Below are 144,179 nucleotides of genomic sequence, written 5' to 3'. Positions count from 1 at the left end.
CAGTGTATCCCATTAACCAAGTCGGACATGTTTTTTGAGTCAAGGGACCTAATTGCTTAGCTAATGCCTGCTTTTCAATTTGAGTTAACGGGCGAGTTGTTTCTTCTAATACATAGCCGGGGAATTTAGGTATTTGAACCACCACCGCTGGCTGTCTTTCCATTACTTCCCTTGATTCAACAGGCTTATCCTCCTCATCCAGAAGTTCAAATACCAAGCTCCCTTCTTGATCCTTCACCATTGTACCATCAGTATTGTATTTAGCTCTATATCTCTGTTTTCTAATCACTTGTGGATGCCTTATGGGTATATCAATGTTATGGTACGTAGGCTGACTTGCTGCTTCACTCCCATACTTTTTGCCAGACTGTAATGACACGCACACCCTTTTGCCATTCTTTTCCTCTTTCATACATTCATATGGAGGTGGAGGGGCACTTGGCGTTACATATTCTTCCTCCTTCTCTTGCGCTTTTCCCCCCGCCACACCTTCACAACATTTTCCCAATCCTTGTCATTCCAGGGATCATGATCAAAAGCCATGCTACAAATAGATGTCCTAGCCACCAAAGCAGACTCCAGCTTATTAATCACTTTGATGCATTTCATATGATTCTCTTTTCCAGGTGGCTTTGTAGCTTGTTCAGTTAAAACTGACACAGCCCCTTTATATCATTTTGCCTCCAATTTATACTTTTGTTTTTCCTGCATTTGTGCATCCATATCACATTCCAATTCCTGACAAGTTTGAGTTAAAGCAGCAATCTACTGGACATTAGTTACATTTTGCATCAGAGCACTTTGCAAATCTCTTTTTATCCCCTCATTTTGTAATCTCAGTTTCTCCAGCTCCTCTCGCAAACTTTCCTTCTCCTGTTTCCAAACCTCACGCTCCTCTGAAAATGTATTCACAGCCTGATACATAATCCAAAGAGAATCGTTTGTCATTTATTACTTTTTAGGAAAAGAAGTGCCACGTCTGATATTTTAACAGCATGTCATTCAAACACCCTTCCTTGTACAGGACAGGAACAGCATTTGGCAACCACAGATCAGAGCCAAGATCTTCATATGCCTTTCTCAGTAAGCACCTCTGTAGTAGCAGGATTATGTTTGTATTTTATATAATTTAGAATGAAGGATAAAGAATAATAATGTAGCATGTATTAGTGTATGATCTGATCATATCCTGCCAACCACCTTTTTTGAATAACAGAAAGGAATGGCGTAATGGGCCAATGGGTAGAGATACATCAGCCAGAATCTGTGTCTGTGTCGTACCAATAAAATAAAAAACCAGCAGGATCTTATTAAAGGGAAAAAGGCAAAATACCACATTTATTGTGAATACAGAAAGAATCATAGTAAGCAGTTAGTTATAGCTATAACATTCCATTCAATCTCATATTTATTCACACATTCATTCATACAAACACACACACATACACACCCACACACACAGGTTCTGCAAGGTTGTTATCATAGTTACCAGCCTTAGAGTTGCTCATGCCAAGCCACTGGCCAGGTGGCCTGGACATGAGGAGGGAGCAGGGCCTTGTCAGATGCTCATCTGATGCTCCTGGAAGTTGGTTTGCAGAATCAGACCCCAAAGTTCTCACTTTTTAGAGTCTATTTTTATAGGAATTTCTTCCTATGCCAGTCTATGGGAATTGCTTCATCATGCTGTTGCTGAATCAATCAGCAGATAGCACATTCCTGACGGCTCCAAGATGTTATCTTGTTCTTTGGTTCTCCCATTCTTGAGGCTGTTGGGTGGATTCCAGTCTGCCCTCCGGGTGGGGTCCTCTGGTTATTTCCACATGATGCCTTCTTCAGCCGATGGACACTGGATTCTTAGGCTGGCACCTCCCTGATCATTCAGTTATTATCCACACCAAGCATCCATCCACGTACATCCTCTATCTCTATTTTAATCACAATTGTTAATACAACAAAAGGGTGGGGAGTCTCTGGGTGCTGTTTCTGTTGTTAGAGTATTGTTTTGAGTCTCTCTCTCTGTGAATTGCTTTGAGAACAGACTCTGTCTTAGAATGTACTAACACAATTAGCAGCTTGCAAGTTTCACACAGAGAGGGAGAGAAACAGTACCAAAAACCAAGAGACCTCTTAATTAGTAATACCCTGGAATTTAAACTCTGGGGAATCAAACTCATTTGTGATTTTAATACAGAACTTCTTTAATATGATCCAACATCTGGACTGATTTCAAAGCAGTAACAGACCTTTGAGGGTCACCAATTTGTTGTAGGTTTAGCATTTTGAAATAAGCAAAAGAGTGCCATGATTGTTTTCTTTTGCATTGCAATTTGATGTTCCTGTTCAAAGTGTTCTGTGTAAATTAATTCTGTTTTGTGTGTGAATGAGGAATGTATGTGTTAAGAGATAAGTGTGAAGGCCATTGCTGAACCAGATGTATGAGGGAGGAACCTGAGACAGGACTCAAGGGCGCCAGGAGGCTGCAACATGCCCCTATTGAAGCATCAGAGGAAGGTCGATTGATAACTCTAAAGATGAGACAGGCACCTTGTGATGGGTGGGATCACAGAAACCCCCTGGGAGGCTGCCACCTGATGTGCCAAGACTACTTCTGCTCCTGCTTTCCTGCCCTGTCAGCTTAGGACTTCAGTGCCCTGTCTGGTTTGAGCCAGACCCGCTAGCCTGCTGCAAACCCAGACCCAGGTCTGAACCACGTCCCCTAACAGCTGTAGACTTAACTGAAAGCAGCTTACAGAAGTGTTCCTGTCTTTGCTACTCAGATGCCCAACTCCCAGTGGGGTCCTGTCATAACCATACAGCTAAGGGTAGCCTAGAATTCCTCCTTACCTGTAAGGGGTTAAGAAGCTCAAATAACCTGGTTGGCACCTGACCAACAGGACCGATGGGGAAAGAAGATACACACAAACCTTCCCCGCAGATTTGAAAGTGTGTTTTCTTTTGGGAAGCAGAGAAGCATCAAGTCAGAAAACTCCTTCTGCTATAAACAATTCTAAAAGTCTCTCATATTACAAAAGTTGTAAGTAAAAGCCATGCAAGGCATGTTAAATTGTCTTTTGTTCTGCTTGTGAATTTTTCCTTTGCTGGAGGGAGGTTTATTCCTGTTTTTTGTAACTTTGAAACTAAGCCTAGAGGAAGTTCTGCTGTGTTTTTGAATCTTTTGTTACTCTGTAAAGTTATTTTCCACCCTGATTTTACAGAGGTGATTTTTACCTTTTTTTAAAATAAGGTCCTTTTAAGAACCTGAATGATTTCTCTATTGTCCTAAGACCCAAGGGTTTGGGTCTGTGATCACTTTGTAACCAATTGGTTAGGATATTATTCTCAAGCCTCCCCAGGAAAGGGGGTGTAAGGGGTTGGGGGGATATTTTGGGGGAATAGGAACTCCAAGTGGTCCTTTTTCTGATTCTTTGTTAAATCACTCGGTGGTGGTAGCGTACCCTCCAAGAGCAAAGAATTTGTGCCTTGGGGAAGTTTTAACCTAAGCTGCTAGAAATAAGCTTGTGGGGGGTCTTTCATGTGGGTTCCCACATCTGTACCCTAGACTTCAGAGTGGGGAGGGAACCCTGACAGGTCCAAACCCTAAATACATCCGTTTTACCCTGTATAAAGCTTATACAGGGTAAACTCATAAATTGTTTGCCCTCTATAATACTGATAGAGAGAGATGCACAGCTCTTCCCCCCCCACCCCCCGATTATTAATACATACTCTGGGTTAATTAATAAGTAAAAAGTGATTAACTACAGAAAGTAGGATTTAAGTGGTTCCAAGTAGTAACAGACAGAACAAAGTGAATTACCAAGCAAAATAAAATAAAACACGCAAGTCTAGCACAGTAATAAAAACTGAATACAGATTTAATCTCACCCTTAGAGATGTTTCAATAAGTTTCTTTCACAGACTGGACACCTTCCTAGTCTGGGCACAATCCTTTCCCTGGTATAGCCCTTGTTCCAGCTCCAGTGGTAGTTAGGGGATTCCTCATGATCAAGTTGATGATCACTTTAGATAAGCTATTACCAGCAGGACAGTGGGGTGGGAGGAGGTATTGGTTCATGGTCTCTGTGTGTATATAGAAAAGGAGGACTTGTGGCACCTTAGAGACTAACCAATTTATTAGAGCATGAGCTTTCGTGAGCTACAGCTCACTTCCTCAGATGCATATCGTGGAAACTGCAGCAGACTTTATATATACACAGAGAATATGAACCAATACCTCCTCCCACCCCACTGTCCTGCTGGTTATAGCTTATCTAAAGTGATCATCAGGTGGGCCATTTCCAGCACAAATCCAGGTTTTCTCACCCTCCACCCCCCCACACAAATTCACTCTCCTGCTGGTGATAGCCCATCCAAAGTGACAACTCTTTACACAATGTGCATGACAATCAAGTTGGGCTATTTCCTGCACAAATCCAGGTTCTCACATCCCCCCCACCCCCATACACACACAAACTCACTCTCCTGCTGGTAATAGCTCGTCCAAACTGACCACTCTTCAAGTTTCAGCACCCTTCAGCAGGAGAGTGAATTTGTGTGGGGGGGTGTGGGGTGAGAAAACCTGGATTTGTGCTGGAAATGGCCCACCTGATGATCACTTTAGATAACCTATTACCAGCAGGACAGTGGGGTGGGAGGAGGTATTGGTTCATATTCTCTGTGTATATATAAAGTCTGCTGCAGTTTCCACGATATGCATCTGATGAAGTGAGCTGTAGCTCACGAAAGCTTATGCTCTAATAAATTGGTTAGTCTCTAAGGTGCCACAAGTACTCCTTTTCTTTTTGCGAATACAGACTAACACGGCTGTTACTCTGAAACCTGTGTGTATATAATGTCTTCTGCAGTTTCCACGGTATGCATCCGATGAAGTGAGCTGTAGCTCACGAAAGCTCATGCTCAAATAAATTGGTTAGTCTCTAAGGTGCCACAAGTACTCCTTTTCAGCTTAAAGATGGATTCCAGTTCAGGTGACATGATCACATGTTCTGTGAGACCCCAAGCCTTCATTCCTCCCAGCCTGACTCACAGGAAGGCCTGTCTGCAAACAGAGCCATCCACAGTCAATTGTCCTATCTGATGGGAGCCATCAAGATTCCCAACCACCATTAATGGCCCACACTTTGCAGAATTACAATAGGCCCTGAGAGTTATATTTCATATTTCTAGTTTCAGATACAAGAGTGATACATTTATACAAATAGGATGAACACACTCAAAAGATTATAAGCTTTGTAATGATACCTTACAAGAGACCTTTTGCATGAAGCATAGCCAAGTTACATTATATTCACACATTAGCATATTTTTATAAAATCATACAGAGTGTGTCACACACCTAACAATGGGGACAAGATAGCAGTGATCAAAACCAGCATGGGATAACCCCCTGAGGAACTTGATGTAAAGAATGAGAAGGACAATTTAACAAAATGAGCACTCAAACAACAATTGATTACAGCATGATGGTGCAAAACTCATTGGTCCCAATGAAGGAAAATCACTAGATAAACAGGGGCCCTTACCATGAAACTTTGGGTTTGTCCTGCCAAGACTTCCCCGGAACATCATGTTGTGGCCGACGGAACCTGGCTCCTCCCTACCAGTGATCAACCTAGCTGGCCACTAGGTTGATCCGGACTCTGGACTGGTAATTATAACATCGACTGGTGGGACAATGTGTGTGTGGGGGGGTATGATTGAATGCATATACTAATTGTTGTATCTTCAATAAATGTGGCTTACCCCCTGAAAAAGATCCTGTGTGCTTCTTATAAGCATAACACCTCTCAACCATACCTGGAGTCTTCAGGGCGTTCCCCTTGTCCCCCAGTATGATGACTCTTCCCTGTCTGCATTTGTGAAACACTGACTACAGGAACGACCAATATAACCCCACTCACCGGTATATTTCCCTTTCTTCGTACTGTAACTAAATCTGGCCGCCAAGCTATAATTAATATATCAGAACTGATTCAGAACAATATTCAAATTAGTCGGTTAACACCAATGATTCAAGATACCAAGCTCTTAACAGGCAACCAGTTCAGACTCCATTCGATTCAGTTTAAAGACCTTTTCACATAGACACGACAGTAAACCATCTTCTGCTACCAAATGTTGACCACAGGGGGTGCTACTACCCTTGAAATGGATCTTTACTGGCTCCTAGGAGAGCAGATTACTGTCATACCGGTGAAAAAGGTCCACAGTAATTATCTTCAATACACAGCATCTTATTGAGAAGGAATGACACAAGTGGTAAAGGGTTATATTAAGCATATAACTCTAATGTTAGATATTAAGAGCTATGCATTCCTCTTAGCGAGTGTCTCACAAACATACACAAACAGGTCCTGCGCTAGCCTCACACAGTTCCTTCCTGCTTGGCAAACAGAGAAGGTGGTTACCAATTTTGTAGATGGCTTCTTCCCTCCTGCTCTGTTCTTCTCAGCCCTCTGGTCTGTCTTGGATTCCCTTGAGGCAAGGCCTTGGTGGCCTTGAGACCCCTCTGGTTCACAGTCCTACTCGAGCCCATAGAGCAGAGTTTTGGCTACTTTGTCTTGCAGCGTTGCTTCTTCAAGCATCCATTAAGGAATCCCAAGCACGGTAATTTACTTTGCTAGATTCTTGTACTCTTTCCTCAAAGGAGTCACATGTCTTAAAAGCATGCCCAGTGGACATGTGGTTACTAATTTTTACCAGATTAGTATTTGAGAAGGGGCTGGGTGGTGGTGGTCCCGAACGCAGATCACCCCACGTTTACTCACTCATCAATCATTCACTCTGGCTCTCTGCGTGGTGTCCTTGCTGTAAGGTCACTATAACCAGGTCGACCTGTGCTCCATGTTGGAATTTTATACATGTGATATTTACTTTTGCATGGGCCCATATTTGCCGACCAATAGGTTCAATATCGATCACACATGCACACTTTGCCAGTCCTTTATCAAATTTGCTTCTGCTTAAAGGGAACCTGCTCCCAGGATCCTCTGCAGCCATTCAGCCATGTTTAAGTCATGTCAAGTTATGCTCACACCATTCATTCAGTATGGCCACACCAATTTGGCACCATCCCAACAATTAATGCCTGACATTTTTTTTCTCCTGAAGTGCTGAGCATCCAAAAGTCCATTTGAAGTCACTGGCAGTTGCAGATGCTTAGCAAATCTGAAATTCAGGTCCTAAGGCCTGAGTCCTGCAACTAGATCTGCATAGGGGCCCCTGGATGGAGACACATTTTTAACCAGGTTAGACAGATTAAATACTAAATTCTGGCCTTTTAATACAAACATTTCCAAATAGAGATTGTTTTCTGGGGTACTGCAGTGAGAAGTACCTGAAAGCAGATATGACTCCTTAGAACCCCCGAAACTCCCCAAAAAATTCCTTAGCCCCATCCCCCCAGACATACCCTTTGAAGTGCTGCCATATGTGCAGAGCAGCAGCACCTGGGCCCTTCAGAAGATCTACATGTCTTATCAGGGAGAGCCGGAAAAGTGGTGGTCCCACTGATCCCTGTCAACTTAGTTGCATGCTGAAGTCCTTGCCACATAGATCTAACAGAAACAACAAGGAGTCCTTTTGGCACCTTAGAGACTAACAAGTTTATTTGGCCATAAGCTTTCGTGGGCTAAAACCCACTTCATCAGATGCATGGAGTGGAAAATACACAAGGCAGGTAAATATACACAGTACATGAAAAGATGGGAGTTGTCTTACCAAGTGGGGGGTCAGTGCTAACGACAATTCAGTTAAAGTGGAAGTGGGCTATTCTCAACAGTATAATACCAAGGGAGGAAAAATCACTTTTGTAGTAATGAGGTTAATGTAATCAGGGTAGCACATTTCAAACAGTTGACAAGAACATGTGAGTAACAGTAGGGGGAAATCAGTATGGAGAAATTAGTTTTTGGGTGCTAGAAACAGGAGCACTTCTTAAGCTGTTTTCAGTTAAGCCTGCAGCTTTTGGGGGACACGGTTCAGACCTGGGTCTGTTTGCAGCAGGCTAGCATGTCTGGCTCAACAAGACAGGGTACTGAAGTCCCAAGCTGCCAGGAAAAATGGGCTCAGAGGTAGTCTCAGCACATCAGGTTTATATTCTGTGACCCAGCTGTGACGGTCAGTGGGGATCCTGGATGCAACACACTGGCATGGGTTCTGGCCATGTCGCAGCCAGACTAGGGTTGGCTGCCCCTGGGCTACTTCCGGACTCCCCCTCTATCCAGCACCTTGGGTTCCTTGGGATAGCTGGCACAGGGCAGGCTCGGCCACTCCTCTAGGTAGCTGTCCTGGGGCAGGCCCAGCCAGCCCTTGGGTCTGCCACAGGTCACTGAAGTCTCCCAACCGGGAGATAGGCCAGAGACATCTGGCCTCCCTGGCAGCTGCTCTGCCAGTGAACTCTGGGGGGCGGGCTCAGAACTCCCTGGCTCTGCCCACTCTGGTGTCCAGAGGGGCTCATCTCTCTCTGGGGCAGTGGGAAACCACATCACTACACCTACACACCCACCCACCCACACACCCCTCCTGCTAGTCAGGGCCAGGCTCTTCCATACCTCCTAGGCAGGACAGGAAGTCCACATTGGCGTGGTCTTTGCTGGCCCTATGCTGGATGGTGAAAGCATAGGGCTGTAATGCCAGGTGCCAGTGCATTAGCCTAGCGTTGTTGTTTTTCATTTTGGTTAACCACTGAAGTGGGGCATGGTCTGTGACTAGCATAAATGGGGCCTCAAGGAGGTAGTACCGCAGGGCATCACAAGCCCATTTCACCATGAGTGCTTCTTTCTCTACTACCATGTAGTTCTTGCGGAGAAATAATTTCCGGCTGAGATATAAAACCAGGTGGTCTTCTCCGTCAATTTCCTGGGACAGGACGGCCCCAACCCCCACCTCCGAGGCGTCCGTGTGGAGGATGAATTCACAATCGAAGTCCGGGCTATACAGGACGTGTTCCCAGCAGAGGAGCTCTTTGAGTGTCCAGAAGGCATCTTTGCATTCTTGAGTCCATGATTCAGGTCGGGGCTGTCCTTAGTCAAAAGTTCCGTCAAGGGGGTGGAAATGGAAGCGAACTGGGGAATGAATCACCAATAGTATCCCGTGAGCCCCAGAAGTTGTCGCACTTGACGTTTCGTGGTGGGTGGCGGGCATGCCGCCAGTGCTTGAACCTTCCCAATGAGGGGCTTCACCCGTCCTCCCTCTATAGCGTATCCGAGGTACGTTGTCTCTTGCCATCCAATGCGACTTTTTTTTTCATTGGCCGTTAGTCCCGCCTTTTGCAGGGATCTCAGGACCACAGCTACCCGCTCCAGGTGGTCCTCTCACTGGCGGCTGTAGACTACAATGTCATCCAAGTACGCTGCTGCATAGTCTCGATGGGGCCATAGGAGACAGTCCATAAGTCATTGGAACGTCTCCAGGGCCCCATGGAGGCTGAAGGGCATCTGGGTAAATTGGTAAAGTCCCGTTGGGGTGGTGAACACTGTCTTCTCCTTAGAGATGGGGGGGGGGGTTGGGATCTGCCAGTACCCCTTACTTATGTAACGGGTTGTGATGAAACAGGCCTCCCCTAGGCAACCGAGCAGTTCATCCATGCGGGGCATAGGATATGCATTGAACCTCGAGATGGCATTGACCCACTGGAAGTCTATACAGGAGCACCGTGTACCAATACCACCGGACTGCACCACACACTCTTTGATGGTTCAATCACTCCTAGGGCTAGCATGGCCTGTATTTCCTCCTTGACCTCCTGCCACATTTGGTGCGGCAGGGGCCTGGTCATCTCCTGGATTAACCCTTCCTGGCTTGGTCGGATGGCATGATGGACCAGGGTCGTGTAACCAGGTAGGACTGTAAAGGTTCCCCTGAAAGCCTGCAGGAGACATTGGGCCTGCTTTCACTGCTCCTCCGTGAGCTTGTCCCTGAGCTGGGATCCTGCAGGGTCCTCTGTTGGGGCATGCGGGGACCCAGCTATGGTTCTGGTGGGTAAGGGTTAATTAACAGGCCCTCCTGCTCCTGCCATGGTTTCAAGAGATTCATGTGATATCGCTGGATCTTCTTACGCTGGTCGGGCTGGTGGACCTCATAGGTGACGGGCCTGACCTTCCGGGCCACCTCATGGGGTCCCTGCCACCAGGCTAGCAGCTTTGATTTGCTTGACGGCAGGAGAAGCAGGACCCGATCACCTGGCTCAAACCACGCTTTCTGGTTATAGGTTCGCGCCTGGGCTTCCTGGGCGGCTTTTAAATTTTCGCGAGCTAGAGCTCCGGCCTGAGCAAGGTGCTCCTGGAGCTGGTGAACGTACTTCAGAAGGCCCTGGGTCGGAGATGGAGACTGCTCCCATGTCTCTCGCATTAAGTCTAATAGGCCCTGTGCATGGCAGCCATATAGTAGCTCAAACGGGGAAAATTTTGTTGATGACTGGGGTACCTCGCGGATAGCCAGCAGTAAAGGCGGGAGTAGCTGGTCTCACTGGCGAAGCTCCTCTGTGTGGAACTTGTGCAGCATCTCCTTCAGGATCCAATTGAACGTTCCACCAACCCAACAGTCTGTGGGTGGTAGACGGAGGTGCGCAACTGTTTAACTCCCAGAAGCTCGCATACCTGTTGCAACAGCCAGGAGGTAAAATTGGTGCCTTGGTCCATTAGGATCTCCTGGGCCAGCCCCACTCAAGCGAAAACCTTCACTAGTTCACCAGTGATGGTTCGGGTGGTGATGCTCCACAATGGCACGGCCTCAGGAAAACGGATGGCATAATCAATGATGACCAACACATACTGGAATCCCGCGGCACTTCTCAGGAGCGGGCCCACCAGGTCCATAGCCACCTGCTCAAATGACATCTCCACTATGGGCATGGGAACCAAAGAGGCCTTGGGCACCCGTGGGAGAGCTGCGAATTGGCACTCTGCGCAGGAGCTACAATAGTTCCTCACCTCTTGGTGAATGCCAGAAGACCCATGTCAAAATCCGGACGAGGGTCTTTTCATGGCCCAAGTTCCCTGTGGCAGAGATGTCTTATGAGAGCTTCATCACTGCTCATCAGTGGCACCAAGGCACCAGCAGCTGGGTCTGTGGTTCCTTCGTGTGGGGATCCTGTTCTACCCTGTAAAGACAGCCATGGTGTAGCTCAAAATGGGGCCACTGATTTGCATGACACGAGTCAATCACAGCCCCATCGACGGCAGCTAGTTGTCCTTAGGCCCAACTAAGGGTGGGACCTGTGCTCTTTGATTGTGTCAAAAGTTGGTGTTAAGTAGGGGTTCGACAGCTGGTCCAGGAAGGGGGTCCTCTGATTCCTCGGTCCCTCACTCGGGGTCCGGGGCCTCCTCCTCCTCCTCTGGCTGGGCCTCGGGGCAATCCCCTTCCAGCGCAGGGGTCGAGCAGAGAACCTCCTTGAACGCCGGCCACTCACACCCCAGCATCTCTGTGTAGGCTAGTCGAGGAGCCAGGCAGACCACCATCCGTTGTGTGACCCCGGCCACGGTGAGCGGGACCTGGGCACTAGGGTATGGCCGCACGTCGCTGTGGATGCAGTGCAGCCAGATCGTCCCCAGGTGGGGGTTGGCCTGAGGCCCCAGAGTCTGACGGATTAGCGTATGGCCGCAGCCCGAATTGATCAGTGCCTGGGTTTGGTGGTCCCCGACAACTACTGGAACTGTGATCTTGGGGACCTGTGGCAGCCAGCCCTGGCTCCCACATAGACATGGCTGAAGCTGCAGTCCATCTCCGTGTAATCACACTGCAAGTGTCCATATTTCCAGCATAAAAAACAGGGCTCAAGTTCCAGGGGACCACCCTGGGTGGGGCCTCCCATCTGGCCCCTGGGGGGACTCTGATTGGGCCTCATAATGCTCTGCATGAGGGGCATGGATCCTTGTCGACATGGGAGTTCAGGGCATCTGGCCTGAAGCCCTGAGTGAGCTTCTTGCCCACGTGGGAGGCTCCACACTTGAGTCTGGGCACCCTGTTACTTTTCGGGGTTAGGGCGCTCTGGCCCTGTGGGGATGGGCTTGGGTAGCTGGTCCCACCGGCACTTCGGCTGCAAGGAAGTCTTCCATCAGTGCGACGGCGGCGGTTAGCGTCGCTGGCCGATGGCAAAGCACCCAGGCCCTTCCCTACGACAGGAGGATGTGAACGAACAGTTCTAAAATAATTTACTCCATGTCCTCATCCGTGATCCGCCTCTCCAGCTGTAGCCACCGCTTGCATGCTTCCCTCAGTTCTTGGGCCACCAACCAGGGTCTGGCACCTGTGGGGTAGGTCTGGCTCTGGAACTGCTGGTGAAAGTTTTCCGGGCTGATGTCCAAGGCGTCCAGGATCGCTGTCTTTACCTGGCTATAGCCCTTTGCATCCTCTGTAAGACCAGCCCTCTGTATGCCATTTGGACTGTCCCGGTGAAGTACAGGGCCAGGAGGGTAGCCCATTGGTCAGGGGCCCATCCCGCAACCAGCGCCACCCTTTCAAAAGTTACCAAAAAGGCTTTGTGTCGTCGTGGTGTCCCATCTTGGTTAGCCGCACCGGCATGGTGGTGTGGGGTGACCCGGCCGCGTCTCCTGGCTGGGGCTCTGCAGGGCGTGGCAGTATCGTTGCCACCTGCTGCACGCATTGCTGCTGGTGTTCCTGGTTCTGAAACCCCAGGTCCCGAACCAGCTGCTGCTGCGCTCCTGGCAGCTGGATGAGCTGCTGCTGGAGCTGGGCCGCATGCTGCCGCTCCTGGCTCTTGGTCAGGAGCTTGATAAGTTTGTCCATATCCATGGCTTTTTCTGGGGTACGTTCCCCCCAGACCCCTTCTCACAGGGGTCGAGGGATCGTGCCCACATACTCCACCACGTGTACAGCAGTTAGCCGGAGCTCATCTCTCTCTGGGGCGGCGGGGAACCACACCGCCTCACTAGGTTTGGGAGGAGGCCTAGCAGGGAATTAGTCTGGCAATGGTGAGTCAGGTGCTCAGGCCCTCAGGCAACAACAATATATAAACAGTGCATCCAGGCCCTTAGTCAGGGCTGGAATGCAGTGGAGTGGGAGGGCCTGCGTCCCCCGCTACCACCCAACTCGTAGGTGGCAGTCTCCCCCTCTCCCAGGCCTTCAGACCTAGGGCCTGGGCTCACTGTTTGAACCTGTTTATATACTGTTATTGCCTGAGGGCCTGAGCCCCTGACTCACCATTGCCCCGCCCTGACCTAGGGCCTGGGCTTACGACTAACTGTGTTTATTTCTGCCCTCACAAAGGCCACGGAGGAAGACTCCTGCGGCCGGACTAACTCCCTGCTAGGCCTCCTCCCAAACATAGTGAGGTGGTGTGGTTCCCTGCCGCTCCAGAGAGAGGGACGAGCCCCAGCTAATCTCTCCACATGGACCAACTTCAGTTGGTGAAAGAGACAGGCTTTTCAGCTAACACAGGTTCTTCAGGTCTATGTAAGTTTGAAAACTTGTCTTTCACCAACAGAAGGTGTTCCAATAAATGCTATTGCCTCATCAATCTTGTCTCACTAATAGACTGGGCCCAAACACAGCTACACTAACACTCCAAAAAAAAAAGTACTTAATTTTTCTGCTTTGTTGGGAACATTGTTCACGCAGCTCCCTCAGTGGGAGATTGGTCCTACAAAATTTGATTACCCTATCAGAACTGAGGAACTATTATGTAATTAGCAAAGCAGCTGTGTCCGCAAGGGCTGGGGGGCAGACACTAGCAAAAGGAGGACACTCAGGCCTAAGAATAGTAAACTATGCTTTATTGAAGGAAGGAAGAACTTACGCTCCAATCTGCGCGGGGAGCCCCTAGGATGCGCGGAGGAGCTGCAGGGGACTCTGGCCATTCGGGACAGCTGACCAGGCAGGACTGCGGCGGGGGGAGTCCTCTACGGCGCTATATTCTCCGCGCTCATCTCGGGGTTACATGGGATCAACAGCCGGTTACATTCTTACATGTATAATTTATGCTTATTACATAAACTGACTCGTTTACAGGCAAAAATATGCTGAGCTATGCTACAATATCTTTTGGCAGGGTCTGTAGGACAAAGTTCATTGAAACTGTCTACATCCTCCGCTCACCTCCAGTCACATACTCAGTCCACCACTTAGCTCCTCGCCAGTCTTCTGCAACCTTGCCCCTACAGCAGCACACGCTGTTTGGCCAGCATGGGTGTTGCACTGTCTGGAGTGGCTCACTACAGTTGAGTGCCTACCTCAGGGCAGACACACTAACTGGTGGTATGTTCTATAATTAAATTTCACCAAGTCAGTAACAAATATGAACTCCCACATCACGGTAATACTCTTACCAGGGAATCACAAAAAGAAAAGGAGTACTTGTGGCACCTTAGAGACTAACCAATTTATTTGAGCATAAGCTTTCGTGAGCTACAGCTCACTTCATCGGATGCATAAAGTGGAAAATACAGTGAGGATGTTTTTATACACACAGACCATGAAAAAATGAGTGTTTATCACTACAAAAGGTTTTCTCTCCCCCCACCCCACTCTCCTGCTGGTAATAGCTTATCTAAAGTGATCACTTTCCTCACAATGTGTATGATAATCAAGGTGGGCCATTTCCAGCACAAATCCAGGGTTTAACAAGAACACCTGAGGAACAGTGGGGGGGGGGTAGGAAAAAACAAGGGGAAATAGGTTACCTTGCATAATGACTTAGCCACTCCCAGTCTCTATTCAAGCCTAAGTTAATTGTATCCAATTTGCAAACTGTTCCTCAGAAGTTCTTGTTAAACCCTGGATCACTTCTCCTTTCTCAATTCTCCAGCCGTAAGAACAGGAAGTACTAAAAACTCCAAATATTATTTTGTTGTCCTCTGAAAAAGTTAACGTTAAGCATTTCATTTCCACTTCTCATTTGTTCAGTTCCCCTCTACTCCTACTGTCTGGACCATAGGCTGAGCTTCCCTTTTGTAGCCTGATTTATAGGTTGTGTATTAATTATATTGATTACTTAAGGATTCCAGTTAACACTTTGAGAGTTGAAGGGTTCTTGTTCCAAATTTAGGCCCAGGATTAATCAAATTATTATATAGTTGGGAACCCTGATGTGCCCTGTTGCAACACTCACACGATAGGAACTCTTCTATATTTACAAATAGTTTATTAATACATTTAGCACAGTCACAAACACTCCAACCCACTAAGGTAGGAGCTCCTACAGAATGTACATCGGCACATCCATATACTTACACCATCCCTTGCAGAAGAACCTGAAATGTTAGCCATTATTTTTTTCATCACAATCACGTTCCCCCCTCATCACTGATGCTCATCATTCTGGAACCTCCCAAGAGCTCTAGATTTCTCTGTCCTACTGCCCCAAGGCTGGGATGCAGCTTTTATATTATGTTAGGCTGACGCCACTATGTCTGATGCATAATCCGTAGAGGTTTCTTCCCTTTTCCTTATTTGTATTTCCTCACCTTATAAATGTTGGAGTGTCCTTCTGCTATAGGTTAGTAGATCAATGATCTTAACTTATCATATACATCAATTTGTTGCCATGGCTCTTTGAGGTTAGGTATTTGAGGATGTAGTTCATGTACCTGTTATTGTTATGTACGTTAATTTGTTACTATGACACTCTTTGCTTTGGACTCATGTTCCTGTGGTCAGAAGTTCCCCTTAAACACTCTATTTTCAGCTCCCCAATACTTGATGTTTTCCATTAGGCCATTTATCTGTGTCAAAGTTCATAGGCCTCAAGCCTTATGCTAAAACTGCTGAAGCCAATGTCTTACAGGATACAGGCCTGTAGATTCCTTGCACTACTGCTGAATATAATAAAGGCAAGCTAGCCCTTTGGGCTACACTTTCACGTGTTTCTTGACTCTCCCCAGAGCATGACTCTATTCCCTCCAGGGCTCTGCGTTTGGTGTGTGTGTGTTGCTCTCCAAGGGTACCTCCGTTTATGAGGCACCTCCCCACCAGTTGTCCATAGCATGGGGGAGTTTTGTCTCTGCCAGCTGTGGATCAGCTTCTGAGAACCAACAGCCTCGGGCAGCACAAGCACTACCTTCCAAGCCCCCGCAGGCCTTGCTCTCTCTGTACAAGCGGTGATAGGCACATACCAACCCCCAAGCTCTCAGAGCTTTTCCTGCAGTGTTCCAAGGGAACATTTTACACATCAACTTGCAATATTCAACTCAGAGCCAGCACTTAGCTTAACCCCATGGCACTTAGATATATTTATAGTGAAAACAAGAATGTTTATCATAAAAAAACCAGAGTCTAGTAATAGTTAGAATGCTGGAAACATGGTTACATAATAAACAAAATCATAGCATGATTTCTAGACACTCAATAAGTTACTCTCTTAGAGAGAGAACATGGGTGAGGTAATATCTTTTATTAGCCCAACTTCTGTTGATGAGAGAGACCAGCCTTTCTTTCTCGCCAACAGAAGTTGGTCCAAGAAAAGATATTACCTCACCCATCTTATCTCTCTAATATCCTGGGACTGACATGGCTACAACACTGCATACAAGTTACTCTTTTGTCTAAAGAAGCTTATCTCACCCAAAGTTCTCTCCAGCATTTTCAGTCAAGGCTGGCTGAGACCCCTCTTTCATGAAGCAAAAGTACTGTCCTTTTCCTATCTCAGGGAATGGTGCCTGGGCACCTTCTCTGCATCCCAAATATAGTCAAGTGCACCCACCAGATAGGGTCCCCCCTGTGACACTGGCAGGCCAGATACCAGCTCTTTCCCAGGCTGCAGGCATTAGCTAAGAACAGACAACTTTGTAGCTGACCAGACAAGGTCACCTGTGTGTTAGTTTTGCTCAAAATAGGTATTAGTCTTATAAGAATGTATTTAGTGTTTAGACTCTATGAAATATTTGTATGTTGCTGTATGCACTAATCTCATTTATACTATCTATATCCCATGTTATAAGGTGATAGTTAAGTGTTTTCTCTGTAACTGTAAACCCCCAGCATCAGGAGAGAAACATTACCAAGTGTGAAATACTAGTTTGCCACAGGAGGTGTGATCTCTTGTCCACCGAAGAATGCTTATAGACACCAGACAAACCATTGTGGAACATCAGAGGACAAAAGACTTTGTTGACTGCTTCCCACCCATCCCACAACCCCCATGGAGAGGAGACCTGCACATGAACTTGTCCCATCATCTTGAACTCTGTGGGAAGGGAATAAAAACCCCTAACAAAACAAAACTGCATCGTTTTGGCTCTTTGAACTTTGAAGTACCAGAGACTCTAAACTGAAGCTAGTGAGCTCAAGGGCCTGCCTCCTGGGTCTGCCCTGAAAGACACTTTGAATTGAGAGATCACAACTCTGTCATTCTTAGGATTTCAATGTTAACTCATTTGTGTGTATATGCTTGCTTGCATTAATCTGTAAATAACTCCCATTTCTTGCTCTTAATTAATAAACCTTTTTATAGTTTATTACAGGATTGGCTATAGGCATTGTCTTTGGTTTCAGATCTAGGATTCCATTTGATCTGGGGTAAGTGACTGGTCTCTTGGGACTGGAAACAACCTTAATGTGGTGTAATTTTTGGTGTAAGTGGCCATTTATCACTGGGTGGCAAGATAGATTGGAGAATCTAAGGGGACTGTCTGTGACCCCATAGTAAAAAAGTCATAGTGATCTAGAAGTTCATATTTGTTACTGGCTTGGTGAAACCTTATAGAACACACCAGCAGTTTGGTGCATCTGCCCTGTTTTTGACAGTCTAACCTGACGTAGGCACTCACAGTCGTGAGCCACTCCATACAGTGTGACACCTTGATTCTTCTAAAACAACAAGGAGTCCTTGTGGCACCTTAGAGACTAGCAAATTTATCTGGGCATAATCTTTCGTGGGCTAAAACCCACTTCATCTGATGAATGGAATGGAAAATACAGTAGGGCAGTATAAATACACAGCATATGAAAAGATGGGAGTTGCCTTACCAAATGGGAGGTCAGTGCTAAGGAGCCAATTCAATTAAGGTTGAAGTGGGCTATTCTCAACAGTTGACAAGAAGGGGTGGAAATGATGATTTTCCTGTATTTTCCACTCCATGAACCTGATGAAGTGGGTTTTAGTCCACGAAAGCTTATGCCCAGATAAATTTGTTAGTCTGTAAGGTGCCACAAGGACTCCTCGTTGTTTTTGCTGATACAGCCTAACATGACTTCCACTCTGAAACCTTCCTTCTCCTGCTTTTCCTGCTACATTTTTAACTCTGAAGTCCTCACAATCCTTCATTTGCATCCAGTTCAAACTGGTTATAAAAAGCCCATTGTAAATGAGACAATTCTCAGTGTGCATGTGAATATATAGAATAAATATCTCGTCTGACAGAAAAACAGTTTTTCGTCAATGCTGGTGATTCATACCTTGATACTGACTTAAGAAAATATTTTCAGGTATATGCATAACTTCTTTGTACATACATTTCACAATGATTTTAATCATCAGTGTGACCCTGGCTTTCATCTGAGATCTCACATAACACTCTTTGATGAACCAGAATGTACATACCAGAATCAGGACATTGCTGTAACTCCTTTGCCATTTGGCATCAAAGGGTTTTTGGATACAGTGTATACAGAAGATGTGTGTGGGCATGTACAGGGCATGTGTGGGCTGTCCATAAATTACGTAACACATTTTTGATGCTTTTCAAGACCCAATCACCCACCCAATCTTTTACCACTTAGTAACACTGAAACAAACACGCAAAGTAAGGACCCACTCACTCTAACATGTTACGCAATAAAAGGGTTGCCAGATTTCTACTGCATTAATAGACCAAAGTCACTTGTTGAAAACTAGCCCAATCCATTTACTGAAACAAAGGTTTTTTTATTAACACATTGGTCTCTACACAAAATAACAGCTTTCGTTAGATACCAAGTATAGCTATGATTTAAAAACAAACAAACAAACAAACAAAAAAACCCTACAAGCCCCAGCAGGAGTTCATCCACATTAGCAACAAAGCTATGAGAGGACAATCAAATGCAGAATCATAACCCCAATATTCGCAAAAAGAAAAGGAGTACTTGTGGCACCTTAGAGACTAACCAATTTATTTGAGCATGAGCTTTCGTGAGCTACAGCTCACTTCATCGGATGCATACCGTGGAAACTGCAGCAGACTTTATATATACACAGAGAATATGAAACAATACCTCCTCCCACCCCACTGTCCTGCTGGTAATAGCTTATTTAAAGTGATCATCAGGTGGGCCATTTCCAGCACAAATCCAGGTTTTCTCACATCCCCCCCACCCCCATACACACACAAACTCACTCTCCCGCTGGTAATAGCTCATCCAAACTGACCACTCTCCAAGTTTAAATCCAAGTTAAACCAGAACATCTGGGGGGGGGGTAGGAAAAAACAAGAGGAAACAGGCTACCTTGCATAATGACTTAGCCACTCCCAGTCTCTATTTAAGCCTAAATTAATAGTATCCAATTTGCAAATGAATTCCAATTCAGCAGTTTCTTGCTGGAGTCTGGATTTGAAGTTTTTTTGAGTCAAATCCAGACTCCAGCGAGAAACTGCTGAATTGGAATTCATTTGCAAATTGGATACTATTAATTTAGGCTTAAATAGAGACTGGGAGTGGCTAAGTCATTATGCAAGGTAGCCTGTTTCCTCTTGTTTTTTCCTACCCCCCCCCAGATGTTCTGGTTTAACTTGGATTTAAACTTGGAGAGTGGTCAGTTTGGATGAGCTATTACCAGCGGGAGAGTGAGTTTGTGTGTGTATGGGGGTGGGGGGGATGTGAGAAAACCTGGATTTGTGCAGGAAATAGCCCAACTTGATTATCATGCACATTGTGTAAAGAGTTGTCACTTTGGATGGGCTATCACCAGCAGGAGAGTGAATTTGTGTGGGGGGGTGGAGGGTGAGAAAACCTGGATTTGTGCTGGAAATGGCCCACCTGATGATCACTTTAGATAAGCTATTACCAGCAGGACAGTGGGGTGGGAGGAGGTATTGTTTCATATTCTCTGTGTATATATAAAGTCTGCTGCAGTTTCCACGATATGCATCTGATGAAGTGAGCTGTAGCTCACAAAAGCTCATGCTCAAATAAATTGGTTAGTCTCTAAGGTGCCACAAGTACTCCTTTTCTTTTTGCGAATACAGACTAACACGGCTGTTACTCTGAACCCCAATATTGGAACTTGTGTCCCAACTGAGGGCTGGCAGATGTCTCAAACAAAAAAAGGCTGTAGTCAGTCATTGGCTGCACGTGTGTTCTCTCTGCATGCTGCACTGGCTCTGGCCAGGTACCTGATACAGCAGGCTCCAATCAAACTGCCCAAAAGACCACAAACTTGGTTTCTGTAGTGAAGGCACTCGGCCAGGTTTATTGTCAACAAAGCACGGTAATAGCACCTGGCAGACTCTACGAGGGTACTAAGACATGTATGCCTGTTACAATGGACTCAGCTCAGTGAATGGTGGGATTTTCCATTCGCCCCTTGACTGGACAAAGACATCCTCTCTGTGAGCCTTCTTTTATACACTGATACAAACAAGTTACGTATTGCCCCTCTGCCATGGTTAGTTACCACCCTTTACCTTGTATAGAATCATAGAATATCAGGGTTGGAAGGGACCTCAGGAGGTCATCTAGTCCAACCTCCTGCTCAAAGCAGGACCAATCCCCAATTAAATCATCCTGCCAGGGCTTTGTCAAGCCTGATCTTAAAAACTTCTAAGGAAGGAGATTCCACCACCTCCCTAGGCAACGCATTCCAGTGTTTCACCACCCTCCTAGTGAAAAAGTTTTTCCTAATATCCAACCTAAACCTCCCCCACTGCAACTTGAGACCATTACTCCTTGTCCTGTCCTCTTCTACCACTGAGAATAGTCTAGAACCATCCTCTCTGGAACCACCTCTCAGGTAGTTGAAAGCAGCTATCAAATCCCCCCTCATTCTTCTCTTCTGCAGACTAAACAATCCCAGTTCCCTCAGCCTCTCCTCATAAGTCATGTGTTCCAGACCCCTAATCATTTTTGTTGCCCTCCACTGGACTCTCTCCAATTTATCCACATCCTTCTTGTAGTGTGGGGCCCAAAACTGGACACAGTACTCCAGATGAGGCCTCACCAATGTCGAATAGAGGGGGACGATCACGTCCCTCGATCTGCTCACTATGCCCCTACTTAAACATCCCAAAATGCCATTGGCCTTCTTGGCAACAAGGGCACACTGCTGACTCATATCCAGCTTCTCATCCACTGTCACCCCTAGGTTCTTTTCTGCAGAACTGCTGCCTAGCCATTCGGTCCCTAGTCTGTAGCTGTGCATTGGGTTCTTCCGTCCTAAGTGCAGGACCCTGCACTTATCCTTATTGAACCTCATCAGATTTCTTTTGGCCCAATCCTCCAATTTGTCTAGGTCCCTCTGTATCCTATCCCTGCCCTCCAGCGTATCTACCACTCCTCCCAGTTTAGTATCACCCGCAAATTTGCTGAGAGTGCAATCCACACCATCCTCCAGATCATTTATGAAGATATTGAACAAAACCGGCCCCAGGACCGACCCCTGGGGCACTCCACTTGACACCGGCTGCCAACTAGACATGGAGCCATTGATCACTACCCGTTGAGCCCGACAATCTAGCCAACTTTCTACCCACCTTATAGTGCATTCATCCAGCCCGTACTTCTTTAACTTGCTGACAAGAATGCTTTGGGAGACCGTGTCAAAAGCTTTTCTAAAGTCAAGAAACAATACATCCACTGCTTTCCCTTCATCCACAGAACCAGTAATCTCATCATAGAAGGCGATTAGATTAGGCAGGCATGACCTTCCCTTGGTGAATCCATGCTGACTGTTCCTGATCACTTTCCTCTCATGTAAGTGCTTCAGGATTGATTCTTTGAGGACCTGCTCCATGATTTTTCTGGGGACTGAAGTGAGGCTGACTGGCCTGTAGTTCCCAGGATCCTCCTTCTTCCCTTTTTTAAAGATTGGCACTACATTAGCCTTTTTCCAGTCATCCGGGACTTCCCCCGTTCGCCACGAGTTTTCAAAGATAATGGCCAATGGCTCTGCAATCACAGCCGCCAGTTCCTTTAGCGCTCTCGGATGCAACTCGTCCGGCCCCATGGACTTGTGCACGTCCAGCTTTTCTAATTAGTCCCTAACCACCTCTTTCTCCACAGAGGGCTGGCCATCTATTCCCCATGTTGTGATGCCCAGCGCAGCAGTCTGGGAGCTGACCTTGTTAGTGAAGACAGAGGCAAAAAAAGCATTGAGTACATTAGCTTTTTCCACATCCTCTGTCACTAGGTTGCCTCCCTCGTTCATTAAGGGGCCCACACTTTCCTTGGCTTTCTTCTTGTTGCCAACATACCTGAAGAAACCCTCCCTGTTACTCTTGACATCTCTCGCTAGCTGCAGCTCCAGGTGCGATTTGGCCCTCCTGATTTCATTCCTACATGCCCGAGCAATATTTTTATACTCTTCCCTGGTCATATGTCCAACCTTCCACTTCTTGTAAGCTTCTTTTTTGTGTTTAAGATCCGCTAGGATTTCACCGTTAAGCCAAGCTGGTCGCCTGCCATATTTACTATTCTTTCGACTCATTGGGATGGTTTGTCCCTGTAACCTCAACAGGGATTCCTTGAAATACAGCCAGCTCTCCTGGACTCCTTCATGTTAGTCCCCCAGGGGATCCTACCCATCCGTTCCCTGAGGGAGTCAAAGTCTGCTTTCCTGAAGTCCAGGGTCCGTATCCTGCTGCTTACCTTTCTTCCCTGTGTCAGGATCCTGAACTCAACCAACTCATGGTCACTGCCTCCCAGATTCCCATCCACTTTTGCTTCCCCCACTAATTCTTCCCAGTTTGTAAGCAGCAGGTCAAGAAAAGCTCCCCCCCAGTTGGTATAAGTTGGTTCGATCAAAACATCTCTATTCATCAAGGTGTCATCCTAACCTTATCTTTAAGAGGGTGTCAGTTTGTCTTTGTATCATCTTCAGGGAGTGTGTTTAAATCATAACCTTGTATCGGGGTGTTCTGGTACTACGCTTCTGGAATGTATTTACACAAATACTTAACGCGTAGGAGTACTTGTGTTTTTGCAGTGCCAACTCCCCAGTTCTTGCCAATTTCATGTATTGGACAGTGAACCTGCAAGCAAGCAGCATCTGCTTTGTAACACAGCAGGGCCTGACTTGGTCTGACTCTTGTTAACTCTGCTTTATCTCAACAGGCTCCTTATACCAAGCCTCATGACTCAGGCTCTCTCTTTCTACTACAATAATGAATGAAGTTTTTAGGTACTGAACGTAAAACAACTTTAAGCTCACTTCCCAGATACTGTATGCAGCTGTGTCTCTACTTCCTTCCCTCTTGGCTCTGAATGTCTCAGCAGCACAGTGACAAGTGTTATTTAACCCCACACTGCAAAGGCTTTCTTATAAAAATCATGATCCTTTCCCCTCCCTTTCCTCCAACCTCTCAAATACTGCATGTATACAGAGGTCACAACATATTTAATATTCAGCTAAAACCTCTCCTCTACCAAAAAGAAGTAGAATGAAGGTTTGTAGCTGTTAGAGATGGAAAGAAGGAGCAGGAGGACCCAGAGGCAGATTGAGTAAACGGACTTCTCTGTTGAGGTACTTGTTTCCCTCGACCCAATTGTTGAGTAAGCCCCAAATTAATTACATCACACTCTTTTATTTAAGTTAATATGTAAATACCTACATTTACTACAACACCCCCAAACCCCTTATTTAATCATATGAACATCCATATAATTAATAATAGCTATATACTGAATAAAATGATACCTGCCCCTGTTTACAGCATTAAGCATATTATACAGACATTTTTACCTTGAAGATACATTTCTTTGCAGTAATTGTAGCCACAAGTTCCCTTAATCAGCAGTTCACAGGGGAGGGAGGAAGGGGACATGACCCTGAGCTTGTTTATGTAGCTGGGAGAGGAAGGAAGGGGGGAGATAACACTTTTTCACACAAAGGGTATCCTTCAGACAACCATATTCCTTATGCAGCTGCAATGCTTATCTATCCTTAACAAGCAGAAGGGAAGGGAAAAGGATGGCAACTTTATCTATCAAGCGAAGAAATAGCACTTGCCTGTGCCTTACTCCCTATTACCATGATAATGGTTACCCAGGTCTTTACTTAACCCTTACATACCCCAACAGTAGCAACCCCATACTCAGTCAAAAATTTGTATGATAGCTAACCTGTTGGTCTCTCTCTGCTGTACCCCTATAATTCCCTAAAGTGGACATGTTTCTATTACCCACACTGTGATCACTAACATAGTGGAGGAGAGCTAGAAAGAGCTGTTGCATTCATTTTGGGGAAGAGGACAACTCCATCCTTTGTGATAAATTTGTTAGGAAATTTTAAGATTCCCTCCCTCCGATGACAAATGTGTTTAACAGGTTCTCTATAGTTTCCCTCTTCCGAATCACAGTTTCATATGACAGCCATCAGGCAAAATATTCAGACAAGCTTGTCAATGGAAAGTGCATACCCACTAAACTAGGGATATGGTTCATAATTTTAAACTGTACACACAGTAGGAGATATGTTTTGCTGCTGCCCCAAGTATACGCTACAAAGCAGTACATCTACCTATCATAACAAAGGACTGGGAGTCAGCTCTCAGTTTCAATTCCTGACTTGCTCTTTTAGTTTCAATTCAGTGATTCATCATGTAACCCTGGCAAGTCTACTCAGAGACAGCATTATACTGTTGTTTATAAAACCTAAGATTTTTATAACTGAAAGAAGTTAACCAAAAAGTTTCTCTTTTTCCTTTTCAGTTTGTTTTGTGCATTAGACTGTACTTTATGTATAGGTAGTACCAGTGTATACAGTACCTGTACAATCAGTCTCTATCTTGCTGTAGAGACAGTATGGACATTAAACAAAACAGAAATACTCTTCTAAATTTGCTGTCAAAAACATGAATGATTTTATTTTAAAAGTCTAAGCTTACAGAATCACATTAATTTCTCACAGCTTCAATAACCCCCTCTGTAAAATGGGATTCACAGTTATATGAGTGATGACAAATGTGGTGTGTGTAAAGCACTCTGAAATATTGAGATAAAATGAGCTATAAGCGGAGCCCAAATGTCCTCTGCTCATAGCAAAGGCCACCAAAAGCAGAGAGGGGAGCAGAACAGTGAGGGGTCTGGTCACACGAACATGTACCCGCAGAACCCAGCCCCCACCACTGTTCCCTCTAAGCTGTGCGCATCTGCACGCGCACACAGATCCTAAACCCCATGCACATGGCAAAACACTGCATGCACAAAAATTTGCACAGAAGAAATTTTTTGCTTACACAGCCTGCCAAAAATTAGAGGGAACATTGGTCCCCACCCGCTCTCCTCAGCACTCACCCGTCAGGGGCCCAGAGCCAGGCAGTTTGAAGCCCCCCATCAGGGAGAGGCCATGACACAGGCCCTGCACATCCAGCTCATGTCCCACCAGACAGAGCTGGTAAGTGCCGCCTGCACTCACCATGGCTGTAGCTCTAGGCTCACCCTCTGCCTGGAAATCTCGCCTTAGCCAGGAAAGGCCAGTGAGGTACTGTAAGGAGAGCCCCTGACACAGTGTATATATATATATTTCATCTAATTAAATTTAATTAGCCCCAAATGTAGCAGACTATAAGCAAACTTGGCCAAAATACTGCAACCCCTGACTGCTCAAAAAATACAACTGGCATGCATGAATAGCCCAATTCCACAGGAAAACCTTGAATGTGGCAACATTCAAATAATGCATCTGAGTCTGTATACAGTGTATGTGTGTGCAGGGAATGTGTGGATGGATGCGTACAGGGTATGTGTATGTGCAGGGGATGTGGAGGTGGATGTGCACGAGGGTGTGCGTGCAGGGGATGTGGGGTGGGTGTGTGTCTACAGGGGACGTGGGGGTGCACAGGGTGTGCGTGTGCAGAGGATATGGGGGTGGCTGCATACAGGGTGTGGGGGGGGAGCGGGTGTCTGTGTGTACAGCGTGCGGGCAGGCAGGGCATGTGGGGTAGATGTGTGCAGGGGGAGTGTGTGTGTGTGTGTGTGTGTGTGTGTGCAAAGGGGGTGTAAGGATGATTGTACGCAAGGTGTGTGTATGGAGGAGCAGAGCCCGCACGGGGAGGATATACCCAAGAGGATGCGGACGAGAGGTGCATGCGCAGGGGGGAACGGTTAGTGGGTGCGTACGCACGGGGCGGGCGGCGGGGCCTCTCCCTTTTCATGCAGCCGGGCGGGGGGGGAGGGGTCCGCGAGCCGCTGTCACGTGGGGCGGGGCGGCCAGTCAGAGCGCGGCTCCTCTCCAGCCTTTCCGCCCTAACTGCTGCGCACGAGCCCGCGAGCTGGGAGCACAAACCGCCGCCGCCTCGGCACCTCGCCCCGCCCCCGCAGGCGAGTGCAGCGCACGCACAAGGGGGCGGGGCTGACGCTCGCGGCTCTTCCTCAGCGTCCGGCACCGCCCCCAACTCGGGGCCGGAAGTGGTCAGCCCCGCCCCGGAAGTGCTTGGGGCGGAGACGGGCGGGGGTTGGGACGTAAGGCTCCGCGGCTGCGTTGGTTTTGCACCGGAGTTAAGATGGCGGTGCAGACGCAGAGCGGGATTCGCCTCAGCGCGGTGAGCGGGCGGCCGGGCGCCCCCCCCCCCCCCGGGGTGGGGGTGTGTGAGTTGGTTTCTCCCGCTATCCCCCCCCCGTCTCGAGTCCGTTCCCTGGGGACCGGGTGGGGGCGGCGAAAGGGTCCCCCCAGCAGGCGGCAGCTCCCTGCGCCCAGGCACGAAGGGGCGGGCTGAGGCCTGGCCCCGGGCAGGGAAACCTGCGCTTCCGAAAACCAAAACACCGTGAAGCTTGCAGGCGGCTCCCGAGAGACGGGCCGGGGGCTGGGCGCGCGCCGCCATGGGGGAGCCCGGGCGGGCTGGGAGGAGCTTTTCCACCCTGCGCGGGGGGAGCCCGAGCGGGGCTCGGCGCTCTGTGCCGGTCTGGCCGCGGGGGTGGTCGCCGCATGGCTGTTGGGGGCGGTGCCATCGGGGCTGTTTGGAAACAGTCAGGTGGGCGAGGCAATGAAGGACGCCTCAACTCAAGCGTTTCCGGGAGGGGGACTTGAGAGACGATGCAAACGCCTTTCGGTTTGATGCTCTGGCCCTGCCTGTGGAGGTCGCGGGACAGGTTTGGGCAGGAAGCCCGAGTTTGGGAGGCGGAGGAGAACAAAAACACTGGCTAGATTTAAAAGGACATAATCATTCTTTGGGGTAGCAGTTGTCAGGGATCTCTTCAGGGGAAACCTGTTGGCACCCACAGGTACCTGCAGGGTTTTTAAACAGCTAGGCTTTCCTGTGCCCTTCTCACGTGAGGGAAGAGCTTAAATAATATGCAATATTGTTGTAGCTGTGTGGTTCCTATGGTATTGGAGAGACGAGGTGGGCAAGGTAATATCTTCTATTGGACCAGCTTCTGTTGAACAAGGAAAAAAGACAAAAATGCCATATCACCAGTGGTGAATGCTTTTCATGAAGCAATCACTCTGTATCTGATTTATCAGTCGTTATATCCTTAAAGGAAACCTGCACAGCACTTCCAAAAGATGAGTGAGAGCTTAAATTCATAATTTTGTTAGACACTAAAAATCATGATTATAATAAAGGCACTGGCTTCATGGCTTATTACCCACCAACCCCACTTTTTGTCAATGACTACAATGGTGTTAATGGACCACTTCACCTTGACTGGTCCCTTAGAATATGTGTTATCAATTTACGCTGAACTATTTTATATTTAGCTGTGACGCTCTGAGGGCTTGTCTGCATTTCAGGTACTGTACTGGGAGGCAGTTACCAAGTCGAGGTGAGAAGCCCTCCCATTGGCATAGCGTTGTGTACACAGGAAGTTTGGTCTGTACTGTGTTGCTGAGTGACATAGTTATAACCATATAAGTTCCTAGTGTAGCCTAGGGCTCACTACCTTTCCCAGACCTGAAAAAGAGCTCTGTGTAGCTTTAAAGATTGTCTCTCTCACCAACAGAACTCTGGCTTAGATAAAATAGACAGGCATGTAGATCTTCTGGTTTTTTTTAAAAAAAAACAGCTTTTCTCTTACACTATTCTTTGTGTTCCTACTGTTAAGACTAAAGAATACTTTGTTTTAAGAAACCTCTTTTTGGGTCACTGTAATCCATTGGTCACCGATTCCCAAAGGAAGGACAGGAGGCACAAAACTTAGTCAGATCTGTTGGGTAAGCACAGTTGATATGCAGGCTACTGGAGCCTAGAACCCATTCTGTGAGTGGGAGAATAGCAGGATTGTCCAAGGGAGAAGGCATAAGACTGGAGAAGTGGACTTAGAGAGATCTGTAAGGGGTCAAAGGCACAGCTAACCATGGTAGTGGCAACTAGCATTGTCCATGGCGGTGGCTATAACCAAGGGCTAAAACCAGTTGAACAAATCACTTCAAAGTTCTGGATGTTTAAAAATGACTCGTAATATTTAGGGTTGCCAATTCTCCTGGTTTTGCCTGGAGTCTCTTGGAATCAGGCCGTATCTCCCAGAGGCTACTGAAACGAAACCAGGAGATTTTAGGCTGGTAAAAGTCAAGGGGTGCAGCAGGGCTAAGGCAGACTCCCTACCTGCCCTTGCCCCGTAATGCTCTTGAAAGCGGCCAGCATATCCCTGCGGCCCATGGGGATGTGGGGGCTCCGTGTGCTGCCCAAACGCCGACTCCGCAGCTCCCATTGGCCGGCAACTGCGGCCAAAGGGAGCTACGGGGCGGTGCTTGTGAATGTGGGCAGAGCATGGAGCCTCCTACCCCTCACCCAGGTGCTGCAAGGATGTGCTGGCTGCTTCCGGGAGTGGGGTGGTGCCAGGGCATGCAGGGAGACTGCCTTAGCCCTGCTGTGGCGCTGCCTGGGAGCTGCCCGAGGTAAGTGCCTCCTGTCTGGAGCCCACACCCTCTCCTGCCTCCTAAGCCTGGAGCCCCCTCCTGCACCCCAACTCCTTGCCCCATCCTTGAGCCCCCCTCCAAACTCCCTCCCAGAGCTTGCACCCCACATCCCCTTCTGCACCCCTACCCCAGGCTCAGCCTGGAGCCCCTTCCACATTCCAAACTCCTCGGCCCTAGCCCAGAGCATGCATCCTCCCTGCTCCCCAGGTATCTTGTATCTGCCCCAGCCCGGTGAGGGTGGTGGGGAGAGCGAGCAACGGAGGGAAGATGGATGGAGTGAGTTGGGCAGGACAAGAGTGTTTGGGTTTTTGTGATTAGACAGTTGGCAACCCTGGTAGTATTCTTGTTTTCTAATATTTGGGTCCTTCCAAAAGAAAAGTGATTCTAAAACTTCATGCACAATTAAATGTCATTCAAGTGCAATGTACAAGATAATCAAAACAAACAAATATTATTTTCAGAAAGCAGTTCTATTAGTTGTTTTCAGAAGGAACTTAATAAAATCTATAGTGGCTCTGAATTTTTTTAGAATGGAAATTTTGCTAACGTTACTACTGTATCTATGAAGTAAAATTATAATTAGGAAGATGAAGATTCAGAAACCTATTTGTTTAGAAGTATGTAACTGAATAGATGAGGGAAGGTAAACATTTATAGTCTCAAATGTACATATTTAGTGCATTGAACTAGTTAAAATCTCCCACAATCTTTCGTACTCATGTTGAGCTTTATTGTGGAAATTCACTAGTATTTAAATTGTTGTAATCTCTGTTCTTTGTATATGCAGAATCTGTCAAAAGCAAGATGTATGTTCTGTTGAAGTTTGCTAAATATGCACTTTGTGCTAGGTACGTACCGTTAGTGCAGATGATTCCGCAGTTTATTTTCATCTGGAATGTTATGTACAAAGCTAGAAAAAGTTTGTAAGGTGTGGTAATAGAATTGAAAATTCCACAGATTCCATCTGTCATAAACAAGTGGAAAAAAAAGATGAGCAGAATTAAGCTTATAAAGTTGGAACAAACGGGAAAATGTAACTATTGTAAGTGTGTTCTCCAGATTGGTAGCATAGTGACCTTTCTGTATTATGCTGTCTTTACTTCTGATCAGTAAGTTGATTGATCCTGGTTATCTGGTGTCTTGACTCACTATCAAATGCTCATAGCTGACATGCACAGTATTCTGTGAAAAGAAAGAGTGCTTGTGGCACCTTTAGAGACTAACAAATTTATTTAAACATAAGCTTTCGTATGCTACAGCTCACTTCATCGGATGCATTCAGTGGAACATTCTGTGTATTCCAAACCTCATCTTAAAGATATCTTGTGTAACTACCCACCATTCAACAGGGAAAGATTTATAACACCTTCAGAAATGTCAAGAATTGACTACAAATGAAAGTTATAATAAATTTTACAAACCTTTTAACGCCTACAATCTCTCCCATGTATGATGATATAGAAACACTGGTGGCAGCTCCGTAGATAAGGCTACATTCTGAAATGATGTGTATGTATTTCTCTCTACATGTAGGTGAGCTTTCAGAGTGAAATTTTACTTCAGCATTAATATTTGTCTTTTGAGTATTCTGAGTAGTTTGATTTCTTTTCATAAACTTTAAATTGGGCTCTGGCTGAAACTTATCCATAGTAGCCTGACTTTGTGTGCGCACGCACGCTGGGGGTAGGGAAGAGAGAAGGAATCAACTGATCAAAAAAGAGCCACTATGGGTTAGTGCTTTTCCGTCAGATTTATCCTGTAACAAAGAAAGTTTTATGTGTAGCTGCTGACAGATTTATTTTCTGTCAGCAGCTCCATTTCTCCGACAGATTATATCCTACAGTATAAAAGATTTTTATCTTTCAGAGAAGTGCAACTGCTAATGGATAGGTTTCAGAGTAGCAGCCGTGTTAGTCTGTATTCGCAAAAAGAAAAGGAGTACTTGTGGCACCTTAGAGACTAACCAGTTTATTTGAGCATAAGCTTTCATGAGCTACAGTTAGTCTCTAAGGTGCCACAAGTACTCCTTTTCTTTTTGCTAATGGATACAATCTTCTCTGTCAACAACTGTAGTTCTCTAGCAGGTAAAATCTTATGTCAATGAAGTGCAGCTGTCACAGAACTAGGGGACTTACTTTTCTTCAGGTCCCACCTCCCCTACTGAACCTCTTCTTCCTGCTTAAACATATTTTTAAAAAACCTAGGAAATTAACACACAAGTTATGAAGCAGTTATGGTTGCCACTCTTGTAATATACTGACATACAATCAACATGCATGCCCATTGTTGTAGCTGTGTTAGTCCCTCCCAGTATATTAGAGACACAAGGTGGTGAGGTAATGTCTTTTATTGAAGTTGGTTCAGTAAAAGAGATTCTTATCTGCCTTGGCTCTCTTACATGATCAAGGAAAAGTTAGCTGTCTAGCAGTACATACCCTCTAGTCCACAGGCCTGCCTTACCATTACCATAGCTACTGCGAATGATAGACGACGCACAACAAAACCTTAACTCTGCTCCTCTAAGGATGCCAGCCTTCCAGCATCCTCTAGTATGCTGGGAGAGAATAATTTGGTAAACTATGTCAGACATTTACAACTGATAGTATTGGGGATGTGGAGAATCCAGTAAAGTAGTATTCGCAGAGGGCAGCTTAAAGGGGCAAAGTTAAGATTCTGATATACAATAGTAATACTAAGGTGTGGGCCTATGGGTAGAGGAGTAGGTGGTATGTACTGTTAAGTGGCTTAACTATTTGTTTTGTGTCCAGTAAGTTACATGTGTGACAACCTTAATTGTTTTTACAATAAAGATTTTTGTCATCTGTAATCTATCACTGGCCTGGCTTGAATATGTACTCTGAGTACCTGGCTATGTAGAAACATTGATATGTAACCTGCATTTGGCCAGGTGAGTACATTGTTCATAAACTCTGAATAGGGAAGGTATAAGATTTGCAATTTGTTTAGGATCCTTGCGTGGGGTAGGTTGGTGTAGTGATAGATCTGGACTATAGATTAAAAATAAGATGTAGTTTCTTGACAGAAGTGGGTAGTTGGGGTAGGGGAGACTTGCATCTGTTTGGTACATTGAGGCAAAAGGCAACTGTTGTTGATATAGGTAGGATATTTCCTAGGGAATGCCTTGCTGCTAAATGATGAACTAGCACTTGGCTGAGCCATCGTGGATTAACAAGTTGTTGTTAGTGTAGCCTCTCACTCTACAAGGGAGCCATGAGGGAGGAGACACAATGGGCGCAGGGCAGCGGCTGCAAACACTTCCCTGTGGAAACTGAACGTGATGACGAATCCATGCTATCCCACTGGAGTGCACGACTCCCTTCTCTGGGTGGCGCATGTACGGCTGCACAGGCGCCCACTTTCCAAAGTGCCAGGGGGTGCTCAACCCCCGGCTCTGCCCCAGGCCTGCCCCCACCCACTCCCCAGAGTGTGCTGCATCCTCGTGGCCCACCCTTATTCCAAGCCACCACCCGCTAACAGGAGGCGGCCAAACAACGTTGTATGCAAACATTGCGCAATTTTTAATTACTATGTTCTCTAATAGATCAACGATGAAACAACGTTAAGTGAGGAGTTACTGTACCCACTCATTGAATAGTGCTACAGCTTCTGGGGGCACATTCTGTGATTCTTAGCAATGTAAAATTTAGGCTGCTTTTTGAATTATTTCTTAGTGCATTGTGGGAGAACTTGTCTGTCCTTTCTGGGAACATGGAAAAATTGTTGGAAGGTATTGGACTAATGGTGGCACCACAGTGAAGCTAGCCTGCGTCCACACTGCAATAGTTTTACAGTTGCTGAGCTGTGCTCACTTCTGTGTTAGCCTATACCTCCTCTTGGGCCTGCCATTTTGAGTTAAAAGCACCACTGCATTCAAATTAAGGGGTTTTAGGTGTGATGATGGCTCAAGTATAACTCGAGTTAACTTTGCAGTGAAGACCAGGCCAAAGACACGTTAGACCTTTGAGTCTTGCTGGACAGTGGGTTAGTTTTAATTTAATCAATAGAAAAGGGTTTGAGAATATGCATCATGAGGATATGCTCCTGTTATGTGCACTGGATTCCATTAAACTCTTCCATGTATGTAAAAATTGCTTTTCAAACAAGCTTTACAACATTCATGTGGGATGAGCAATGTTATTAGAGACAAAGGAGGGTGAGGTAATATCTTTTATTGGACCAACTTTTAGTATTTTAACAACACTGGTGGCTTGCCCATGAGAGGATTGTGCATGTACATATACAAAAATATAAAATCACCCAGGATTAAGCTCTCCAAAGGAAGTTAAAGATTTCATGCAATAACCACTCCGTGAAAGTCATTAAGGATATTGTGTGAGCTAAATCACTCTCCTTTGTACAGGTGGTTAGAACTTTCTAAGCTGCCTTTGTTTTGCAGAGCTGCTGTATAAAAGTGTTGATGGCCCAGCTTTCTGCACCATATGGTCTCCATGAGCAGTGTGGGACTAGGAGTTTCTCCAGCCCTGGGCTACACTACAGAATTACTTTGGTATAACTGCTGAATTGGAATTAATTTGCAAACTGGATACAATTAACTTAGGCTTGAATAGAGACTGGGAGTGGATGCGTCATTACACAAAGTAACACTATTTCACCATGTTCTTCTCCCCCACTGTTCCTCAGATGTTCTTGTCAACTGCTGGAAATGGCCCACCTTGATTATCACTACAAAAGGTCATCCGAGGACCCCGCTGGTAATAGCTTAGCTTAAAGAAAAGGAGTACTTGTGGCACCTTAGACTAACCAATTTATTTGAGCATAAGCTTTCGTGAAAGTTTATGCTCAAATAAATTGGTTAGTGTCTAAAGTGCCACAAGTACTCCCTTTCTTTTTGTGAATACCGACTAACACGGCTGTTACTCTGAAGCTTAGCTTAAGTGATCACTCTGGTTACAGTGTGTATGGTAACACCCATTGTTTCATGTTCTCTGTGTTGTCAAAGTTTGACTCAGACTCACAATTTATCAGACCACTCTGTTTTATTAGCAAAGCTGCTCTGCTAACACATTTAGAAGTGAGCCACCCCCCCCCCCCCCGAGTGAGGCTTGTGTCTCTTAATTTATACAGTTTTTGGAGAACAAATTACAGAGAAGTTACAGACAAAAGAAGAAAAAAGATTTTAGTCACCACCCTTCGAGATCCCTGAGACCAGTCACGTATCTTCAATTACCTGCCACCCTTAACAATCTCCTTTAACAGCTTCCAGTTAACTTAACTAATTGCCCTTCACACCTTCCATTCTGATGCCTGCTTCTTAGACGTGCTGGCTCTATCTTAATTGCTTCTCCATTCAAAAGCTAACTGTCCCTACATGTGCTCCCTCAGATACTTGTAACATATTTTGGCATGCCCTCTCATATACAGTGTATCCAGCATGTCCCCTTATACAACGCTATACTTAAACAATGTTATACTTCCACAATCCCCTCTTTTGGTCAAGGCTACGCTCATGACCAATGACTTACTGGATTCCATACATCAATCGTTCTTTTTCATTACTTTCACTGGTGACATTTAACAACATTAGATTAGCACTCTGGATTCCCCAGACCCTCAGGACACAGTAGCTGAGGATTAAGCTTCTCAAAGGACACATGTTGGAAGCAGGACCCTTTCTGGTTCCGACAACCCCTTTCGAGGGAACCGCAGTCATGGTTTTACATCCACTAGGCAGCAGGCGCTAGGCTCACTACTGCTTCTTGTTTGTTGGGTCCTGCTGTCTGCTTACCCTCTGCTTCTGGCAACCCTTATGAGAGCGCAGATTGTAAGGTATTGCAGGCTGTTCCTCTTTGTCTTCTGGGGTTGAAGCTGGTTCTACGTGGTCAAGCAGAGGTGCTTGGTCCCCTTGAGGTGGCGCTGGCTTACACTGTGAGGCATGGATCCATGCAGCGATGCCGGATAGTTTCACTGCTGTCTGGGTGGTGAGCAGTACCTGGTATGGACCCTTCCACCGGGGTTCCAAGGCGTGCTTCCGAAGGTGGTGCCACAGGTAGACCCAATCACCAGGCTCAAGAGTGTGACGGGCAGCAGAGGTGGGTTCCGTGGGCCAAGCTGCTCGCACCTGCGAATGGAAGGAGCTCACAGCTTGCATTAACCCTTTGCAGTACTGGAGGAGCATGCTGTGAGTTAGGTTTAGGTCTGGGGCTGGGGCAATAGTAGCCATTGTTCGCATAGGGCATCCCATGATGATTTCAAATGGACTCAATTTGTGTCTCTGGGATGGGGATGACCGAATTTCCATAAGGGCCAGTGGTAAAGCAGCTGGCCAGTTTAACCCTGTGGAACTACAGATTTTTGCTAGCTTATTTTTAAGCACACCATTTCGCCTTTCAACTGCCCCTGCACTCTGTGGATGGTAAGGGCAGTGCAACGGGTGGGTGACATGTAATACCTGGTTTAGATGTTGAACAATTTTTCCAGTAAAATGTGTTCCCTGGTCACTAGACAAAGTGGGAGGAATTCCCTTGGTAGGGATAATGTGATTTAACAGACATTTTGCAACGGACAATGAATCAGCTTTGCGACAGGGAAAGGCTTCAATCCAACCCGAAAACAGACATAACTAAAATGAATTCATATTTCTGACACTTTGGCATTTGTACAAAATCAAGTTGCCAGTGTATGAAAGGTGCTTGAGGCAAACCCCGGAACCCTTGTGTTACTTTTACAGATTTGCCTACATTGTGGCTTTGACAAGTAACACAAGCGGCACAGTGGCGGGTTGCAAAGGAGCTGAAATGGGGAGCCCACCACCCCGTCTTACTCATAGCAGAGACCATCCCCTCCTTGCCGACATGCGAAACACCATGTAGCAGGGCGGCTAGAGACGGGTAGAGTGAGAGGGGGGCTACAAAGGTACCGGTGGGCGATCGCCAAAGGGAATCAGAATGCAAAGAGCAACCCAAAGCACTGCAGGAGTCTTTCTCTGTTTCTGGGGCAGAATCCTGGAGCTGAGTGAGATGAGACAGGGATGGTGGCGTTACAGAGACAGAGAGGGGACCAAGAAACGCTTCTGGTGAAGGTTTTATAGTGGCGGCATGTTTTGCAGTAGCATCAGCAAGTGCATTACCTTTTGCCACCGTGGTGTCTGCCGCTGAGTGGCCAGTACACTTAACAATTGCCAAGGCAGACGTAAAACTGCATACAGGAGGGAGGCAATGTAGGGGCCATTCTTGATAGGGGTACCAGTAGAGGTAAGAAAACCTCGAGCCTGCCAGAGGATGCCAAAGTCATGCACAACCCCAAAGGCATACCGAGAATCAGTAAAAATAGTGGCAGAGAGCCCCTCGGCTAGAAAGCAGGCACAGATTAGAGCAGTCAGTTCAGCCACCTGGGCAGAGGTCACAGAGGGTAAGGGCACAGCTTCTATGGTCTCAGAGAGAGAGACCACAGCATACCCTGCAAGAAGGTGGCCTTGGTCATTTCTATAACAGGACCCATCAGTGAATAATACCAGGTCAGAGTTAGGGAGAGGTACATCTGAAAGGTCGGGGCGCGGGACAGTGATAGCGGAGACAGTTGCAAGGCAGTCATGGGGTTCACCATCACTAGGTAAAGGAAGGAGGGTAGCAGGGTTTAACTGGGAGCAGCGCTTAATAGTGATATGTGAGGCTGAAAGCAGCAAAAGTTCATACCTAGTGAGGCGAGGAGAGGTGAGCAGTGTTGCGTTGCAGAAGGAGAGTTTCCACAGAATGGGGATCCATGAGAGTGAGAGGAGAGCGGAGGACAAGGGACTCAGACATCTCAACCAGGCGCGCTGCAGCAGCTACAGCGCATAGGCAAGGGGGTAAACCCTGGGCTACAGGGTCCAAGGTTGCAGAAAAATAAGCCACCGGGCGATTTCTGTCACCGTGCTCCTGAGTAAGAACCCCGAGGGCACAAGCAGATTGTTCGTGACAGAAAAGGGTAAAAGGCTTGTCATAGTTAGGTAACCCTAAGGCAGGGGCAGAGGCTAAATTCTGCTTAAGGGAGATGAAAGCAACATTTGCTTCAAGTGGCCATGGCATGGGGTTAGGTACAGAGGATCGAGTGAGTTCTTGGAGTGGTTTAGCCAGAGAAGCATATTGGGGAATCCATTGCCTACAGAACCCTGTCATGCCTAAGAATTTTCTGACCTGGCGTGGAGAGCAAGGCTGGGGAAAGCTAAGGATGGCTTGTACCCGGGCTGGATAGAGTGTACGGGAACCCTGGGAGAGAAGGAAGCCTAGGTATGTGACAGAGGTTTGGCAGAGCTGCAATTTTGTGCGAGAAGCCTTATGACCCTTGTTTGCTAAAGCTGTGAGAAGTGTTAGTGAATCAGTTTCTGAGGCAGACAGAGAGGGGGAGCACAGGAGTAAGTCGTCCACATATTGGATCAGTGTGGATCCTGATGGGAAAACCAGATCAGCGAGATCCCTGGCTAGGGCTTGAGGAAAAATAGGATGGACTCTCTGTATACCCCTGGGGAAGGGTAGTCCATGTATATTGCTGACCCTTGTAGGAGAAGGCAAAGAGATACTGGGATTCAGAGTGAACTGGGACAGAGAAGAAAGCGGAGCACAAATCTACAACAGTAAAGTGTGTTGCATTTGGAGGAATAGACGCTAGTATTGTAGCAGGGTTAGGAACCACTGGAAAAGAAGGTATGACAATACGGTTAATAGCTCGAAGGTCTTAAACAAATTGTCACAATTTGCCATCAGCCTTTTGAACTGGGAGGATAGGGGTGTTACAGGGGCTGGAACAAGGGACAATAATTCCTTGTTCTTTTAATGCAGATATAACTGGAGCAATCCCAGCCTCTGCCTCAGGATTCAAAGGATACTGAGACAGGGGAGGCAGAAGTTTGGAATTGTCTACAGTAATCTGAACTGGGTCAGTATTTAATCGGCCCACTTCAGATGGGTGAGATGGCCATAGGGAGGAAGGAACCTGAGAGATTAGGTGCTCTAGGGACGGAGTTAAGGGACAGCAAGGGACCGGAGTGGAGAGGGAAGTTTCAGACAGCAGGGAGGCTACAGAATCACATAAGGAAGACTGAGGGATTTGCAGATAGACACCATCTGGGGAGCAGTAAATAGAACAGCCAAGTTTGCATAGCAAGTCCTGTCCCAGAAGGTTTGCAGGGGTCGAATCAGAGAGGAGGAATGCATGCTCCTCAGAGAGGGGACCGACCTGAACAGACAAAGGTTTTGATAGGGGAAAAGAGGTAGGGATCCCTGTAATGCCAACAGCAGACACAGATTTTCCAGATCGGGGAACCTCAGGCAAGTCAGTGGTGCGGATTATAGAAAGAGAAGCTCCAGTATCAACAAGGAAAGGGAGAGAGAGATCATTTACAGTCAGGACACATTCTCAAGTAGGGGACAGAGGTAATAAGGGAGCTAAAACTTTGTGAGGTTCCCCAGCATCCCGTCATTGTTGGGGTGAAAAATAGGGTTGGGGATCAGCTGGAGGAACCAGTGGGGGGTTCACTTGATTTCCCATACAATTATTAGGTCGTCTTGGACACTCTTTTTTCCAGTGTCCAGGCTGTTTAAAGTAGTTACAAACCCCAGTTAATCCAGCCCCCCGCCCCGTTCCGCAACCTCGTCCCTGTCCCCGGTGTGGTCTGCTTAGTCCTGAATAATGCTGTATCTGCAGAGCCATTAACTTTTGGGAGGACTGTTCCTCCTTTCCTTTTAAAGTGCGATGGCAATGCTCTGCTACTGCCAGCAATTTGTCCATGGTTTCAGTCTCCCATCCCACACTTATTCGTTTTAACATGCTGCCTGTGGCAAGGAGAAGACCATCAACAAATGCATGTGCCAAGGCCCCCTGCCCATTTACATCGGGCTCTTGTATTCCTGAATGTTGTAGGAAAATATCGGTTAGCCGGGACCTATAGTCGCCTGGGCTTTCTCCTTGCCCTTGCTTACAGCAACGTATTGCTGTCCAGTTTGTTTTAGGAGCCCACACTTTGGGAATGGCTTGATGCAGGCGCTTCCAAAGAACCATACACCGGTCTCTGTATGCCGAATCTGGGCCAGTACTTTTTATGGTTGAGTGGCGTGCCTCAGCTGGCCAGTCTGCGGCAGCCAACCATTTTTCATAATAACTGGCAGGAGCTAACAATTTACACAGTTGGAGGAGATCTGTTTCAGAGGGTTCATAGGTTTCACAGATTAACAGAAACTCCTCAGCGAATTTGACAGAGTTTTCCTGTGGTTTGGGAAAACTTTTAACTATAGATAAAAGTTCCGTATGAGTCCAGGGCTTATAATCCCATATGGACTTACTTTCTCCATTTTAAGGACTCGTAAGGGTGCCACAACAGTTTGATCAGAGTCTCTCATTAACCTCCCATCAGGTTCTCTTTTCCAAGAAGAGATGTCAAGAGAATCTTTGCAGTCTGCTTTGGATTTCTTCTTCATAATATTTTGCAGAGCTGCGAGGCCAATGAGGGTATCTTCTTCACTTTCGTTATCTGTAGTCACTGAAGATTTTTCCTTTTCTGATTTCTTATTTGCGCAGGAGTATGGTGGGGGTCGGGTTTGATCCGGATCATTGCACCGGACGGGGCAAAGGGGAGCGCTCAGACTAGTGGTGGGAGAGACTGCATCCAATTGAACTGTTAGTTTTTTGATAGAATTTTTAAGAGAGGTGAGTTTTGACTCAGTCCATCTACGATTTGCCTCTTCCCACCACTGCATGAAGCAGTCTACTTCTCCTCTCCAATTTGGTTTTTGGGAGGACGAGTTTGCTTTTTAAAGCATCCACTCGATCCTTGTCCCAAGAACCTAACAGTGGCCACTGTAATTTGGGGTTCTCTAGAGCTAATTTGGACCATTTTTCAAGAAACCTACAAGAGTCCGGACCCCTCCTAAAATACATAAAATAAGCTGGAGTTCCCTTAGGGAACTGTTCTACCTTAGAGTTCTGATTACCCATCCAGGAGGACTTCACACAGCACTCACACAAGAAGGAAATTCGGGCTCAGCAGAGTGGTACCCCGTGCAACACACAGAAAGGAGCCCACAGGCTACTGCCTCAACTGCCCTTGCTTTCACACCAGGGGTTATACCCAAGGCGTGGTGCGGCTGCAGCTGTGCAGATTCCACTTATTCAGACCGTGGGGACGGGGATCCCTTGGTCAGCCAGTCTCCGGACAGAGATGGCTCCCAGATTCACACACACACCACGGGGAAGACGGATAGACACAAAGACAAGACAGTCCTCAAACCGGTTAAAGCACAAAAATAATAATTACCTGAGACGTCTGATTCCAGAAGCTGGATCCAAGGACCCCTACCCGAACAGAGTGGGAACCAACAAGTTCAATGGCGTAGACTGCGCTGCTGCTGTGTACCTTTCTGTCTTGTGGAGGATCGCTTGGACTAAGCGTCCAGGCGCCGGCTGCCAGGATCGTCCTGCAAGGCAGTCAGGGATCACACAGCCTCAGTGAAGCCGCTTGCCATCTCAGTGGAACCTCCAAATTGTCAAAGTTTGACTCAGACTTACAATTTATCAGACCACTCTGTTTTATTAGCGAAGCTGCTCTGCTAATACATTTAGAAGTGAGCCCCCCGAGTGGGGCTTCTCTCTTAATTTATACAGTTTTTGGAGAACAAGTTACAGAGAAGTTACAGACAAAAAAAGAAAAAAGATTTTAGTCACCACCCTTCGAGATCCCTGAGACGAGTCACGTATTTTCAATTACCTGCCACCCTTAACAATCTCCTTTAACAGCTTCCAGTTAACTTAACTAATTGCCCTTCACACCTTCCATTCTGATGCCTGCTTCTTAGACGTGCTGGCTCTATCATAATTGCTTCTCCATTCATAAGCTAACTGTCCCTACATGTGCTCCCTCAGATACTTTGTAACATGTTTTGGCATGCCCTCTCATACAATGTATCCAGCATGTCCCCTTATACAACGCTATACTTATACAATGTTATACTTCCACAATGTATATAAATCTCCCCACTGTATTTTCCACTGAATGCATCCGATGAAGTGAGCTGTAGCTCACAAAAGCTTATGCCCAAATAAATTTTAGTCTCTAAGGTGCCACAAGTCCTCCTTTTCTTTTTGATATAACAGTCACTCAGGGGGTGTGAATAATCCACACCACTGAATGATGTAGGTATACTGAGCTAAGCACTAGTGTAGACAGCGCTATGTCGACAGGAGAGCTCTCTCACCAACATGGCTACTGCCTCTCATGGAGGTGGAGTTAAGTCGACAGGAGAGGTCGCTCCCATTGGCTTAGAATGTCTGCGCCAGAAGCAATACCGTGGAGTAGTTGCATTGGTGCAGCTGTGTCACTACACGTTTGTAGTGTAGACCTGCCCTCACTTATAGAAGTGAAGTGCAGAGGTGTTTAGTGAGAGAGAGATTCTCAGAAATTGTTAAGCAGTTAGATTGGTGAGTGTGTCCTGGAAACAGGCGAAAATGCTTTACTTGAGGTTTCTGCAAGAGTGAGTTGCTTATGTGCCATTTACCACCCCTGTTCAAGGAAATAGGATTGGTGTGTGCCTTTTGTAAATAAACAAGTTACCTGAAGAAAATATCTGACTCTGCATCACTAATGTCTGCTCCAAACAGAAAACTGACCTACAAGGTCCTGATTTCTGCTGTGCTTGGCAAAAGGTCAACAGCATTATATCTGTGGAGATAATGGACAGGGTGACTAGCACATGTTTATTTAGGCCTTGTCTACACTAGAAAGGGTTTCCTGGTATAGCTGTTCTGGTCATTGGAGGGATAGAATTTAGGAGCTTGACTATCCAAACCATGAATCACCACTGCTTGACCTAAAGGAGCTATTTGGTTAGGGGTAAATAAGCCTTCATCAAACTGACCCAGTTACTACAGGGAGACATGTTTGTACACACTAAGAGCAGGTCTATACTGCAAAGTTTAGTTGAGACAGGTGTCTTTCAGGTGTGTGGAAAAAACAGTACTCCCTGTCAGCACAACAATGCCACCAAAAACTCCAGTTTAGATGCAACTATGCTGACAGAAGATTGCTTCTTTGGCATAGCTAATGTTCAGAAAGGTGATGTTACAATGCTGGTGGAAAAACTCCATCTGTCAGTATATGCTATGTCTGCACTAGGGGGCTCCCCTGTTTAGCTATACTGACAAAGCATTTATAATATAGACAAAGCCTAAGCCAGTGTATTGCTCCTCTTGGTGGTTGCCCCTAGTAAGAATAAGTGCTTGTTACATACCTAAAGAAAAGATTACTCTTTTAGATCAAGTGGTTGAGGCTTGTGCTGGAGAGCTGAGATTTGGTTCCTCTAATGACGTCTAATGTCAGTGGGCATGTAATTGTAGTGACATGTAATACTCTTGGTGGAATTCTGTGCATTTAAAAATCTACAACAAAAAATTAAAACTTTTGCACATAATATTTAAAAATTCTGCATATTTTGTCAAAATAACACAATATAATCACACCACTTTCAATTATTTTTGGTCATTTATTTCAAAATACCTGTCAGCAAGTATGTCTAACGATACAGACAACAAAAAAGATTAGGAAATGTTTTTTGACAAATAGATTCCTTACTAGGCATATTAATACAGAACTCTGAGTAATTCATTTAAACCGCAATACAGAATCATATTTCCCGCACCCTTCAGAAGCAGTGCAAAGGCTTGGGGGAGTTAGGGGTAACAGAGGAGCTGAGGGAGAGGGAAGTAAATTGCTAGGAAGGAGCCTGGGAGTGACCTTGGAGGGCTGTTGGGTATGGATGGGAAAAGTATGGAACAGGTTTTTTGCGGGGACAGGGAGGGATTGTTAAGGAGTTTCCCCCATGCAGACCCTGGCTGACCCCTAGCCTCTCCCATTCAGTCAGGCACATCTGCCCTCGCCCCCATGTGTCTCTGTGCCCTCAGCCAGCCACTTCCCTGTCCCTATGTGTCCCTGTACCCCTCCCCCTTGTGTTGGTGCCCTCACCCAGCCACTCCCCTGGCCCTATGTAGCTCTGCACCCCTTCCCCCATGTGTCGCTGTGCCCTCACCCAGCCACTCCCCTGTCCCTATGTGTCCCTGTACCCCTCCCCTGTCTGCACTAGTCTCTGTGCCTCCACTCAGCCTCCCTATGTAGCTCTGCACCTCCCTCCGGAGTAATCAACTTCATAGGTGACCTTGAGGACTCTAGTCTAGAACACAGCATAACAACAAGGGCTAAATCTTGCCGATCATGTCACTTTCTTGAAGAATATTGATGATAAATGTTGGAAATATTCTTCAGATTTTTTTAAGTATGGTAACTTAACACTCATTTGTTGTATAAAATGGCTACTGTAAATGTCACAATATTTAATAGATATTGTCTTTCACTTTATAGTGTGGAGGGAAACAAACTGAGCTAACACTAACCTTTTTTGTTTTTGTTTCAGCTTTGTCCAAAGTTCTTGCACACAAATTCTACCAGTCACACTTGGCCGTTCAGTGCAGTTGCAGAACTTATAGGTATCAGCACTTCATTTATTGAATACTTGACCCTTTTGTTTTTGTTTAAATTGTGCAGTGACTTTGACATTAAAACTTAAATTCAGCTAAAATAATTATAGTAATAGAAAGTGAAGGGGAAATAAGGTTCTAATTTTTGATTCTGTGGTACATTGAGAGCAATCAGAAGTTTCAATTTTATTATATTTAAGACTTCCTTACATGTGTTAATACAGTGTATTATAATTAAAAAAAAAACCTGTTTTTGCCATGTATGCTATTTGTGGTTTATTTTGTTTGGAAGTAGATCTGTCAGGTTCACTTGCAATAGCACAGTGGTATAATAAATTTGAACATTTCCCTAGCAATGTTCAAAACCTGAGAGACATTTTTTCTCATTTAAAATCCATAAAACCATTTCTTAGGCTTTTGTTCAATTTTCAATAGCAAAACCTAAATGTTGGACTTGTCTACTTGTAATAACAGATAATTGCCAATAAGCCAAAGTGCACTTTGCTTTTATCTTTGTTCACAGTTTCTAGTTTTATAAAACTAGAAGTTTGATTGTGTTACCTTTCTTTAGGCTACGCTTTCTCAGGACAGTTTGTATCTCATATTTGGTTGTCCAAGCAAATGTTTTATAGCCTTATTTGTTAGCCATGTGCTTCCTTTTCCTGAACTGCAGTTCAGCTTAGTTAGGAGCTGTCAAGGTTCCTTCCCCACTCTGAACTCTAGGTTACAGATGTGGGGACCTGCATGAAAGACCCCCTAAGCTTAGTCTTACCAGCTTAGGTTAAAAACTTCAAGGTACAAATTTTGTTTTGTCCTTGAACCCTAATCTGCCACCACCAAGCGTGTTAATAAAGAACAGGGAAAGAGCCCACTAGGAGATGTCTTCGCCCCAAATATCCCCCCAAACCCTACACCCCCTTTCCTGGGGAAGGCTTGATTAAAAATCCTCACCAGTTTGTACAGGTGAACACAGACCCAAACCCTTGGATCTTAAGAACAATGAAAAATCAATCAGGTTCTTAAAAGAAGAATTTTAATTAAAGAAAAGGTAAAAGAATCACCTCTGTAAAATCAGGATGGTAAATACCTTACAGGGTAATCAGATTCAAAACCTAGAGAATCTCTCTAGGCAAAACCTTAAGTTACAAAAAGACACAAACAGGAATATACATTCCATCCAGCACAGCTTATTTTACCAGCCATTTAAACAAAAGGAAATCTAACACATTTCTAGCTAGATTACTTACTAATTTAACAGAAGTTCTGAGACTGCATTCCTGATCTGTTCCCGGCAAAAGTATCACACAGACGAGCCCTTTGTTCCCTCCCCTCCAGATTTGAAAGTATCTTGTCTCCTGATTGGTCATTTTGGTCAGGTGCCAACGAGGTTATCTTAGCTTCTTAACCCTTTACAGATGAAAGGGTTTTGCTTCTGGCCAGGAGGGGTTTTATAGCACTGTATACAGAAAGGTGGTTACCCTTTCCTTTATATTTTTGACAGGAGTATAGCTGGTTGAGAAGGACAAAAGGAGTAGGGTGAGTGGGAGAAACTACCCATTTCTGTTGCCATTCAGTGGTGGTTTGACGGAAACTGAGGTCAATCTTAATTTTTAGCATCTGGTTTTGTGTGAAGATCAGTCATTACAATCTGGATTTTTAAAAATAGGTTAGCCGTTTCCCTAGTAGGCAGCAAACTAGTAACATTTTGTTTGTACAAGGTACTAGAAAACAAGATTTTTATTTCTTTTCCTTTTTGCTTATGATGACGTCTTCAGTGGAATTTTACCTTTGCTATATCTTGAACTATAAATAGGGGCAGTATGGTAGATGGAATTGTTTTGGGGCTGTGTGTTTGAAATTATTAATATAGGAAACTACCATGACACCAGTTCAATCATAAATTCCTTTATTAAATCTAAAGGCCGAATGGCTTTTCTGTAATTGCTCTAAATAGGTCTAAAAGCCTAAATAATAAACAGTAACAACACTTTTATGAGCATTTGATTACAAATATTTACCAAAGGGTTTACAGGGATGCTTATATCCATATTGGTTGGCTCCAACTTGTACAGGAAGGTATTAGCAACGAACCCTTAGAGCAGAGGTGGGCAAACTACGGCCTGCTGGCCCCTAGCCCCCAGCCCTCCCCTGCTGTCCGTGTCCCCCCCCACTCTCTCCCCCGTGCAGCCTCAGCTCGTTGTGCCGCCCGTGCTCTGGCCCGCCACTCCTGCAGTGTGGTTCCATGGTTAGCTCTGGCTACTCTGAGCAGCATGGTAAGGGGGCAGGGAGGCCGGGGCAAGAGGGGAGGGCTGGATAAGGGGCAGAGGGTCCCGGGGGGCAGACAGGGAGCAGGGGCAGTTGGACAGGGCAGAGGTTTGGGGGCTGTCAGAGGATGGGAAACGGGGGGATTGGATAGGCGTGGGATAGGTTGGACAGGCATGGGAGTCCTGGTGTGTGTGAATAGGGGTCAGGGAGTTGGGACAGGGAGCAGGGGGGGTGGATGGGTCAGGGGTTCTTCAGGGGGCAGTTAGGGGGTGGGAAGTGGGAGTGAGCGGGGGCTAGGCTGTTTGGGGAGGCACAGACTTCCCTACCCAGCCCTCCATACAGTTCCGCAACCCTGATGTGGCCCTCGGTCTAAAAAGTTTGCCCACCCCTGCCTTAGAGTTTACTCTTTTTAATACACTTTAACAAACAAGTGATGTCATTGCCAAGTATTGGACCTTAGCTAAGGCCAGATGAAGCTGTTTTTTATAATATATTAAACAAACTGATATAGGCAATTACTTACTGTACCCAGTACCCAATGAACCAGGTTTTATTTCTATTATTTCAGCACAAACCTTAAATAATACAGGTATTTTGAAGTGTCACTGAAAGTTTAACACAACTCTTCTTATGATCTCATTCATTTTGACCACATGCATTGGGCATATTGCACATGTTTAAAACCATAGTTCACCCAAGTCTAATGTGAGCTGATATTCCTGCTAGGGCAGGGGTCGGTAACCTGCGGCATACGTGCCAAAGGTGGCTCGCAAGCCGATTTTTTTACTGGCACGCTCCTGCCAGCCGGGGTCCTGACTGCTGGCCCTGCTCAGTCTGCTGCCTGCCTGGGTGAATGGAACCCCAAGCTGGCGGCAGGTTGAGCGGGGCCCCCGGCGGCTGGGATCCCGGCTGTCAGGAGTTGGTGGACAGAACCCCAGACCGGAGGCGGCCGCTGGCCCCACTCAGCCTGCTGATAGTCTGGGGTTCTGGCCACCGGCCCCTTGCCGGCCGGGGTCCCAGCTATCAGCCCTGCTTAGCCTGCTGCTGGCCTGGGATACCAGCCACTGGCCCCGCTCAACTTGCTGCTGATCTGGGGTTCCAGTCGTCCGGGCCTGCTCAGCCCTCCTGTCGGCTGGAGGGTACTGGGGTACTGGCAGCTATCCCAGGGCTCTGCTCCTGGCCTGGGCCCAGCGCTCTGCAGCCCTTATAAAAAATTACACTACAATTAGCTTGAAAACTTAAAAACTTTGTATATTACAATAATCATTAAAAAAGTATGTTAATACATAGGTTTGGTGAAACAAAGTAGTTGTACTTATGTGCCTGTGCTTAATTTGTGTTTTCAATGATTTACCTTCTAAAAAAACTTGCATGTCTTGCACCCCCAGAAAGGGCATCTTGCACCCCCCAGGTTAAGAACCACTGCACAAAACTGATAAGATCTGTATTTTAATTTAATTTTAAATGAAGCTGCTTAAACATTTTTAAAACCTTGTTTACATACAACAATAGTTTAGTTATATAGACTTTTCGAGAGAGACCTTCTAAAAATGTTAAAATGTATTACTGGCACACGAAACCTTAAATTAGAGTGAATAAATGAAGACTCAGCACACCACATCTGAAAGGTTGCTGACCCCTGTGCTAGGGGATGGGGTGGTGTTAATCCTTTTATTTAAAATTGAGTCAATTTGGGGGGTATTAATCAACTTTTACATGTTTTACATATAAGCTGATGACTTCATCAAAAAGATGAAAATAAAACTAAAATGCATTTCTAACTCTAGAATTGACATTAATCATCAATTACATCTTCAATTTATGGTTTTTGTTTAGGGTCTGTGGTAATTTTTAAAGTAGCAAAATCTTGCATCAGTGCTTTGCAAAACTGTATGCGCTAGTCAAGGAAAAAATTTTATCCCTTCTCCCCAAGTTAGTTTGTGGCAGATGCTGTAATGCGGTATTGTATTACTACAGTTTAATTTTGCAAAGTACCACTCTATATTTACACTGTGAAGAAACACACAAATAATTAAAATTGACAATATAAATTGATAAAGGACATCTTTGTTATGCACCTTTGCTTTTACGTGTTTGTTCACTCACAAATTCAGAATGGGCCTTAATGCAAATTACTAAAATTCTGCAGGGTTTACATTTAATTCCAGTGGCTGCTCATCAGGATTGCCAGCAATAGTTTAATGACAGGTTTCAGAGTAGCAGCTGTGTTAGTCTGTATTTGCAAAAAGAAAAGGAGTACTTGTGGCACCTTAGACTAACAAATTTATTTGAGCATAAGCTTTCGTGAGCTACAGCTCACTTCATCGGATGCATTCAGTGGAAAATACAGTGGGGAGATTTATATACATAGAAACATGAAACAATGGGTGTTACCATACACACTGTAACCAGAGTGATCACTTAAGCTGAGCTATTACCAGCGGGTGGGGGGGGGGCATGGGGACCTTTTGTAGTGATAATCAAGGTGGGCCATTTCCAGCAGTTGACAAGAACGGAGGGGGGTGGGGGAATAAACATGGGGAAATAGTTTTACTTTGTGTAATGACCCATCCACTCCCAGTCTCTAGTCAAGCCTAAATTAATTGTATCCAGTTTGCAAATTAATTCCAATTCAGCAGTCTCTGGTTGGAGTCTGTTTTTGAAGTATTGCCACTTTTAGGTCTGTAATCAAGTGACCAGAGAGATTGTACCCAGAAGTCACCTACTACAGGACAGGCCCAACAAAGAAAATAACAGAACACCACTAGCCGTCACCTTCAGCCCCCAACTGAAACCTCTCCAACGCATCATCAAGGATCTACAACCTATCCTGAAGGACGACCCATCACTCTCACAGATCTTGGGAGACAGGCCAGTTCTTGCGTACAGACAGCCCCAGAACCTGAAGCAAATACTCACCAGCAACCACACAACAAAAACGATAACCCAGGAACCTATCCTTGCAACAAAGCTCGTTGCCAACTGTGTCCACATATCTATTCAGGGGACACCATCATAGGGCCTAATCACATCAACCACAATATCAGAGGCTCGTTCACCTGCACATCTACCAGTGTGATATGTGCCAGGAATGCCCCTCTGCCATGTACATTGGTCAAACCGGACAGTCTCTACGTAAAAGAATAAATGGACACAAATCAGATGTCAAGAATTATAACATTCAAAAACCAGTCGGAGAACACTTCAGTCTCTCTGGTCACTCAGTTACAGACCTAAAAGTGGCAATACTTAAAAAACAGACTCCAACGAGAGACTGCTGAATTGGAATTAATTTGCAAACTGGATACAATTAACTTAGGCTTGACTAGAGACTGGGAGTGGATGGGTCATTACACAAAGTAAAACTATTTCCCCATGTTTATCCCCCCCCCGGTTCCTCAGACGTTCTTGTCAACTGCTGGAAATGGCCCACCTTGATTATCATTGCAAAAGGCCCCCATGTCCCTGCCCCTCTGCCCTCCTGCTGGTTATAGCTCACCTTAAGTGATCACTCTGGTTACAGTGTGTATGGTAACACCCATTGTTTGATGTTCTCTATGTATATAAATCTCCTCACTGTATTTGCCACTGAATGCATCCGATGCTCACGAATGCTCATGAAACCTTATGCTCAAATAAATTTGTTAGTCTCTAAGGTGCCACAAGTACTCCTTTTCTTTCAGCAATAGTTTAAGTGGTTCCTAAATGGCAGATCCTCATTAGTCTTTGGAAAGGCCTTTTGTTTGAAAGCCACTTGGCAACCAGCACTCATAGCTTAACCCTACATCTTTCTGAGTGATTAGTGGTGGAAAGTCATCAGCAAACAGCCCAGATAATATGGTATCTGTCCACATGAGTGATTATAAAAATTGGTGTACACTGAGTGGGGACTGGCCTTCAAGTCTGATCCTAAAACAGCAACTATAAGCCACTCATTTTGTAGACCTTGTACAATATTTTAACTTTTAAAAATGGCTTTAGCTGGTTTAAAAAGGAGGGTGAAAGAAAGAAGTGTATGGAATTTAATGTTTTATGGGTAAAAGATGGGACATCCTGAATCCACTTACCTGGGAAATATTTTCATAGAACGTTTTGGTATATAAGCCCTTCACCAGAATGATGTATTTTTGAATATTTGAATGTATGGATGCTATAGCATGTTAATTTGTGCTCTTGTTAATTTCACACTTCCCTGATTTTCAGACAATGCTTATGATCCAGATGTGAATGCGAAACAGATATGGATAGACAAAACAGTAATAAAGGGCAACATATGTCTGACATTTACTGATAATGGAAATGGCATGACTTCAGAAAAATTGCACAAAATGCTCAGGTGGGTAACTGTTTTGTGGATATTTTTATGGTCTCCCACAATCATTCCAATTTCAGATTGTAATGTTCTGCTCGTTCCTGCATATTTTTATATCAAATGTGCAAATTAATTTAGTGCCTGTGAAAGTGAGACAAAGATTAGTAACTAGATCCAAATGATAGGCAGATGCTGGTCAAGCATTCATCAAGATCTGCAGTACATTTTGTTCCTGAATCACCCACCTCCATTGGTCTGTTCCTGAGCCTATTTAGAGTCAGCGGCAATACAGAAATATGTGGTTTTGTAATGTCCGTAAGTGGAATAGGATAGGGGAAGAAGAGGAGGATATGCTTGCTAAACTCAGGTTTGTGTAAATATAAACCCAGGTAGCCAAAGGTGAAAGGTAGTTAGCTCAGTGCCATGAACTGCCAGCATAACCATTCAGTTGCTCCTTTGATTTAGTGGGTTGTAGGTGAAATGTATTAGAATTAAGATTTTGCACATTGTTCAAAATTGCAGGTATTATAGAACAATTAAGGGGCTGAGGAATTGCTGTAATGAACAGTTATATATTTTCTTCTTATGTGTTTTTTTTCTAACTTATTGTTTCTTGTGAGTTAAGGGCTTAATGCTAAATTCACTGCACAATTACAGATCATCACTTCTAATGAAATGTCTCCTTTGTCTCCTTTACCAATGCAAAATTGACTTTTGTTTACAAATTATTGCAAAAGCAATTGAGAGAAGTGGAAAAACTGTTCACCAAGGTCTAGTTCAGTCTTTATAATTGACTGTTAGACTGATTTGGGAGCACTTTTTGTATAATCCCTTACAGAATTATACCCTTTAGACATATTTAAAGATGGCAATAGATGACACTAGGGAGCAGTTTAGCATTGTAACATCAATCTGATCCTCCGCCTTTGTCTAGTTGTTGAGCAAATACATCTTTTAGCTGTGCTGTAGTTACTGGTATCAAAAGTAGAGATTAACATCTGTTTAAACCTATTTTGATATCGATCTTTTGTGGGTTTACGCTTTTTACAAAATGTTCTAACAACGTGTTTCAGCTTTGGTTTCAGTGACAAAGTTACAATAAATGGCCGCATTCCAGTGGGACTGTATGGAAATGGATTTAAATCAGGATCTATGCGCCTGGGAAAAGATGCAATTGTTTTCACCAAAAATGGAGAGACCATGAGTGTTGGCCTGTTATCTCAGACCTTCCTAGAAGCTACAAAGGCAGAACATGTCATTGTTCCTATAGTATCATTTAACAGGCAACATATCCTTTTGAGTATTTTCAGACACAAAAAGTGGTGCACTTGCATGTGTAAAAGTAGGATATGAAGAGCCTCTCAGAATGGAAATTGCAGTTGTGCTTTGCCCTCCTCATACATAAGGAGGGATGAGGGCTATGCGGGGTTGGATAATAGCAACAAAACACTTGTCTAAGACATGTTAGGAAGAAAGCCCAGAGTACTGTGGCTATGCCAAAGAAGCTCACCTAGAAATTTATTTTAATTTGTGAAATGTTTAAGTCTTTAACTTAGTTTTTACGGCAAATAATTAATCCAGTAGAATACAAAGCCAGCCTAAAGGCCATCCAGGCATATTCTTTGTTCTCTACTGAGGAGAAGTTACTGGCAGAGCTTGATGCTATCATGGGGAAAAAAGGAACAAGAATCATCATTTGGAACCTTAGAAGGTAAGATGAAGTCCAGTGTCTGCTAAATTGTGAACTTAAGTGTTCAGTGTGCATGAGTTTGGTGGTAAGCAGCTAGACTTTAGAAGTCTTGGTGGAACAACTCTCTAAAGCTACAAAGCTAATGAGCATGAGTTGGTAGTAACTTAGTGGGAACATGCGGAATCAGACTGATAAACTTGAGAGTTACAAGGTCATTCATCCACTACCACTAAACTATCACGACAGAGCAAGTAAAATAGCCAGAGGCAAAGGGACTAAAACCAGGTCTACACTACAATGTTCTGCTGGCATAGCTATGTCTGTTAGTTATGGCAGCAAAAAACCCTGTGTTCACAGTTAATATAGGCAAAATACTTTTGTTGGTATAGCTTATGCCCTTTGAGGAGGTAGTTTAACTGTGCCAGCAAAAGAATTACTTTTGCTAGAATAAGTTGGAGCGCTGCTAGAGAGGTTTGTTGGCATTGCTATACCAGCAAAATTTTTGCAGTTGAAAACTAGCCCTCAAATGTGGTATCTTGCTAAATCTTATCTGTTTTAATATTAATGGCGGTTTGAGAGAAACCAGGCAGCTCCTTAACTAAACTTTCTTGTGGCCTAGTAGTATAAAATTATAAATTGTCTGGAACTTTTCAAGTTTAATTCTAGTTTGTTGACTCTTACAGTATCTAATCCAGAATTTCCCCACATATTTACCATAGCAGAATAAAAGGCTTAATTAGTCACATTCTCAAAGTCAGTAGAAATTAGAGAACAAATTTGTTTGGTCAACTTCATCCATGTGTCTCTTCAGGATTGTGCCCTATAGAATCATAGAAATGTAGGACTGGAAAGAACCTCAATAGGTTATCTAGTCCAGTCCCCTGCACTCAAGGCAGGACTAAGTAATAACTAGACCATTCCTGACAGGTGTTAGTCTAACCTGTCCTTAAAAACCTCCAATGTGAGAGGTTCTACAGTCTCCTTAGGAGATTTGTTCCAATGCTTAACTACTCTGACAAGTTTTTCCTAATGTCCAGCCTAAACCGCCCTTGCTGCAATTTAAGCCCATTTCTGCTTCTTCTATCCTCAGAGGTTAGGGAGAACAATTTTTCTCCCTCTTCCTTGTAACAACCTCTTTTGTACTTGAAAACTGTTATCATATCAGCACCCCCTCAGTCTTCTCTTCTCCAGACTAAACAAACCCAGTTTTTTCAATGGTCCCTCATAGGTCATGTTTTCTAGATCTTTAATTGTTTTTGTTGCTCTCATAGACTTGAAGGTCAGAAAGGACCATCATGATCATCTAGTCTGACCTCCTGTACATTGCAGGCCACAGAACCTGCCCCACCCACCTGGGAAAGAATTCTCTATAGTAACTCAGAGCCCTCCCTATCGCTGGCTGTTGGAGATTTGCTGCTGGCGGTCGTAGATAGGCTACATGCCATTGTAGGCAGTCTCATCATACCATCCCCTCTATAAACTTATCAAGCTCAGTCTTCAAGCCAGTTAGGTTTTTTGCCCCTACTCCTCTCCTTGGAAGGCTGTTCCAGAACTTCAGTTCTCTGATTAGAAACTTTCACCTAATTTCAAGCCTAAACTTGTTGATGGCTAGTTTATATCCTCTTCTCTCCTCTGGGCTTTCTCCAGTTTATCCACATCTTTCCTGAAATGTGGTGTCCAGAACTGGACAAAATGCTCCAGTTGAGGCCTAATCCGCGCAGAGTAGAGCAGAAGAACTATTTCTCGTGTTATGCTTACAATGCTCCTGCTAATACAGGGGTTCCCAAACTTGGTTCATGGCTTGTTCAGGGTAAGCCCCTGGCAGGCCCTGAGGTGCTTTGTTTACCTGAGTATCTGCAGGTACGGCCACTCAGCCCCAGTGACCGTGGTTCGCTGTTCCTGGGCAATGGGAGCTGTGGGAAGTGGTGCGGGCCAGGCTGCGAGTGGCCATACCTGCAGATGCTTAAGTAAACAGTGTCTCACGGCCCTCCAGGCCACAAGCCAAGCCAGAAGCCAAGTTTGGGAACCCCCTGTACTAATACATCCCGGAATGATGTTTGCGTGTTTTTTTTGTTTGTTTGTTTGTTTTTGGCTGCAAGTGTTGTACTGTGGACTCTCATTTAGCTTGTGGTCCACTATAACCCCCAGATCCCTTTTGCACAGTACTCTTTCCTAGGCAGTAATTTCCATTTGGTATGTGTGCAGTTGATCCTTCATAAGTGGAGTACTTTGCATTTGTCCTTACTGAATTTCACTCTGTTTATTTCAGATGATTTCTCCAGTTTGTCCAGATCAGTTTGAATTTTAATCCTATCCTCCAAAGCACTTGCAACCCTTCCCAGCTTGGTATTGTCTGAAAACTTTAAGTGTACTCTCTGCCATTATCTAAATCATTTATGAACATATTGAACAGAACTGGACCCAGGAGGGATCCCTGTGGGACCTCACTTGATATGCCCTTTCAGCTTGACTGATAACTATGGTCTGGGTCTGTAATTCCCCGGGTTGTCCGTATTCCCTTTTTTATAGATTGGCACTGTATTTGCCTTCTTCCAGTCTGGAATCTCTCCCATCTTCCATGAGTTTTTGAAGATAATAGCTAATGACTCGGATATGTCCTAAGACAGCTCCTTGAATATTTTAGGATGTATTTCTGTAGTAGTTTTGTTAGGATTCATTTAGAACAAATGAATGTCATTGCAGTGTTACCTGGTAAATATTAGAGAACTCTGCTTCAAAGATATGTTCCTTTTTAATCAACCATACTTTAGAATCTCCAGCTGAAATAAGCTTGCCTGCTAAAATCTTCCTATTCCACCCTTCCGTGGTACCCTGCCTTCAGTAATTGTTTTGGGTTATTCGTTTATTTTTAATTTTTTAAATAATTTAATATAAATTTATTTTATTTCTATTTTGGATTGCCTTCCACAGAGATAAAGATGGAGAAACAGAACTCGATTTTGATAAGGATAAATATGACATCAGAATTCCAGAAGATTTAGATGAAGCAACAGGGAAAAGAGGGTATAAAAAACAAGAGAGACAGGACCAGATTGTGCCCGAAAGTGACTATTCACTAAGGGTAAGTATACTGTTTGTTTGTTTGTTTTTTTTAAATAAAGTAATCAGTGACAAATCTGGAAAGTAGGTTAAAATATTTGTTTTCAATGAGAATGATACTACAGCAGCATTGGCCATAAAATATTTTAAAGACATAGAATCATAGAATATCAGGGTTGGAAGGGACCTCAGGAGGTCATCTAGTCCAACCCCCTGCTCAAAAGCAGGACCAATCCCCAATTAAATCATCCCAGCCAGGGCTTTGTCAAGCCTGACCTTAAAAACTTCTAAGGAAGGAGATTCTACCACCTCCCTAGGTAACGCATTCCAATGTTTCACCACCCTCCTAGTGAAAGTTTTTCCTAATATCCAACCTAAACCTCCCCCACTGCAACTTGAGACCATTACTCCTTGTCCTGTCCTCTTCTACCACTGAGAATAGTCTAGAACCATCCTCTCTGGAACCACCTCTCAGGTAGTTGAAAGCAGCTATCAAATCCCCCCTCATTCTTCTCTTCTGCAGACTAAACAATCCCAGTTCCCTCAGCCTCTCCTCATAAGTCATCTGTTCCAGACCCCTAATCATTTTTGTTGCCCTCCGCTGGACTCTTTCCAATTTATCCACATCCTTCTTGTAGTGTGGGGCCCAAAACTGGACACAGTACTCCAGATGAGGCCTCACCAATGTCGAATAGAGGGGGACGATCATGTCCCTCGATCTGCTCGCTATGCCCCTACTTATACATCCCAAAATGCCATTGGCCTTCTTGGCAACAAGGGCACACTGCTGACTCATATCCAACTTCTCGTCCACTGTCACCCCTAGGTCCTTTTCCGCAGAACTGCTGCCTAGCCATTCGGTCCCTAGTCTGTAGCTGTGCATTGGGTTCTTCCGTCCTAAGTGCAGGACCCTGCACTTATCCTTATTGAACCTCATCAGATTCTTTTGGCCCAATCCTCCAATTTGTCTAGGTCCCTCTGTATCCTATCCCTGCCCTCCAGCGTATCTACCACTCCTCCTAGTTTAGTATCACCCGCAAATTTGCTGAGAGTGCAATCCACACCATCCTCCAGATCATTTATGAAGATATTGAACAAAACCGGCCCCAGGACCGACCCCTGGGGCACTCCACTTGACACCAGCTGCCAACTAGACATGGAGCCATTGATCACTACCCGTTGAGCCCGACAATCTAGCCAACTTTCTACCCACCTTATAGTGCATTCATCCAGTCCCTACTTCTTTAACTTGCTGACAAGAATACTATCCATTTGCTTTTGCAGTATGTGTCTGTGATGCTTCCCCAGAGTGCATCTCAGCTTCTCCAGGATTGTGAGGCACCTATCTATAACCTGCCCTTAGTGTGAGGAAGCCTTGTTGCTGTGTGTCAGCTCCCTGACTCTGCCAGTCATGGGCAACACAAGCACTCCCTTCTCAGCCTATGCTTGCTCCACTGTCTCTCTGCAGGTCAGTGATAGATATGGTCCAACCTCCAAGCCCTTGAATGTCTTCCTAGTACCCAGCCCCTGTTCCACTGGAAATACTCAATATTCACAGATTTGGTGCTTCCAGTTGCAGTATACTGCAGTTTCTAGTTTTCCCTCAGATCGCTGCTCTCTTTAACAGACAGCACTTAGATATGTTTATAGTGAAAGCAAGAAAAAGTGTATTTAACAAAGGAAAGAGATTTAAGTGATAAGTAGAAGTATTGGAAACAAATGGTTACATATAAAATAAAATAATGCTTTTAGAATTTAGACTTTAACTATTTAGGCTAGAATCTAGACTAATTTAATGCCTTGTAAAGCAAAGTTCACCCCAAAGACCTTTCACTATTTTTCAACCAAGCCTGGGGTGATCCTTTTTGCATGAGGCAAGCCATACTATCAGCTTGTCTCCTCAGTGAAGGAATTGTCTGTCTTCTTTCCACCACTTGATAACCTGCCTGTGGCCTGCCCCTGTTGCAAGAGCAGGATTCAGCCCAGAGAGGACAGGGAGAGGTATCATGCAGCCCCCAGCATCTAAGCAGCAGCAACCCTGAGGCCTGGGCTCCACACATCCTAGCACTTCTGTCCCTAACTGTAGCCCTGCAAACCTGCCTGCGCCTGGGTCTTTCCATGTGGAATGACAGTGCTGGGAGCCTGTGGAGCTGCAGGCAGCAAAAGTCAATAAGCAGCAAGTGTGTTGCCAATATCCAGACCAATTCCAATTCTAGTCAATTGGATGGTTTCAGTTCCAGGCAAAATGTTTAACAGGAAGTAGTTATCAGGGTTGTTATTAAGCAGCATTTACTCTATATAGAGAGAGGATGTATTATAAACCATTCATGTTGGTTTGGTTTGGCTTGCGTAATAGAAATTACCATGTGTTTTGCAGGCTTACAGCAGTATTTTGTATTTGAAGCCAAGAATGCAAATCATTATCAGAGGACAAAAAGTGAAAACGCAGCTGATTTCCAAAAGTCTTGCATACATTGAACGCGATATTTATAGACCAAAATTTTTGGCTGTATCCTTTACTGATACGTACATCATTGCATGCTGAATGGGAAGACATGATGTAAGTACGCTGTCAATTCTGTGACAAAATGTGGTGCAGATATCCCTTAAGATGCTATACCAAACCTGGGGGCTGATGGAATTGTTCCAGTTTGAAAGTATTGGCTCATTTTTGAATGAACTTTCAGTATGAAGAAACTCTTGGTGATCAAATTATCCTTAACATCCAAAAACAAGGCTAAAACTGTAAGAATCACCTTTGGATTTAACTGCAGAAACAAAGACCATTATGGAATAATGATGTATCACAAAAACAGACTCATCAAAGCTTATGAAAGGGTTGGCTGTCAATTAAAGGTAAGAATTTAACCTTGAAAAAGTTAATATTTGTGAATTAGAAACTAGTTTAATTCAAAACAGTTTACCTAATTTGTTGTATTGAGAACTATAATAGTAATAAAATACTGATTTTTAAGAAATGTTATATTTTGATGTAGCTTTTGTAATATCTTTGGTTTCTGTAGTGTCAATGCATCAGTTTAATACTGAAAGTTGTACTAAGAACTTCATGATAAATGCTTGCTTTAGTACTAAACGTGGTGTACAAAGTGTAGGCAAGAATGTCACTTTTAGGAGAAAGGAGGGACTCGAGAATCATAGAAATGTAGGGCTGGAAGGGACCTCGAAGTAATCAGTCCCAGCTCCTGGTGCTGAGTCAGGTCCAAGTAAACCTAGCCCATCCATGACAAGTTAGTCAATCTGTTCTTAAACATCCAGTAATAGGGATTCACAACCTTCCCTATACCAGAGGTTTAACTAACCTTGTAGACAAAAAGTTTTTCATAATATTTAACCTAAACTCCCTTGCTTTTAGTTCAAGCCCATTGCGTCTTACCCTGCTTTCAGTGGACGTGAACAATTGATTTATCCTCTTTATAACAGCCTTTAACATACCTGAAGACTTCTCAAGTCCCCCCATAATCTTCTTTCCTCAAGAAGACATGTCTAGTTCTTTTAACCTTTCCTTATGATAAAAGGTTTTAGAACCTATTTTTTGTTGTTCTCCTCTGGACACTCTCTCCAATTTGTCCACATCTTTTCTAAAGTGTAGCACCTAGAATTGGACGCAGTACTCCAGCTGAAGCCTCCCCAGTGCCAAGTAGAGTGAGACAGTTACCTCCTGTCTCTCTTACGTACAACGCTGCTGTTTATACACCCCAGGTTATTAGCGTTTTTCACAATTGTATCACATTGTTGACTGATACTCAGTTTGTGATCCACTACAACTCCCAGATCTTTTTCTGCAGTACTACTGCCTTGCTATTTATTCCCCACTTTTGTAGTTGTGCATTTGATTTCTCCTTTCTAAGTGTAAGGTACTTTGCACTTGTCTTTATTGAATGTCGTCTTGTGTGATTTCAGACCAATTCTCCAATTTGTTATGGTAATTTTGAATTCTAATCCTGTCCTCCAGAGTGCTTACAAACCCTCCTAGCTTGCTGTCATGATTGTTTTATAAGCATACTGTCCACTCCATTATCCAAGTCATTAATGAAAAATTGAATTGGACCAGACCCAAGACTGACACTTGTAGGACACTACTAGATATCTCCTTCCCATCTGACAGAGGACCACTGATAACTACTCATTGAGTATGGTCTTTCAACCACTTCTGCGCCCACCTTACAGTAATTTCATGTAGATCCCATTTTCCTAGTTAGCTTGCGAGAATGGTCATATGGGACTGTGTCAAAAGCCTTAATAAAATCAAGTGATATCGCATCTACTACTCTTCCCCCCCCCCCCCCCCTTCCCCAATCCACGAGGCTAACAACCCTGTCAAAGAAGGAAATTAAGTTGGTTTGACATGATTAGTTCTTGATAAATCCATGTTGGCGATTACCCTCCCTCCATGTGATCCCACCCTCCATGTGATCTTGAAGATAATTGTTAATGATTCAGAGATTGCTTCAGCTAGTAACTTAAGTACCCTTAGGATGAATTTCATAAAGCCCTCTGACTTGAATACATCTAACATATCTAAATATTCATTAACTTGTTCTTTCCCTGTGTTGGCTTGTATTCGTACCCCTTGTTAATATTAGTTGTGTTGTATCTGTTAACCTTTTTAGTGAAGGTTGAAGCAAAATGGGCATCTCAGCCTTCTCTGCCAAGTAGAGGACCTACACTTTCCTTGGTCTTTCTCTTAATGTATTTAAAGAACCTCTTAGCCTTCTATACCTCTCGCTAGGTGTAATGCATTTTGTCTCTTAGCGTTTCTGATTTTCTCCCTATATGCTTGATGAATTGCTAAGTACAAAAGAATACCACAAAGTTCCCACTTTTTTGTAGGATTCTTTTTTGATTTTTTTCAGATGATTCAAGAGTTCCTGATGGAGCCATGTTGACCCCTTACTATAGTCCTCTTTCCTGCATACCAGGATAGCTTGAAGTTGTGCCTTTAATATGATCTTCTTGAGAAACTGCCAGTTCTCTTTTAGCCCTTAGATTTTCTTCCTGGGGGATGTTACCTACCAGTTCTCATAGTGTGTTTAAAATATCCCCCCTCCCCCCCCTTTTTTTTTTTTTTTTTTTTTTAAAAAGTCCATTGTCCTTATAGAATCATAGAAATTTAGTGCTGGAAGGGACCTCAAAGTCATCAAGTCCAGCCCCCTATGCTGTGCCAGGACCAAGTAAACCTAGACCATCCCTGACAGGTGTTTGTCCAACTTGTTTTTAAAAGCTTCCAATGATGGGGACTCCTTGAAAGGCTATTCCACTGTGTAACTTCCTTTTGTAGTTAGAAAGCTTTTCCTATCTCTCTTGCTGCAGATTAAGCCCATTACTATTTGTCCTACCTTCAGTGGACATGGAGAACAATTGATCACTGTCCTCTTTTTATAACAGCACTTAACATAATTGAAGACTCTCTCAGGTCTGGCCCCTTCCTTTCTCTTCTCTTCCCCTCCCCCCCCCCCCCCCCCTTTCTCATGACTAAACATGCCCAGTTTTTTAGCCTTTCCTTATAGGTCAGGTTTTCTAAACCTTTTTATCATTTTTTTTGCTGCTCTCTTGTGGACTCTTCCCAATTTGTCCACATCTTTTCCAAAGTATGGTGCTCAGAATTTGACACATTACTCCAGTTGGGGCCTCACCAGTGCCGAGTAGAGTGGGATAATTACCTCCTGTGTCTTGCATGCAACAGTCCTGTTAATACACCCCAGAATCATATTGACCTTTTTTGCAGCTGCATCACATTGTCAACTCAGTTTGTGGTCCACTGTAACCCTAAGATCCTTTTCAGCAGTACTACTACCTAGATAGTCCCCGTTTTGTAGTTGTGGTTTGATTTTTTTTCTTCCTAAATGCAGTACTTTGTACTTGTCTTTATTGAATTTCATCTTGTTGAATTCAGATCAATTCTTCAATTTGTCAAGCTCATTTTGAATTTTAAACCTGTCCTCCAATGTACTTACAACCCACTCCAGCTTGGTGGTGTCTGCTGATTTTATAAGCATACCCTCTACTCTATTATCCAAGTCATTAATGAAAATATTGAATAGTACCAGACCTAGGACTGACCCCTTTGGGATCCCAGTAATTATTCCCTCCTAATTTGACAGCAAACTGATAACATTTGGGTACAGTCTTTCAACCAGTTTTGCGCCCACCTTACAGTAATTTCATCTAGACCACATTTCCCTGCTTTGCTTATGAGAATGTCATGTGGAACTGTGTCAAAGGCTTTACTGAAATCAAGGTATATCATGTCTACTGTGTTCCTCCATCCACTAGGTCAGTAGTCCTATCAAAGAAGGAAATTTAAGTCAGTTTAGCATGATTTGTTCTGGCAAATCCATGCTGACTCTTCCATATAACCCTGTTCTCCTTCAAGTGCTTACAAATTGACTGTTTTAATAATTGCTCCAGTATCTCTGCAGGTATTGAAGTTATGCTGACGGGTCTATAATTCTCCAGGTCCTCTTTGGTTTCCCTTTTTTAAAAATAGGTACTACATTTGTCCTTCTCCAGGCTTCTGGGACCTCTCCTGTACTCCAGGAGTTCTCAGAGATAATTGCTAAGAGCTCTGAGATGGCTTCAGCTGGTAGCTTAAGTACTCTAGCATGAATTTCAGCAGGCCCTGCTGACTTGAAATACATCTAACTTATCTAAATATTTGTTAACCTGTTCTCTTTCTATTTTCGTTTGCATTCCTTCCCACTGGGTGTCGATATTAATTGTGTTGAGTATCTGGTGGTCATTAACCTTTTTAATGAAGACTGCAACACAATAGGCATTAAGCACCTTAGCTCTGTTGATGTCATCAGTTATTAGCTCTCCTTCTCCGCTAAGTAGAGGACCCACACTTTTCATAGTCTTTCTCTTGGTCCTAAGGGATTTAAAGAACCTCCTCTTATTCCCTTTTATGTGCCTTGCCAGGTGTAACTCATTTTGTGCCTTGCCCTTTCTGATTTTTGTTTCTACGTACTTATGCTGTTCTTTAGTACTCCTCCTTATCTATTTGACCATGTTTCCGCGTTTTGTAGAATTCCTTTTTGATTTTCAGGTCTTTAAAGAGCTCCTGATGGAGCCTTTTTGGCCTCTTCCGAAGGAAAGATAGAATAGTTTGCAGTTATGCCTTTAATATTGTCACCTTGAGGGAACTGCCTGCTGTCCTGAACTAATTTTTCCCTTAGATTTTCTTCCCATTGGACTTTACCTATGAGTTCTTGGAGTGTGTGTGTTTGCTTTTTTGCTAACCAATGGAGTATTTTAAAATGCTGAATATGTATTTGAGGGAGGTGTGAGGTGAGAAATAGAAACAACAAATAATTGCCAAGTTAAGTTATTAGCTACTGAGTATTCTATAATAGTAATATCTGAAAGAAAAGTTTTATATATTGTTGTCTACATCAAAGATCCTTTGAAGTTGGAATTTTCCCTTACCTTTTTATGTCCTTATTCTGCTGCCTTTGCTCCTTCCTTTCTTTAGAATGATGAAATCAGCGTTTCATGGTCACTTTCACCCAAATTGCTTTCTGCCTTCAGATTCACAATCAATTTCTCCCTATTGGTCAGAATCAGGTCGAAAATGATTGTCCCCATAGTTACTTCCTCCACTTTCTGAAACAAAATTTGTCCCTGATACATTTCCAAGAACTTATTGGACATTTTTTGCTTTGCCTGTATTACTTTTCCAACAGATGTTTGGGTTGTTCACGTCTCCCCATTAGTACCAGATGTGTTTTTGATATTTGTTTTGTTTTAGAAGTGCCTCATCCACTTCTTCCTCCTGATTTGATGGGCTATAATATACCCATACCATGATGCTACCCTTATTTTTCCTTGGGTTATCTTTACTGAGAAACTTTAAACCTGTCTGCCTCTCACCACCTTCTGGACCTCAGAACAAGCGTATATATTCTTGATGTATAATGCTACATCACCTGCCTGTCCTTCTTGAACAGATTATACCCCTCTATACCAATAGTCCAGTCATAAGATTTATCCCAAGTCTTTGTGATAGTTTAGCTTATGTACTAATTATTCCCCATACTCCTTGCATTTGTGTATAGACATCTGAGATGTTGAGCAGATTCCCCCACTGATTTCCCTCTTGTTGCTCCTGTGACCCTATTGTCATTTTGCATGTCTTCCTCCCTTCCTCCGAATTTCTAGCCCTCTGTTAACATGGGTTTTTTATGCTTACCTATGAGCTTTTGTCACCTGCCCACTCTGGACCTATTTTAAAGCCTTCCTTTATCCACATTGGATATGTTTTCACCCATGATAGGTACAAAATACAAGACAATTCCATTTTTTTCCCCAAGAGGAACTACATGTCAAAATTTAATTTTGTAATTTCAGCTCAAGAGGCTTGTAAACTTTTCCAACAAACGTGTTGCTAAATTGAATATATTTTTTAAAATCCAAACTGTCAATTGTTTTCTCTTTGTAGATAGGAATGTTTCAGTATAAAAGTTGGCATCTTTTTCTAATTTCTATATTAATCTTTTACAGGCAAACAACATGGGTGTTGGTGTAGTTGGGGTTATAGAATGTAACTTCCTAAAACCAACTCATAATAAACAAGATTTTGATTATACCAATGAATACAGGTGAATATATGTATTTTATCTAGACATATTATAAAATGGGTTTACAGTAGGTGCATTAAATACTTTTCATAGCATGCTATTTTCTTAGCTATAAAATGTCAGGTTTTTTTCCCCTAAGTATTGCATAAGTACTTTGTAATCTGAAATTGTCATGAAATACTACCACCACTTTGGACAGTAATAGCTACCAAATTGAAAACAAAGGTAGTTAGTTCTGTTTTAAAAAGTTACTTTATCTTTCAAACACCTACCTGCTTCTCTCTTTAAATGCATCTTTCTATGGATAGAGTTAACTGGCTGAAAAGCTGAATTCATATGCTAACCAGTGGAGTATTTAAAATGCTGAATGTGTATTTGAGGGAAAAGTGAGGTGGGAAATAGAAACAACAAATAATTGCCAAGTTAATTGTGTGTTCTTTAATACTAATATCTGCAAGAAAAGTTTTATATATTGTCATCTACATCTGAAGATACTTTGGAGTTGCTATTTTTCCTTGTTTTTTACATGCAAAGATAATTAAGTAATTGGCTTACTGGAGAGTGTATTTAAGGAGTCTCAAAATTAATCCTCTAGTTAAAGCTGTAAATTAGTAATTTGTCCATTTTTTAATAATAAAGGTTGACTCATCCTTTTTAAAATTCGGAGATACAGCTTTCCTGTTTCTCTGGTAGGCTGAGCAATATCAATCACCTGTAACCGAAGGAACTGGATAGGTCACGAGACTGGAAATTCTGTTAAATCTTAGATTTGGCAGATGAACCATAAAGTAAGCAGCTCAGATTTCTCAGTCGGTTAGGGTTGTGGTAACAAACTGGGATTTGGAGCTGCTCTGTAATAGTTTGAATAGTGCATGTTGACCTGATTGGGATGTTTTGTATGAATACAGTGGTTTAGTATAATGTGTGGGTGGATGGAGAACAAGCAGGAAGGGAAAGAATGACTCAAAATAAGCCACTTGTCTCGAAACTAGTCAAGTGTTTGACAATTCCAGGACAGAAAAAGGCTTTTGATCAATGGGATCTAAACTCAAAAAGAACACTCTTTCAAGAGGGAGGATAGCTGTTTAGAGGAACCAGACTAAACCCCCGGATCCTTCTGAGGGTATCTGAAGAAGTTAGGCCTGCTTAGGTTACTTTAAGGGAAGTACAGGTACCTGAACTCACTTGGACCTGTTAAGTACAATTGATCCACAGTATACTGTAGCCCAGGGCCTGGTCTCAAGAATGGGAGAATTGCAGAATCCCACCTGTTGACAAAAAGTAGACAATCGTTTGATTATACTCACGATTTGTTCTTAAATGTTCAAGGTACCAAATAACCAAACTTACCCAAATTTATGGTTTAAACACAAAGCCGTATGGGAAGGAGACATATGTGCCTTCTTTCTGGGAAGCAGTTCTTGCACAGAAAATGTGCTGCTAAGATAGCTTATCACAGGAGCAGGCAAACTTTTTGGCCTGAGGGCTGCATCGGGTTTCGAAAATTGTATGGAGGGCTGGTTAGGGGAGGGGGGCGTGGCCCAGCCCCCACTCCCTATCCGTGTCCTCCTCCCCCCCACCCCCTGTTTCTCATCCCCTGACAGCGCACCTCCCTGTTCCCCGATGGCACACTCCCTCCCTGCCCCCCGACTCCTGCCCCATCCAACCACCCCTCCTCTGTCTTCTGACCACCCACGGAACCCCTGCCCCCATTCAACCACCCTGTTCCCTGCCCTCTAACCACCCCGACCCCTATCTACCCCCCTGGCCACCCTCCTGAACTCCCCTGCCCTCTGTCCAACATGCCCTGCTCCCTGCCCCCTTACCACGCAGCACAGAGCACCAGGTCAGGCTGGGCTCTGCAACCGTTCTGCCCTAGGAGCTCGCTGTGCCAGCAGTGTAGTAAGCTGAGGCTGTGGGGGAGGGGGAACAGCGAGAGAGGGGCCAGAGGTGAGTCTCCCAGGCCAGGGGCTTAGGGTCTGGGCAGGAGGGTCCAGCGGGCCGGATGTGTCCCGCGGGCCATAGTTTGCCTACCTCTGGCTTATCAGATAATAATACTTGTAGTATGATTTTACAAGTTGCAAAGCTTTGTAACACATCACTAAAATCCAATCCATTGGTTTGTAACAGTTCTTTAATTTGTTTTGTTCTATTATTTTCTTATTTCTGATTTGGCTAGTACTTTCCAACCCCAGTTGAGTGTAGAGGTACATCCCAATCTGTGCTAGGACCCACCACTCTTTGTATTTTAGCTTAACAGGCTTCCTATTTTCTAATGGCAAGGCTGACTACAGCTTTGCAAAACGTTGTGCTCTTGTGAACAGAATTGTGGGGAGAGCATGATGTATTCAGTTTACATATACAAAAAGTGTTGGGAAGTTATGTTAACAAACTGTGCTGATAATACCCGTTAATGGGATGTATGCAATCTCTAATATATAATATAGACAAACTATATATAATATAGAGGAACACACCATAAGGTAAGTAAAGGGACAAGGCCTAACACATGAGGGGGTTGCATTCAGAGAGACCAGACTGGGAACAGAGATTCGGGTAACCCTTATGTACAATGGCAGTAGCGTTCTCAACTTTTATCTAAAATTGTGCTTATTGTATTTATTAAACAGTGGAGGTGTATATATTTTCTCTCATTTGAAGAGAGTTTGGGAGACTTGAGAAATAATTCAGTTAACTGAGGTGAATGGTAAATATTTAGTGAAAAATATTGAAATAAATGTAATACACAAGTACAATTTTATATGAACATTAGTGATATCTTACCTGCCCTTCCCCCACCACCTTTCCAAAGACACCTAGCTTTTGTACATCTGCTCCAATCACCCTATGAAGTCTGCTTTCCTTGTCCTCCCTTAGGCTTCAACCCTGCAACTGAATATGCTCCTGAAAACCTGTCTGCTTGTAGGAGCTCTGTTGACTTTGGTTATGATGTCAACTCTGCTCTTCCTTTATTGCCTCTTTCTTGTATACCCATAATTGTTCCCACTAGTCTTGTCTGTATTTCCCATTAGACAAGTATTTTCATTTTTACAGATCATGTTTGGTCTTGTAGAATCCTTTGTTCATTTGGTCCAAAACCATCCTACTTAATTCATGTACTATAACTTTTGCTCCGCCTTGCTTATTTCCATGTCTTTGCCTCTTCAATTCACTGGCTTCTTATACATTTTGCTATGCTACTTACTCCTGCCTTCCCGTTTGCTTGCTTCCTTCATGTTTATGATTCGCTTTTTTTGTGGCTGTCTACATGTGTGTTCTTTCTAGACCTCTCTTTGGAACATTCATTTGCTCTTTGTTTTTCTGACTTAAAATCTTTAAATCCAATCTCAAAACTTCTCTTCCTCTTCTAAGTTTGTTGTGATCTTGCTGAGGACTTTTGCATGTCTGACTTAATGACTGTCCAAGACTATCGAATAACAGGCTCAATTGGAATTGATGTTCAATCAGAGATTAATACAGCACTCTACAGAAAGAATAGATAATTACTACCCTAGGTGTTAGGTAAAGATCTGACGCTGTGTCTCTTCTTCACTGTTACAGGTGGGGAATGAAACTATGCATCCCACCAAAGTTCCAAAACTTCTGTTATTATATAGGGATTTTAGCCCATGACCCCTCTTTGCCAAAAATACCGTCCCAGAACTATGTTCTGATGCCATCTTATGTGCTGATGGGATTTCCTTTAATATCTGTACATTCTTAGTTTTCCTGATTTATGTGAAGGCATAATTTTTTACAGCTGAGGACCAACATTTTTCAAGATAATATCTCTCAGGGAGTTCTTCCCCCATAAGCATTCTTCCCTGTTGATTCCCCAATAGGAAACATCTGCTGTAAACAATCATCCCTCATCAATCCATTTTATATGTAATGCTTATGTAAGCATTATATTATAACTTTTTTTTAAAGGAATGGTTTCCATGAATATTTGGAGTTTTATAGACATGGAAGCACCACAGATTATTAGATACATCCTAATGCATAGAATTAATTAATAGGGTTACTTATAGGTCAAGGACCAGTATTCAGGGCCTTAGAATTCCACATACTCTTTATTCTTTAGAATCTTTGTTAATATCATAGTTAATATGTAAATGAATCAATATACAAAAAAGAAAAGGACTGAAAGGGCTAATATTCATGAATAAGTATTAATAGGACTACCAAATGGACTACTTAAATTATTTTTTAATAGCTGTATTGCCTAATCTTTCACCATTCTTTCGAATCAAAGGCTATTTTGTTCAACTGCTGCTATTTCTACAGACTATAATTATACTTTGGGCTAAATTTTCACCACCACTGTTTGCCCAGAATCCCTCATACCTAAACCAGAGACTCATTCCCACAGACCATCAGGTTACTCAATTCTAATTTTATTTCTTCTCTGAAGGTCATTTGTAAATTGGGTTTGAAACCTTTATTTTCACTACTAGTGCAAAGACTTGTCCACTATTTGAACGCACAGTTTGCCCAAATCAAAGCCAGAAAAGTATCACTAAGGGCTTGTCCACGCTACTGTGTGGGGTCAATCTAAGATACGCAACTTCAGCTATGTGACTAGTGTAGCTGAAGTCTACCTTCTTAGATTTACTTACCGCGGTGTCTTCAGTGCGTAAGTCGACAGTTGATGCTCTCCCATCAGCTCTGCTTGCGCTCCTCGTTGTGGTGGAGTACCGGAGTTGATGGGAGAGCACTCAGCGGTCGATTATTGCATCTATGCTAGACGTGATAAATTGACCTCCGCTGGAACGATTGCAGCCTACCGATCCGGCAGGTAGTGTAGACAAGCCCTAAGTTATTGACATGTAAGACTTCACACAAGTCCAGCGCTTTAGTTTAAAATTACGGGTTTTTTTATTTGAATAACTTTCTGCTATAATCACGCTAACTTTTCTATGCAATCTGTAAATGTTTGCCTGGCTAATAAATATTTTACAAAATGTTTCTCATGAGGCACTATTTCTTTGCTAGACTTACAATAGCAGCACTGGGAGAAAAACTTAATGATTACTGGAATGAAATGAAAGCAAAGAAAAATGAAGAATATCCTCTAGATTTGCCAGTAGAGGATCTACAGTAAGTAAGATGCCTCTAAAGCTATAATGTAAAGGCCTCAATACTAAAATACATACATGTTAGTTTCTCTTTTCTCTACTCCTACATGATATTGCGCAGGAGTGGGGGAGGGGGGGGAACATTTTCATATGAATGTTTTAATGTTTCTGTACAGAAAACGACCTGATCAGACATGGGTTCAATGTGATTCATGTCTGAAGTGGCGGAAGCTTCCAGATGGAATAGATCGCTTGCCAGAGAAGTGGTACTGTTCGTTGAATCCTGATCCACAATTCAGGTAAAGTGGGATCTGGAGGAATATCTAGATGCTATTGCATGTTTTACTTTTCTCAGTTGATTAGAGCACCATTTGTCTCACTACTCTTAATCAGGAATTGCGGCGTACCAGAAGAACCCGAAGATGATGACCTAATACATCCGACATATGAGAAAACTTGTAAGAAAAAGTGAGTACCAAAGACTTGTGTAAAAAGATGTGTACCTATTATAGAATAGAAATATGAGAAGTAAAACATCTTTAAGTTTTTAATTTACCCACTGTTTTGGGGATATTACTAAGTTACAGCATGGTTTGTGCCCTAAAAGAGCAGACCAAACCATTGTAAGGGAACAGTGTTACAAATGTCATGTTATATTTTTATATATATATCTCCTTTTAGCATGGACTGATGCAGAAATTCTCAAATTGTTCTGTGGACCACTAGTGTGATTTTTGTGTTTGACTGCTGATCACATGATGCTCTTCCTCCTTTCCAGCTGCTAAATTGACAGCTAAATATGTATTAATGTAAATACTCTCGTAAGTTAATATTATTAGAGCAATTGCTGGCATTGGCTCAGGGATGTTGCATAATTCTTAATTGGGGGGTGGGAAAGGTGGTCCACACAATGCATGGGAAGATGACACTCTAAGGTGTAATGCAGGCTACATAAACTGAGGATCCCTGTTCTACCCTACACATACAGTTGGGTGTAACCAACTGCCCCAACACAGTAGTAATTTTGAGCATGAACAGGACCTTAATTGACAGTTCAGGAAGGCTACTGTTTTGAGTACAGATGAAAAGGGTTAGCTTAAAAGGGATTATTTACAGTGGTCAAATCTGACAAGTAATTGAGGTTATGCTAATTTTAACTCCTAACAGCCTTCATGCTTAAATTATATTCAGTAATTCAGAATGTTAGTGAAAACCATTGTCCATTCTTTTCATCTTTGAAAGGTGAAGAGTATTGTATTTGTTTTAAGCTAGAAATTGATTTTTACAGTGAATTATATTTTGATTTAAACTTTTTCTTCCCCTAACGTATAAAGAGACAGGGAAAAACTAAGGAGGCGACTGGAATACAGCCAACAGGTAACTGTCTCTCTTAATCTTGATTTGCTCTTGAATTTGGTAGTTTTGGCTGTAAATGCACCTGAATGATGATTTCCCAGATGTAATTCATTCAAGAATATACATACAGTATATTGCACTGTAGCTGCTAATGTGCATTTAGCGAAAGCTGTAAATTCAAAACTCTGCACACTTCAGAAGGTCAGGGGATATTTTTTTTTCCATCGGAGTGTCAGATTTTGTTTGAGAGGAAATAAGGGAGATTACTCAAACTACTTTGTAATACATTTAAATATTTTTACATGAACATTCTGAAAGGGGCTTCAAACATAATTTACACAACACTATATTTTTAAATACTCATTTTGTTTTACTAGTACTTTTTTTAAAGGCAGTGAGCCCACTGCTCTTATTTAGAAGATGTGTAAACAAATATACACGCTTCTCATGTTTAATGTTTTTATATATGCAAGTGCACACATACTGTATCTGATCACATTATGCTTGTTTAAGAAGCCGTATACTTTTTGACTATTTGATCAAATTAAGGTATTTAAAACAGCATTGAGAGGCTCTATGTTGTGTGTCTTCTAGGTTCAACTTGCTTAATTTACAAGTAAGAATTGTTTTCAAATTGTCAGTCCTGCAAATTCAACCTCAGATCTGTATTATTGCTCGCAATAAAGGTTCCGCTGGCCAAAGTCTGCCTTCCATTCTGCACAGACAGCCTTATCTTTAGTGAAAACAACAAGGAGTCCGGTGGCACCTTAAAGACTAACAGATTTATTTGAGCATAAGCTTTCGTGGGTAAAAACCCCATTACTTCAGATGTATGGAGTGAAAATTACAGATGCAGGCATAAATATACTGACTCATGAAGAGAAGGGAGTTACCTCACAAGTGGAGAACCAGTGTTGACAGGGCCAATTTGATCAGGGTGGATGTAGTCCACTCTCAATAATAGATGAGGAGGTGTCAATTCCAGGAGAGGCAAAGCTGCTTTTGTAATGAGCCAGCCACTTGTTTTTGTGGATACAGACTATCACAGCTACCCCCTGATACTTATCTTTAGTGGGAGTTTTACCTATAAAAGCTATTTGCAGAATTTGTCCTTTTATTTCAAACTTAGTTAATGTTTCAGTTGATTCATTAGATTGGAAAAAAAATACAGGCTCTCTGGCATAACTATATTAACACTGTAGTGCTAACAAATAAAAAGTGTAAACATTTGAAAACCTGGTCCCATATATATATTCCAGATCATCTTTTTACTTTAATGACCAAATTTAGTGTGCAAGAACACTGTTAGTATGCATATTTTATGCTGTGCATAAAATAGTGTGCATGTCTCCCTTTGCTCCCCATGTACCAAATTTTCAAATACATTTAGTAAGAAGATACTGTTTTCATAGTTATGTTTTGGGAGCAGAATTCAAAGTTCGGTGATTAATTATCAAAGTATTAAAATGTACTTTCCAAAGTAATTAAACCAACGTAAATAGAACTATTTAAATATTGAAATGACTAGAGAATATATAAAAGCATAGCTTTCTTGAAGAAAAAAGTTTATAAAAATGTGCAGGTAAAATTAAAAATATGCTCTAATAGGTAGATCATAGTATTGTAGAACTGAAATGTACCTTGAGAGGTCTTTTAGTCTAGTCCTCTGCACTCAAGGTAGGATTAAGTATTATCTAGACCAGTGGTTCTCAACCTGTGGGCCACAAGTGGCCCACAGTCAGCACACAGCTGCAGCCTACGTTACATCCTCAGGGCCATACGGGGGTGTGTGTGTGTGTGTGTGTGTGTGTGTATGTATAATATATCTAGTGTGGATGTGGCTTACATAACACACAGCGAGCCACATATGTGGCCCACAATGGTAAATAGGTTGAGAACCACTGATCTAGACCATCCCTGACAGGTGTTTGTCTAATCTGCTCTTAAAAATTTCCAATGACAGAGATTCCACAACCTCCCTAGGCAATGTATTCCAGTGCTTAATTATCCTGACAGGAAGTTTTTCCTAATGTCCAATCTAATCTGCCCTTGCTGCAATCTAAGCTGCTTCTCCTATCCTCAGAGGTTAAAGAGAGCAATTTTTCTCCCTCCTCCTTGTGACAATCTCTTTTGTACTTGAAAACTGTTATCATATCGCTTTTCTCTCCTCCCCCCCCCCCCCCCGTCTTCTCTTCTCTTTAGACTAAACAAACCCAATTTTCAAAGTTCAGTCTATAGGTCATGTTTTCTAAACCTTTAATCGTTTTTGTTGCTCTCATAGACTTTGTCAGAAAGGATCATCATGATCATCTAGTCCAGGGATCTCCAAACTCAAATCACCACAAGGGCCACATGAGAACTAGTACATTTGGCACGAGGGCTGCATCACTGACACCCCTCCCCCTGCTGCCCCAGCCGCGCCCCCACTCCACCACTTCCATGAGGCCCTACCCCGCTTCTTCCCACCCCCTCCCTGCCCCTATTCCAACCCCTTCCCCAAATCCCCACCTCTTTTCCGCCTCCTCCCCTGGGCGTACGGGTCCCCGCTCCTCTCCCCTCCCTCCTGGAAAGTGCTAATCGCTGCCAAACAGCTGTTTGGTGGCGAGAAGCAGCTGGAGGTAGGCAGAGGAGCAGGGATGTGGTGCACTGCGGGGGAGGGGAGCTTGGCGGCCGCAGGAAATAACTCAGGGGAGGGGGGCCACAGGGAGCGTGGTGGGCCGCAGCAAATAACTCCGCGGGTCGCGTGTTTGAGACCCCTGATCTACTCTGCCAGCCACAGAACCTGCCCCACCCACCTGGGAAAGAATTATCTGTAGTAACTCAGAGCCCTCCCCATCGCTGGCTGTTGGAGAGATTTACTGCTAGCAGTCGTAGATAAGTTACATGCTATTGTAGGCAGTTTCATCATACCATCCCCTCTATAAACTTATCAAGCTCAATCTTGAAACCAGTTATATTTTTTTTTTGCCTCCACTGCTCCCCTAGGAAGGCTATTCCAGAACTTCAGTTCCCTGATGATTAGAAACCTTCGCCTAATTTCAAGCTTGAAATTGCTGATGGCCAGTTTATATCCTCTTCTCTCCTCTGAGCTTTCTCCAGTTTGTCCAAATCTTTCCTGAAATACGGTGCCCAGAACTGGACAAAATGCTCTAGTTGAAGCCTTATCGGCATGGAGTAGAGTGGAAGAATTACTTTTTGTGTCTTGCTTACAACACTCCTGCCAATACATCCAAGAATGGTGATGAGGTTTTTTTGCAATACTTTGGACTCTCATTTAGCTTGTGATCCAGTATAACCCCCAGATCCCTTTCTGCAGTACTCCCTTCCTACTCAGTCATTTCCCATTGTGTGTATGTGTGTAATTGATTGTTCCTTCCTAAGTGGAGTACTTTGCATTTGTCCAATTTCATTCTGTTTGTTTCAGGCCATTTCTCCAGTATGTACAGATCATTTTGAATTTTAATCCTATCCTCCAAGGCACTTGCAGTGCCTCCCAGCTTATCATCCGCAAACTTTATAAGTGTATTCTCTCTGCCATTATCTAAATCATTGGTGAAGATATTGAACAGAGCCAAACCCTGAACTGATGCCTGCAGAACCCCACTAGATATGCCTTTCCTTTCCAGCTTGATTGTGAGCCGCTAAGAACTACTCCCTGGGAATGGTTTTCCATCCAATTATGCACCTTTCTAGTATTCTGGTTCCTGTGATGGGCTGGATCACAGAAACCCCCTTGGCAGTCCCAAGACTACTTCTGCCCCTGCTTTCCTGCCCTGACAGCTTGGGACTTCAGTGCCCTGCCTGGTTTGAGCCAGACCCGCTAGCCTGCTGCAAACCCAGATCCAGGTCTGAGCCACATCCCCTAACAGCTGCAGGCTTAATTGAAAGCAGCTTAAGAAGTCTCTGTCTTTAACACTCAGATGCCCAACTCCCAATGGGGTCAAACCCCAAATAAAGCTTTTTACCCTGTATAAAGCTTATACAGGATAAACTCATAAATTGTTCGCCCTCTATAACACTGATAGAGAGATGCACAGCTGTTTGCCCTCCCTCCCCCGCTCCTCCCCGTATTAATACACACTCTGGGTTAATTTAATATTTAAAAAATGATTTTATTAAATTCAGAAAGTAGGATTTAAGTGGTTCCAAGTAGTAACAGACAGAACAAAGTGAATTACCAAATAAAATAAACCCGCAAGTCTATGCTTAATACAGTAAGAAAACTGAATACAGAAAAAACCTCACCTTCAGAGGAGTTCCAGTAAGCTTCTTTTTACAAACTAGTCTCCTTCTAGTCTGGGTCCAGCAATCACTCTCACCCCCTGTGGTTACTGTCCTTCGTTCCAGTTTCTTTCCGGTAGCCTCTCCACCCCCCAAAGGATATCTTTTGAGCCAGCTGAAGACAAAATGGAGGGATCTCCCAGGGGTTTAAATAGACTTTCTCTTGTGGGTGGATACCCCTCCCTCCCCCTGTGTAGAATCCCAGCTACAAGATGGAGTTTTGGAGTCACATGGGCAAGTCACATGTCCATGCATGACTCAGAACTTAGAGGTAGCAGCCACGATTCACATGCTACCTTGAATGTCCTCATGTAGACTTCTGATGTGAATTGGAGCCTTCCAAGATCCATTGACAGTTAAGTGCTTCTTGATTGGGCACTTAAATTGCAAATTCCTTTCTAAAGAAGCTGACCAAATGCTTTACTAAGACTACTAAAAATCAAGGAAGTACACATCCAATATTCATAACTTTGAATACAAAAATGATACATGCATACAAATAGGATGAATAGATTCAGTAGATCATAACCTTTAGAGAGATGTTACATGGCATATGTAGCATAAAGCATATTCCAGTTATGTCATATATACATTCATAAGCATATTTCCATAAAGCCTTATGGGGTGCACCGTCAGTTCCCTTTTGCATTCAATAAAAAACTCTTACTGTAGTCAGACATAGGCCTGGCCTTGACCTAAAATTTAGGTCATCCTAGCTATGCTGTTCAGGGGAATGAAATTTTCACACCCCTGAGACATACAGTTAAGATAACCCTAAGCCCCAGTGTAGATACCACTGGGTCTACAAAACTATTCTTTCGTCAACCTAGCTACCGCCTGTCAAAGTGGTAGATTTACGACAGTGATAGAAAAACTCTTGTTGCTGTAAAATGTCTACACTACAGTGGCAGTGCTGCTGGTGTAGTGCTTGTAGTGTAGACACACCTGAGTAGCTCTGTTTAGAAATGAGGGGTCCAATCTTGAGGCTTATATTTTTCTTGTAGTTATTATTGTCACTTACATCTCAACTAAGCTAATTTACAATATTTTTTTTTTTTTTTTGAGGATTTACTAGCTATAAAACTAGGTGCAGCCTGCCATTCGAAAAAAACACCATGTGCCCCAGTGACAAAAAGCTTATATGCTGGGAGAAAATTGCAGTGGTAGAAAGCATCAGCCTGCTATTCATGATTGAAGTAAGAAGAAAGGGGGCCAATGCAGCCCCAAAAGTGAGTGGTGCTATAGGAGAAGTGATGTCCACTGTGACATATATGGCAATTTCCTGCAGTACCCTGGAAAAACATTATTGGATTAAGTTTAGCCTTACTGTATTAAGTTTATATATCATTGTGGGCCAGGGATTGTATGTAATTCCATCGGGATAGGGGGACTACAGCCCTCCAGGAGCTAAGAGGGGGTGATTAGGTAAATTAGCTCACTCAGGTTTCAACACACCTTTCGAAAGGTACCACCACCTGCACAAGCTTGAATATATTGGTTCAAACTGGATTCTCTGGAGACCTGCAAACAAAGAAAGGTCTTCTGTACTTCTTCAGTTTAAACCGATGCAGGGCCACTTTTCTGATCCAACAAATGGACAGGACCTCCTGTCCAGGGGGAGACACAGTCCTTCCTGAGAATGGTTGGTTGGATCTGGAAGGACTTGACCTGTTTGTGGACTTGCTTGTTCTGGGTTAATAGTTATCAGTCCTTGTAACCAAAGAAAAACCCTTATGTAGAGTTTGAAGGATTGACTCCTAACCGTGCCTCCCAATAAATGCCTTGTCTACATTCCACTACTTCTGTTTTTTTATATTGGTATTTGTTTTATTTGCATTATATTTTTGTTTTGTGTACCTTTTTAAAGTTTATTATTTAGCAACTCATTTTTAAGATTATAGCAGTTATAATTATTTAAATTACTATTAATACTAGCTTAAAGCACAAACCAGGGGTTGCAAGATTATTTTTATGGAATAGCCTCCTAGGGTATAATATTATATTATAAGCTTGATTTGTCTTTAAAGCATTTTTGTCATTTGAACTTTTCTTTTCCTATAATTATATTATAAACTGGTTCAAAATATTTATTACTACAGGTAATTTAGGTGTGAAACAGAACACAGACCAATTAAAGTAACATTTTCTGCATTTATACCAGAAGTGGGGTTTTTTAGCCACTACGCAATAGTAGTTATTCGCACAGACAGTTTTTACTTTACCAGCGTCACAGCGTTTCAGCCATACTGTGCAATTTGGAGACTGGTTTTTCCTCAAAGTGAATCCACATGCTAGCAACTCTGTCTGTAAGACTTTAAAGCTGCACACTGTGTCTCCCAGGTGCAAACAGCAGTACAAGCCTGGGGCTTTCCAGATCTTGCATTGTCTTGCAACAGAGGGAAAACCATTTTTTTCACAATGTATGGGTTTCAGTGGTTTTGCATTTAAGTTCATGGAATTGGACCCTTGTTAATTTTTTTTGCACTGCACTAACTGGAATCTTTCTTGTACCAAATTTTAACTTGTCTGTGGTAAGAGGGTAAGTTTTCTTGCTCCATATAACTTAGGGCCACTTTTACTTTGTATAGCATGTATATCCCCCACGTACATGTTATTAGCATACATTGACTTAATTCCATACTTCCTTAAAAGCAATTACAAGATCTCACATGTTAGATACAGTTAACAAAGCTTCATTAATGAGTTATTGGTTTTGCTTATTTAATGGATATAGTACTTCTGCTGCTATCTACTGTCAAAGTGCTTGATGGTTTCCACAGCATGTGTTAGCAAAATAGTGACTTCAAACAGTCTAGTTCCTGTGCCAGTCCTGTTAAGTTTCTTTCAGTGAAGTTGCCCCCCCTTAATGTGTAGCAGTCTTACACGTTAACGTATGAGAGTCTTTTTAACGGTGTTTAAGCATATTTTACCTATTTTTAGTGAGCACAGTTCTTTACGGTAACTGCAGTTTGGTAAAATTTAATAACACACATGCGTACAAAGATGTTCAGTTTATTTATAATATTTCCTTAACAGGTCTTAACCATAAACCATTTGGACCTGTTTCCAGGCTAGGACATTTTAATCTTTATTTCCAAAACTCCACCATATGGTTTTTGTTTATTACCTAAGTAACATGTATTTTTACTTCATGGTTAATCAGAACTTCTGGCTAGGATTTTAATGGTTGGATGTTTTAGTGTTTTTGAATGGGCACTGCACCATTCAAAGTAGCTCCATGATCCATAAACATAACCTATTAAAAGAAAACAGAATATGGATGGCATTTTTGAATAAGGTTTTGGCGGTTGCGGTACAACAGTGAGCTTGGGGTTTTGTTCTAATGGGAACAGGGGTTTTCAACCAGGGGCTCATGACCATCCTGCCCTTCTCATATTGCTAAATGCGAGGCAGGTTTCCAGCTATGTGAGGGTAGCCCAGGTATGGGACACATTTTGAACTTCTGTAATAGGGTACATAGTTCTGTCAAATTCAGATTTTAGATACCCCTTCCTACCTTCAAGGTGTCTAACTTCTGTGCTTAGTCTAATTAAATATTGCTTTTTCTACAGGTTAATAATGAAATGTATTTTAAAACACCTTCTGTCTCTTCAATCAAAAATGCATTGTCATCTATGAGTAGAAAGGAGGGTGCTCTAAGATCACACTTAGCAGAAGCCTTAAACAGTTCTGTTACAAGATCTATAAACACTTCAAATAATAGATTAGTATCTTCACCTCATTTGGATCCTGAAAACAGGTTAGTGAATAAATGCAAAGTAGCTTTCCATTCATCTCAGGAATAAATAAGTTTGCAAATGAAAATAATTATGGTGTTTGTAATAGGTCAATTGCTAGGCTGTGACAGCCATAATAATGATTGATGTATTTGAGCTATTATGATAGCTGTCAGCCATTAGATCAAAAGCTTTCTGAAGAGTGAAAGCAAATGTAGGAAGCATTTTGCTAACAAGGAGGAAGATTGATTACCTATTTCTCTTAGCTAACAAAGCAGTCTTTCCTGACTATCTTTCCAGTATATTTTTCTCAAGAAGCTTCCATTTCAGGTAACCTTTTATTATATTGTCACTTCTTGGCCCAAAGTTTTAGTCTGTTTCAGGATATTGTGTGAAAACAAGTCAATTGCTAGGTTACTATAAAAATAGTGGTTGATATGTACCCTGACTAGTGATATGTAGTTTTTTCTTAATGTAACAGTCTTTCTAGTCAGAGCCTCTTGAATGGAACAGATGTCAGCAGAGAGAACACCTTTCTCTTGACTTGGCCTGTCTTTCAGCTAATTACGTGTAATTCTGAATTGGTTAAATAAAGATGTTGTTGCTTCCATTGTCTCAAATAGCCTTGGATGAATCTTTTTGATTCAGTTGAGCCATGAAACCTGATCTCTCCTAATGTTCTTAACTGTACCAAGCCCAACCAACAGTCACTACAATTGATGAGCAGAAAGACATCCTTTCTTATTCATGGTGTATAGCGTCCATTCACTCAATATCCGGTTTTCAGGAGTTCTCCAAAATGTAGGATTTATGACTCCTAAAGTTGACCTCAAAATTGAGAACTTAAAAAGTGCACATGATTTGTCTAGAATCACCAGTGCAGTCCAACAAATATGTACTTTATTTTCATAAGACTGTTCACACAAACTTTGAAATTACACAGTTGAGAAAACAGAAATTATTTTGAATAATGTAGTAGTTTGCACTAGCTGAATATTTCATTTCTCCCCCCCCCCCCCAGCCTTAAACGGAAGATTTCTGGTTGTTCGCCTATTACTTTAAAGACACCACGATTAAATAACCACACATTTGACAATCACAATGAAGATGATGATGATGATGAGGACGTCATCATCTTAGAGGAGAGCAGTACTCCAAAGCCTGCAGCAGACTGTGATGTTACAATAGTAAAAACTGAGCATATTAACGTGGAACAAAGCAGCATGCAAGAGGAGCCTTGTGGTGCAGGTAGTTCAGAAGATAAATATGAGCAGTGGACTGCATCAACCCAAACTGAGATACCAAGCTTAGTGGTTAAAAAAGAAGAAGTAGAAGAAAATATAGATATGCAGCTACCCAGATCAACTTTGGAAACAAGCCAACAAGAAATCATTAATGCTTCTGAGGCATCTTCTGTGGATTTTAGCATCAAATTAAATGAACTAAGAAATCAGCTGCAAGTAGCAAACCAAGAAAAAGAAAATTACCGAAAACAGTGTGAAATGTTAACCAACCAGATGAAAATACTAGAGCAGAAGATACTAGAAATGAGTGATAACTATGTGAAAAAGGAAATGTGTCATCAGTCAACTGAGACTATTATATTCCCAGATGACAAACTAGAAAATTTTAAAGAGAAAAGTCCAGAAGAAGTGGGTATTTTATATGAGCAGGCCTTAAAAGAGATGGAAAAGCTAAAGGAACAGTGTAGTACTTTGCTAAACTTAAAAACGGAATGCAGCAAATGTGCTAACAATGAAAATAAAAATGAGGTGGATGAAATTGCTGTGCAACTTGATGATGTCTTCAGACAACTGGACAAATGCAATACTGAGAGAGATCAATATAAAAGTGAGGTATGTTTGTTAATATGGTTTTATGGCAAGGTAAAGTGAATATACAGGACCTGTCTTTTTTTTTTAAAAGATAGCTACAAAATTATTCACACAAGGCCCTGATCCTGTAATGAGCTCTATCCGCACAGCTCCCTATGGTGTCAGTGGGGCTCCTTATGAGCAAAGAGAACAGCCACATCGAGTACACTGTAGGATCAGGGTCAAAATTTGTGGATGCAATTGCACATACAAATTATCATAATTATTCAGCTGCAAATCAGTTAATTGGAAATAAATTAGGATTAACTCATTAGCTGACATCTCCTGTGTATATGCTAATCTTGATGGCTGTAAATTGCTAGAGGAGTGAATACCTTTTGGTTGTTTTTAGTATCCTGTTACCTCTATTTCAAAAATTCAGGTACGAATATTTTTTCAAATAATTAATTTTTTTTAATTTAACAATTCTGGTAAATACATTTATCATATACTATGTTCAAGTAACACAACTAATAAAGTGCCAGAAAAGATACCAAGCATTGAACTGGGATAGAGTCACTCACTTCTCTTTAGAAGTGATCCCTCCAGACTAAGCTTGAGACATCCTGATAGACAAATATACAGGAGTTCTCATTGCTTTTGGGTAGTTCATTATTTGTTTTTGTGAATAAACAGGATAGACACTGCAGGGGATTACATCAGCCATTTTTTAACTTCACTTCTCAACGCCTTTTCCCATTTACATGGGGTTGGAGGTGCCTATGATTCTTCACTACTCCTTCCAGTTCATGGCACAGGTTTGTAGGTCTTGGAGTTCCAGTCCTTTTCTCATCAAATTTCTCTTGACAGTCTTTCCATCGTGTCCTCTGTCTCATTTCCTTTCTTGCTGTTCTCTTTCTCCCATGCTTTCTTTGCTATCACTGAGAGTCCCAAATTCATCTTCCCCCTAACTCATTCCATGTGCACTCTGTTTACTCTCTGCTTGCCTGCCATTCTCTTCAGTATATTATTTTATACTACCCACTGTTGCCAAATCAGAACAGGCAGGGACAGACAAATTCAGTGAACACATTTCCTTTCAGTTTGTGAATTAATTGCAAGTTCCACAGTACTCCTGCCTTTCACTGCCATCCATGGACATTGTGGGGCTCTTTTCAGTTCTCCAGATCTCAATCCAGTTGCATGAAATATACTTCCAAAAAACACAGATTCTTTCTTCTCTCCAGAAACTTCAGTCAACAGCTCTTCTACCATTCTTCCGTACTTGCATAATTGCAGTCTTCTGTGTTTACCTTCAAACCATGATCTTCAAACACAGATGCCTACTCTGATACCATATTTACCAGTTCCTCTTTGTTGTCAGTCAAAAGGGCCAGATGGTCAGCGTAGATTACCTTTCTCTGTCTCCACAGGTTTGGTTCTTCTATTATTTAACTCCATAACTAGGATGAAGAAAAGTGGACTCCCACTGTCGCCTCAGAACTCTCTGAAATTCCATGTATTGTTACCACTTTATTTCTTGATCTCAATGAAGCTCCTCTATCATATCTATTTCTGTAGTCCCCGTCCCATTGATTTCAATACTGCAGACAATGCAGAATCAAGTCATATGCTTTGTCAAGATCAATAGCAGTTATTGAGTAGCAGCAGCAGTTATACCCTCCATTTATAATTCTTTCAAACTTCTGTCTCACTGCAAATATGTCTGTAGTATTCCTTCCCTTCTTAAATCTCCTCTCCTATATTTTCTTCCACCTTGCACCAAAACCTTACCTCCAAAACTCTTTAAAGGATTTTAAGAGTCTGATTTAACGGACTGATGCCCAATAAGTGTTTGGATCATTTGCATCACCCGTACCCTCCCAGAGAGGCACAATATTGCAGGGATCGGCAATGTTTGGCCCGCAGCCCACCAGGGCAAACCTCCTGGCAGGTCGGGCTGGTTTGTTTACCTGCCACGTCCGCAGGTTCGGCCAGTTGTGGCTCCCACTGGCCGCAGTTCGCTGCTCCAGGCCATTGGGGGCCGCAGGAAGCGGTGCGGAGCAAAGGATGTGCTGGCCGCTACTTCCCACAGCCCCCATTGACCTGGAGCGGCAAACTGCGGCCAGTGGGAGCTGCGATCGGCCGAACCTACGGACGTGGCAGGTAAACAAACTGGCCCGGCCCACTAGTGGGCCGCAGGCCAAATGTTGCCAGTCCCTGATCTATCCCATTCTCCAGTTAAGTGGGATCCCAGCAAACACATAGTAACGTATGAAGTGAGTATCTGCAGTTGCCTTGATCATATCAACAGTTACCTCATCTTCACTTGCTGCCTTACCATTCTTCATCTTATTCAGTGCTTTTAACTCCTCTACAGAGATCAATACCTCTTTGAGGCTTCTCCATAATTGTTGAAGGTGCTTGCAGTTGCAGTTCTCTTCTTGTTTCGCAGCCTTTGGAAATATTTTTTTCTATACCTGTACCATACCTTTAGGGTTAATCATCACACAGTTCCCATCCTTCATGCAGAAAGCTCTATATCGTGTTTCATTTGTTCCTCTTTTTTTGCTAACCTAAAAGCCAATTTCTTGACATCTTCCTCCAACTTTCTGTATAATTCCTCTTCGGCCTCCATTTTCACCTTAGCAACTGCATGTTTTGTGTGCTTTTTTTATTCTCATCACAATGTGCTTTCTCAAACTCTTTAAATAACTTTGTTTTTAATTACTCTTGTACATCAGACTTCCATCACCTGCGTGTTATCCAAAAGTACCACTCGTTCTGCCACATTACCTTCACTGCCTTAATGAAATGGGTAGGGATGGTGTCCCTAGCTTCTGTTTGCTAGAAGCTGGAAATGGGCAACAGGGGATGGATCACTTGATGATGACCTGTTCTGTTCATTCCGTCTGGGGCACCTGGCTTTGGCCACTGTCGGAAGACAGGATACTGGGCTAAATGGACGTTTGGTCTGACCCAGTATGGCCGTTCTTATGTTCTTAACTTCTTTAATTCTCCCTCCACTCTTCACTGTCTTTGGCAAAGCATGAAAACCTTCCTTTACTGTTTGGTAAACTTCCTTTCTGCCCCCTTACATAACTAACTACCAGAGCAATTTCTTCCTCAGTTTCATTCTTTCCTGTCTTCTCAGGTTATACATTTTAGCTATTAATACTTGCTATACTGAGTGAACGTGTGGCAGAACAACTGTTGTCTTTCACCATTTTCATGTGTTCTCTTACCAAAATATACCAGTAGTCTACATGGCCTTTGCTTTTTCCACTATATCATATGGGATTCTTCTTTTTTTAAACAGTATTCACTGCTGAAATCCCATTAAACACCGCTTAACCCAGTTTTCTCCTTCTGCATTTCTTTTACCAAAGCCAAATTTACCCAACGCTCCTTCTGTTGGGCTCCTTTCACCAACATGATTGCTGGTAACAAGGCGTTACTCTCAACCATAACCACCGACTCTGCCAGCTCATTTCTAAAGTTTTTCTCTTCCATAGGTCTGCCTGATTGTGGGGCAAACTTTGACCTCAAACAACCCTATTCTCTATCAACAACCATACTACTATCAATCATTTTCCTCTTCTTTCTACCATCATGACATCAGTGAACTGAGCTTATGATGATAGCTTCCCCATTCATTTTCTTTTTTCTCACAACCAAAAAACTTTAAATCCATCTTCCAAGATTATACTTCTGCCTCCACACCATGTAGTTCTAAACAAAATTGCTATAGTTTAATGTATCTAAGTGTTATGGAAATTGATCAGTTTGGGTAATTTGTCTCCATCTTTTTCAGAATATTTGTAGAGGAGAGTATCTATACTCTGCCATCATTTTTTGGTCACCAAGAATTAGTTAAAACCATGGAAGTGACAGCTAACTTTAGAAACTGTAACAGTTCTTTTGGAATTCACACAGGATGGATAAAAAATTAGTTTTTAAAAGATCAGTTCTTTAAATGTTACTAGTTATTTCCCTATCTTATAGTATTAAATTGCTAATGTGGATGTTTTGTATGTTTCTTTAGCTTTCTAATTGTTCATAGAATTTCAGGTTTTATACATAAAATGCTCATCTATACTGAAAAAGTCAAGAGCCTCATTAATAGCCTTAATCTGAAAACGACATGCACACAGATACAGAATTGATAAGTAAATTGCCCATGCTGTGTTTGCACTAAACTTCACTTCTTAATATACTGAATTTCACAAGTCAAGAAAGCTGAAATGCTTTGTCCAGTCTGTACTCAACCATCAGGGTATGCAGCGTGAAATCAATGGAACTTGTGCTCCTAAATAAGTTAAGTGCTTTTGAAAATCCAACTATTAGGTGCCTAAATTAGCTTTAAGTGCCTAACTTTAGGCTTCTATTTTTGAAAATTTTGGCATATGTAAAGTATGTTCACTAATATATTGAATATATACACTAATATATGTTCACTAATTTAACTTCTCATTGTTAATATTGAAGCAATTTGTTTTGAATGGAAAGATTTTGTGGCACTAAGACTTTTTAATAACTACAATTTTAACCTCTGATACCGCAAACACTTCTGTACGCTCATGTTGGTTTCAAGCAGATGAGTAGTCGCATTGAAGAAAATCTGATATTAATGTGAGCAGAATTATATACCTGCTTAAGTGTTTGCAGGATCACGGTTTTAATTTTCAATATTTTGTTTTCCTGTAGCAATTTTGTAAAGTAGATATGATACCCAACCATTAGTGACATTTTTTAAAAGCATACTTTAGTTTATTATTTTTAATTTATTGAAGTAAAACTTTCAGATTAGTTTTTTAAAGCATCAGTAAACTTCTTTTAATAATTAAGTGATTTGATCATTAGTTAAACCACTGATTTACATCGCCTTATTTTTAAACTACTCCACCGTGACTTCAGAAGTATAAAATTAACTTACTTTGATTTACCTGTCTCAGATTGAACTGCTGGAAATGGAAAAAACTCAAATTGGTTTTCAGTGTGAAGAGCTTAAAAGAGAAGTTGCACAGTTAAAAGCTACAATTCCTCAAGTGGTAGCATGTGCAAATGATTCTACAACCAGTAACACTGAAGATCCTGTCAGTTACTCTGTTGAAGAAAGGTATCGCTTTTCTTACTTTTAAACCAGAAATTTGCCTGGAATAGCCTATCAGGCTTGTACCTTAAAACATTGTCAAAGTTCATGATAGATTCTGTGACCTTTTGTGGCTTTCTGAATCTTCACTGCCCCTTCCTTTCCCCACTAATGTTCACACTTTATCATCTTCCAAAAAATATTTCAGATTAATGTATGTATAATGTGTCCAGATTGCAAGTGTTTACACATTTAGATTCTTTGTCTGAAAATCCTAAAAAAATAAAATAAAAATAGAAGAAAGTTTCTCTTTATTCAGGTAGAACAATGGCTTTTTATTGGAGTTAACAGCTAGCTTGCTTACCGCTATACAATGCACAGAAGACATTTTCTGAGGCGTGTTTACTCCAAATGTATATTAGCACATGTCTATACTACAACATTAAGTCAACGTAAGTTATGTTGACCTACAGCCAGTGCAGTAATTAAATAGGCTGTTCATGTCCACACTACCCTCCTTGTGCCAGTGGTGTACATCCTCACCAGGAGTGCCTGCATCAACTTAAATGGGGGCTGACAGCTAGAGCCCCACCACTGCAAGGTTGACAGTTGGTGCGGGGCTGACTGTGGGAACGCTGCTGCCCTAGGGCTGGCAACCAGCTGGGTGGTGGTGGGGCTGGTGCTGATGGCACTGACCTGCCCCGTATGGGGGTGGTGGGGCTGGCGCCATGCGGGGGGGACTGGTGCTGATGGCGGTGGGCCTGCCCCATGCAGAGGTGACAGGGTAGGGCTGGGGAGGCTGGCCGGGCTGGGGCCGCTGGCCCTGGGTGGTCTGCCCCGCGCGGGAGTGGCAGGGCAGGGGCTGCTGGCCCTGGGTGGTGTGCCCGGAGCGGCAGGGCTGGGGCTGCTGGCACCAGCTGGTGGCTAGTGGCTAGCCCCAGCCCTGCTGCCCCCATGTAGGGCTGATGCGGCTGGCCCCATGTGGGGGCAGCAAAGCTGGGGCTGATGGCACTGGCTGGCTCCATGCTGGGGCAATGGGGCTCGGGCTGTCAAAGAAAGTAACAGGTGATCTAAGCAACAACGTGTCTACACAGACACTGCGTCTACTTAACTACATCAACCTAAGCGCACTCTTTCGTGCACAGAGGTGAAATTATTACGTCAGCGTAGTGGACGACTTATTGTAGTGTAGATGCTTAAAAAAATTAGGTCCACGTAAGCTTTTCTATGTTGACCAAACTCTGTAGAGTAGACTAGGCCTTAAATGTTCTTTGTTATAGATTACTGACACCCTTCCTCAAATGCTACTGCAAACTGTAGCACTAGATTGAGTTACCATTCCATACAAGTCTGTTCAGAGTTGTCCCTGCTAGCTAGATCTCTAGTGTTAGGTTTGAGCTGTAGCTGCATCATCACTTGTGATCATTCCTCTGTCTGCCAGCATTTCCTTTGCTGTTGGCATCTGACTTTAATGACTTGTACTCCCTGGAAGGATTTGCAGATATTTGAATTTGTTGCACTAGTGACCACCCACAAATCGTGCTGGGACTTATCAGCAGAATGGATGTTAACCTGGAAGGAAAAGTAGACTGAAGGAAGAGAGATAAAAGGATGGCTGAGTTGGAAGTAACTTTGAGCAGCAAAGAGGCATGGGGGGAGAAAATGAACACAGGAAAGCAAGAATAAGAGAAGGAACACAGAAAATAAACAGGAGGAGGAAAGGAAAGTAGGAGAGAGACTGAAGCAGAAAAAAAACCTGTAGAGTAACAGAAAAATATAACAAAAAGAAAAGGAGTACTGGTGGCACCTCAGAGACTAACCAATTTATTTGAGCATGAGCTTTCGTGAGCTACAACTCACTTCATCGGATGCATACCGTGGAAACTGCAGCAGACATTATATACACACAGAGATCATGAAACAATACCTCCTCCCACCCCACTGTCCTGCTGGTAATAGCTTATCTAAAGTGATCATCAAGTTGGGCCATTTCCAGCACAAATCCAGGTTCTCTCACCCTCCACCCCCCCACACACAAACTCACTCTCCTGCTGGTAATAGCCCATCCAAAGTGTCCAAAGTGACACTTTGGATGAGCTATTACCAGCAGGAGAGTGAGTTTGTGTGTGTGGTTTTTGGAGGGGGGTGAGAGAACCTGGATTTGTGCTGGAAATGGCCCAACTTGATGATCACTTTAGATAAGCTATTACCAGCAGGACAGTGGGGTGGGAGGAGGTATTGTTTCATGATCTCTGTGTGTATATAATGTCTGCTGCAGTTTCCACGGTATGCATCCGATGAAGTGAGTTGTAGCTCACGAAAGCTCATGCTCAAATAAATTGGTTAGTCTCTGAGGTGCCACCAGTACTCCTTTTTTTTTTTGCGAATACAGACTAACACGGCTGTTACTCTGAAACCAGAAAAATATAGCTAAAACATAGCTTTATACACCTATTGTAGCTTTATTTGTAAGGTAGTTCTTGGACAAATTTCTCTTTCCAGCTGGTATTTCCCTCTCTTCCCCTCCCTCCCCTTTTGTCTGTCTCTAGAGTTGGTTTTCAGTGTGTGCCTAACACTTGGGCCAAATGTGCCATGCTCTGTCATGTTTCTGCATGTACTTCCAATTTTTAATACTTTGGAATTGTTTTGAGAAAGCAAAATTGAGATTGAAATGAGGTATCTGGGTCAGTATTTGGGTTTGTGCTACCCAAACAAACCCAATCTCTCTCATCTTGCTTCAAAAGAGCCTCTATTTTGTGGCAATGAGGATGGAACCAAGTTCTGCTCTTAATGTTTGTCTAAAATGGAATGAACATGTAATCTTCCACCTCAGGAACTGTGGTGCTCAAACCTTGGAAAAACTAGTCCAGCTAGTTCCTTGCCTTGAGTTACTTCATAGGTAACTTTAAATTAAATATGTCTTATATTGGCTGATACGTTTCTTTGTAAAACTCAGATTTGTAGAACCTTCTATTTTCAGTAAGGTAGTCACATTGTTTATAAAGTTCAATTTTAAAATGTTATGGACTGTAATCTCAATTTATCTGCACTCTAGATAAAAAAAATCTTCCTTAATATGATCATTATTTCCTTACAGCCTGAAACTGCGATCCCTCCGAGTTAACGTTGGACAGCTACTGGCTATAATTATGCCTGATCTAGATTTGCAGCAAGTAAATTATGATGTTGATATAGTTGATGAAATTTTAGGACAAGTTGTGGAACAAATGCATGAAATCACCACTACTTAATATCCTTTACTGAAGACATTAAGAAACTTGCTGAATCTTCTACTATATTGTATGGTTTCCAAATTGTAAAGACTGGTTTTGTTTTTATGTTTGAGTGATTTAGATACAAACTCAGTGTAAAATATATATATACCGTGTACACTCAGATGTCACAAATACTGTGGGTACTTTTCACGTACCTTTTAAGTTTCTCCTTAAAAGGAACAGTCAACATTGACAGGCCGTGGATGTACCTAACTTATTAAGAATTTTGTTTTAAAAATAAATGTTTGTAATTAAACTTGCAAATATTTTCTATTACTTTGGAATCTTAAACAGTTTTTACAGAGCTTTTCATTTGGCTTTTAACTTTTGTATTCTCAGTGACCCTTAAATGCATTTGTTCCCCCAAAACTAAACTTACCCTCTGATCCCCCTCTGAAAACAAACCACGATAGCATGGTTGTAAATATCAGTATTCTGCTTGTAAACAATAATGAAACAGGCAAGTTTTGTGAGTTTGCCTTTACTTATGATAAAATATAGTTGGTACATGAAATTTTTGGGCTGTGGTCCCTGGTAGCAATATGGATTGTTGGGGGTTTTTTTGGTACAACAAGGGTCTGATCATGACATGTGCTAATACCTGCAGTTCCCACCAAAGCCAGTAAGAATTGCAGATGCTCATACCACTCAGACCATATTGCTATGGTTCTAACTACAAGTAGGCATAGTTTTGGTATGTGCTGTGAGCTTATTCATAGCTCTGCCAATGCATCTCAATGCTGACCAGAAATACTACCATTTTAATACTACCCCCTTGAGTGAAGACTGCTAATCATGTTAAATTGTATAGTGGTTTTGTGATGTTGGCAAATACATAATAGGGACAAGATATGTCCTTAAAAAAACCCCTCAGAACATTGAATTGTTACAATATTGATTACTGCCTCTGCCACAGAAACCCGTTTGTTAGCTTTTTTTTTGAAATGACATTACTATAATCAATCCTAATTTAGCTTCCCATGAAAATACCAATAATGCAGCATGCTGTATGATTACAAGGGGCTACTCAGTTTTAGAAGAATTATGTAATTAAAAGGGCATTTAAGTTAGATACTTTTAAAAGCAAACAAATTACCTTACTTCTGGTGTTAATGACCAATGAGTTTATTAAAGCTGAAAACTTAAATCTAATTTTCTTTCACTGTTTATGCTGTTTTAAATTTTGCACATTTTTTATGGACATAAAAAGGGCTAGTCCTTTTGTTTCTAGTCTCTTTTGCTGGTTCTCATGTATTAGCACAGTGCTGCAATATCTGCAAAACAGGTGAATGTTTAAATTCAAGTGCTGAGTACATATAGGGATAGTGATGGTATGCTTCTTCAAATCATCTTTTTTTTCCCAGCCAACAAAGGTGTCCTCTCATTTGACTAGTGATCTAAACAAAATGGTTCAATTAAAACCTTTAAAACAATCATGAAAACATCCCTTTAATATTAAACATATTTGAAACATCTGTTTCTACAAAAGCTACATTTTTTGGCTTAAGCAACCTTACTGTCTTGTTTAAATTAGGCTGCATTCCCTTAGTTGTACTTTGCTAGTCTGTGTAGCCTAAAAGTATCTTGAATACCTGATCTAGTATTATGCTAGTAGGGATAAAGAAATACTATTGTGCTTATAATGGTTAAATTTAATGTTTAATTTTGAACAGGTAGCTGAAATAACAATGTTCCTATACCTAAGTTTTTTTGATAAACTGGTGTGCAATTTTTCATTTTGTCTTTGTCATTGTTTATTTATTTTCTCAGTGTTTTTGTCCAGATGCTTCTGTAGTTGAATTTATTATAGATGACTGGTAAAATACAATGTCTATATTGAAAATTAAAAATTTATACTGTACATTTAAATTTTGAGGAACAGCGGGTAAATGGAAGTAGGTTTACTTGTTAAAGTACATAGATGTATTTTTTTGTAAAAAGCACGTTCTGGTTTTCTGTCAGATCAAAACTTTTAACTGGTCAATAAAAAATTAATTTTGTTTTAAATAAGAATATGCATAATAGCTATCTTTGGCTTTATTTTAACATTCATCCTTACGAGAAATCTGGCATCCACTTTACCATGCAGCCTTTTAGAAGAATGTCAATTTGCTTGCTTCTGTAATCCATACTAACAGTGTAGTTCTGTCACTCTCTTTAGCGGTTAGATCACATATAGATGTTTGACTCTACTTCCATGCTAAGAGACCTGATTCTTTAACTCAAGTTCTGGAGGCTAGTGTTTTCATGTTCTGAAGTCCCAGGTTCAATGCCAGATTTCTTAAACAAAGGGTGTTGGTACTGTCACAGTTCAGAGTAATTGCATCTCTGCTCCTGCTCTCTGGTCCAGCAAGGACACCCATTCTAAGCTCCCAGCTGTCACACCTGTCTCCCTCCTAATCAGGTTATTTCCAGGCTGCACATTATACTGTGAATTCCCCAGCAGTCAGACTGTAAACAGAGTAAGTACCACAATTAAGTTACCACACAGCTCTGTCTAAGCAAGCACATTTACTCTTAAGGTGAAAATTACAGAAACAAAAACATACACTAAACTTACTAGAGATCACACCCCATCTTCCACAAGACTTCTAGTCTGTCAGTCCTTTCAACGCTTTCCTGAGGATTGGGGCCCTTCGCTTGGATAGAAGATTCTATCCGTTTGCTGGATCAGAAGGAAAGCCCTCCATTAGTTAACTATATTCAAACAAAAGTCCTTCTTTTTGGTCCCTGGAGAGTTCAGTTTGAACAAGTATATGCAAGACTCTCCAGTCAGTGCTAGCTCTCTGGAAGTGTTACAACTGGAGTGAATTTGCCTAACCCCACCCCTCCACTCATCTTAGTTCCTGAAAGACTTGGGTCTCCCTCCCCACATGGAATTGCATACAATCCCTAGCCTACGATACATAAACTTACTTCAAGAAGGTTGGGCAGTTTCCTGCAATACCCCGGACAAATCTCACAGGTACATTTGGTTATCCAATCTAACCACTAGACCACACGCTGCTTCCAAAGCCAGCAATGGAAACCAAGATTCCGGATGTCCAGCATTCCACTGCTGTTCCACAAAAGCTTGTCTAACCCACTGGCAATGTGCCATCCCCTCCCTGTAAGGGCTAGTCCATGTAAATAATATCATCATGCTTCACTCACCTCCATAATCCTTGCATGAACACACCAGCTATACCTACTGCTGACATGGAAGAGGTCTGTGTTGTGGACTGGAAAGTGGTGGGGTTCTAACCTTGCAGATGACCCAGATGGAGTGGAAAAATACATTATATATAAAACTCAGTTTAAGAGCCCTTAAGCACTTGTTGAAATGCTTTTATATTGCAAAATTGTATTTAGAAGTGAATTTGGATGTTGTACTATATACTTTACTGCTGTGTTTATTGATGTTTGGTTCAGAGTAATGCACAGAAGACTCCCTGTGTAACCAAAGAGTAGATTCTTGCTGTGTAAGCTCCAAAAAGGCCAGAACTTACCTTTCCAGAAAGCAATCCTCATTCTGAAAGGGGTAACATTGGCACTGGTTGGAGATTGAGTGTCTCAGGGCATTACTGCTCTAGAGCTCAAGTACTATTCGACATTGGTGAGGCCTCATCTGGAATACTGTGTCCAGTTTTGGGCCCCACACTTCAAGAAGGATGTGGATAAATTGGAGAGTGTCCAGCGAAGGGCAACAAAAATGATTAGGGGACTGGAACACATGAGTTATGAGGAGAGGCTGAGGGAGCTGGGATTGTTTAGCCTGCAGAATGAGAAGAATGAGGGGGGATTTGATAGCTGCTTTCAACTACCTGAAAGGGGGTTCCAAAGAGGATGGCTCTAGACTGTTCTCAATGGTAGCAGATGACAGAACGAGGAGTAATGGTCTCAAGTTGCAGTGGGGGAGGTTTAGATTGGATATTAGGAAAAACTTTTTCACTAAGAGGGTGGTGAAACACTGGAATGCGTTACCTAGGGAGGTGGTAGAATCTCCTTCCTTAGAGGTTTTTAAGGTCAGGCTTGACAAAGCCCTGGCTGGGATGATTTAACTGGGAATTGGTCCTGCTTTGAGCAGGGGGTTGGACTAGATGACCTTCTGGGGTCCCTTCCAACCCTGATATTCTATGATACTGCCACTCAACCTTTCCAGACTACTGTACCCTTTTGAGGAGTCTGATTTGTCTTATGTACTCCCAAGTTTCACCTATCTTAAACTACTTCCTTACAAAATCAGACAAATACAAGCACACTATTACTGAAAAATTGCTTACTCATTTTTACTGTATTATAAGTGGACTATAAATACTGTACTTGCATTTCAGTGTATAGAATATAGAGCAGTATAAACATGTTTTATGAAATTTTAGTTTGTACTAACGCTGCTAGTGCTTTTTATGTAGCCTGTTATAAAACTAGGCAAATATCTAGATGAGTTGATGTACCCCTAGGAAGACCTCTGCATACCTCCACAGGTACTCCTACCCCTGGTTGAGAACCACTGCTACAGAGCATTTCAGCACTAGGTCACTAGTTTGAATTGTGCCCAGCTGCACAAGAGTTAAAAATTGTTCCCCTATAACACGTGTTTGGCATGAGCCTGCTTAAGTATAGCAAGACCTAAATTTGCAAGGGTTGGCCATTTTGTAATTGATACACATTCGGGGGTGGGCAGAAGGAATGCAGAAGACAGACCAAAACACCATTTAAGCTATAGCACATAATCATGGGGTTTTGTAAAAAACTCACAATTTTAAGGTTTGAATAGTTATTTTTGAACTTTTGGGGTTGTGAATACTGAACTATAGCAGAGGTGGGCAAACTATGGCCTGTCCTGCCTGGCCCTTGAGCTCCCAGCTGTCCCCCCTCTCCCCCACAGCCTCAGCTCGCTGTGCCCCCAGTGCTCTGGCCTGCCACTCGTGCTGGGTAGTGCAGTGCCATGGCTGGCTCTGGCCAGCTCCTGTTGCTCTGAATGGCATGGTAAGGGGGGGCAGGGGGTCCTGGGGAGCAGTCAGGGGGTGATTGGATGGGGCAGAGGTTCTGGGGTGGTCAGAGGATGGGGGGCTGAATAGGTGTGGGGGTTCCAGGGGGCCTGTTGGGGCAGGGGTGTGGATAGGGGTCAGGACAGGGAGCTGGGGGGGGGTAGATAGGGGTTGGAGTCAGGGACCAAGGAGCAGGGGTTGGATGGGTCAGGGTTCTGAGTGGGCCAGTCAGGGGCAGGAAGTGGGAGGGGGTAGGGGCCAGGCTGTTTGGGGAGGCACAGCCTTCCCTACGTGGCCCTCCATACAGTTTCACAACCCCAATGTGGCCCTCAGGCCAAAAAGTTTGCCCACCTCTGGGCTACAGAAAGGGCTGTAACAGTTAACTGAGTACGGTAGACGTTGCTGAGGGGTCTGCACCCAGCCTCTCTCTCTCCTCACACCATATTCCCTGTTGCACTACAAATGCAGATAGCACCAACAGCAGACCCAGGGGAAGAAGTGAGGAACAGGTGCCAGGCTGTCTCCAACCATTCCCTCAGCCAGTTCTAAGCCACAGGATTGTACCCCTACTTCCCACAACTTCCTTCCTAAACAGCCAGCTGCTGCCCCCCCAAAACACCTGTTAGCAATTTGACTCACTCCAGCACCCCTCTCCCCACAGCTTTTAGCAGTCACCCACCCTGACAGCCTAGCACCCACCATTTACACACCCCAGGCACCCTCTTCCACTCATGTACTCTAGCCTGGGGCTAATTACCAAGTTTTGTGCAATTTCATGTCACCTGACATCCTGCTACTGCTCTGGGCCAAGTGTGTTGGCCATCAGATGAAGCTTATGGTCCTATGTAAACTTGCAAGAATGCAAATTAGATTGTGTCACTAAGGGAGCTTACCACAATTTGGCAGCTATAAGAAACTGTGTAAATTCCAAAAACAAAGTTGAGATCTGGTGCTGTAACCCCTCTGCCTCCCTGTAAAATGGGGACAATACTCAGCTTTATAAAGTGCTTTGTGATCTAGGGATGAGAAGTCCATGGTGAGTTAGGTACAATTAATTTAAATAATCATAAGAGTAGTGCAACCATCTTAATTCTGTTACCATTTCTGTATTCTCTAGCACCCCCCGCCCCTTTAATACCTATATAGGAAAATGTGCTTTAAGCAATTGTCTCTAACAAAAAAGACCCCTGCTGCTCTATAGAGGGTAGGATCCCTATAGCTGCACTAACCCCACGGCTCCGCCCACCTACCTGGAGTAACTTACAGGAGACTGAAAGAACGGAGCAGACAGCTGGAGCAGGCATGGGGAAGGGCCTTTTCTTATCTGACCCACTCTAGTGGAACGATTGAACTCGAGAAAGTTTCACTTTGCCACGACTGAATGAACAGAGGAAAAGATACTTGAATCTCCATCATTATGTAAAGCAACACACACACGCTCTGCCCCTAAATGCATACACCCTGCTCGCTCCCTCCACCCCCTCCTACATCGACACCACCCCTACACATACGCCCTGCTCCCCCCATCCTCCCTACACAGACCCCCTGCCCGCCCGCCCGCCCGCCCGCACACACCCTGCTCCTTCCCTTCCTCCCCTAAACATGCACACACTCTGCTCCCTCCCTCCCTCCCTTATACACGCCCACCCGGCTCCCACCCCCCTCTACGCGCACACACGTGATACAGCCCCCACTTGTAGCTCTGCATCGGAGCTTGGGCCGAGGGTCTGAGCTCAGCGGGGCGCGGGGCAGGCGCGAGGCGGAACTCAGCGGCGCTGCCCAGCAGGTGGCGCTGTTGCCCCGTCATGTCCCCCGGGAACGGGTCCGCGGTGGGCGTGTCTCTTTCCTTCGACCCGGCCTACCTCGGACGCATGCGCGGTCGCTGTTAGGGGGAGCTGCGGCGCGCGCGGGAAAGGCGAGACCCGCCTGCCGCGGCCGGACCCGCCTCCCCTGCTCCGCGCGCGCGCCAGCCAGCCAGCCAGCCTCAGGTAGGGGCGGCCGCGGGCTCGGGGCGTCCCCCCGCTCCCCGCCAGCGGCGCTACGGGCGGGAGCTGGGGCACGGGGTGCTGGGGCGGGGCGTAAGAGGAGGCGCCACCGGCGAACTGCAGGGTGCGGCGCGGCCCCGCGGTGGGATGCAGGGTGCGGCGTGTATGTGGCATGCGGAGTGTACAGAGCCCCGGCTCTCTTGAGACGGGATTTGGTGAGGGGCCGCTAATAGGCTGAATTCAGCCTTCCTGTGGCTTCCTAGTGTTTTCCGTATCCCAGTGGTGGGTTTGTGTCGCTCCAGGGTTCTCGTGTCAGGCTAATGTTTTCGCGGGGGGGAGGGTGTTGTTCAGACATGGAGTATTTTGAAGGGGGCCTCTTCATTTGCAGGGATTTGTCAGCTTGACTTGCTTCCCCTTCCTTTTAAACTTCATGCTCAGTTTGGCAGACGAGTGCATATTTTACTTGAGTTTGATTCAAACCTTTAACTATGCGTGTGACAGTTCTCCTCAGCTGAGTGCCTCAGTCTTCCTCTCTGTGGAATAGCGGTGATGTGCAAAGATCGTTGAGACCTCTGGAAGACAGCTGCTAGGTAAGTGAGCATTGTTTTGTTAGTGCTGAGGCACAGCATCTTTTCTGTGACTAACAAGCCCCTCTGTTCCTGGGAGGAATGATTTTTCTTCTGTTCTGTCTCTATTTCCCCTTTTTCTTCTATCCTTTCATCTCCCTTCCCACTCCAACATGCTAATTTTTTCTCTTCTTGGTAATTTTCCCTTCAAATGCAGATAACTTTTATGGTCCATGAGGTCTGCACTAAATAGTGAATTCTTCTTCTACTCTTCCCTCCTTGCTTTCTGTTTTTCTAGCATTACTTACTCCGAGGGGAATTCTGCACCACAGCACATGCACAGAATTTATGTCCCCCGCAGATTTCTTAGCTTCCCTGCAGAAAAAGTGACTTTCTGATGGGGAAGCAAAAGGAAGCCACTAACAATCATGTGACCCTCCCAAGCATTATGTTTCGGGTGTCCAGGGCAACCGACAGAGAGGTAAATCACTGTGGGTTGGGACTGGGGAAGACCCAGCTGGTGGCTCCTACTCTGCGCTGGGCTCAGATACTGGTTCTGGCTGGGCTCAGATGCTGGTTCTGGCTGGGCTGGGGAGGATGGGATTTCCTCTTCCCTTGAACAGCATCCAGGGTTGTTTCAGACCCACCCCCAGATTTCTCCCTTGGCTGTAGGAAGCTCTGCAAACTCTCTCCTCCTAACCCCCGTGCTTCCTGCACCCATCGCACCTCAGTTGCAGGGGGAGGGATCACTGTACAGGGAGCTGCTCCCCAATCCTCCAAACCCTGTTGCATCCAGACCCCCTCAGACCCAGACCCTCCCACCAAGCGTCACTCCCCCCCACGCACCCAGAACCCCTCCAACAAGCCCCTCTTCCCCTGCACCTGGACCACCCCAATGAGCCACCCGCACCCAGATCCCCACCATACCAAGTCCCAACCAGCTGCACCTAGATCCCCACCCCACTGAGCCCCATTCCTCCAGCATCTGGACATCACCACTGAGCCCCCCCACGCCATCCTGCCAAGCTCTTCCCCCCCCGACTCCCCTCCTGCTGAGCTCCAACTATCTTCACCTTGACCCCCTCTGCAGAGTCCCATTACCGTTGCACCCAGAACCCCCCAACAAGCTTATGCATCCAGATTTTCCCCCCCGCCCCGGCCCCGCACCCAGATCCCCCACTGAGCCAACCACACCCAGATTGCCCCACACAGAACCCTCTCAACCCACACCTAGCTCCCCCCATACTAAGATCATCCACACTTGGATCCTGCCTTGCTGAGCTTGCCTGCTCACACCTGGTGCACCTGTCACAGAGGGACAGGGTCCTGGGGTGTTTCTGGTGCAGACCCAGCCTTTGTGCTGTGTTAGGGTTGGGTGCAGGCTCGCTGCTGAGTCTGTGTCCTGGGGGAAAGTGGCATAGTGATCTCCCACCTTGTTCAGCTAGTGGCTTGTGTTCCCCAGTGCCATGCTGGAGATGCCACATTTATTTGACAAATAAGATTTGCAGAATTTTAAAATATTGCGGAGAATTTTTATTTTTTTAGCGCGGAATTTTTAATTTTTTGGTGCAGAATGCCCTCAGGAGTAATTACTCTTGCCGCTTCGACAGCGCTTGTGACTCAAACACCAATCTATGCAATGATTTGTGCTGCAGTCAGAGCAGGGAGTAGAGGGATCAGAGCAGCATGAAGAATTCAACCATATTGAGGTCTGGGGATGGGAAAAATGACATGCCCACAGAAAATGTACCCAGACGCTATTCCAGCACAATTACCTCTGTCATTGTAATAAGATTTCCAGTAACAGAGTAGAGAGCCATGGCTTAGTAACCTTTTCAGAGAATGTTCTTATAGAAAACTTTAGTTATTATAAACCATAGTTACTTAAAACAACTTTCCTTAGACGTAGTAATCTTTTGTGCTTTACTATAATGTTTTACATATTATTTCTGTGGTGCTTGTGGACACCGTATTGTTAACTCTGATTATAATTTTTGTCATAATAAATGCAAAATATCTAATACTTGCCATGTTTTTCTTTAGAAAGAATGAAGGTCATCACTTGTGAAATAGCATGGCACAACAAAGAGCCGGTGTATAGCTTAGACTTCCAACACGGAACGGATGGGAAAATCAATCGACTGGCCTCCGCAGGAGTAGACACAGCTGTTCGTGTGAGTTCCAAACTTTCCCGGATTTTAGTGTGTGCAGAATAACTACCAAGGAATTTAATTTTACTTTAAAATTTCACCTTCTTCTGGTTTTCCATGGGCTACCAGTGAGTGTCTCAGATGAACAGTTATGTGAAAGTGGGGCATCCATGAGCTCTGTCAGTTTGAGTTTAGTCTTCAAATTCTGGCTAATCTGCTTCTTCCTAATTTCATCTAGTTTGGGTAGAATTTTGAAATTTTTGAGTGACTGTACTCTTCCTGCCTCCTTGTAAAATATATAAGTAACTGAACTGAAGAAAATGGTGCAAACTAATTACATAACTGAAAATAGATCAATTTTCAGGTGTAGAAGCCAATTTACTACCTGTAATACTTTTAAAACTAGATATGGAAAGTGGAAAAAGGACCAGATGGGAAAGCAATTGTGGAATTCTTGTCCAATCTCGCTCGCCATACCAAAGCAGTGAATGTTGTGCGTTTCTCTCCCAGTGGTGAGATTTTAGCATCAGGAGGAGATGGTGAGTAACATTATAATAAAGACCGATATAAAGAAGATACATACATCTCATATAAAAATGAGCACAGAAAGTGTCTATCTTTGGGTTTGTATTAACCGCTGCCCTCCCTATCACCATAATTCGTGAGTGCCCCACAAACCCTAATGAATGTATTCCTCCAGCCTCCTTGTGAGATAGGGAAGTATTTTCTGTGTTTTACAGATGTGAAAGAATTATTCCTATTTTATGGATGTGGCTTTGAGCAGCTTGCCCAATATCAAAAAGGGACTCCGTGGCAGAGTTGGAAATTAAATCCATCTGCCGAGTCCTGGACCAGTGCTTTATCCTCAGGACCAAAGGGATTGGATAGCTCTCTATTGGGTTCGACACACACATGTAATATTTTAAGAGAAGATTTCCAAAGGCACAAAGGGCAGTTAGGTACCCTTTGAAAGTCAGTCGAAAGTTGGGAAGCTGACACTGACTTGGACCTTTGGAAATTTCCTTCTTAATCAGATTGTTTAATGAAAAAGGCTAGATCAACATAAATCGAAACTAACATATACATTTGTTTCCTGTTCCTACGTAATAAAGGTAATGGTGGGGAAAAAAGCATTTCTAGGTCAATCACCTAAAAAAATCTCCAAGGCTAGTCTAAGTATTTTTGCTGGTTGACTTTCACATTACATGTAACATAATAGCAGGATAAGGCCAATATAATAATTCATTATCAAAAAAACAGAAACATTTATCAACAAATCAAATTATTCCACAGATGCTGTGATTTTATTGTGGAAATTGAATGATAACAAAGAACCAGAACCAATAGCATTTCAAGATGAAGATGAAGCTCAGCTGAACAAAGAGAATTGGACAGTAATTAAAACTTTAAGGTAATTTAATTTGGGCTTTTGGAGAGTTTTCTTCATTCCATGATGCTCCTTATGTCTGGAACAGCCTTCCACTCAACATAAGCAAATCCTCTTCACAGTTTTTGCAAAACTCACCTGCTCCATAGTGTATTCCTGTTATGCTTCTGCCCCCATTTAGTATCAGTCCGTGCTGGTGTTCTGTACCAGTCTGTTTCCCCAGTCTTCCAAGATTTTTAAGGCAGAAGATCTGACACCTGTGGCATAGCTCTCTGCACCTACTTATATGATCATTTACTTCAAAAGCTCTGTCTTTGTCCCCTTTTGCACAGAGACAGTTTAAGAAAACAGACATTTTTAGCACTGAATTTATAGTGAACATAATTTAATAATGAATATTAAACAAAAAAGTGCCAAAAGCTAAAATGATTCATGCCTGTTTGCTAAATGTAAGTCCCAGCCAAATTTTTTAAACTAGTTTTTAGAGTTGTTGAAAAGTTTTATTCCAGCTGTCTGGAAATATTATTTGCAAATTACAATAATTAAAAAAAAAAAGTAAAGGTGACAATTGTATTATGTATTCATACAATAAAAAAGTCTTTATTTCACATTATATATGATCCTTATTAGAATGTACGTGTATTCACAGTTAAAATAGTTCATTTATCTAAGTGAAATGAGTCATGGGTTCAGTCCCGTTCCTACTGGGCAAGACATCAGAGCACCACTACCACAGTGGGAACTGAATGGCAGCCTGTTGTCACTCTCCGTGGAGAAGCAAAGGAATGAAAGGCTGTGGAAACTGAAATCACGTTTTGTCCCTTTGTGGGACAATATGTGGAATGCTATCCCCTGTTTGAGCAGCATCTGTGGATAAAGAGCACTTTGGTCTCCAGGTTCTCTCAGTTAAATTCATTAGTAATTTACACTGTTTTACCAAAAAAAAAAAAAAAAAAAATCTAGTCTCAATACCTGATAAACCTGAATAGGTACAAAGTATGTATAGTATAAAATATGCCTTTAAAAATGCTTGTATAATTTCCATTCAAGACTGAAACAGCTTCCAAGATAAGTTAATTAGAATTAATTTCTCTAAAAAAAAATTGGAATTTTTAAAAATGGGAATGTAACATGTATTTTATCATTCGTCTAGTCACACTGTGGTGTAAATCTACAAAATAATGCTAGTGATTCTTACCATTTTTTAAACTTATTTTTTGTGGAGATTCTACTAACTTGGACTTGATATCAGAAGACATTCGTTCAAATGCAATATGAACTAAACTTAGATTCGGAGATTTGATATGCAAACGTTTTATTGAACATTTCTTGTGAAAAAATTTATCTGTAAAGGAAAGTTTTCTGAAAAAGTGACCTTTCTTGTATTTATATAATTTATTAGTACAAGAACAATTGTGTGTTGTTTATATTGCACACAATCCTGGGGATGTTCATTTTTTCACATCTTTAATTATACATCATTGGAAGTCATTTGTGAATTCAGCGTTTTTATTTCTTTGAAAGATGCAGTGTTATACATAGGTTAGCAGGGGGTGTGTCACTCCTACTAGCAGGAATATATATTGTTTAAAAATAAAAAGCAGTGGCTGGCCATCCCATTATTGCAATACTTGGTAGCCTTTGGTCATAGGCTTTTAACATTTAAAAAAAATCTGACTGTGTTTCTTCATAACTCTTGTTCTTGCTATAACGATCACAATTTACTCCCCTGGATTCCAGAGGCCACTTAGAAGATGTGTATGATATTTGCTGGACCCCTGATGGAAACTGCATGGCATCTGCATCAGTAGATAACACAGCTATAATGTGGGATGTCAATAAAGGTAATTGCTAAATTTCTAATTTATCTTTGTCGCATCCATCCTGAGATAAGTAGAATTGCTTAATGCTTAATAACTGAAAGCATCTTTTTTTTTTTTTTTTTTTTAAGACAATATGGTCAAATTATTTCCTGACTTTGTGAGGAATATCTCTTAGTCTGGGAGCGTGATGTAGTGAAATCTTATTTTGTGGACAGGTTAGAGACAAAAGGGTCAGGGAGGGGTCATTTGATTCACACAATCTACAGAATCATAGTTTCCATGGTGTCTCACTCTGTGACATGCCGCGGGGACTCAGCACCCTCCCAGCTCCCGGTCCACCAGTGGCTGGAAATTTTGATAATACAGTGTTGTCAGGGATAGGACGAGTTGGGTATCTTTTGAAAGCCCTTTCTCCCACAACCACAACGGTACCAAACATGACAAATCTTGACCAATTATATAGATGTATATTTGAGAATGTTCAAAAATATACATTAACACAGAGATTCATTGCTTACATAAAAAGACATTAATCTTTGGTAATTTTAGGGAAGCTAGCCTTGACATATAGGCCTGAAAACATTTAATCATCAGTTATCGTCAATGTTGTCTCCATCTAGGGCACCACTGCTAGACATGTCGCACTGATTCTCGTCTGCACTGCACTCATACATCTCTAAAAAGCAGACAAATGTTTGCTGGGTGGTGAGCATCTGGTCTTTGCACTTCTGAGCATTTGATTAGCAGAAGGATTGATTCTGGAGTGCGTGGCATTTCACACACACTGGTGTGATCAGTCCATCATCCAAGACCCATCCATGCCCAAAAGGGAGGATAGTTTTGGATGTGCTTGATCGTCCCAGAGCCATTCCATTGCTTGATAATTTGCCCCTCTTGATAGCAGGTATAAATGCACCTCTTGTCAGTGGCAATTTTTCTGTTTTTCTACTTCTTGGAAAACATCCATCAACATAGTTCTGTAAGTGTCTTTAATATTGGTCTACAAATAGTAAACTTGGCATATGAATGCCTCTAGTGTATTTATGACCTCATCAGTGATTGTCTCAGCCATTCCAAGCACCTTCAAAGGGTGGATAGAGTCTTAGGAAGGTGAATCAAATGCCTTCTAGTAAGATAATTTGGTCTTCCAGTAGTGTCCCATCCTGGCAGTGTGGTGGCATTTAATGGTCTGAGTGGTAGGAACACATCTCTGAGGAATATACAGCAATTCTGTTCCCTAGCAGCGGGCACAAAAACAGAATGTTGCGGAAGTTTTGGTTAGCATCTCACAACACTAGCTCATGTGTGTCTTGTGCACACCTTTCACTGTGACATTGTTGCCGGCACCCAGTGCCAGAGGCAAACAACAGCAAGGTTCGTTGCCCAGTGTGCGTCAACCAATAATTACAACGGGGTGGAGAAACAGAAAAGTTTATTTGCAGCTGCAAAGAAGGTACAGGGAGAATAGAATTTTAAATTTTGTATATAGAGCAGGAAGTTACACAGGCTTTTGTACATATTTTTAGCATATTTATTTAATAGCAAGCTGCCCTAAGTATTTATATAGCTGGCCAATTTAGTTATCAGCTAGTTTTTTTGTTTTTTGTATTTTGTTAAACTATGCATAAAGCTGCTTTATTTAGCATTGTTTTTTTATATTTGCCTTGTTTGGCCTTGTTTAGTTTTAGGCGGTTTGACTTTGCAACATATTGTTGCAGATTTTTAGCATAACTGCTGTGAGCGTCTCCAGGCGGGGGGGCTTTATTGACATTTGTGGTCATTTTTTTTTTGAGTTACCTAGTGGCCATACCCAGTGTTTTTAACAACTTTTTTTTTTTTTGAGAACATTTAACATGGCTTTGAGTTTTTTTATTTGGGCTATTTATTTTTTTACAATAGGATTTTGCATAAGCACTTTGTGATAGTCTTGAAGAGAATGACATATTAACTTTTGCAAAAGAGTTTTGACATATAATACTGCACAGCATAATACCATTAATATAAGCAATACAGGAAAGAGAAGTTTTCATAACAGGCTAAATAAACTACCAAGCCAAAATGACAAACCCCAGCCTGAAAACAAGGTTTGTAAGCAATCGCTTTCGGGGGCAGTATAGGCAACCTGTGCTTTGGCTCGGGCATGGGCCTTAGCCTGTACCATTTTTTTATAGATTGCTATTATAATAGCAAACATTGGGGCCCGACGAGGGCACAAACCCCTCCTTGGGATGCCAAGAGATAGTCCAAAGCCAGCCTGTTTTGGAGGGAAAAGGTTTTGAGCTGCTGTACCTTTTTATTTAATGTTTTTATTGCTAATTTTAAATTATTAATTGAGTTTTTTAACTTTAAGGCAACTTTTTTAAGTACCATTTGCAGCTTTACAGTATAGCGGCTTATGCATGCCATGGCTGGCCCGGTAAACAGTGGCGCTATTCCCAGTACAGAGCACCCTACAAGCTTCTTGGTTGTGAGGGGATTTTTTATATTGCCTTTTAATGCTGTAGTCAGTTGCCGCAGGGTTTCTTTTTTTTGTGACTTAACAGAGGTATTTCGAGCATTTTCAATTTTTTTTTTTGGCAGTGTGGCAGTTATTGACAGATGAGGAACTTCATGAGCTATATAACAGCTACCTGTCCAGTTGGCTGGCAGCACCTTATAAGCCTTTTGGCCACATACAAAATAGTGATGCTGTAGGACCCAGTAAGGACTGTTTTTTAAGGCGATTTTTGGGATATTTAAGGCTGCTTTGGCTGCTTTTTTAAACAGTTTATATGCCCCTAAGGGGGCATTCTATTTTTTTTGATTGGGTATAAATGGGGGTGTTTTTAATTGTACTGTTTAAATTACATTTGCCATAGGGACCACTACAAACCCACCATTGGCTTGCTACATTGGAGATATTAACTGGACGGCAAGTTATATTTTTACATTTTTTTTTTTTTGGTAAGATTATTTGTAAGAGTTTTTTTAAAAGGGGAAGAACCATTACACCCACACTGCTGACTTCCTCTTTTGGTTTTTATTTAATATTTATTAGCTTATTGTGTAATAACACAGGAGCTTTTTTTTTTACAGGATGCCCATAGTGATTAGATTGGTTTCGGGTAAAACATAATACTCCCTGAGTGAGTACTGCAACTGAATACTCCTGGTTTTGATAGGTGGCTTGCTGTAAAGAGGTCTTGTTTCAGAACATCGAGTCCGTTCTTTTTTGTTTTTTGGTGGTGGCTAATTTTGCTAGGGTCAGGGGCAGCATGTCAAGGGGCATTCCCATTTTGGGGGGCAGTGGAGTTGGAGCACATACCCAGCAATCAGTCTGGTTTGTTAAAGTAGCAACATGGTGCGCAAGCGAAACAAAGGAGTTATGCTCCCGATATGCACAGTTTGGAAATAATAATACAGAGAATAACAATGTTACCCAATTAATTATTATTAGAGTATTTTTAACCCAGGGTCTCCAGTACCTGGGTGGGCCCATCTTAGCGTTAAGATGCTCGCTATTTGTGTGTTTTAAACAGTAGCTTTAGCCCGAGATCGTCACTAGATGAGGAGTCAGCAGGTTGGACGGCCCACTGTTCTGCTGACGAGGGGGCGGGTACTGCCTTCAGACGAGAGCGATGGATCCAGTTTTTGTGTCCCTTGATATTTGTCGCTGTATGGGAGATCAGCAGGACGGTATAGGGTCCTTTGTACTTTTTCTGGAGAGGCTTGTTTTTCCAGGTGCGAACAAGCACGGAGTCACCGGGCTGTAAGGAGTGGACAGGAGAGTCCAAGGGGAGAGGCTGGGAATCCTTGGTATACCTGTGAAGAGACAAGAGAACAGCAGACAGGGAACACATATACTGAGACAAAAACCATTACCCAACTTTTATTCCCCTGATAGAGCCAGGGTGCCATTCATAGGCCATGCCCTTTTAAGCATAATTTTAAAGGGACTGAGCCCTAATGTACCCTTTGGGAGAATGCGGATACGGAGTAGGACGAGGGGCAAAGCATCAGACCATCGCAGTGAGGCTTCTTGGCACAGTTTTGAGAGATGCCGTTTAAGGGTGTGATTGGTCCGCTCCACTACCCCACTGGTTTGCAGTCTCCAGGGCATATGGAGTTTCCAGGGGATATGTAAGGCATGTGAGATAATTTTAGTGTCAGCCTCTTCGTGAGAATGATTAAGAAACTTCACTGAACAGTGAGAGGAAGCAGCTTCGTTATGCCATGTGATGACAAAATTCTTCGAGCACCTCTTCTCATGCTGGAGTGTTTTTCCTGCACAGTTGTCCTCCATGCAAGTGTGAGACAGTAGCTTCTTCATTGTGACACTGGCGATGTTCATGGAGTCAGTGTGTCGGACAGGTGTAATACTCTGGAATCTTTTCTTGCAATATTTTTAATTGATTCCTCTGCATATATGTTAAGCATGAGTGTCAATGGTGCCACCGTCTGCAGTGTAACTTGTGGGGGGGACTCGCAGCCCCTCATGCCTCCCAGCGCCAGGTATCCTGGTTGGTGGAAGGTTTTGTGAGTTGAGTTTATATCATTAGAAAGCCTTTTCTCCCACTACCATCATTGTAAGACACTTTACAAGAAAGTTATCTATTTAAGTGTAAAAATATATATGACTTTACATTCTGAAATACTTGGCCTTGTTTTATCTCTGAAATGAAAAGTGTTTTATGAAATAGAAATTGAGTTTTGGAATTTAGAAATTATTTGCATTTTCAGGGCAAAAAGTTTCAATTTTTAATGAGCACAAGAGTTATGTACAAGGAATAACATGGGATCCTGTAGGCCAGTACATTGCAACCCTTAGCTGTGATAGGTGAGTTATTGTTTTAAGTGTTTCCTATTACTATTCTTTGTTGCATGTTAATTAAGTCAAGAAAAGAACTGAATGCTTTTCACTTCACAACTACCAATATCTGGAAATGTGAGTTTTAATTGCTGTTCACATTGGTCCTTCAAAGGGAACTGCAAAAGGTAAAGTGAGAATTGGAGTTAATTCCAAATTTATTTCTGTGTTGAATGCCATCCAAGGCCTTAAAAGGAACATTCAACAAAGAAATAATTTTAATTAAATTTTTAAACAAATTATCCTCCACTGGGCATTTTTGAATCACTGAAGATACCAGAAGTTTCATTTTTCTGGGCTGAATGTCCCTCTTTTCATCCCACCCCATACCCCAACCCTCAGCAGTCTGGTTAGTAAGGTCATTTGGCAAACAAATCTGTGTTTAACACAATTTTTTTTTCATTTTAACTTTGCAGCTCACCTTAAATTGTTTGGGGATACGCATCCTATTTTGATAGACTTCACAACTGGCTAATAAACCTCTGGGAGAGTGATCCCTGATTTGAGATTTCATTAGTACCAAAGTGTTCTGAATCTCTGTAATGCAGAAAAATAGCATATTAATGGGCTATCTTCATAGAACATAGAAATTACATGAGCGTTGTTTAGCTAGTGCCTTAGTTTAGTTGATCTTCAGTACCTTTTTATCACCAATTACCCCTTTAATTATATTTATCCCTTTGTCTCTATTGTGTGTTGAAGACAAAAAGATGGATACATGTTAACCTACATCTTTTATTGGTTTTATTCTCTCTATGGGCTGGAGGTATAAAGTGATGCCCTTTTAATAAATCCCCTCCCCCTTCATCTTCCTCTTTCCTTTTATCTTTCCTCACCCTCTTCCTCTCCTCTAGATTACTAGCCTCGATTCCAGAGGTGTAACAAGTAATAGCAGGATGAAATTAAGAAACAGAAAACAGTCTGGGTACGTCTGGAAAGACTTCATAATGATGAGGGTTCTATTATAGAGGATACTGATCTCACTTGGAGCAGATCCTGCAAGTGGCTCAGAGAAAGGACAAGTAGAAAGACCTGATAGTCCTTTTGAATCAACATGGGATAAACATGATCTTTGGATGTTTCTCTAAAAAAACCTATCGGCTGTGAAATAGTAAAGTGACAATTTAAATTATCTTTAGACTTCAGAGTTCACACCCTGAAAAACATGAATTCTGTTCACACTTCTCCCGTGCAGATTTAGGAAGATAATCTTGCACAGGCCTGCATTCAATTCACATTGTAAGGAAACTGCAACAATAATGTCTAGAAATGATTTATTTTGTCAGTGAAAGTTCATGTTTTGTAGGAACTGATGGGAGTCACCAGGGAAGTCCCAGGAAGTTGTTCAGGTCTTTTCCACTTCAGTCTGAGCCCTGATTTTTCCTCAAGGGCACATACACACATGTCACAGATATGCTTCTGTGAATAAATCAACAAAGCTCCGTGTTCCCTGCAGCTCTTCTTGTGGCTCTGCAAATACCAGAGGATCGTGTGTCCTTTGCTTGCAATGCTCACAAAATAGTGCAGAGGTGTGTAGGCTCCATGCTGCTGTCAGAGATGGTGGACAGCAGAGAGAGTCACGCAGGTGCATGGAATTTTTTTAAAAGACATGAAAATTATGGGATAGAGATGGCATGGGAGTGGAGAAAGTTGCATGATGGGAACTTGACCCTACAGTCCTAATCACCCCCGCACAACTCGTTTCTGCCCCATCATGCACTGCCAAAACTTCCCAAAACTTAGTGTGCTAGTCAGTGGCAAGTTGCACATCATGATGCTCCTCACCGCACTGAAACAAGCACTCCTGGTGAATGTGCGCAGCGCCGATGCAGGGAGCTCAGCATGCCCATATGCAGGCAATATGCTAACTGTGGTGGCTTTATGCTGACATAACTTGGGGCAGCAAAAAGTTGTAGGGTAAAGATGCCCTTAGTGGTTATTTGTTAATGTCCTGTCCTATAATATTTAGTAGTAGTAATCTCCTATGCTTTATAGGAAGTCCTTTTGTCACATAACTGTCAAACGGATCCAGAACATCCTGATTGAAAAGGAAGGTGCTGTAACTCTGTATGAAATAGACAAGGATATTGCTCAATGTGGAAGGTACCTGTTTGTGGGTAACGATATTCTCCATTATGTAGGGTGCTGCGGGTGTACAGTACACAGACTAAGCGTGTAGCGTTCAATGTTACCAAGATGCCATCAGGAGCTGAAGGCGAGGTAAACTGTTCTAACACTAACAATGTTGTGAGATAACCATTGTTATGTTTTTTACAAGGGCTGCTCTCTTTGAAAGTGAAATTTGGAAAAAACTATTCAGTTTTAGAAATAATTTACTTGTACATCAGATATTTTTGCATTTGTCTTTTTATTTATTGCTATATGAATGTGTGGAATAGAAGATGTTTCCTCCTATTGTTTTCTCTGACTTTAGTTTACTGTGGAAGTGACTATCACGGATAACATTGTCATCTAGTGATTGCCTCTTGCAAGTTCATCTGCTCCTACAATTTAGCAAATTGACAATGCTAATGCCTTTGAGTAAAGTTCAAGGGGTGAGAAGCAAAAAATAGTCTGTACACAGAGAATTTCTTTTAAATGGAATAATTTCAAAGATATCTGTCAGGCAGCAGCTCTTAAGCTTATTAATAGTTATAATTAGGGCTGTCGACTGATTGCAGTTAGCTCACGCAATTAACTCAAATTAATTGCGATTAAAAAAATTAATCACTGTTTTAATCGCACTGTTAAGCAATAGAATACCAAGTGAAATTTATTAAATATTTTGGATGTTTTTCTATGTTTTCAAATGTATTGATTTCAGTTACAACACAGAACACAGTGTACAGTGCTCGCTTTATATTATTGTTTTTGATTAGTATTTGCACTGTAAAAATTATAAACAAAATAAATAGTATTTTTCAGTTCACCTCATATACGTACTGTAGTGTAATCTCTTTATCGTGAAAGAGTTTAAGTTTACAAATGTAGGTATTTTTGCATAACTGCACTCAAAAACAAAACAATGTAAAACTTCAAGCCTACAAGTCCACTCAGTCCTACTTCTTGTTCAGCCAATTGTAAAGACAAAGAAGTTTGTTTACATTTACTGGGCATAATGCTGCCTGCTCATTATTTACAATGTCACCTGAAAGTGAGAACAGGCATTCACATGGCACTTTTGTAGCCGGGATTACGAGGTATTTATCAAGCCCTGGCTGGGATGATTTAACTGGGAATTGGTCCTGCTTTGAGCAGGGGGTTGGACTAGATGACCTTCTGGGGTCCCTTCCAACCCTGATATTCTATGATTCTATGTGCCAGAGATGCTAAACATTCGTATGCCCCTTCATGCTTCGGCCACCATTCCAGAGGATATGATTCCATGCTGATTGATGCTCATTTAAAAAAAAAAAAAAGCGTTCATTAAATTTGTGACTGAACTCTTTGGAGGAGAATTGTATGTCCCTTGCTCTCTTTTACCTGCATTCTGTCATATATTTAATGTTACAACAGTCTAGAATGATGACCCACTGACTGCACTTTCACTTCAGATTTGACAAAACTGAAAGGAGGTATCTATGTGACATTTCTAAAGATAGCTATGGCACTTGACTCAAGGTTTAAAAATCTATGCCTTCCAAATAAGTGCCTTCCAAAATCTGAGAGGGACGAGGTGTGGGGCATGCTTTCAGAAGTCTTAAAAGAGCAACACTCTGATCAGAAACTACAGAACCCGAACCACCAAAAAAGAAAATCAACGTTCTGCTGGTGGCATCTGACTCAGATGATGAAAATGAACATGCATTGGACTGCACTGCTTTGGATTGTCATTAAGCAGAACCAGTCATCAGCACGGGCGCATGTGGAATGGTGGTTGAAGCATAAAGGGACGTATGAATATTTATGTGCCAAATGCCCTAAATATCTTGTGACGCTGGCTACAACAGTGCCATGGGAATGCCTGTTCTCACTTTTAGGTGACATCATAAACAAGAAGCAGGCAGCATTATCTTCTGCAAATGTAAACAAGCTTGTTTGTCTGAGCGATTGGCTGAACAAGAAGTAGGACTGAGTGAACTTGTGGACTCTAGAAGTTTTACATTGTTTTATTTTTTGAATGCAGGGTTTTTTTATTTACTTCTACATTTGTAAATTCAACTTGCATGATAAATAGATTGCACTACAGTACTTGCAATTGAAAAATACTATTTTTTGTTTTTTTACAGTGCAAATATTTTTAATAAAAAATAAATATAAACTGAGCACTATACGCTGTGTTCTGTATTGTAATTGAAATCAATATATTTGAAAATGTAGAAAACATCCAAAAATATTTTAAAATGGTATTCCATTGTTTAACAGCGCGATTAATCGTGATTAATTTTTTTAATCGTTTGACAGCCCTAGTTATATTGCATTAACATTTTTATTACTAATGCAGTAGCTTGCAGTCATCTGGTGGGTGTAATATAATTTTTGAGTGAAAATATATTGGTAAAAAGTTCAAAATCCCAGGAGAGAAGCAGAAGAGGTTTGTTTCCCAAATTAATTCTGAATGATAGTAAAATAACTTTTGGAGTTGTCTGTAAAAGAATGCATATCTCTTTTCTTTAGGAAGTAGCTTAAGCAGGTTTGGTTATACTGAAAAACAGCTCTAAAATGGATCTGAGGGGGCATTTTTAAATCTCTAGGATTAGAGTTAAAATAAGATTACCTAAGGGACAGGCTCTTAGTTTCAGTTAATATGTAACTTGAATATTTACTTAAAATAGTAAATAGTCTTCCCATGTCTTTATTTAATTTTTGATTCTCTTTATATTTGAATTTCTTGGATCCATCACATTGCATTTTTTTCTTTCTTAATATTATATCCAAGCAATAGTGCCAGTCTGTAAATAAAATGTATCTTCATCTGTTTCCCTTACTGGTGACTAATTTAATTTAAATAGCTATAATAACATAATAAAGGGAACGGAGAGGAATAGTCAAGTCTAATATGCCTTTGAAGTATGCTAATCAGTATATGAAGAGGGATCCAGGGAGACTACCATTAGCCATAGAGATTTGAAACCACCCAAAATAATAATTTACAAAAACCATTTGGAGGTAGTAAAATCTTAAATTATTTTAAGACCCACTAAAGACCCATTAAACTGGATCGCATAACCAGCTGATTGTCACACTTTAAGATAAAGGTATTGACTAGAATTAATGGTGTTTTTCAGAGATATTTTAAAAAAAAAATTTTATTCTTTTGAAATGTTACAGGTGAGAAGCTATCGGATGTTTCATGATGACAGCATGAAATCATTCTTCCGCAGGCTTAGTTTTACTCCTGACGGCTCTTTGCTTCTCACTCCAGGTACGTGAAAGGAAGATATACCAGGTGCATGTGGCAGCCCTGGGTGGGCACTTTGCCCTTGTGTCAGGAACATCACTTTTTGAAATGTCAGAGAAACATGGACATGTTGCAGAATATAGTCACCTGCTACAGCAGCAAGAGGGGTTAACAGTATCTTGTTCTTGTTACATACTGCTGCTGGTAGCCGCCTGTGGCTCCCTATTTTACAGAGTAGGCTAAATTCAGTGTGTATCTCTGTATAAATTTGCAATCAGTTTGACATTTTATTAACCAACAGCAGGAAACTCAGACCTTCAGTGTAGTGTTAACACTTGCATAAGGCATTCTTTATGAAATTCCTGGTATATCAATAATGTCGCACTGTCAGAATCATAGAATCTCAGGGTTGGAGGGGATCTCAGGAGGTCATCTAGTCCACCCCCCTGCTCAGAGCAGGACCAACCCCCAATTTTTGCCCCAGATCCTTAAATGCCCCCCTCAAGGATTGAACTCTCAACCGTGGGTTTAGCAGGCCAATGCTCAAACCACTGAGTTATCCCTCCCCCCCCGAAAAAGGACTATTTTCTTTTTTGACTTATTCTGACTCTACTCCTTTGTGTCCTTCTTCTTAAAAGCATTCTGATCTATTAATAAGACCAACACTACAAAGTGGGGTCTGTTACCTGCATAGGCATTGATGTTGCAGCCATTTGCAAAAGTAAAGAGAAGCTTGTTTTGGAGCAGTATATAAGGAAAACTAAAATTGATTTAAAGTAGTATTTGGGATACATTTTCAAGTTGTGGTCAGATCACAAAAACCTGGCCCTTTGCCCTAAGGCTAATGCTTGGGAAATAAAATGTTTATAAATGTAAGTTTGTGTGTTTAGTACCTTTGAATTGATGAGTAATGCTTTGAAACTTTTTTTTATTTTCTCAGCTGGCTGTGTTGAATCAGGAGAGAATGTAACCAACACTACATATGTTTTTTCGAGAAAAAATCTTAAAAGGTAGGGTTTAATATACCTAAATTTTCTTTATAAAATATATATATGGGTGTGTGTGTGTGTGTTTGTGTATATATCCATTTCACATGCCATTTTCTGAAACATTTCTTCTTTCGAATAGGCCCATAGCTCACCTGCCCTGTCCTGGAAAGGCAACTCTAGCTGTTCGCTGCTGTCCGGTCTACTTTGAGTTGAGACCAGCACATAAGAAAGGTACCATAAATCCTTTTGGGGAGCTTCTTTTACAGGAAATCTGCTGGAAGGCAAACCTGACTATGTTGCTGCAGGTCATACTATTTTATGTCCTAGCCTTTTAACATTCCTTCAGGATAACTGTTGTACCACATCTGAGAAGCTATTTGCTGATTCTAAGGCCTTAAATTCACTAAGTGCCTTTTTGAGTGGTTTTTGGTTTAGTGGATAAATGTTCTCACTTGGCCTCTTATGCTGCAGAAACACGGCTTGGTGTTTTCCTACAACTTTTTAACTCACTGGTGTGAATAAACATAAATAACTTGGCCCAGCATTAAGGAATCACCTAGTAAAATATTTTTTTAGTCCTGATTGCCCACATCACAGAACCACTACAAAATTTGTCACAGTTTGCAACAGTTGGAGATATTTGTTCAGGAGAGCTAAGGCTAAAATAGCACTAGTGTAGCTGGTGAAGACTGGGATTCATTGGCCGAGATGTGGTGAGGGGAAATTTGTACACAAACTGCACAATAACTGGCTGTCAGGAAGTGAAAACCTGAGCCTATTGAAGTCAGTGGGGCTGGGATTTCACCCTAGGGTTTTTAAACCAGACTATTCCCATTCTTCCTAAAAGGCACAGATTTCCTCAATTCTAACTGGAGCACAATAAGACCCTCTCCTTTGATGTGTATAACTCACAAATTATAGTATCCCTTACAGGATCCTATTACTTAGTGCCATTTTTTTTCCACCATAACCTTCAGAGATGCTGTTGGAAGAGAACTAGATGGGATTTTGTCAATCTGTCAGTCCTTTATTAAGCAGAGGTGTCGCTGCTGCTTCCACAACACGCTCATGAAAGCGAAAGATCCAGACTAGGGCTGAAATGTACAAATTTAGATGCCTAAAATTAAATAAATGGCCTGATTTTCAAAGGCATCGTCATGGAAGTCAGTGGGGCCTGTGTGTTCAGCACCACTGCAAATAAAGGCCAGTTAGTGCTTACCTTTTAGCACCAGCTGGAAAAAATGTTGCTTCGGTATCTTTGTCCTCTAGCCATGCAAAGAACTAATCCTAGTCCAGAAGATTAGCCAACAGTTGAATTTAAAATTACAAAAGGAAATGAAATTCAGGCAGAAAATGGATTACATAGCAAGTTGTGTTTTATATAAATTTGGTAAGATTGTGAGTTAAAGTAAATTTTGAGATTTGATTATTCAGACCTTGAGTTAAAGTGCAAAAAAAGCTTCTGAATAGTTTAACAGGAGGATTGTCATTCCCACTTGAATAATTTAAATAAAGCCAAAAAGACCAAACTTTGCCCCAACCATTAACCTTTTAGGCTAAGACTAAATAGGAGAAACTTAAGTCCAAAGAGTAGCTTTTCCAGAAAATTGTATATACTTGAAAATAGTGTTATATAATACAAGTGCCAACTTCTCAGCCAGAATATTGGTACTGATACACTGCAATGATAAAAACTCTGTTCAAGCACTTAATTAAGTTAGTACAAGCAATATGATTATAATGGTGTGTGATTTTTCTCAGTGTTGTGTTCTTTGTACTCCTAGATGAAGCTTCACGGACGTCAATCCCTGCTCTAATAAATCTGCCCTATCGGTTGGTGTTTGCTGTTGCTTCAGAAGATTCTGTGCTTTTCTATGATACACAGCAGTCCTTTCCCTTTGGTTATGTATCCAACATACATTATCATACTCTGAGTGACATTTCATGGTAGGTAATTGACGGATCCTTTAGATTTGTCATGGTAGAGTGAGTTGTCACTCTTATCTTCTCTGAACCCTGAGGATCCTCCTATTTCTTGCTTTACACATCTATCAATCAGTTGTACTTATATGGTTACCATAGTACCTGAGCGCCTTGCAATCTTGTAATGTTTTTCCTCATGACACCCCTGTGAGATAAGGCAGTGCTATAATCCACATTTTACAGATGGGGAACTGTGGCACCAAAAGACCAAGTGACTTACCCAAGTCCTCTCACAGTCTGTGGCTGAGCTGGGAATTGAACCTAGCTTTCTCATGGCCCAGACTGCAGCCCTAATCACTGGACCATCCTTCCTCTCTAGGGTCTGTACCAGAGGTTCTCAACCTATTTACCATTGTGGACTGCATATGCCTGTGTTATGTTGGCCACATCCACACAGTATATATACTGCTTGTATGACCCTGAGGATGTCACATGGGCCGCAGCTGTGTGCTGATTGCACTGCAAGCGGGCCGCAGGTTGAGAACCACTGGTCCGTACTGTAGTCAGTATCCTTACAGCTGAGGACTGGATACGGGGCTTCTTTCAAAACCTGTCAATGATGCTCATGTATGATGATGAAGAGGGGCTGCATGAGAACGTGAACAGAAAATTAAGATTTCTTAATTCACCAGTGGTCACTGTTTGGTGAAGTGAATGGCAAGGGCCTGTTCATGTTGTTGCTGCTGCAGTGCTTTGCCCACTGCCAGCACAAAGGGCAAGAAATGCAGCCAAACCAGTGCTGAACACAGTTTAACTATAATGTAAATTAGGACAAACCACATTCAGCACCATGTCAGAAATCATGGTTAAAAGGTGCTGAACTGTATACCTGCAGTTAAATTGTATTCAATATCACTTTGGCTGTACCCACCTGCTGTTAGTAATGGGTTATTCCATACCACAGACAAAGCCAGAGGAACTAAGTTAATTGTCAAGGCTGCGCTTCTTGAACTGTTGATTGTTTGAGTTAGATGGTGTCTTTCAGGGCATTTCAGGTTTATTTACATTTACACATTTAGCTGGGGATGGGGCAACTTGTATGATTGACATGGGATATGTTTCTGGGGAGAGTGGTCAGGACTAGCTCAGTTTCTCAGATTTCTTCCCTCTGAAAAAAAATAAACAGGTCCAGCGATGGATCCTTTCTTGCTATTTCTTCCACGGATGGATACTGCTCTTTTGTGACATTTGAGGAGGATGAGCTTGGAGTACCGTTGAAAGAGAAACCGGTGTTGTGTGTCACGACCGCTAGTGCAACAGAGAAGAAAATGAAGAAGAGTCAGTCACAGAAGGTTGTCTCCCCAGTTCCCAGGCCAGTTGATGGAACCCCTCCGAACAGGACCGTGGATCCAAGTAATCTCACACTCCAGCCTAAAACACCAGCAGCAATAATAACCAACAAGGATTCTCCCTCAACACCCGTTGGCATCAAAAATATTCCGGCTTTATCCTCAGACGAGAGGAAAACCATGCAGCCATCCAGCCAAAGTGCTAAAATAAACCAACCCAGGAGGATTACTCTAAATGCTTTACATGGTTGGAGTAAGACGCCAAGGTAAGATTTATATTGCAGTTTCCTGTGATAAATGTGAAGGCCAAAACAAGCTGTTTAGAAGTATCAAGGTTTAAAAGTAATTCTATAGCTATTTTTCATTACCCTTATGTTCCATTTATACTCCAAGTGAAAAGTCAAAATGACTTCTAGTTCCTAAATTTGCACCTTAATTATAGCAGAGTGACAACTCTGTTATGGTTACGGTTAAGACACGTTTTTGTTTAAAGCTCAACTCTAAAGTGTTCTAAAAATCTACAAAAAGAAAAGGAGTACTTGTGGCACCTTAGAGACTAGCCAATTTATTTGAGCATAAGCTTTCGTGAGCTACAGCTCACTGGTTAGTCTCTAAGGTGCCACAAGTACTCCTTTTTGCAAATACAGACTAACACGGCTGCTACTCTGAAACCTAAAATCTACAGTTACTCAGATTGGCTTGAAATTTGGTGTACCTCTTGGGGATGTGGGATTCTGTTAGCAATCCAAATTTGGGGCCATTGAACTAAGGGGTTTCTGACATACAGTCCCTTCTCCCAAACCCTCCCTCCAGCTTTTCTTAAAATTTACAGATTCTGGCAACCTATAATTCTGTAAACATCAAATACAGATCAAATAGAGGCTCGGCTCATCGCCCAGAATCCCAGACACTGAGGGTTACCCAAGCAGAGCGCAGGGCACCTACCAGGCCTTTGGGGAAAATCAGATGAAAACTTTACTTGAAAAAGATTTTACTTCTGCAGTTAGACATGTGACAACTCACCAATCTATCTGCACGACTAATAGATTGTGCCACACATGCATGGACAGAGGATTTAACAGATTAATAGTAAGGCTACATTTTGGTCACTGGTATTTTTAGTAAAAGTCATGGACAGGTCACGGGCAATAACCAAAAAGTCACAGCCCCGTGACTTTTACTAAAAATACCTGTGACTAAATCTTACCTGCACGGATGGGGGCGCATCCTGAAGACTGCTGCTGGGGGAAAGGGGGGTGGGGGAGCAGAGCAGGCGATCCTTCTGCTGGAGGGGGTGTGGTACAGGGTCCCACTAATGGTCCAGGCAGTGGGCGGCCCACAGCCCTCCTGCTGCTGGTCCCAGACTGCTGCTCCAGGGCAGTGCTGAGGACCGGCTGCCAGAGCAGCAGCCAGTGCAGCTGGCCCTGGGGCTTCCCCAGCTGCTGGGGTGGTCCTGGGGTCAGCTGCACTAGTGCTGCAAAATTCACAGTCTTAGTTATTAGCCTTCAAAGTTTCACACTAGCTGGATAGCTCCAGGGGATAAGCAGTAGTTGTATGAACTTGATCCACCCAGACAATGTCAGTTTGAGTCCCTCACCCCCCTCCCTTGGACAGAAATTTAGAAGAGGTTGGTGGCATATTGCTAAAATCCATCTTAGAGGTTTTATTTATTTTGGGGAGTGAAAAATGCTTGCTGGGGCAGTATGTGTGAGGCAGTGGTGAGACAGGTTAGGGTTGCATTGTGGGGAGGGGGATAAGTGGGGATGGGAGGTAGGGGAGGTGAAAGTTTGGGGGTAGCAGGTGAGGGATACATGGGGTGAATGGCATAGGGTCTAGTGAGAGAATAGGGACGGGGTACCTGTGGGTCCACATTCTCCACTTCTGTATGAGTCTAGGATCTTGGGGGGGTCCCTATCCCCCCGTGAGACTGGGTTCTGGCGGGGGGGCCTAGTCCCAGGGTGTCTGAGCCCCACTCCCTGCCCACTCGTGTGTACATCAAGATCTGAGGGCCTCCTGCCTCTTTAAAGGTATGGAGGCCCCTCTCCCTGCTCCCCCTCATGTGAGCTGGGGTAGGGAGGGTCTTGCCTCCTTGGGGGTGTCTGAGATTTGCTTCCTACCCCCTGTGCGTGTGCCCAGAATCTAGGGAATCCCTGCCCATGTTTTAGGGGCTGACCCCCTTCATGTGAACCAGATTCTGGGGAGGGGTCTAAACCATTCTCCTTGTCCCCGCCTCAGGTGAGTTGTGATCTGGGGGTCCTAATGGTCCTAATGGGAGCCATGTTCTGGGGCAGGCTTGCCTTACTGAGGCAGTCTGAGACACTTTCCCTACCCCCTTCTGTGAAGCAGGATGTGGGGAGTTCAGAACAGGCATACTCAAAGCACCAAGAACACTGAACACACCTCTGACACTGGGTTGAGGAGCTGAAGATGGGCATGCATGACGCACATCAGAAACTCTCCAGCATTGGGAATGGGGGAATGGAAACACCCACTGACATGAAGAGACCAGTTCATGTGTCTCAGAGCTATTGATTCAGGTCATATTCATCTCCTTGAGGTGTTCTAATTCAGGTGAGACCATCACAGTGGGATAAATGGGCCACTTTATACCTCTCTGAACCTCCTATGCTACAGGTCGATGTGTAGATGCTACACCTACTGAGAATACATGGGGTGGGAGCCATGAGGGAAAACCCAGACTGACCAGACAGTACACAGAATACAGCTTCTTTTCAGAAAGTTATGGTGGCTCTCAAAAGAACCTGGTGGTCCTCTCGTCATCCATAGGGGGAAGATTGGATTCCAAGACCAGGTCCAGTTGCAAACCTGGGTACACTGGCACATGAACATATCAGAAACATCCCCCACTCACCTTGCATATGGTGTGTGTGTGGGGGAAGCCTGGACAAAATGGGGTGGGGGGGGCCAGCTGGGAGGGCAGCCAGACAGGAAGGGACAGGGCTGGTTAGTGGGGCTGAGTGGTGGGGGGAGAAAGGTATAGGGCCAGGATTGGTAGTCCACTTGGCCTGCATGCTATCTACAACTGCAACTTTCTGTTTAAAAAAATAACCTAGGAAATTAAATAGCAAAAAAACCTTGGTTAATGAAGAGTTAAGGTTTCTCAGTGCCAGCTCATGTCCTTCCAGAGCTTCGAGTTCAGAAAAACTCAAACTGCAGAAAACCAGGAAATACAGAATTACGGTACACTGTTGCCCTCAGACATCCATAACACACATAGTAGCACTCTGACTTTTCACTGCACAGGAAAGAAGCTACCTGCCCTGCACTCAAACACTTTAGCCTACTCTCCTAACACCACCACATTTGTGAAATTTAACAACCACTACACACTTACTCAAAGGACAGCATCTGCACTTATGTTTTCCCTTACCCAGCAGCAAACCCATGGTCTGCTCTCATATCTCACTTCACTACTGACAAGTCTAATGGCAAGACCTGCTCGCTGCCCTCCCACCCCCCAGTGCCTTGCTACTGAGAAAACCTATGCAGTTTTGCAATAAAATGATGCAGACTAGCTCCGCAGGGTACACATGCTCCCCTTTCTTTTACTTGTACATATGTGGTGGGTGCAAACCTTGATTTCTTCATATCACAAGCACAGCTCTCTGTGACACTCTTCAAACTAATCCCCATCTCCTCAGCACACAAACACCTCTACCAGCCTGCACCACCTACTGCCTCCACCATTCAATACAGCTACATCTCGCACGCTGAATGCAGCTGCAGTGCATGTGGATTATTTCCAGTGGCTATTCTAGCTCCAGCGGGGCTGAGTCAAAGTTACATGGGCGTTTATGTTAACTCTGTATTTCTTGGTTTTCTGAAGTTTGAGTTTTGCTGAACTCAACATCCTGGAAGGACACAAGCTATTACTGGGCAACCTTAACTCTGCGTTAATTTATTTTTTTTGCCATTTAATATATTTTTATCCAAACACTGAACTTGCGTGTTGTTCTTGGTGCTTGTGGATGCAGCTGGTTCTATCTCTGACCCAATTCCCACAATCAAAGACAGAATCTTCAGTGGTATACACAGGTACTTCAGTGAGTGTCTTATTTCAAGTTATCAAATAGCAGGCAAGCGGAAATGTAGTCACAGAATAACTGCATGAGTTTGCAGTCAGGGGCTTCACATTCTTTTGGTTTATTTACATGCGCCACTTTGATGTGCTGTTGTTGGTGAGATTTTCTAAAATTATGTTGGAAATGTTATTAGAACATTAAAATGAAAATATCCACTGTCCCTTTTTGTGACAATAATGTAGAATGTAGTGACAGTAATGTAGACTGTGGTGGATGTTGAGCTTTTATGTAATAATCTAAGAATACAGATATGTAATAGCTTTATGAATGCTGCATGTGATCTCAGTGAGGCAGTGGGCAAAGTTAATGTATATTATGTAGGATTTTTGGACTTACGGTTGTGAATATATTGATCTAACTTAATAGAGGGCTGCTGGAAAAACAATCAGGAAAGCAATACAGTGGCTCTAGATAAGCAGCCTCCCAGCAAACGCATGGGGGGTAATTAGAGGACAATAGCCTACTTCCAGGCTCCAGCTCAAAGATACACAGCTGTTTTGCTAGTCCTGTGAGCTAACAGGTCAAAGGGTTGTACATAGTTAACAAGTGACTTAGTCTCTGGAAAGGGGGTGATCAAAAAGACTGAGCAGCTTTTAAAGGACAATCCCTGAAGAAGAGGGGTGTGAACTGTGTTATTAAGGAAACAGATATGCCACCCAGGGTTTAGTGGTCTTGGAGGTGTCTATAGGAATCTTAGACTTACCAGGATCACCATGGGAAAGATGGGTAGACTCCTGGTAAGTTAGATATGAATATAGTTACTCAGTTTATAGTTTTAAGACTTTTATTCTGAAATACTTTTGTTTTAAATAAATACTTTGCTTTAAGAAAGTTGTGTGGTCACTGTTTTAACCACTGGCCACTGTTCCTGAAGGTAACAGAACTAACGAAACTGAACGTAAATCAGGCCTGCTGAGGTAATCACAGTTGGCACCTGGGGACTACAGCGTAAGGCCCTGTCTGAGAGTGGGAGAATTGTGTGATTCCACCCCTAAAGAGGTGATGGTGAGAGGCCCGAGACCTGAGAAGGAATGCATTCCAAAAAAACCAGGTGGGCTTTGAGGTGTAGTTAGTCCAATAAATTACTCTGATAACTGTGTCCAAGACCAGGCAAGCTTGTTTTATGTTCTGCTCTTCCTGCATGTACACACAAGGATGTAAACATGCTCAGTCAAGCTTAAGGAGAAATTTGTATGAATCGTAGTTTAAAGAATTTGATGGCTTAACATTTTAGGCTTTACTTGGGATTATTCTCCAAATTGAAGATGTACAAAAACTAAAAGCATATTTGCCATAAAAGGGAGATTTTCAAAGGCACAAACCCCCAGCTCCAGTTGGGCACTTTCCTCCAACTTCTGTCTTTAAAAATCTCCCCATAAAACTTTATATACTGGGTTAATCGATAAATGGAGCTCAAGTAATTTTAAATAATTATCCCATAAATACCATTTAAAACTGGGAGGGATCCTTCAGGAGTCAGTCCTTGGTCCAGAACATTCAATATTTTCATTAATGACTTGGATAATGGAGTGGAGAGTATGCTTTAAAAATTTGCAGATGACACCAAGCTGAGAGGGGTTGCAAGCACTTTGGAGGATGGAATTAGAACTCAAAACGACCTTGACAAACTGGAGAATTGGTCTGAATTCAACAAGATAAAATTCAGTAAAGACAAGTTCAAAGTACTGCACTTAGGAAGGAAAAATCAAATGCATAACTAAAAATGGGAAATGACTTGCCTAGGCAACAGTACTGCTGAAAAGGATCTGGGGGGGGTTATAGTGGATCATAAATTGCATGAGAGTCAACAATGTGATGCAATTGAGAAAGTGGTTAATAGTATTCTTGGGTATACTAACAGGAGTGTCATATGTAAGACACAGGAGGTAATTGTCCCACTCTGCTTGTACTGGTGAGGGCTCAGCTGATGTACTGTGTGCAATACTGGATGCCACACTTTAGGAACGACGTGGACAAATAAGAAAGAATCCAGAGGAGAGCAACACAAATAAGAGGTTCACAAAACATGACCTATGAGAAAAGGTTTAAAAAAACTGGTCATGTTTAGTCTTGAGAAAAGACTAGGAGAGAACCTGGTAAGTCTTCAAGTATGGAAGGGCTGTTAAACTGGCTCATGATTAATTGTTCTTCATATCCACTGAAGGTTGGACAAGTTGTAAGGGGCTTAATTTGCAGCAAGGGAGATTTAGGTTAGATATTAGGATAGTTGAGTTCTGGAACAGGTTTCCAAGGGAGGTTGTGGAATCCCCATCACAGAAGGTTTTTAAGAACAGCATGGACAAACACCTGTTAAGGATGGTCTAGGTATATGTGCTGCCTCAGTGCAGGGGGCTGGACTTGATGACCTCTCGAGATCCTTTCCAACCTTACATTTCTGTGACTTTGTGCCATAACATAGAGACAGCTGTCTGCAAAAAGAAAAAGAAAACATTGAAGTGTTTAGTTACCTTGTTTGTCACACTCTGCCCCATTTTTTATACTTAATTTTTAAATGGCATGTCTGGTAGATTTAACAGAAGAAAAGCACAAGCAATAAGTTGCTGGGAAAGTGTAATTTTTTTAAACAGTGTTTGTCAACAAACGTCTGCAGAAGAAAGGGTAATCCAGCAGAAAATTGGCATTTCCCCCAGAAGATGCAAAGTCAGAACTGTCCAGTGGAGGTATAGATAAGAGATTCAACTACAGTTAAAGGACTTGCCCGTACAGTGGAAGGACTTTCTTAAGAGGCAGAGTAGAAACCTGGTCTTAGCAGCCAATTTTAATTTTAAAAATGTCTTTCATATATATAACATGTTTTGAAGTCAAGAATCAAGTACTGTGTTGCTCTATATCCACATATTCATTCAAGGAAAGTGTATCTAAAAATTAAAACATTTCTGTCTTTAAGAGTTAAATTTTCTGTTCAGAATATCCCATACCAAAGGTAGCCAGGGAAAGTGTGTGTGTGTGTAAAACACATCTATACCATTGTAGTTAATTGAAGCAGTAATTAAATAAGTATAACAAGAAGTCCAGTGGCACCTTAAAGACTAACAGATTTATTTGGGCATAAACTTTTGTGGGTAAAAAACCCACTTCTTCAGATGCATGGAGTGAAAATTACAGATGCAGGCATTATTATACTGACACATGAAGAAAAGGGAGTTACCTCACAAGTGGAGAACCAGTGTTGACAGGGCCAATTCATCAGGGTGGATGTAGTCCACTCCCAATAATTGATGAGGAGGTGTCAATTCCAGGAGAGGGGAAAGTTGCTTTTGTAGTGAGCCAGTCAGTCCCTATTCAAGCCCAAATGAATTTTAGTTCTGCAGTTTCTCTTTGAAGTCTGTTTCTGAGGTTTTTTTGTTCAAGTATGGCTACTTTTAAATCTGTTATAGAATGTCCAGGAAGATTGAAGTGTTCTCCTACTGGCTTTTGTATGTTACCTTTCCTGATGTCCGATTTGTGTCCATTTATTCTTTTACGAAGAGATTGTCTGTCTGGTTTGGCCAATGTACATGGCAGAGGGCATGGCTTGCACATGATGGCATATATCACATTAGTAGATGTGTAGGTGAATGAGTCCCTGATGGTGTGGCTGATGTGGGTGGGTCCTCTGATGGTGTCACTAGAGTAGATATGGGGAGAGAGTAGGCAACGAGGTTTGTTACAGGGATTGGTTCCTGGGTTAGTGTTTCTGTGGTATGTTGTGTAGTGGCTGGTGAGTATTTGTTTCAGGTTGAGGGGCTGTCTGTAAGTGAAGACTGGCCTGCATCCCAAAGTCTGTGAGATTGGGGGATCATTTTCCAGGATAGGTTGTAGATTGTTGATGATGTGATAGAGAGGTTATAGCTGGGGGCTGTATGTGATGGCCAGTGTGTTCAGTTATTTTCCTTATTGGGCCTGTCCTGGGTACCCATCTCGCTCTGTCAATCTGTTTCCTCATTTTCCCAGGTGGGTATTGTAGTTTTAAGAATGCTTATAAAGATCTTGAAGGTGTTTGTCTCTGAGGGATTGGAGCAAATTCAGTTGTGTCTTAGGGATTGGCTGTAGACCATGGATCATGTGATGTGTCCTGGATGGAAGCTGGAGGCATGTAGGTAAGTGTAGCGGTCAGTAGGTTTCCAGTATAGGGTGGTGTTTATGTGACCACCACTTATTTGAACGGTAGTGTCCAGGAAGTCTCTTGTGTGGACTAGTCCAGGCTGAGGTTGATGGTGGGGTGGAAATTGTTGAAATCCAGGTGGAATGCCTCAAGAGTCTCCTTCCCATGGGTCCATATAATGAAGATGTCATCAGTGTAGCTCCAGTAGAGGAGGGGCGCTAGGGGACGAGAGCTGAGGAAGCACTGTTCTAAGTCAGCCATAAAAATGTTGGCATACTGTGGGGCCATGCGGGTACCCATAGCAGTGCCGCTGACTTGAAGGTAAAAGTTGTCCCCAAATCTGAAATGGTTGTGGGTGAGGACAAAACCACGAAGCTCATCCACCAGGTGTACCGTGGCTTGATCAGGGATACTGATCTTAACAGCTTGTAGTCCATCCTCATGTGGAATATATTTATAAATAATTATACTATACAGTACCTTTCAAAGAAGAATTTGTGGAAGTGAGGTATTAAAAGCAGTTGAATTGTATCTCTGTTTTATTTTTAAGGAGAATAAACTTGATTCCTCTGAAGACAGACACGTCAAACTCAACACACACAAATCTAGTGTCCACACCTTCCTCCTCAGAAGCAATTCAACATGGTAAGCCACTTTCTGATCATAATATATAAGATTCGCTGCTCAGCCATTTCATTCCAAATTACATTATTATGGATCTTTGACTAGTTTGGTAAATATGAAAATTTTAGTTCAAACATGAATACAGAGGGATTAATGACAAATTCAGAAACTTGTGTCTCCAACTCAGTTTTGGAAGCTGCGGCTTAACAGTATTTTGGACAATATAAAGTGAGTTATTGTTCTCAGTCCAGTTGCTAGTGGACAGATGTCCACATTAGTCATCAGCAACACAGTTGATGTTAGTTAGAATCTTGGCTGTCAGTCTCAACACCCAGGCATTGAGTTATTCACCTCCACTTCAGACTGGTGGGTTTTACGAGCCAGTTTTCACTGCTGCTCCTGCATGATGCCTGTACAGTGGATAAAGGACTTTGGTATACAGGGCTGTCAACTCAGCATCTTTCATGCATGCTAAATTAACTTTTAATTTTTTTTAAATGAAAAATAATGAACAAGAAATCAAACTAAGTGAATTTCATTATTTCCCAATATTTCAGAGATACCTTCTCCCTCTGATGATCCTGTGCACAATCCCCCAGCATCTAAACGTCCCAGAATTGATGAAACTCCTGTCTCGGTATCTCCTGAAGACCAAACCAGCTGTAGTTCAAACAACTGAAGACCAAAATTTCAATAAACTCACTGTCTGGGGGCAGTGCAACTAGACCAGAAAGTAAATTCCCTTTCTGCAAGTGATAGAGAGCCTCAACTGCTAAATAGAGTATTAAGGGGGTTTAACATAAGGTGTTGTGAAGGAGGGTATCTGCAGCAGAAAAGACTGATTTTCTGCAAAAATCCTGTTCTGGGGAAGTGAAAATAGTTGGAACTTAACTCTGCTTGTATCGGCCCTTGAACACTGCTTTCTAAACCAAGTAGTGTCAACTGCATGATAAAGCATAGTGTTTGTAGGCAATATTGGTATAGAAATGTCTTGACAACCTAACAGTCTCCTTCATAATCATCTCATTGATATTTTTAAAGTATTAAGTCTTCCAGCAAGTCTATGTCTTGCAAAAGAGTGGGATTTTTAAGGATTTGTCTGTCTTCATAGTGTTTTAATGTGGCTAACAACTGTTTAACTGAGGCAATTGACTTCTACATTGCACAGTTAAGTTTATCAGTTCACAAGATAATTATGCACTCTGACTTTCATTCCATTTGGATGTTTAATGTTTATGTGCTCCACACTTGAAAATGCAGTGCAATATCAGTGGTATAATTGAAATAAAAGTCAAACTCATAACTGCAAGGAAGTGAAAAATATTTTTGTTTAAATGTTATGGGCATTCAACAATAGAAACAGATTCGTCTGTTCATTCTCTGTATTAAAAAATTGCAGGCATGAGGTTTTCTAGGGACAGCAAAGGATTGCGATATATATGTTGAGATTACTGGTTTTCCCCGTTTTTCCATAATCCAAAACCTGCTCCCTTAGCAAAAAATAAATACGTAAAACCAATGTATGTTAAGGTTTTAATTTGTTTGTTTTTGCACTTAGTGCTCTTTGTGTACGTAACATGAGACCTTAGGTTTGGAAACAGTGAAATCAAAATGGAACTATTGTGAAACCTACTACACTTCAGAATGTTCAGCCCTGGTGGTGAAGGTTGGAGAAGGAGCAAGGGAGTACTTTGTAACATGCCTTCCCTGTTTAAAAGAAAATGTAAGATAATGGTTAAATAAGTGAAAGTCCCTTTTAATTGACTTAAACTGCCACTTAAAACCCTTTTTCAGGTAATCTCTTCTGGTTAAGCCTCTGCTTCCAACATTTGAAGTGTTAATGTACATAGTTGGAAAAAAAAAAGTTCCAAATTCATATTAAAGCTTTTTTCTACCTATACTGTTCCCTGGTTTTGGTTGTTTCACTATAAAATTGTTTTTAAAATATGTAATTTACTTATTGCTTATTTCATGACTGCATGAGAAACAACTAATTCAAAAAGAGGCAAATTAAAATGAAAGTTCTTCAGAAATGGGTTGAATAAAATAGTGTTCATATGGAAGAAATGTTACTTAATAAATTCTTGTCAGTGAGACAGTGTTAAGCAGATGCTAAAGTACTTTGCTGAATCAGGGTCTATTGAACATTTCTGTTGAAGTTTGATATATACAAACGGGGGGGAAACATCTTACTTGCATTTCTGCTCAGGATCTTTGAAGAAGAGGATGGGGCTGAGCTTATTAGATTTATCCAAATCTTGAGCATCCTAAAATAGGAAATGGAAAGAAGATACTACCAAACTAGGTCAGATGTTCACACAGTCGATTAAAAATATTTTTAAAGATCCCTACCAATGGTGACTGATAGACATTTACATCTAAAGTCCTCTTTGCTATTTATGTTTTGGTTTTTTTTTGCTCAGTTTGGGCCATGAAAACACTAGTCATCTCCACTTTCTGGTTTCCGTATACAGTGACCAATATAGTGCTGCAATATTTGGGTTGTGTGCGCTGCAAGGGACAGTTTAAATTCAAACCCTTATAAACATTAATTGAAATATTTTTCTGCAGTTTTATAAAACCTGATTTTAAACAAAGTAGGCTACCCTCTACACTGAGGACTGGTAAGTAATAATGGGTAATACTATTCACTTCATCTTCATTTTTGCTGTGGTTTAAAAGAGATGTGTGCTCAAAGACCATTGCACTTAAAACCATATAAGCCAGATATGGAAAAGAGTTACTGGTTGTAGATTAGCCAGCCAGCTCATTGTTAATGCTTTCTCTAGTCTAATCATAAGTGTCACAAGAAATAGGGCTTCTGCCACTTCCCTTTGAAAACTATTCCACATCTTGACTGGAAGCTTTTCCTGGTGTTTGTTCTACATTTACTGTTTTTATAATTTCATCTCATTATTCCTAGTAGTTCCCTCTTGCCACAATACTTCCTTTGTTTTCTTGTTTACTGCCCTTAGTTACTGGTAGATTGTTGTCTCCCCTCTCTTCCTCTTTGCTCAGCAAAGTCATATGTATTTAGCTCTTTTAATCTTTTCTCATAAAACCAGGTCCCACATCATTTTTATTGCTCATCTCTGAACAGCAATAATAATACATTCAAATAAGTACCATCCCTTTTTATTTTTTGACACAGTACTATATTACGATGATTTCTTTTCACATTTAGATACCTCCCACATCTGTTTTACAGAAGTAAATTGTTGGTAAGTTCATTAGCCAGTTCTTTCCATTCCTAATTATGTATATCAACTGGACTAGCTGATTCATATATTTCATATTTAAGTAATTTCTTATTGGCAGTCTGTCAGTACATCATCGAATATCAGGGTTGGAAGGGACCTCAGGAGGTCATCTAGTCCAATCCCCAATTTTTGCCCCAGATTCCTAAATGGCCCCCTCAAGGATTGAACTCACAACCCTGGGTTTAGCAGACCAATGCTCAAACCACTGAGCTATCCCTCCCCCCCAAGACCTTTTTCGAGGTCTTCCATATGTCCAAGTCATCCATTCACCTTACTGGTTGATTACCAGTTTAATCTTTGTGTTGAACAAGATGATGGATTTTTTCCACTAGGCTGCTGAATACCATTCAGTTGTGGATAATATAATAACAGTGTGAAGAATAACTTGTCCAGAAACACAGGCATGAGAATTCTAAGCAAAAAGTGAGGGTTAGCTGTCCTCTGGATATCACTGTTCTTCATCTTGGGGGATGTGGGGAAAAGATATTGAAGCTAGCAGTATAAAACAACAAAACAACATGGTGGATTAAGAAGAGTTGTGGGATTTTAGGACAGTAAACAATTTTATCTCTGATATATGTGCTTCCAAAAATATTGGTTCTGTTACCAACAAGAGCTTCCTCCTTACAGTTAAATATAGTGACGGGGGAGGAGATGTTTTTATTTTCTGATGAGTAGCATCTCATGTAGCTCACAGAACAAGTATTCCCTCTCCAACAACACATGCAATTTTAAAAAATAGAATATTTTTATTAGAACAAGTGAACTATGTAAATGACTTTCACTTAAGTGTTCTATATGCCAAGACATAAGTAAGGCTACATGGGTCAAACGAAATACATTATACAGATTTAAATAAGTAAAATAAGAAATGGAACAAAATATAAACAGTGCAACAAAACTCTGTTAAGGAGAAAAGGTTGACGCTAGATGGCTACCAAGACCCACTTATATTTTCAGGAATAAATAAGCATAATTTTTTAGTTAGTTAGTTTTTCCTTCATGGCTAAAATTTCCCACATTTTCCTAAACCCAGTTTTCAAGCTTTGACTTTTCTCCGGTCAACAGTAACTTGCAATAGCTAGTAACAAAAGACATGGTTTTTTTCCATTTTAGAAAAAAAATATTACCTATTCCTGTTGGGTTAATGAAGATACTCAAGGTTATTTTATAAATGGCCGAGTGAAGTGAGGTCTTATGCTCAACTCGATGGCATTTTTTGTTTGGCTGTAATTTTGGAATGCAATATCTGATCAATTCCAAAATTTCAGGGAATGTTTTTGATATCAATGGTTAGAACCCTAGTTATTTTGCTGAAAACCAGAAGGGAGAAATGAGGAACACATGGAGTCCATTGCATCTGGTTAAATACACTTAGCCTTATTGACCTTGTTGAAGCTTATTTCTACACTGGGTCCACGTGACTTGTGCCCACAAACCCGTTCTTTCCAAGCCTGCGCTTGCAAGACACTGTGATTTCTAGGGGCATATCCAAGGTTCTTAGTGCCTTTGTTAGCTGTAGCTGCCCTAGGGCTTGGTTCATAATGCATTTTTGGAGACTTTCTGTCCAACCCACCATACTTGACTGGAAGTGCTCTTGGCCTGCCAAGCCATTTTTTGGGTGTGCACAATCCTTATAACTGGAGACAACACCATGTATCCAGCACTGATAGAAGACCTTCTCCTGCTTGCACTTTCACTCCTATTTCAGGAATCTGGCAGAGCAGCTGTGAGGTGCTGGTGGACATTACTGCAGTGGTATCTGTTTTATCGAAAGCACTTCTCGGAATGGGGTATAGCCATGGCATCTGCAACCCAGTTGATGCAGTTCATGCCTGTTGCCATAGCTGCAGATTCACAATATGTCGATTGCAAAAAGAAAAGGAGGACTTGTGGCACCTTAGCGACTAACCAATTTATTTGAGCATGAGCTTTCGTGAGCTACAGCTCACTTCATCGGATGCCATCAGATGGCATCTGATGAAGTGAGCTGTAGCTCACGAAAGCTCATGCTCAAATAAATTGGTTAGTCTCTAAGGTGCCACAAGTCCTCCTTTTCTTTTTGCAAAGACAGATTAACACGGCTGTTACTCTGAAACCTGTCAATATGTCGATTGACACTTCTGGAGCAGGGCCACAAGCACAGACTGGTGGGACCGCATTGTCATGTGGACCTGGGATGACCAGCAGTTGTTCCAGAACTTTCTCATGAAGAAGCAGATGTTCCTAGAGCAGTTTGCATGGGGGGAGACCAGGCAGGTCCAGAGGCAGATCATTATAGCCATCTAGAAGCAGGCTATCCCCAGAGTGCTACAGGTCTATGGCTAACCATTTTGGTGATAGCAAGTCAACTGGGGTGGGGTTGTACTGATGGAGGTTTGTGAAGCGATCAGAATAATTGCTGGCTTTGAGATAATGGGCTTTCCACACTGCACTGGGGCTACTGATGGGACTAATGTGACCATAACTTGTTCTTTGGAAAGAGCACATAAGCACATAATGGTCCATAGTTCAAAACAATGCTTGATGGCAGCCGTTAACACCTTCCAGCACAAGAATAGCTACCTTCCTCCCCCACCCCAATCTCAGCTCTACCATTCATCCCAATGCAGTTTAAAAGGTTGACACTCTGAATGATTTATCTCCCAGATAGAAAGAAAGGATGTAAGAATGGAGGGGGCATGCAGGAAATGGGGCACCCTGGCCTGGGGCAAGAAGGGAATGAGGTTATACAGAAGCCCTGAGATGCGGGGTGGGGGATACAGGAGGAATCCCTGAAATAGAGGGAGAATGACACAAGCAGTTTGGGGGCAGCAGGAGGGAGATGGAAGAATGCAAGGAGCCCCTGGTGTGTGCAATGCTTGTGGCCTACAGAAAAGCATGTGCCCCTTCTCTTTTTGTTCTGGGAAATTATAACTTTGTAATGTTTTGGCCAGTTCCACTAATATATAACCTCACAGATTGTTGCTGACTACATATAAAGGTTTCCTGATTTGCCAGTGAATTTGGCTTCCTCCTGTTGGAATTTTTCACTGAACGCCAGAGGTATATGTACCTAAACAAAAAATATATACTGACACATTTTAAAAAATGGTTTATGGTATCTATATACTATAGCTGTATTTGATTTATTGGCATTATGAGTTGCCAGCTTGTTTGGCAGTCCTATTTAATAAGAGGCAGCTTGGTGGTATGTTTTAAGTTATAACATACAGAATACACTGTACTGTATTAAGCCACTCCTGCTTTTCACACCATTCACTTTTCCTCTCATTTATTACATTCCATTTATAAAGAACTGTTCTGTCACTGTTCAGATGCTCTGGAATGTTGTTACATGGCAATAGCAAACTTGTGATAGGATTGGTTGTCATAACTTACATAAATAGATTAATATTATAGTTAGTTATCGAGTTGGAAATACGGCATTTCAAAATTTAATGTAGAAGGGCTAGATTTTTGAAAGTGCCTAGAACTTAATTGGGTCCAGATTAAAATGCTGAGCACTATTGAAAATTTGGCCCAGAGTAACCAAAGATTATTTACCAAACTCATAGATAGCCCAGGAATTTTATTTCAAGTAATTGTATTGTATTGTTTAAGAAAATAAATAAAAAGGCATCTGGAAAATGCTGAAAAATTAGTGCTTTTCTAATCTGGAGGATTACAGGTAAATGATGGCTAGTCTCCATTTGTCTCTAATTGAAGTCTTGTGTATCACACGTTACTAATCATGGCTTTGACTAACTCATGTACACCCATAGATTATACTGCACTGTTTTCCAGCACAGGAGATGGAGAACAATGCTGCTTCTCTCTGCTACTATCACTCCTCATATGGAGAGAAGGGAGGTAATCTTGGGATTTGAGCTTTGTTAGCGTGGTACTCGGCATGCTTCTCCCTCATCCTTCACTAATCAGAGAGGAGGCAGCTGCACTGGCAGGCAGAAAGATTCTCCTAGGAGCCGACTCAGCTCCCTCTCTATGCCCCCTTCTGGCTCTGAGTACAGAACAGAGAATTCAATCAGGCAGGCATGAGACTGAGCCCACCTGCCCAGCAGCAGTTCTTGCTTCTTCTTACCTTACCTGTTAGGGAGGTCCAGATGTGAGAAGCAGACTGGATCTTCCTGCAGCAGTTTTCAAACTGTGGGCACGACCCCCTTTTAATGGGGTCACCAGGGCTGGTGTGGATGAACACCTCTTGTATATTCATCACCGTCTTCATAAAAATTGAACAATTTGCACTGAACGCCATGTGACATGGTAGAGTATCACAAGGACATTAGCACATCTTTCTGTTCCCTTTACTTGAGGTACACAAGAGATGTTCTGGTGGTGATGGTGATAAATCCTGTAAACAATCCCTCGCAGACTTTGGGCCCAAAACATTGGTCACTGATAGCTCTGCCTTGGTTCTTGCACAAGACAATGTTTTAACAATATTTGAATTGCAAGCTTATTGCCATTGACCATGCTGTTGCAACGCAGGTTGTGTTTAACTGTATGGTAAAAGGTTGCAATTTCCTATGTGTTGTAACACCACACTATGCTACAATTCTGTCACTTCTAGTGTTTGTAGTCACCAAAAATTTGCTAATGGTTGTCATACTTTTGGCCTGTGTGCTTTCTTATGTCTATCAGTTGCTGTAATGCTGCCTTACATCAGTCTCACCTCTATGCCCAATAGCAAATTCATGTACAAAAGGCTTTACCAGAACTATCTCTGGTATATTTTCTTTCTCATTGACCTTTATATCTATACAGTCTCATTTTTTCTTATTTAAGCCCAGGACTGTCTGAAGTTCTTGCTGTTTCATTTACCCTTCTGAATCTGTTTACCTGATGTGTGTAAATGGTGCTGGAGCTAATGTTAGCTGCTAGGTAGGCAAAATTTCCATTTATTAATTCAATTTAAGTAGGTACATTGGCTCAGTAAATCATGGAATTGATTCTGTACTACATTGTCTAGTTTTAGAAACTTAATATCATTGGAAAATAAGGTAATAAAAACTTGCTTGCAATATTTTCAGAGGGATATTATTTTTAATATGTCAAAATACAGGATCTTGTGCTAATTTAGTATGGGGCAGGCAATTTTTTAATCTAAATAAGTTATAATATGGGACTGTTGGCAGCCCTACACTAAGGTATGTTTTAGCGGAAGAGGGGTTGGTGGGTGAGGAACTGGAGAGTAGAAATTTGGAAGGAGGGGCAAGGGAGGTGGTGTCTGGGGAGCAGGAGGTGCTTGCAGTCTTTTTGGCGGTAGGGTATTGAAGGAAACTTACACTGATAGGAAGCTCTCAGCCTTATGAGGATCCTCCCACATGAGCACAGGAATCTTGGTGATCCATTACACGTGTGTTATTTCTCCTCATCTTCCAAGCATAGAGGCTCCTCTTTTTCCACCCCACCCCAGCCTCTCTTTGTGGCTTCACAGTGTGCTTACCAGCAGGTGAAGCTGTTCAGAAGATGGACTCCCACTCTATTCCTCAGTGTTTCACCTCTGCTCGAAGATAAGAAACAGGAGGTTCCTCTGGGCCCGTGGGTTTCAACCTGCAGTCCGCGGACCCCAGGAGGGTCCGCAGACTTTGTCTGAGATTTCCATTTGAACATTTTTGTGGGTTTGCAAATGAAAAAAGCCACTGCTCTAGGCGTCGCCTCTCTCTAGCTCCAGGCAGGAGCTTTTTCCATTACACTTTTTTCTATTCTTCTCCCTCTCCTTGGTGTCCTCCTCCCCTGCTGTGGGGAGAGGATTTTGAGAACAGGAGTCTGCAGAAAACGGTTATTTGAGGACACATCTGGCCGTGTAGCAGCCCAGCTAAGATCAAAGTGGCTCTAGCACACACCCCAGCTGCACATTACTGCACCAGTTGCCCCCACTCTCCCACGCTGTGGCAGGCAAGCTGAAAGCTGTTTGGGGCGGAGATTCAGCGAAACCTGGCATTTTGGAAGTGTCAGGCCAGAGGTCCTTGGCTGTTTCTCTGTTCTGACTGGGGTGAAAAGTGGCACGACCCAGGAAAGTCTTCAAGAGCCCGGTAAGCCGAAGGGCAGGAAATATAGGCGCCAACTTTGTGGGTGCTCAAGGGCTCAGGCACCCACCTAGGGTGACCAGGTGTCCGGTTTTTGACCGGAACACCCGGTCGAAATGGGATCCTGGTGGCTCCGGCACCGCAGACCGGGCCGTTGACTGTCTGGTTGGCAGCGCTGTGCAGAGGGGCTGGCAGGCTCCCTGCTAGCCTCCGTGCTGCACTGCTCCCAGGAAGCAGCCAGAGTCATCCCCTCCCGCACCCTAGCCCCCTGAGCCAGCCCAGTGAAAATGAGCAAGTGAGTGAGGGTGGGGAGAGTGAGCAACGGGGGAGGGGGTGAAATGGAGTGACTGGGGGCGGGGCCTCAGAGGATGGGCAGGGCAGGGGGCGGGGCAAGAGCATTCGGTTTTGTGTGAGTAGAAAGTTGGCAACCCTACACCAACCGGGGGGAAAAAAGGGGGTGCTCAGCACCTTCAGGGCTGGATGAATCTTTTGTGGGCCCCAGCACCTGGTCCATGGCCTGCCCCCCGCTCCACCCTGACACCCCCCTCCCCCCAAGGCCCTGCCTGCCACTTGCACAGGGGTGGGAGCAAATAGGAGGGAGCACCCACTGGCAAAAACAAAAGTCAGGGTCTGTGGCAGGAAAGACCCATGATGCAGGACCCCTCAGCCCATTCAGACTGCCACAGTAACCAGGTGTTTCTTCCCTAGGTGTTCCAGAAAGGGCTTTAGCAGCACTTGGCATCAACTCCCCTCGTCCCCCCATCCCTTTTATTGGTTTTGTCATCCCCTCTCCCTCTGAGGGAAGCTCTGATTCCCACAGACTCTGAAACCAAAACCCCACGTGGGGTGCTAGTTCCCCTTACATCACAAGGCAGCCCGAGGGCTCCAAGTACAGATCCTGTCCCTCAAACTCTCTGTGGCACGTGGGTTTGTACAGCATGGCCAAACCTGCCATTTCCCCAAACTTTTCATGTTCCTTCCACTGGCTTTTCCTGAGGAAGTCAGCAGAGCGGGCTGGTCCATACTGCTAATTAACCCTCTATTCCCCAGGCTCCCTCAAGTGTGGCCTAGTCCAGTCCTTTCTCTTACTGCTGCTTTCTCTGATTTTTCCTTTCTCAGGATACATGAGTGATCTACCTCATTCATTTACCCAGCAAATCTTCTGTTTGGCTGGCTCGTAAGTCTGTGTATCCCTGTCTCTTTTTTTACCATGCCTGCTGGTTGCTTTACTTACCAATGCTGCCAGCCTGCATATGCCAGTAGACCACCAAAATAGCTGGAATATGCAGGTGGCGGTGTGATTAAGTCTTTCTCCCTCCAGGTTCTCCATGTGTGTTAGATCAGCCTACGCTGCCATTTTCATTGAGCCTGACAGCAGCTTTCAACCAAGTGGCATTGCTGAAAGTTTACTTGTTCTTTCCATCAGCCTTCCAGTTCCAGTGAATGATCTGAAAGGCTGTGATCTAGCACTAAAAGTTCAATATTAAGGGAGGAGAGTGCATCATTTTGTTGCACAGCTGTAAAACCAGTTCAGGAAAACTTTAAAGCTCACAGAGCATTACTGCAGGAACAAGGGGCTTCCTGTATAAGTATTCATGCCCAGCTCTGTTCTTTCCCCCTCTCACCCACCTATCCACCCTGCCAGCTCCTGCTTCTTTAAATTTTTTTTTTTTTTAAAGAAGGCACTTCAAGGGGCAGGACATAGATAGGGCAATAACAAAACAGGTAGCTGTGGAAGCAGAATCTTTACAGCTGCGTGGCTCAGTACGCTGAGTTGCTCAACCATTTCTGAGGAGTTTAATTCAAGCCCTTCCATAAGATGCCTTTGTGTACCATGACCAAAAAAGCACCCCAAAAGCAAAGAAGAAGAAGAAAAAGTCTTCTACCATTTTTCTCTTTAGAACTGAGTTTTCTTCCAAAGTTTTCAAGATTCCCAAGTCAAATTAAAAAAATATATATCCACATAAGGGCTCTCAAAACCATCTGAGAGAATCTTCCTGTAGATTTTGAAGTTCCCCTTCTCCATTCATCCTCCTACCCCACTTTTCTCTAGATCAGTAAAAGGCAGTGGAGGGCAACATTACAAACCATATTTTAGCAGAAACAATTACTCCTTTTCCTGAGTTGTTTTTTTTTTTTTTTTTTTTTTTGGGGTGTTCAAGACTCTTTCTGGGAGGAAGTAATGACAAATTCACCCACTATTTATTCTGTCCAGGCTGATTGACTGGTGCAAGGTCCATTTCTGCCTAAACTCCAGGACTTTCTGATAGAGATTTCTCCACAGGATTTTCACTGTCCTTCAAGGAAACCTGTCCTCATGGGCCATTTTGCCTGTGTCACCAATACGAGTACTTTGCAATGTTGCAGAGCCATTTCCAACTCCAGGCAATGCCCTTAGGCTTTTGCCCTGTTCTCCGTTTTTTCACCATTTTGATGGTCTGTCTCATGTCCATTCTACAACAGGAAGGCAATAGATTACTTGTTAATAGCCCAACCATATGAGAGAACGTCTGTACATAATGACCAGAACTTTCAACTTCTTGAGTCCCTTGGCTTCTTCATAATTTATTGCAACTGTGAAAATGTAAATAGATAAAACCTAGAAAAAATGCTTAAAACCCATAATTTTTGCCTGTGAAAGTTTAAATTGGTAAATGAAAAATGCTTAAAAGCAAACATTGAGATCTGTTGAAATTATTTAAAAAATTGAATTCTAAATTCTTATATTGTTTGTTTACAATAGTATCGACTGTGTGCTAGTCCCTTACCAAGTCCTCTTTAAGGACATTTTGTGCTTCAAGGGCTTCCCAAAATAAGGCGTCTAATTATTAAAACTGCCACCTACATTTGAGCAAAATGACCTGGAACCTCATAGACTTACAGACTTTAAGGTCAGAAGGGACCATCACGATCATCTAGTCTGACCTGCACATTGCAGGCCACAGAACCTCACCCACCCACTCCTGTAATAGACCCTAACCTCTGCCTGAGTTACTGAAGCCCTCAAATCATGGTTTAAAGACTTCAGGTTACAGAGAATCCACCATTTACAGTGAGACATTTTGCCTTCTATAGCATGAATATTCAGGAGAGCTCATAGATTTCTTGTTTGAATCTAAAACCTGTCCACAAATCTGAGTGTTTTCAAGGGATTCTGAGAACCTGAATTTCATGGTGCTCTTAAAAGGACAAGAATACCATTTTGTTTTTCCTGGTAGCAATTACATGGAACAGAAAAAATATTATGTTGATGGGGGAGGGAGCTTTATTCATCTGGAATCCTTGTGTCCAATTTTTTCCCAGATAAAGTGAGTCTCAGGCCTGCAACAGATTTTTTCTATTTTGCCTCTCTTGTGATCCAAGCCCTTCCACATGCATGTTTTAGATATGGTTAGGGTTGCAAATTGTGTTTACACAAAGTATTCCTAAAAAAAAATGGGATGTAATTTTATAATTAGACAGGTGACCAAGGAAGGAGTGCAAAGCATCCATATTCACCATTTCTAGATGGATAAATTCAGGAGCTTGTCAGGCCTATACATTTTTATAAAAGATCCCCTTCCTGAGAGAACTCACTCAGTCAGGCATTTGGTCATTTCCTGAGTAGAACAGTGTAGTACTTCATTCAAGTAATTTTGCCTTCTGGCTACCTGGTTTTCAGTGCATTTTTTTTATTGCTTTCAAATAGCTATGTTGTTGTTGTCTGTTCTGAGTTTTGGACACATGGCTCTGCAGTCTCTCTCTTGGTTTGTAACCCTTCATGTAGAGGTGAAGGAAGAAGAAAGAAAAAAGACAAAAATAAACAAACATCCTCAACTAAAAGGTGCTTTTTCTTTGTTCGCTTTTCTCTATCTTTTAAGCTTCCGTCATTTGTGGAGAGTTTAGTTTTTACTGCTGCCTACATTCCAGTTGTCTGGGGATCACTGAACACCAGGTGTCCATGAGGGAGAAAAGTAAAATTTACTTACCCTTCTGTGATTTGTCCTTTTCCGAAATGGGCACCAGGTGCCAATGAGACACCATTCAGGGTGTCACCTAATTTGCATTACCTTTTAGTTGGCGGGAAATATGTTAATCCTTCCTTTTGAATCCCTTCCTTTTTCCTTTTTTTTTCCCCCCCTTTTCTGCAGAGAGAGATGGAGAGAAATATTGGGATTGCCTTATATTGGGATCTTGTTTTGGCGTAAGTATTCATATCCATTTTTGTAATATAAAGGAATATGTAGATTAACCATCCTGCTTGGCTATAGCTAATCTTTCATTATTGATCAGAATTTATAGTTCCCTTTCTCTGGTAGAGCAGTGAACTGGGGAGTTAGAGAGACAATCCGCTCTCTGATAAGCTCCACTTGCTGGTACTATGTTGCAAAGCTAGAGAGAGGTGTGGAAAAGGAAAAGCTCCTCTGGTCTTGGAAGGCGAAAAGGAATAACTTAGTTGTTATGGAACACTCAGGGCTGATGGCACAAAAGGGAGAAGGAAAAATTACGGGAAGGTAAGTAAATTTTACCTGTCTCTTCTCCTCCAGTTTTGCTGGCAAAGTTACTCTACTGGATCTATAGCTGCATGGGTCAGACACTTCTTCACATAAGTAGAAAATGATCACCTCTGCAGTGCAGAGCTTTCATTGTTATAAGTTACCATCGGACACCTCTATACAGAGTAATATTTAAGTGATCTTACTACCACATTTTTCTTCTTCCTGCATTGACTTCTTTCCTCCTCTGGGTTAGATGTCACTGTGTTAGGCCTTGTCTGTGTGCAAATTTTGCAGTGTTTCACTGAAACCAGTGAAAAAGGATGTGTGGACACTCTGATTTTGGTTTGAGTGGCTTATTTCAGTTAAGCTTAGAGCTGTACATAATTGCCTAATGATAAACCTGATGTAAATGGAAGTGAAGTGTCCACATACCCTTTGGCACTGGTTTAAGTAAGCAGGTATAAAATCACACTTTTTAACCTCATGTGGTGCACCACTGTCTGTACCCTCAGGTAGTGGGGGCTGCAGGAACCTTGCTATTCCTCTCTCTGTTGCTAACACCAGTGGAGCTGTACCACTTGGAAATATTTGGGGTAGGGTGGGAGTCTAAGGGCTAGTCTACACGAGAAGTGCTGCCGTGGCGCAGCTACACATCGGTGCAGCTGCACTGCTGTAGCGTGTCTGGTGAAGACGCTCTATGGCAGTGGGAGAGAGCTCTCCCGTTAGTCCAACAACTCCACCTCCACAAGAGGTGGTAGCTATGTCGGCAGGAGAAGCTCTGTTCACATAGCGCTGTCCACTCTGGCCACTAGGTCGGTATAACTTATGTCGCTCACGTCACGCACACCCCTGAGCGACATAAGTTACACCAAAGTATGCAATAGTGTAGCTCTCGCCTGAATGTGGACCAAGCCTTTGGGGAAGAACACGTGGATTAAACCTGCAGGTAGAAGAGATGCATTACGTGACTTGACACTGCAGTATTTAAACTCAACATTTGTAAGTCTGACCATATGAAGTTTTGGTATCTCTGACATATGATGAATTATTACAAAAAGATAACTCCTGGGAATCAATAACAAGCAAAAGTAGTCGTTCTTTCACGTGCAATAGTTACATAAAACTTTCTACAATTACAGTATTTTGTCTTGATATAAATGCTGAATGCTTTTGTTTCATGATGTGCAGTATAATGTACAATAACAAATAAAGGTGAGTTATTGTTGGTTACAAGTATTTTTCTTGAATATTAAATACTACATAGTTACAGAAAGTATATTTATTATAATAATAACAGCACCTTGCATTTATACCATGTCCTTCATCCAAGAATCTCAAAGCACTTTACAGACCATTAATATGCATTAGTGGCTGTGATTATTGCTTTGAATATTAGCTATTTGTAATAGATAAATAGATTTTAAGATTAATAAATTTTAGGGCCAGAAGGAACCATTAGATCATTTAGTTCTAGTCTGAGCTCCTATGTAACACAGGCCACAGAATTTCACCCAGTACACAGTTTGTCACATGGTATTGTTTCTGCTATTTGATTGCATATTCCCAGAACCTCAAACAGCTTTCAAAATGACCTTGTAATCTTGCAGAGGTTGTGAATATTGTCAAAGTAAATTCTGTCTTTTATTCAAATGATATTTGCAAATGCCTTTTAACCTACTTGTAGTTCCACCAACTCCCATTAAAGTTCACGGGAGTTGAGAGCACAGGATTTGGCGTGCTTTTTGCAACATTATTAAAAAGGGATTCTTTGACATGGTTGACTAACTAGAAAAAAAGTGATCGTGATGTTAGACTATGTAATTGCTCCATAATTTACAAAAAGAAAAGGAGGACTTGTGGCACCTTAGAGACTAACCAATTTATTTGAGCGTACGCTTTCATAAGCTACAGCTCACTTCATCGGCAGCCGATGCTTCAGGCTGCTACTCTGAAACCTGTCCTTAATTTACAGTTTTTTTATCTTGTGTAGAATAATTTAAAATGCGTTTGTTGAGATTGTGCTCAAAATCCACATGCTAAAAATCATAACAAACTTTTGTTATGCCCATAGCACTCATAAATTAAAGCAATTAAGTTGTTTTTCTTTGTTTCTTTCATAATAATTCAAAGCCATTAGTTCACATACTGGAGTAATGGAGGGACTTTAAAACTTCACTTTAAACCATTTTGGATTATAGGACCACAAAAGAGCATCTGACGTTACTATTTTTTCCTCAGAGCTACTAGAACTAAAAAAAAGCCACAAGGACTATTTTCAAATTTGTAAAATAAAATCACTTCTGATCAGAGCAGTCAGGATTCAGCCTGAAGTGAATTTTTACATATGAGCTACAAATCCACAAAAATAGGGTTTGCAATAGAAAGACTGATGCAATGTTAACTATTTTAATCACCCTCACTCTGTACAAATTACAGTAAAAAGGGGGGATTTGGGATATTAATAATGTCATAATTGTAGAAACTATTTTTAAAAACAAAACTTTATTGCTTTTCTTGCGTTAGCAGGAGCACTCAGAGGAAATAATTAGCTTCCTGGTACTTAATGAATTCAGACTCATGCCTGAGCAATTACTCCTACTAGCCACATGATGGCAATATTGCTAATCTTTAACTTTTATTAGTCTGAATAATTTACTTGCTCAATATGTTTTTGTTTCGTAAAAAGGCATGTAAATTATATGTTAATACTTAAGCTTCTCTGTTGTTTACAAGAAATCTGTTTCATGACAGACTATATTTTTTATGTTCCAGATATATTTGATTCACATTTTGTATTTGACCACGCCTTACATGTGTAATTTCAGGAAATTACCTCAACCTGTGACACCACATAGCTGTATATCGGGCTATACTTCTCAAATGTGTGGTGCTAGAAGCTGTTTAAATATTCATTGAAGACACAAAATGGGGGAGCAACGAAACTAGTAAAAAGTGTAAAATGAAGGAATTGTTTCCAAAGATTGCTGTAAACTCAGTTTCATGATTCAGCATTTCTGATGGTTATCAAGCCCCATATCTTCACATAATGCTTTACATACATTCCCTGCCCTGAAGAATTTTCAGTCTAAGGCACTAGTCCTGCAATCTGTTTTGCGTGGGGAGACCCCCACACCTGCTTGGAGCTCGCTGCAGGAGCAGGACCGAATTTAGACAAATCTACTTAGATAAACATTCAAATGTAAGAGGTTGCAGAGGCAGCACCAGTGATAGAAATGATATAGGAAGGCCTCATGACAGCCAAAGGCTTCAATGAGGGATCTGAAAGAAGCAAAAGAAGGCACTTTCTGCACAGGAAGAGGGAGACTCTCCCAAGTGCAGAAGTGTACCTGAAAGAAGGTTCAGGGTTGAGAATGAGAGGCAGTAATGCAGAGAGTAGTTAACAGAAGGGTGATGGAGGCATAGGGTGAAATGAAAATAATGTTGACCGTAACAAACAATGAGAGAACATTAGGTTTGTGTGAGGTGGAAGTGAAGTTGGGTCCAAAATAAATAATGTTACCTTGTAACTAGAAATAGTTGAGAGGTCCTGTATGCTTCCAGCTCAAAAAGAGCTGGATTTCAGCATGCCAGACAAGAAAAAGCAATTGTTATCTTTTTATAAGCTAGAGTGTAACCTGTCAAAGCGTTGTCCCTAGTGGGAACTAAGTAATTTCTGAAATGGTTCAGCTATAAAATGGAACAGGACCTGGCCCCAATGAGAGAGCACAGTTGATTTTAAGTAAGATCCTCATTAATGTCCACAAATAATATAGGTGATAAATACAGGCAGTTTTTGGTAGAGGCTGGGGAAAATCTGTTCCTTGTGCCAATGTAACTATCATCTTGACAAATTTTTTGCCAGATTACAATTTGAATGAATATTTAATGTAAAACATGCAACCTACTCTAATAAGAGCACATTCATAATTTTTAACACACTAATCCGGTCCAGAATTCACTTGGCTTTGCTCCTTGGTAAGGGATACTTTAAGAAGGAAATTTTGGACTGCAGTTACAGTTGGCTGAAGTTTTCAGTACATGAGCAGCTGTAGAAGCCAGATTTTCTGCAATAAGTAAGGCTGCTACAATCCTGACGTTACTTTGATTTTTTTTTAATGAAAAAGCCCATATACAGTTTATGACTTCTCATACAATTATTTGTTTTAGCAAAAAAGAGATCTGCCAAACACAGCAGGTAGTTAATATCCAATTCAGATTGAAACCACCACATTCAAATAGGAAAAGCACTACTGGCTACATCCTTTGGGATTCTGTGATTAATCTATAGGGAGATGTTAGTGCTTTCTCCATATGAATGTACATGTAACATACTTTATGAGGCATTAAAAATCTTCAATCCTAAGTAACACAAATCAGATGATTTAACTCATCCTCTACTGAAATATCTCCCTTCTTAGCTGGAGATGAAACATGCTTTTATGGATTCAGCAGTGAGCTGGGATACTTTTGTGGATCTGGTAGGAGATACCTGGCTCATTGGTATGCTGGGTGATCATGGTGCAACCCACACTTACACAATTGGTACTCTGTCCCCTGCTAGCGGCTGGGACATACAGAGAGGTTTGAGCATGCTACAGCCTTCGAGTGAACAGGCCTGTGTCTTTTAGCTCTGGCAGTAGAGGCTCATGCTTTTAGATCCAGCGGTCCAAGGTACCATCCCCGCTGCTGACAATTGACCCAGCAGCCTCATGTTACACTGGGAAATTCACTTACTCTCTCTGTACCTCATTTCCCATTTGTAAAAAATAGGGATAACAAAACTTCCCACTCTCACAAGAGTGCTGTGAGGCTAAATGCATTAGTGTTTGTGAGACACTCAGATACTGCAGTGATGGTAGCCAGGTAAGTACCTGGGTAGATAGCACAGAATAATATTACTTTCCTACTCCAGATATCGCCTAATATTTTACAAAGTGATGTGTTAAATATTGATAGTGCGGAGATTATATGTAAATAGAGCCACTATTAGCTATTTATTAATACATTATAGTACTCACTCAGGTTTGGATATTAGAACCTGTTCTTGAGCAAGGCATATCCCCCACTCATTTTGAAAATGTGCTACATAGTTGGATTAATGAACTAATCTAGTTTAAAAAATCACCCTTTATTTCTTATCACAGGCGTTCATTATTTTGTTCCCACCCAAATGGGAGGTTTTTATTGCTCCCAGCCTTTCCAGATTTGTGTGTCTATCCATCACAAAGTGCTTATAACCATAGGAAAGATGGGCTGAATCAGTTTAGCAAAATTTAGGTCTCATGGTGAACAGGAAATGTTGAAAGCTTTTTTTGGGGGGGGCGGTTTTGTTCAATATCTTCATAAATGATCTGGAGGATGGTGTGGATTGCACTCTCAGCAAATTTGCGGATGATACTAAACTGGGAGGAGTGGTAGATACGCTGGAGGGCAGGGATAGGATACAGAGGGACCTAGACAAATTGGAGGATTGGGCCAAAAGAAATCTGATGAGGTTCAATAAGGATAAGTGCAGGGTCCTGCACTTAGGACGGAAGAACCCAATGCACAGCTACAGACTAGGGACCGAATGGCTAGGCAGCAGTTCTGCGGAAAAGGACCTAGGGGTGACAGCGGACGAGAAGCTGGATATGAGTCAGCAGTGTGCCCTTGTTGCCAAGAAGGCCAATGGCATTTTGGGATGTATAAGTAGGGGCATAGCGAGCAGATCAAGGGACGTGATCGTCCCCCTCTATTCGACATTGGTGAGGCCTCATCTGGAGTACTGTGTCCAGTTTTAGGCCCCACACTACAAGAAGGATGTGAATAAATTGGAGAGAGTCCAGCGAAGGGCAACAAAAATGATTAGGGGTCTGGAACACATGAGTTATGAGGAGAGGCTGAGGGAACTGGGATTGTTTAGTCTGCAGAAGAGAAGAATGAGGGGGGATTTGATAGCTGCTTTCAACTATCTGAGAGGTGGTTCCAGAGAGGATGGTTCTAGACTATTCTCAGTGGTAGAAGAGGACAGGACAAGGAGTAATGGTCTCAAGTTGCAGTGGGGGAGGTTTAGGTTGGATATTAGGAAAAACTTTTTCACTAGGAGGGTGGTGAAACACTGGAATGCGTTACCTAGGGAGGTGGTAGAATCTCCTTCCTTAGAAGTTTTTAAGGTCAGGCTTGACAAAGCCCTGGCTGGGATGACTTAATTGGGGATTGGTCCTGCTTTGAGCAGGGGGTTGGACTAGATGACCTCCTGAGGTCCCTTCCAACC

General features: G+C 42.6%; 2 protein-coding genes across 7 annotated transcripts; both read left to right on the top strand.

Moving 5' to 3' along the window:
* Positions 1–26,546: 26,546 nt before the first annotated feature.
* On the top strand, positions 26,547–89,973 carry MORC3 (MORC family CW-type zinc finger 3). 4 transcript variants are annotated; one of them, XM_084645980.1, is made up of 18 exons: positions 28,833–28,945; positions 43,378–43,450; positions 44,943–44,977; positions 49,910–50,042; positions 51,092–51,306; positions 51,582–51,729; positions 54,640–54,790; positions 57,146–57,277; positions 57,505–57,624; positions 63,289–63,386; positions 68,361–68,465; positions 68,620–68,742; positions 68,837–68,911; positions 69,778–69,820; positions 77,653–77,840; positions 78,839–79,673; positions 84,587–84,750; positions 87,821–89,973. In XM_084645980.1, the coding sequence occupies exons 4-18, from the start codon at positions 50,011–50,013 to the stop codon at positions 87,972–87,974; spliced, it is 2,583 nt and encodes an 860-aa protein (XP_084502106.1). In that variant the 5' UTR covers positions 28,833–28,945; positions 43,378–43,450; positions 44,943–44,977; positions 49,910–50,010; the 3' UTR covers positions 87,975–89,973. The 4 variants fall into 4 exon arrangements, with proteins under 4 accessions (XP_084502104.1, XP_084502107.1, XP_084502106.1 ...); XM_084645978.1 differs by lacking the exons at positions 28,833–28,945; positions 44,943–44,977 and adding an exon at positions 26,547–26,651; XM_084645979.1 differs by lacking the exon at positions 44,943–44,977.
* Positions 89,974–94,755: 4,782 nt separating this feature from the next.
* CHAF1B (chromatin assembly factor 1 subunit B) lies at positions 94,756–125,468 on the top strand. Of its 3 annotated transcripts, none has more exons than XM_084612905.1 (15): positions 94,756–94,956; positions 95,455–95,543; positions 97,563–97,693; positions 98,076–98,208; positions 98,963–99,080; positions 100,797–100,900; positions 105,599–105,695; positions 107,867–107,945; positions 110,997–111,090; positions 112,007–112,076; positions 112,195–112,286; positions 113,840–114,002; positions 115,165–115,593; positions 124,086–124,180; positions 124,717–125,468. In XM_084612905.1, exons 3-15 carry the CDS (start codon positions 97,568–97,570, stop codon positions 124,836–124,838), a joined length of 1,722 nt encoding a protein of 573 aa, XP_084469031.1. In that variant the 5' UTR covers positions 94,756–94,956; positions 95,455–95,543; positions 97,563–97,567; the 3' UTR covers positions 124,839–125,468. The 3 variants fall into 3 exon arrangements, with proteins under 3 accessions (XP_084469031.1, XP_084469033.1, XP_084469032.1); XM_084612907.1 differs by lacking the exon at positions 94,756–94,956 and adding an exon at positions 95,055–95,077; XM_084612906.1 differs by lacking the exon at positions 94,756–94,956 and adding an exon at positions 95,132–95,168.
* The last annotated feature ends 18,711 nt before the right edge of the window (positions 125,469–144,179 follow it).

The sequence above is a fragment of the Lepidochelys olivacea genome, assembly GCF_965140295.1.
Source record: "Lepidochelys olivacea isolate rLepOli2 genome assembly, chromosome: 1".
NCBI lineage: Eukaryota > Metazoa > Chordata > Testudines > Cheloniidae > Lepidochelys > Lepidochelys olivacea.
The sequence above is the reverse complement of the archived record's forward strand: the minus strand, read 5'-3'. Positions and strand labels throughout refer to the sequence as shown.

What these genes read in the sequence shown, in the direction of transcription:
- CHAF1B (XM_084612905.1), top strand. Translation starts at nt 97,568, where the DNA reads ATGAAGGTCATCACTTGTGAAATAGCATGGCACAACAAAGAGCCGGTG. An exon ending in CATCAGGAGCTGAAGGCGAG is followed by an intron (nt 107,946 to 110,996) that starts GTAAACTGTTCT and finishes GAAATGTTACAG; the next exon opens with GTGAGAAGCTATCGGATGTT. An exon ending in ACTCTGAGTGACATTTCATG is followed by an intron (nt 114,003 to 115,164) that starts GTAGGTAATTGA and finishes AAAAATAAACAG; the next exon opens with GTCCAGCGATGGATCCTTTC.
- MORC3 (XM_084645978.1), top strand. Translation starts at nt 26,613, where the DNA reads ATGGCGGTGCAGACGCAGAGCGGGATTCGCCTCAGCGCG. An exon ending in GCGGGATTCGCCTCAGCGCG is followed by an intron (nt 26,652 to 43,377) that starts GTGAGCGGGCGG and finishes TTTTTGTTTCAG; the next exon opens with CTTTGTCCAAAGTTCTTGCA. An exon ending in ATAGACCAAAATTTTTGGCT is followed by an intron (nt 57,278 to 57,504) that starts GTATCCTTTACT and finishes TCCAAAAACAAG; the next exon opens with GCTAAAACTGTAAGAATCAC.